Below are 144,179 nucleotides of genomic sequence, written 5' to 3'. Positions count from 1 at the left end.
CGACGAGCCACAGGGAAAGCAGGGGGAGGGCTAGTGTTGCTCAACCCAAGTGGAGAGGTGGTCATGAAAGAGAAGGTCAATCTACCAGGTTCAACTAGCAACAATGAAGCAGAATACGACACACTACTTCATGGTTTGAAGATGTGCATTGGCCAAGGGATAAAACGTCTCATGGTAAAGGGAGATGCAAGAATGAAAGCTTAAGGACAAAAGTTCATGCCATTCGTAGGATGTTTAATCAGTTTGAAGAAGTGCAACTATATCATATTCCGAGGAAACAAAATGAAGATGCCGATTTACTTGCACAACAAGCAGTTACATGTGTTGAGAGAGAAGTGCAGGTCATCATGGTGGCAGCAGCTGTCAAGCAACCGAGATACCAGGGATTGGAGTCATCGGCTCCCATTATTGGCTACATTTTGGAGGGTGAGTTTCCACAAGACTTCATGAAGACTCAGAAGAGGAGACTCATGAAGAAGGCAAGTTTCTATCTCTTCCTAGAAGGCTCCCTCTATCAAAAAGGGAAGGATCAAGTGTGCAGAAGAGTACCAACTATCGAGGAAATTCCAGCCATTCTAAAAGGGTTTGCATGAAGAGGCATGTGGTGGTCATTTTTCCCAAGAATTAACTGTGAAGAAGATTTTGCTTGCGGGGTATGTTTGGCCAAGTCTGCATGTGGATGTCCAACATTGGTGTAAAAGTTGTCACAATTGTCAGGTAAATGGGAATAGAAGATTGATTTATGGTCCAAGGCAAATCGTGCTTGCAAATGGACCCTTTGAAAAGTGGGGCATTGATGCTATGGGTCCTCTGCCTAGGACAAAAAATGGTAAACTCTACATTCTAGTGGCTGTAGACTATATGACTAGGTGGGTGGAAGCACAAAGTGTGGCAAAGGTAAATGAGAGGACAGTGAGCAAATTCGTTTACACTCACATTTGTTGTAGATTTGGCACACCTTTGGAGATTGTTTCTGATAATGGTCCAGGGTTTAGAAAGGGATTGCTCACAGAAGTCTGTGCAGAACTTCACATTCTACATCGTCACAGTACACCCTACTATCCCCAATCAAATGGTTTGGTAGAAAAAGCTAATGGTGTCATTGCAGGCATCATTAGAAAGATGGTGAAAAACAAGACAAAGTTGTGGGATGACTTCTTGGATGGTGCCTTGTGGGCGTATCGAACCACATATAGGGAAGCCACGGAGTTCACACCATTTCACTTGGTCTATGGTCAAGAGGCTTTACAGCCAATTGAACTAAACATTCCAACAATGCGACTTCATGGCAAATCAGCACAAGATGATCAAGAAGCATGGATGGATCGACTTCTTACCTTAGCTGAGCTTGAGTGGAAAAGAGAAGCAGCATACGAGTGCTATAAGAGGAAAGCCACACAGACAAAGGAGAAGCTTGACAAGAAACTGAAGGACAAAGGCATCAATGAAGGAGTTTGGACAATTTTTTGGTCAAATGGTCATCAGTTTTCTGTCCGTAGACTGACTTTACAAATTTGGTCACAATTTTCAATCCAATGACCCAAATCTTACCAAATTGGGTTTGTCGGCTTATTACAACATGGTAAAACTAGTGGTATGCTAACTTAGTCAAAAAAATTGAAAAGTGAGACAGATGTAAATAATCACGATTATTTACTTCTAGTAACTTTTTGCATCTTTTTGGTCAAGTGAGCATGTACACATGTCTATCACATCAATATAAGCCTATGAATCAAGTTTCATTGAGTTTGGATAATTTTTTTTCCAATTTACACTCAAGTTCTCGAAAATCAGTACAAACTTTAGTTTTTACCGAGGTTTTTGCCAGTTTTATGATCCAAATCCTATGTGCCTTTACAAAAGTTGTTTGTACATGTACAATGAATCATTGGTATCAAGCTTGGTCAGTTTTGACATGAAAGTAAATAATCACGATTATTTACTTCAGGCTCAAAATGAACATTTTATTGCACTTTTTCAATGGATGGTCTTTTCATGAGCTATTTTAAGCCTATGAATCAAGTCAAAACTTAATTTGGCCTAAAATGTCAAAAGAAAGTAAATAATTTGAGTTTTTGCAAACTCTTGAAATTTTACCTCAATGTGTCCTTGAGTTTATCCATTGGTTCATACAACTTAAGCATACTCTCCAGACGGATTGAGTGATTTGGAGTCTTTTTGTGCTATTTCTAGCCGTAGACCTGAAATGCTGCAACTTCAAATAACAACTCACAATGATTCTTTCGAAAAGAGCACTGTTCTGAAATCCACCTCGGATCCTACTTACCCTACTCCTGGGTTTTCCATGCAATGGGGTTGTGGAAAGTGTCCACAAACACTCGTTTTCTTGTTCTTTATGGTTTTCAGAGCATTGATCTTAAGACTTGTCTCGTCTATCAATCATCCTCAACATCCTAATCTAGTTCTACAATCCTAAAATCCTAAAGGCACTCGACAAGTACAATTACTTCCAAGCTACCTCTACACAGCAAAAGACAACAATCTTAAGCAACGCGGTTTCCAAAAGAAAGTTTTTACTCTAGGAGATCCTAGAGGAAGTTAAAGGATGACTTCACAAGACGCTCATGTTTTTTCCTAGTTTAGGTTTTTCAATCCCCGGCAACGATGCCAAATTTGGGACGGGTGTCTAACATCACTCCTATCTTATTGCAGATTTAGCGAGAACCACGATTAAATTTTCAATCCATGGGACGAAGCTGACTCAACTAGTGCATAGCGGCTACAAGAGGTTGTCAATCTCTTGGAAAACAAAAAACAACTCGCATCTAACTCAAGCTACACTCAAGTGACTGAAATCGCCAAAAGCCAATCGCTCATTGGCAAACAAATCACATCCGTTACAGCATCAAATGACGTCCAAACGTAACGAAATTTCTAGAACAAGTTTATGAGACCTAAGCGCACATGCTTATGGTCTCAAATCCCACTTTAGGTCAAGTGCAAAAATCATGATTATTAACAGCAGTGGATTTTTGACCTAGTTGTTTTCGACCTAGAATGCACCTAAATGCTTAGCAATGATGCCCCAATACCCCGCCTATGCTTAGTTTTTTATTTTGAAGTGTAAATTCCTACTTATGATGAAATTAGGCCACGGGTCGGTGACTCCAAAAGCTACGAAATATCGTGAAATTCTTACATCAATGCATAGAGCTCTTACCTGCGGTTGCAATGCAGCAGACACGACTGCAATGTGACAACCGGGGAGGGAGTAGGAAGCGTGATAAGGAGAGAAGTAGGAAGCGTGACAAGGAGAGAAGTGAGCGCCGTTAGCTCACGCTGTGTATTTCATTATCCAAAACTTAATAATAACTTACAAAAATTGGCTTTTATACCTTAGCCAAGGTTTTTGGTGGTCAAAATTAATAATCTGAGAGATCTAACTAAAGATGGGTAATGACAGGTTGATACAATTTGGAAGCGTGTAGCCCCGGCTCATCAATTACAAGGTTTATCCAAAAAATAGGAGTTACAATAGGAAAATAGGTGTTTTTACAATGGGAGCTTCAAAAAATGGTATCCAAGTTAGCGTGCTTCTAACAATCATACAAAGATTCTTGAACAGATTAAGTTGTACCGTAAAGACTATAAACCAAAAAAATCCCTGGCAGCTAGAACCCGACCTTTCTTTGCTAGGAAGGCCTAAGATTGTATTACTTACTACAAAAAGTAGTCATAACCTCACTAACTTTTTTGATATATTGCAGACCCTTGCTCTCTCGCAATGATTGGAATTGACCTCTGAACCCCTCTCTTTGGCTACATCTCTTATCCTCAGATGTATTAGCAGCATGGATGCATCTCAACTAATATATGACTTGGCTCTTACCTCAGACAAAAAATATGTCTATTTTACACATGTTATCTTTTAATGATTGGGTAAAAGTTTTGGCTACCTTAGACAAGGATTCCAAGGAGGGTGTGAATTTGATCTCCCAGTACATAGCCCAGCTTCCCATACTCTCTTTACATACCAATAAGAGCTTGTCCTATTCTCTTCTTCTAGGACTGATCTGTCAAACTTTTTGAAGAAACTATGCGGCCTTAATCCATCTTTTATTAGTACCCCGGCTACCCCTACTCTCCCTCAAACTGATGGTATCTTCTGTAGGGATAGTGTGACTCTAGAAGCTTTCAAAGAATTTAAGAGTAATCTTTGCTCCCTCAATGACTCTAACCTCTTGTAAATGGTACCAAAAATCTCTAAAGTATTTCCTTTTTTACATGTTAGGTAGATTAAAATTGAGTCTTTTGGGGTAGACCATTAGCTTTGGGTCTTACCCAAAAAATATTTTTTAGCACCTATTTTTTAGTGAAACTTGGGTTTACCTTGCTAATCTCCCTGCCTCTACTGTCGAAGACTGCAGACTCCAGATCCTAAAAGGTGGACCATTCCTTGACAAAGGGGAACTCATAAAAGCCCCCTTCAACCTCAATCTCATTGACCATTCTAAATGCCCTTCAAATACTGGCCTCTACATTCGTACAAAGGGTAACATGGAGTTTGTCAAAATCAACCCGGATTTCTACACAAAATCCATTTGGAATGTTTTTCAGCCTATGTAAAATGTGCTTGCAATTTCTTGACCCTAAAGCCTCATGCGAATCCAGCATCATGTGGTTTGATCATTCCATTTGGTATATTCTCAACCATCTTGACCTACTCTTCCCTGAAAAACCCGTGGACTTTCACCTCTCCCTTATTTGATCTTGGTTGGGTAGCCAAGCGAAACATATAGTAATTTCTTAGATTTCCATTAACATCTTTCGTGGGCTAATGCTGGATATCTTGAAGGAACTAAAATCTGATGAACCTGAGATCTATCTAACCACTTATGCTAATTACAAAGGTGTAAAGATCATCACTAGCTTACTCAAGCCATGTATTGATGAGGATGATTCCCCTTCTCTGAAAAGACCCAATTTTCTTACTACTCCCAACTCTTTTACTTCTTTTTTGACACCTATCTCTTCCTCTAATCGACTGAAGTCTCGTAGCTACACTAGGGGAAGAGGCGGAAACTCCCCAATCATGAATTTTTGTAATCCTTGATGAACATGCATGTTGTTGCAAAGCCCTTGTTGAAGATGGATTCTCAAGAAAAAATCTCCAAACCAAGACTTCATCTACGTACATTGTCTCTTCCATAATGTACTTCTCGACTAGATACAACCTAAGGCACTTTTTGTGAGTGCTTTGACCTACTTTTTGGCAATCATAAATTAATCGATAATGTACTTATTGGTTGGAGGTATCAACAACCCATTAAAAACTTGATCTACATTAATGATTTTCTTTGGCATGAATTGGTTCCCGAATGTACATGCAGTCATTTTATCACATTTTGCAAAAACTTTGATACATATGGTATGCATGTCTATACGTGTGATCTTAGCATCATTGAAAATACCAAAATACAAAAAATCTTGGCCAATGGGCTCAATCACATACCTAACTTTCCCAAAAACCCATACCTCACTCTATCAGCTTTACTTAGCTGCTTAACTGACCTTGTCAGTTCTCTCCAACTAGAGAATACAGTCCTACTGGACTTAACAAAAGCTGTGGAAGATTGTTTTTTTTTTTTAATCTCACAAATACCTAGAAAATGGTTATCAACTGATAAATCCTAGTTAACACCACAACATGCTCATGATTTTCACAATTTGGCTAAAAATTGGTTCATAGTCGGCAGGCTGGATAAAAGCTCTAATTGTCCCACTCTTATATGAAAGAACCTAGCTTGAAAAGCTGCTCAATTTCGGGTTTCTGGGAAATAATTCACTAGAATTAACACGTCCCTACAAACAATTACCAATAACATCTCAAGGCACTCATAAAATGTAGGCTATACTTTACAGGACCAATACTTTTTCCCACCTATAAAATACATAAACATAAATTCAAATGGATGCCTTATGCTTCTAATGGTATCTTTACTAATATCACCAAGGATATCACTTTATGTCTTGACCTAATATTAGCTGAGTTTGGACTTATTTGTGCCTCTAAAAAAAAGATCTACCACAAATTTTTACAAATACAGTACAACCACTTCTCGATAACAAAAAAAAATACTGAGGTTTCTCTTAACCTCTCTAAACAAATCTTGCATATCTTTTCAGTAGATATTACTCGGTGTTATGAAAACATTCCCTTAGAAGCTGATCTTGGCCTTAAAAATGTGCTAGCAAAGGTTATTAAAATGGCTTTTGCCAATGCTAGAAAGAAGAGTTTTTTCTATATATCCCTTTCCAAAAGACCTAGATGGATAAAAACGACATACTCCTTACACCCCTTACACTTCAATGAAAAAAATCTATGTTTTTACATATCATGGTTACTTGATAACTGTACTATCCTCTCCGGAGGACAATTTAACCAAAGCCTAGGCATCCCCATGGGGTTCTCCTTCTCTCCACTTATGTGTAATATATACCTTGCCTTCTTCGAATGCAAATGGTTTCTCTGGGCCATGGAAAGAAAAATAACAAACTTTCACTGTTTGGACACACCTACAGATATATGGATGACTTACTAAGCATCAACAATAAAGCCTTCTTAGATTAAATATGTCAGATATATCCTAACTACCTAAAAATTGAACCAGCTTCTTTACAAGGGTTTGTAACACCTAATGGAGTTTTTTGCACTTCAATACAATTCCTTTACTTTTCTATTTCCCTTCATATACCCTGTGTAGGAGGATATGACCAAAATTTAATATGGAAAAGAGACCTTCTTAAATTGCCACCTTTTGAGTTCATTAAAAGGAATAGTTATAGGCCTTACAAAGCAGCTCTTAGCACTTGTATCAGCCTACTTTACTTGATTATCTACTCTTCCTCCAATTAGCTCCTTGCTTGTGAGAGGATATCAAGGTACTAATAAAAAAGTATTTCCTTAATGGATTTAGTAGAAATGAAATAATCAATAAAATTCTACAATCTCTTACCCAACATGACTGGCATGGGTTACACTAACCATAGAATTCTCATATCTCTAATAAGGTAGTAGGCCCATTCACAATGGGCCTACTACCAACTCATTGTGTTTGGTGCCTGGGACAGGCCGGGTACACACACACACACACTGTATTACTTGCCTATAAGATTCTCTAGCATCATTGACATCTTGGATTATACTAAACACCCTTCCTAGTTTAACTATATAGGGTATCCACAATGGGATATGGCCCTTATAAATCGTAAATGATACTGAAAACCTAATAAAGTGGTTTACTTCCTTTTGTAAACCTGGCCATGAAGGCACTTTGGTGGTTTTTTGCCTTGGCATACCGCAACACAATCGACCTTGCTGTCTCGGATCCACAGGATAGGATCGGTCCACTCATTACTCTCTGCGCGCTACACAGTGGTGGCGGCCTTCATCCTCCTTCTATTTAAGAGGTGAGGGCGCAGCTCTGCCCCTCACTTAGCTTTGTATGTGTTTTTGCTTGCATTAATCGTAAGGGACCGTGTTTTTCTATACTGCTCTAAAATATATGGAGCTTGCACACAAACAAAAAAGGTTGGCTACTCTGCTTGTTATCATATTTTTTGCTTCAAATCTATTGTTTAGGGCAATATAACTGGAATGGTGTTGCGCTATCAATTTGATGGTATGGCACATTGTGTGGTTTTTACTCAGCATAGCAATATTGTTAAAGTTGGTTGGTCGACAAGTACATGGCTTATGGTTGATGGTTTTGTTTGACAAAGCTTTGACCCCACTACTGGGTTTCGGTTTTCCTGTAAGCTCGGCATAATATAGTCCTATGGTTTTGATTATAAGTGTTCTCTAGAAATTGGGGTATGACATATTAGTTGTTTCCGCTTAAACTCAGATTCTTTGTTGCGCTACGTTAACTATACATTGGTTTTTGGAAAAAAAAATTGGGGTTGTTGCTACTTAGCTTGGCAAGGCAGTAATCTGTCATTAAAAATCTGACAAACTGATGGTGCTTATTGTTCATAAAAAAAGCATTGGGATTGACTTGGTACTATTGTTTAAGCATGGTACATTGGTCATTGTCACACAAGCCTGGTAGGACCCACTGTTTGGGTTGGCTAAGTGAGTATAATGGGGTTTTTGACCTTTTGTGCACTGATGTTGGATGCTTTTTTGCTACGGTTTGTAGGGGAGTTTGCCCCGATTTCTTACCGATGTTGTACTTGTTCATTACTTGGTTGTTTGGATGAGATAATGCAATACATGATTTGCATTCACATGGGCGGGTGTAGTTTCTAGTTTTTTTTAAAAAGCTTTACTTGGTACTGTCGCTTAAGCATGGTATATTGATCACTGTCACATAAAGCATGGTAAGGCCCGCCGTGTGGGTTGGCTAAGTGAATATAAAGGGTTCTTTCTACCTACTGCGCACTAATGTTGGATATTGTTTTGCTAAGAATTGTGGGGGAGTTTTTCCCACTTGCATACCGATGTTGTACTGGTTCATTAACTTAGTAGTTTGGATGAGATAATGCAATACATTTGTTGCATACACATGGTCGGGTGTAGTTTCTTGGTTTTTTAGTTCGGAATTGGCTCGATACCACTTGGTTTGCTAAGAGATTGGATTCCATATAAACATAAACTGTATTTTATTCTAAATAAACATAAACAAGCCTGAACTATTGATGGAATTTTTTTAGGCTTCTATTATGGCTTCATATAATGGAACCTCATTAATTCGGAAAAAAAACTCAATAAATTGTTTGATGCGGGGGATAAGACTTGGATTAGAAGGGGTTATGGCCTTCTAATCAAAATAATATTATTATTTTTATATAACTTTGGGATAATAAAACATTTTTTGAGCACATAAATACTTTGGACTAAGCTTGTAAAGTTTTTAAAAAAGTTGTAAGATGGACATGGATAACAGCTAGTATAGTCCATTGATACCCGACAAACACATCCAAGGCTAACATATCTGTTGTCTGGATGTAGGTAAGGACTCTATCTTATCTTGGAAAGTTTTTTGGCTTTTAATAGTTGTCCAATACAAGATTACACATACACCTACTGCAAGGGAAGTACTTATGTTATCTATATACTGGAATGAGGCTTCATTCTTACAAACATTGTACAAAGATAATTCTAAAACTAAGTTGTTTTTTTACTTATCATTTCCTTTATTTTGGATCCAGTTGTCTTTTGAATGTAAAAGTTCAAGTATGTCTTATTAATTATGTTAAAACAACTACACACCCGAGAGGAAGATTGTTTTAACAGCGTAGGAAACTATTCCAAGAGACCTTAAAGATCTATATGACGAGGATAGTTGAGCTCAAGACCTGTTATACAAGAAAGAAATGGCATAACAAATCTAACACACTTGGGTGATAGAAATGTTATACCATTTTCCTCCTTTTATTAGCACACACACACACCCAAGAAGAAGACTGTTTTAACGTCGTAGGAAACTATCCCAAGAGACCTTAAAGATTTGTACAACAAGGAGACTAGAGCTCAAGACCAAAGGAAATGGCATAACCAATCTACCATACTTGAGTGATAGAAAGGTTAGCTTGCTTCTAAACCCTTGACCCCTCTCAAACACTAGCACGCATGATACCCCAAAATGGCCACAAACTTTTTGTTAGTGCACACACACACACACACACACACACACATCTGAGAGGAATATTGTTCTAACGGCATAGGAAACTATTCCAAGAGGCCTTAAAGATATAAACGACAAGGAGAGTTGAACTCAAGACCTGTTATTCAAGAAAGAAATGGCATAACCAATCTAACACACTTGGGTGATAGAAATGTTATACCATTTTCCTCTTTTTATTAGCACACACACACACCGAAGAAGAAGATTGTTTTAACGTCGTAGGAAACTGTCCCAAGAGACCTTAAAGATCTGTACAACGAGGAGAGTTGAACTCAAGACCAAGGGAAATGGCATAACCAATCTACCACAATTGGGTGATAGAAAGGTTATACCATTTTCCTCTTTTTATTAGCACACACACACACACACACACACACACACACATGCGAGGAAGATTGTTTTAACGTTGTAGGAAACTATGCCAAGAGACCTTAAAGATCTATACAACAAGGAGAGTTGAACTCAAGATCTATTATTTAAGAGGGAAATGTCATAACCAATCTACCACACTTGGGTGATAGAAAGATTATACCATTTTCCTCTTTTTATTCGCGCGCGCGCACACACACACACACCCAAGAAGAAGATTGTTTTAAATCAGAGGAAACTATCCCAAGAGACCTTAAAGATCTATACAACGAGGAAAGTTGAACTCAAGACGTGTTATTCAAGAGGCAAAGGGCATCCAATCTACCACACTTGAGAGAGAGAGAGAGAGAGAGAGGTTTTCTTTGTGTAGAGTGTATAGGTGTGTGCTTGAATGTGTGAATCAAAATACCCTAGAGAGAGAAAGAGACATATGCTATATTGCTCTTTCTTGAGAGAACGGTCTTCAAATTAGGAGACAGAAAGAGATGGAACCTTGTACGTTGGTTGTGTTGTTAAAGGGAATTTAATTACTAGGCAACATGTCAAAAAATAGTAAAATTAAGTGCTAATGAATGCTATGAGCAAGTTTACATGCTAATAATTAGCAATTTTGAGGCTCATCACTTTTCACTTTGTCTTTGATGAGAAACTCTTCTTGTTAGAGATGTGGACCATGGTACTGCAATTTGGTTCAATAATTGGTCAACCCAATTGAGATCTCAAGTGTTACCTTTGAGCCGTATGAATCTCTCTCTCTCTCTCTCTCTCTCTCTCTCTCTCTCTCTCTCTATATATATATATATATATATATATATATATATATATATATACACACACACACACACACACGCGCGCGCGCGCGCGCTATGGAAAATCCAATGCCATAACCTTTAGAATGGGGTGGAATCGCGCTCTACTTCTTCTTGTTGTGGCCATTTCTTTGGTCGAGCCCATGCTACAATATAGTAAGGGACTCATAGTCTCCCACCTTAAAGGTATGCATATGATTTCCTTCACCTCTTGCCCACATGATAATTTACCTATAGCCCTCCCTTTAACTATTAGATTATATGACTCTACATTAGTACTAAGTGGGTTTTCTGGGTGAAAAGTAACTCTTGATAGTTTTGATTGTTATAAAGCTAGCTCATGGAAAAGGATATGCTCAAGAGAAGGCATTGATTTGATGAGCCCTTTTTTCCCATTTGTTGTATGACAATTATTCCTAGCATTTGTGAATTGGCCTATGATAACCATTCATAGAATTTGTGCATTGACAACTGATAGTGGTTGAAATCTACATTATTTGGACATAAAGACAAATTTTGTGAATGGTGATTTGCATGAGGAAGTGTATGTAGTAAAACCTTGTGGTTTTCTTTGAAGAGGACTAGAAAACATGATTTATATGGTTTAAAGCAAGTTCCACTTGCTTGGTATGAGTGCTTATTTGACTACACTTGGCTTTTATTATATTCCTGCATTTTGTGTTAAATGTGCATATGATGCACGTTAAATCATTGTTATTTTTGTTCATAACATTCTATTTACTAGATCAAATTAAAGACATATTATTGATTGAAATGCTGACTTGATTGTCTCTTTTGAAATGTTAGATTCAAGGCATTTGCATCATTATTTGGGAATATAGTTCAAGCACTATGATGGAGGTATTGATTTGTATTAGACAAAGTTTGATGGGGCATTACTGCAAAGATTTGGATTTGAGGACTACATGCACCTATGACCATTGACTACTCTTGTGGAGACACATTTAAAGCTGAGTCTTCATAATGTGGTAGATTACTTTGATGTCACTCTCTATGAGCAAGTTGATTTATGTTTACATTACGTGGCCAGATGTTTAGTATGAAGTCTCTTTGGATACCCAAGGGTCTAGGCATTGGGAGGCAATTAAGTAGATCTTTCACTACTTGAGTGGCACTATTCATCTTCTTGGGTTGTTTTATCCCAAGGGGGGATCATTGTCCCTAGATTTACAAGATTTATTAGACTCAAATTAGGTTGGTTGTGATAGCACAATAATGTTTATTAATGGTTTTTTCTTCATAGCTCATCCATATTGATGGTTTACTAAGAAGTAGACTATAATGGCTACCTCTAGTTGTGAGGCTCGATGCAAGGCATGCTTCAAAACTACAATTGGAAGTGTTTGGACCAAAATCCTTATGACTACCTTCGGTGTTGGGTCACCAATATCTTCACTAATAGTAGAACTTTGGAAATTGCAAGCAACCTAGCGTTCCATGTTTATCATCATGTCAAGGAGAGACTCTCTTGATTAAAGGTTAGCAACACTTATTCCATGTACCTATTCATATCCCTACTAGTCTGTTCACAAAGGCTTTGCCTCATGGAAGTTTGAATATTTTAGCAAATAATTGGACTTACCTCCCTTTTTTAACTAATCGCATAGGGTTTGACATACTTACCTTTTTGGGCTAATCACATAGGGTTTGGCACCTCCCTATACGTGAGTGCCACCTCATGTTTGCACCACATCACTTACAGGGAGGCTTTATTGATAATTCAGGCACATGCTTTCCTTGCTAGAAAGTTTTGTTCCCTCGGCTTGGATATACCATCATTCTAATTCATGCCATATTATTGTATTAGCACACTTAAACATATACTTCCTATGTTATGTGGCCTTGAGCTTTCTCTTCATCATGTTTGCATGCATTCTTGCAAAATTTGTATCTCCAACACCACCTCCATTGAAAAGTTTTTTCAACCATTTTGAGACTGACTAAAAGTTATGGCATACATATCAGACAAGTCTTAACACTTTTGCATGAGCATTAATTTATACTTGCAAGGATAAAAAGAGTATGTGTACTTTGGTTGGCATTTGAATATATTCTCACTCATGCATGCGTGCTTCATTGTTGATAACATCATCACTAGCATGTAATGAGGTCACAATTGAAGAAAATCTTCCAAAGGTTCTAGAACTTTAGCCTCTCTTGCTTGTACATCCTACACACTCTCATAAGTCTCTTTACTCTTTTCAAAGCATCTTTACCAAATTTCTCTAAAGAAAACCTTACTACTCTACATGCTACCACGAACTTCTTTTGGAGAGGTTTTAAACTTCATTATTTTTTCAATCGTATGAAATGAGTACCACACGAGTGCATTGTGAATGCTTTGGTGAGCTCAGTTTGGCAACCAAGAGAAGTGACCAAAGAAGTTACAATACGATCTATTCCAAATATGATGTGGATGATCGAGGATGAGCAAAGAAAATGATGTGTACCATAGCTTAAAGAATGGTGGAGACTAAAAGCCAAGACTTCTTTGACTTCCAAAGCCTTCCTTCCCTTTGCGCTATTGTAGGCCTAGCTCTGACTTCCCTCCTTCGATAGCAAATAGATTGATGGATATGTTGTCATTTGTGTCAGCATCCCTAGTTACAGGTGGTGGGTGACTGTGTGTGTGTGTGTGTGTGTGTGTGTGTGTGTGTGTGTGTGTGTGTGTTGACAGGTCTCCCAACTAGAGAAGCTAGCTTTGGAGATCCATGGCACATTGAGCTATGAAAAAGTACTCTGCTCCGATGTGGCGGAAAAAAGGGGAGACAAAGCAAAGCGGTGGGTCCTGGATGGTTGACCCTTGCTTTGTTTTGGGAAATATTATAAAGGAAAACTCCTAGGTGGGCCTTTGTAGCCATCACCTAGAGAGAGATGAGAATTTACAAATTGGGATTTTTTAAACAAGATTTGGTTTAAAATTGAGAAAAATGATGACAACCTACGGATTTTACTGAAGAGGGCATCATGGATGCGATGCAGGTGAACGGCGGCCTGGCTGGTGCGTCAGTGTAGCGCATTCGTCATTTTCAGGGTCAACCGGGGCATGCCTTCGACGTCTTTTCTTGTTTCGGTGATGGCGGCGCACGACTTAGCCATACTTTCTTTTTGTTGATGACGTCAATTTCTTGGGGTTTTTTTTTGTGTGTGCATATATGCGTGCGTGTTTGGTGTGTTTATGCTCGTGCATGTAGGCGTGCTCATGTATGTATGGATATGTGAGTGCGTGTATGCTATATGTATGGGTATATGTATGTGGGGTTAAGTGAGTGTGTGTGGGTGTGTGTAAATGGAAGCGGGTGCGTGGGAACGAGGGAAAGGGTGTAATAACAGATATAATATATATATGTTGTTTATATATATATATATTTATTTATTTATTTATTTATTTATATATATATATTTTTAACGCTTTGGCGATGGTCGACACAAATGCGAGGGGGGTGGGAGAGTGTGTGCGTGAGGGTATGAGAGGGGGTGGAGGGGCATGGGGTGCGTGTGTGTGTAGGTGTGTGTGTAAGTGAGAGAGAGAGAGAGAGAGAGAGAGAGAGAGAGAGAGAGAGAGAGAGAGAGAGAGAGAGAGAGAGAGAGTGGGATGGGCTCGCCTACGGGCTGACTCAGAGGGTGCGAGAGGGCGGGAGTGAGATGGCGAGGGAGGGGAAAGGGAGTGTGTGAGGGGCATGTGTGTGCGTGTGTGTGGTGCAAATAAGAGAGGGCGAAAAAACTGTGCACGCCTTCGGGCTTGGTCCGAAAGCGAGAGAGAGAGAGAGAGAGAGAGAGAGAGAGAGAGAGAGAGAGAGAGAGAGAGAGAGAGAGAGAGAGAGAGAGAGAGAGAGAGATGAGCTCAACTTTGGTGGGCTCGGGGTGGCTTGCCCGTGGAAACAAGGGAGAAGGGTGAGGGTCAACACTTTTAGGTAAGGGTGGCGGCCCGCCAAGGGGGGGTGAGGGTGGTGTGAGAGTATGTGTGTCTGTGTATGTTGTGTGTAGAGAGTGAGAGAGGGAATTATTGTGCTGCATGGCGGGTTCCTACACCGAGGGGGGGAAGAGAGAGAGAGAGAGAGAGTGTGTGTGGCGGCCCGCCAAGGGAAAGTGAGGTCGAGGGAGTGTGGACGAGACGGGAGAGGGAGGGGTGAGGTATGGCGGCCCGCTGGGCTGGGGTATGGACGAGCGAGGAGGGGTGAGAGAGAGAGAGAGAGAGAGAGAGAGAGAGAGAGAGAGAGAGAGAGAGAGAGAGAGAGAGACTGCTTTGTGAATAATGAAAGAGAGAGAGGGAGAATGTACAAAAGCGTGGCGGCCCACCAAGGGAATATAGATAGTGGCACCCTGTTTCATGCGCCCACTAGGCCGTGCGATGCAGCGGCAGGGTAAGAGAGAGAGAGAGAGAGAGAGAGAGAGAGAGAGAGAGAGAGAGAGAGAGAGAGAGAGTTGGCGGAGCCGAGCAGGAGGGAGAGAGAGGGCTCCGTCTTCAGGCGATAATGGAGAGATGTGGCCAAATTGGTGGCGGCCCGCCGATGGTTAAGCCTAGAGGGGTAGTGAATTTTTAAAAAAACTACTTTTTTTGTTTTTTGTTTTTTTTTCCTTGGTAATGTACTTTCCACTTCTTGGGGTTGGTTTTTGCGGCTGCGGTTTCGAAAATCGGTCGTCATTAGCCCTGCCATCTGGCTAGAGGCGTTCATGCTTCTAGCCCTACCTCTGATTCTTTAGTCGCAGAGTTGGAGGGTTCTCCCTCTTCTGGAATATCTAGCATGAACTCTGGATCAAACCTCACGAACTACCTCTTTAGTCTCCATCCATTGACTCTAGTCTTGTGAATTCTCCCATCTGCTTCCATCAACTTATAGCTGCCGTTTTCATAGCGCCTTTTGACAATGAATGGTCCTTTCCATCTGGGATGAAATTTCTTATCCTTGCTGGTGTCAAATCGGTTGTCGTATCTCAATACTAACAAGCCTTTTTCCAGGCCCTTTTCCTTAAGCCCTTGATTGAAGGTGAGCCAGCGTCGCTCTGTCTGCTCTGCATAGTGATTGATCGCATCTTCCCTATCTAGTTGGAGTCTTTTCAGATCCAGGATGTGGTTGTGGAGATTGACAATTGGGCATTGCAATTGGCTAGCCATGACTCGTAAGCTGGCTATCTGTACCTCAATGGATAGAATTGCCTCCTTTCCATAAATTAGATGGAAAGGGGTGAAACCTAATGATGTTCGGAATGGCGTTCGGTAGGCCCATAGAGCTGCCATGAGATGTTTATCCCAGTCACCTGTGTGGTTATTCACCTACTTTGTGATGATTTTGCAGATCATTACATTTACCTTTTCCACTACGCCATTGCACTGTGGATAGTATGGTGTGGAATGTCGGTGTGTAATGCCTAACTTTTTCATCAGTTCTCCCACCAGATTGCCTCAGAAACCTGGTCCCCTATCAGATATTATCTCAAGAGGAGTGCCAAAATGGCAACAGATGTGCTCTTGGGCTGTAATGCGGGTGGTGGCTGCTGCTTCCGCCCATTGGGTCATGTAGTCTACACCAACTAGAATGTATAGTTTACCTGATTGGGCCCTTGGTAGAGGACCGATTGCATCTATTCCCCATTTCTCAAATGGACCATATGAGATGATAGGAGTCTGTGGTTCATAGGTTAGAGTGCGATCACTGGCCACTTGACAGGCCTTGCATGTTTTACACCAATGATGCACATCCCTGTTCAGACTAGGCCAAGAGTATCCTGCCTGTAGAATCTTCCTACTGGTGATATCTAAAGCAAAATGACCGTCGCAGACACCATCATGGAAACTTGAAATTACCTCCGTGATCTCACTGGAGGTTGGTACTCGCCTGAGAATCTGATCCTTGCCTTTACAATACAAGTGGTCGTTTACAAGGCGGTATCTTGTAGCCTTCCTTACCAGCCACTGTTTCTAGCCCTTAGTGTACCCTTCAGGACATTCTCATGTGTCTAAGAAGCTGATGATATCAGGCATAGCATCACTACCTTGAAAGAGGGGTAGTTTTAGTTTGATTGCTCCTATGGGAACGTCTTGTATTATTTCCTTGGCTAGAGCATCTGCTTCCTTATTTTTTGTCATGGGGACATGAAATAATTGCACTGCTTCAAACTTTCTTAAAGTATCCTTAACTTGGCATAGTTGACCAAGTAAAACCTGATTTTTACAAACCCAAGTGCCGTTTATCTGCTTTATCAAAAGCAAAGCATCGCCAAACACATTTAGGCGTTGAATCCCTTGCAAAATACAGTGTTCTAACCCAAGAATTAGAGCTGCATACTTTGCTTCATTGTTGGAGTGGGAGTGTAACAGCTGCCCGATGGAGAATACCCTTTCCTGTTGCTCATTGAAAATGACGATCCCAACTGTAGACTGGTCCACTGTTCTCTTGTATGCTCCGTCAAAGAAAAGAGAGTGAGCTCTTTTTAGCTTAGTACTTTCTACCATTGGTGTCTCTTCTTTTGCCTCCGTGTTGACCTTCAGCTTCTTCTCATAGTGATGATGAGTAAGAATACCTGCTAGACTAGCCCTGGTGGAGTTTTCTACTTGCATGGTGTAGTCAAACTCTTGTAATCTAACCAGCAATTTAGAGATCCTAGATGAGACATCCATGTGTCACATTACATATGGAAAAACCTCCTCCATTGTCAGAATTACAAAGGGTCTAGGCAGTAGATAAGAGCGGAACTTTGTAGTAGCAAACATTAATGCGAGCACCATGTGCTCTACTGCGGTGAATCCCTTTTCTGATGGGATCATGACACGACTAGAGAAGTAGATAGGACGCATGAAAGAATTTTGGGGGTCCTTTTTCATTAGTACGGCTCCAAGTGTATCACTTTCTACACTAGGGTTCACATAAAATGGCTCGTCCCATCTGGGGGGTGAAATGGTGGGAAGCGTGGCTAGGATTTGCTTCACCTCGGTAAATTGCTGCTCATTTTCTTCACTCCATGAGAAGACATTTCTCTGGGTGACTTGTTGTAGAGGGAGAACCACTTGAGATAGCAAGTGAATCAACCTGCTTAAGTATCTTACCTTCTGAAGGAAAGAGACCAACTGCTTAGCTGTGGTGGGTGATGACAAAGATACCAAAGCTTGAATCTTTCTAGGGTTAGCCTCAATCCCTTTTGTTGAAACTACATGGCCAAAGAGAGTGACTTTGCTTTCACCAATGTGACACTTATCCACGTTGAGCTGGCTACCCAAGGTTAGCAACCTGGTCAAGCCATCATAGACTTTGTTCAAATGGAGGGAGCGTGAACTATAGATGCAAAAATCATCTATGAAGACCTGTATTGACGTTCCAAAGTATGGTTGGAAGACAAAAGTCACATAGCACTGGAATGTGGCCGGAGCGTTGGTGAGGCCAAAAGGCATCACTCTATAAGCAAAGCATCCCCAAGGTGTTATGAAAGTTATCTTTTTCTGGTCTTCTTCTGCAATACTAATTTGAAAGTATCCTGAGTAGCCATCACATACTGTGTAGCGCTCATGACCTACCACTTCATTGAGAATTTCATCTTGGAATGGGAGGGGGAAGTGATCCATCTTTGTGGTTGCATTAAGAGGTTTATAGTCCACACAAACTCTCCACTTGCCATTCTTCTTTGGTGTGACTACTACTGGAGAGACCCATTCTGAGTCTTCGATGGGGTAAATGAAACCTACCTGTAGCAAATTCCTCACCTCTTTGAGCAGTGCCTCTTGTTGGATTACCCCAAGTATTCTGAGCTTTTGCACGGGCTTACTTACTTCCTTGAGTCTTATGCGGTGTTGTACTACTGTTATTCATGTGATCTTATCATAACCATCAATGAACAATGTGGTGAAGTTACCTAGCATGGAGACATATTCCTTCCTCTCTTCACCTTACTCATTGGAGAGCATCCGATGTAACTTACTTGTATCCTCTAAGGATTGCGTACTTGATGGTCCCTCTTGGTTTTTTAGTGGTGCTTCAGATTGTGTCAATCTTTTTGGGTCTTTAAGGATGACCCCCATCACTTCGATGCTACTGTCACTTTCTTCAGTTGTTGTTGTCTCTTCTCCTGAGGTGGACGAATAGTCATTGGTGGACTCATCTTCCGAAGCCTCCAAGATCATGTTGCACTGCTTCCCAATCCTCATGTCATAGAATATGGACTTTCCTTTATCGTACTTCATCTGAATCATTCTGGTACTCCAGTCTTGCTTAGCTTCCATAGCCATGATCCAGGGTCTTCCAAGAATGATAGGGTAGCCCTCCCCTTTGTGTGGCATGACAAAAATGTACACCTCCACTTATGTATTGAATGCCTTTACTTTGACCGCATTCACAATACCTACGCATTTCACTCTTACGTTATTTGCCATTTTGGCTCGGCAAGGTGCCGGCCTACTCACCTCTAGGCCTAGATGGTGCATCATTTTTTCACTCATGACGCATATCTGTGTGCTAGCATCTATGTAGACGTTTGAGATACGTTGCCCCTTGATGTGGGCATCCATGGTTGGTAGGATGTCGTCAAGGTCCCTCCCGGAAATAGCCCCAGCTATCCTTGGTCTTGATCTTCTTGTACTTACCATCTTCGTCCATTGCCTCCTCATCCTTGGCGCAAGATGGAGTAATTGGGGCCAAGTTATCTTTGGACCCTACATCAATACATCCTGAACTAAGTCATATGGTTTAGCATACTCACCTAGTGAAAAATCCACGATGTCGATCTTCCCTCAAGGCTTAAATGCCTGCTTGTTAGACTCGCCTTTTCCTTTCATTTTCTATTCTTTTTTAGAGACTTCTTTGTGCCTTGCACGCTTCACTCCCATGGCATCCACTTCTTCTACTTTTGCTTTCCCTTTGTGCTTCTCTCAGACTGTTTCTTCTACCTTTTCCTTCCCTTTAGCTTCCAAGCTAATAACACTCACCGCTTGGTTTACAGCAGGAGGTGGTGGGGGTAGCGGTGGAATACGAGGTTGTGGTGGTGGTTGTTGCACAGGTGGTCGAAGGAATTGGACAAGTGGAATCGGCCGTGGTTTCCTGTGTGGTGGTGGTCTTGCCCTTAGTGGAGAGATTTGATTTTGTCTTCCTCCTCTATTGAAATTTTGTCTTCTTGGATGTGGGCAGTAGTACATGCCATGGCCGTCTCCCTGCAATTATAGCAGTGGTACTCTTGGTTTTGCCTTCGTTGTCCTCTTCCTTGCTCTGGATTTCCGACAGGTGCATGCCCTTGCTGCACCAAATGCACGGATAAACTCTTGAGCTGGATAGTGATGCGACTCAGCAAGTCTTGCTGCTCTTCTCATGCCTCTTGTGGTTGGGCTCTATGAACGGCTGTTGCAGTCATTGGGGCTAGTCGGATTGAGCTCAATTCCTCTAACTCATTGACTCTTGATTGCATGCGCAGCTTCTTGTCTTTAAGGCGGGCTACTTCCACTGCCAACTCATATGTTGCAAGGAACCTCCCCTTCACCTTCTCCTTAAGCGGCGATCACAGGCCAGCAATGAAACGGTCCTTCTTCAGGAAATTAGGCGCTCCTTCACCTTCCTCCAGTGAGGCAACCCATCGCTCCCACAAATCCACAAACTTGGACTCGTAAGTGGCATCCTCTAGCAGACCTCCCTGCTTTAATTCCGTCAGCAGCTGCCATAACTTTTCTGAGGTTGTACCTCCACCAAACCTCTTCACAAAGGCAGCACGTAGTACATCCCATGCATTTTTGGTAGCTTGGGGCAAAGCATTGTACCAAGACTTGGCCTCTACTTTCATCAGTAGAGGAAAAATTCATAGCCGTGAGGCGTCGTCATCCTTGTTGGAAACCACACAAGCGATGTTGAAATCATCCAGAAAGTCGGTGGTGATGTCTTCTCCTTTCTTTCCACTGAACCTTTTTTTTTTCTTTTATAACATTAATGGCATTAGCAGCTCATAGCGGCTTTTTACAGAGTTGGGTGGATAGATTAAAACAGGATAAAGATGGAAACATTGAAGGTGTGGTGGTAATCCAATATGGAGAGAATGATAGGGTTTGGGGACCTAAGGATTTCTCCTAGCACCGCAGCACCAAATAGATACACAATCGAGATTCTTCAAGATGAGCTGTACGGGGAGAGGAGGAAGACCCTCTACCCGTCCTCTAAAACAGCGAGAGCAGTAGCCGAACCACTCCTCCTTAGGACATGGAATCTTATTACCACTTCTACTTCAGAATTGTCGAAATGAACTGGCAATACTCGCATGCGCCGTGCGAATCGATAGGCGACCTTCCGCCGCTTAGTCTTGGATGACCTTCTTTTTGGCAAACTGGGTACGACCTGGCTTTCTGAACTTGAAGCACTCGCGTGGCCAAATGTTTCTTCCTTTGGGGTCATGTGTTTCCAGACTAGCTTATCCCTTCCCCTTTGGCCACTTTGGAGTAGAGGTTATACCTTTGCTTACAGTTTCCTTAGGAAAGAGAGGCCTTACCGTTTTCTTTCCTCCCTTGATATGGACGACCTCCTCGCGGTGAATGTCGATGTATATGATTTCAACCCCTTTGCTACCTTCGTTTCTGGCACTCATTGACAGTGTGCTTTGGTTGACAACAGTGATGGCACTTCATAGACTTCCCTCTTAATGCTCTCAATTTGCGGTTAGAACGAGCAACACGAGATGGGGAGCTTACCTCTTGAATACTGACGACACTACAGCCTGGCAATAGTACTTCAATGAAGGCGGTTAGTGCCTCTTTAGTCTCCTCCTCTTTCGTTCTCCAGTTGGAGAATTCTTTAAGCCATTCGTCCATGATTGATGATGTGCGTTGTTTTCAGCATTGTAAACTGGAGGTTTCCGAGAAGCCCTCCTCAGTGGGGGCACCAAATGATGAGCACAAAGCGCAACACGGATCCCGTCGGCCTCGAAAACGCCAGGAGCGGATGCACGCCACGAGCCGGTCACGGTGAAGCGAACGGGGGGAACCACCTAGCTTTGAGCGGCTAGGACGCAGACAACGGTGATTGGAAATATCACAGACTCTACAGAGAGAGAGAGAGAGAGAGAGAGAGAGAGAGAGAGAGAGAGAGAGAGAGAGAGAGAGAATAGAGAGAGAATATGACAGGTGATGAAAACCCTTGGGGTGTGAGGGAGAACTATTTTCTTGCAATATTTACAGCAACCTTATTTCCGACGAGGTGGCAATCATGGTGATAGAGAGATAGAGGGAGAGATAGTGAGCCTACTAGTGCGTTCTCTAAAGATGACTCACAGACACGGAGACCTTGCTAACATGAGTGTGTGTGTGTCGACCATTGGAGTCGAGATGTAGACATAGCTTCTTTACATAGTGCAAGTTCTCAAAGAAAGTCGCTACACTAAGTCCGCTCTCTCGTGATGCAAATGTTGCCAATCCCTCCTATCAAAATACTACCAAGTGCTACCAAGTGCTGACCTATGATGAAGTTGCATCTCCCCTTGATAGTGACCTCTCAGTGCCTTTTTATAGGTGCTTTAGATTAGGGTAATCTAATTAGATTAGGGATTCTAATCAGGGGAGACAAAGCAAAGCAGTGGGTCCTACTTTTTATGGTTGCTTTAGATTAGGGTAATCTAATTAGATTAGGGGTTTTAATCAGGGGAGACAAAGAAAGGTGGTCGGTCCTGGATGGTTGACCCTTGCTTTGTCTCGGGAAATATTATAAAGGAAAACTCCTAGGTGGGCCTTTGTGGCCATCACCTAGAGAGAGATGATAATTTACAATTGGGATTTTTTTACAAGATTTGGTTTAAAACTGGAAAAAATGATGACAATCTACGGATTTTACTGAAGAGGATGTCGTGGATGCGATGTGAACGGCGGCCTAGCTGGTGCGTTGGTGTAGTGCATTCATCATTTTCGAGGTCGGCCATGGCATGCCTTCGACGTCTTTTCTTGTTTCGGTGTCGACGGCGCGCGACTTGGCCATCCTTTCTTTTTGTTGATGACGTCAATTCCTTGGTTTTTCTATTTTTTTCGGTGTGTGCGTGTTTGGTGTGTTTATGTTCGTGCGTGTAGGCATGCTCATGTATGTATGGATATGTGAGTGCGTGTATGCTATATGTATGGGTGTATGTATGTGGGGTTAAGTGAGTGTGTGTAAACAGAAGCGGACGCATGGGAACGAGGGAAAGAGTGTAATTACATATATAATATATATATGTTGTTTAAATTTTTATATTTTTTTTAACGCTCTGGCGATGGTCGACACAAACGTGGGGGGGGGGGGGGGGGGGAGAGTGCGTGAGGGTATGAGAGGGGGTGGAGGGACATGGGGTAGGTGTGTATGTGTATGTGTGTAAGTATGAGAGAGAGAGAGAGAGTGTGTAATTACATATATAATATATATATGTTGTTTATATTTTTAATTTTTTTTTAACGCTCTGGCGATGGTCGACACAAACGGGGGGGGGGGGGGGAGAGAATGCGTGAGGGTATGAGAGGGGGTGGAGGGACATGGGATAGGTGTGTATGTGTGTGTAGGTGTATTTGTGTAAGTATGAGAGAGAGAGAGAGAGAGAGCGGCACCCTGTGTGGCGGCGCCTGGACAGGCCGAGAGAGAGAGAGAGAGAGAGAGAGAGAGAGAGAGAGAGAGAGAGAGAGAGAGAGAGAGAGAGAGTGGGATGGGCTCGCCTACGGGCTGACTCAGAGGGTGCAAGAGGACGGGAGTGAGATGGCGAGGGAGGGGAAAGGGAGTGTGTGAGGGGCGTGTGTGGCGTGTGAATAAGAGAGGGCGAAAAAACTGTGCAGTGCCTTCGGGCTTGGTCGGGAAGTGAGAGAGAGAGAGAGAGAGAGAGAGAGAGAGAGAGAGAGAGAGAGAGAGAGAGAGAGAGAGAGAGAGAGAGAGAGAGCTCAACTTTGGTGGGCTCGGGGTGGCCCGCCCGTGGAAACAAGGGAGAAGGGTGAGGTTCAACCCTTTTAGGTAAGGGTGGTGGCCCGTCAAGGGGGGGTGAGGGTGGTGTGAGAGTGTGTGTGTGTGTGTGTGTGTGTGTGTGTGTGTGTGTGTGTGTGTGTGTGTGTGTAGAGAGTGAGAGAGGGAATTATTGTGCTGCATGGCGGGTTGCTACACCGCCGGGGGGGGGGGGGGGGGGGGAGGGGGGGGAAGAGAGAGAGAGAGAGAGAGAGAGAGAGAGAGAGAGTATGTGGTGGCCCGCCAAGGGAAAGAAAACAAGAGGGGAGAGTGAGGTTGAGGGAGTGTGGACAAGAGGGGAGAGGGAGAGGTGAGGTATGGTTGCCCGCTGGGCAGGGGTATGGACGAGCGAGGAGGGGTAAGAGAGAGAGAGAGAGAGAGAGAGAGAGAGAGAGAGAGAGAGAGAGAGAGAGAGAGAGAGAGAGAGAGAGAGAGAGAGAGAGAGAGTGCTTTGTGAATAATGAAAGAGAGAGAGGGAGAATTTACAAAAGCGTGGCGGCCCGCCAAGGGAATATAGACAGTGGCACCCTGTTTCATGCGCCCACTGGGCCGAGCGATGCAGCGGCAGGGTAAGTGAGAGAGAGAGAGTTGGTGGAGCCGAGCAGTAGGGAGAGAGAGGGCTCTATCTTCTGGCAATAATGGAGAGATGTGGCCAAATTGGTGGCGGCCTGCCGATGGTTAAGCCTAGAGGGGTAGTGAATGTTTAAAAAAACTACTTTTTTTGTTTTTTTGTTTTTTTTCCCTTGGTAATGTGCTTTCCACTTCTTGGGGTTGGTTCTTGCGACTGCGGTTTCGAAAACCGATCACTGTGAAGACTACCCTGTACTTAGCCTCACAACTAGAAGTGGCCACGGTAGGTTGCTTCTTGCTCAACCATGATATACATGAAATGCCAAGCATGAAAGAAAAACCACTTGTGGACACTGGCGTGTCAAAACAACCAGCCCAATCTGAGTCCGAAAAAGCATGGAAGTCTGGCGGAAATGATCCCCCCTTGGATAAAACAAGCCAAGATGTAAAGTGTCATTCAAGTAGCGGAAAACACTCTTGATAGCCTACCAATGCTTAGACCCTGGGCTATGCATAAATCTATTGACTTGTGAGACTGCAAATTGAATATCCGGCCTCGTGTTGCATGCATAAATGAGGCATCCAACAACAGTTTGGTAAAGAGTGACATCTGTAGGATCACCAATATCATGAAAACTCAATTTCAAACCTGTTTTCATGGGAGTGACAATAGGTTTGCAATCCTCAAGTCCAAACTTACATAGCAATATCTCTATGTAACTTTTCTAACACAAGGCAATACCACCATTACACTGCTTAAGCTGTATACCCAAGTAATGATGCAACAACCCCAAATCTTTCATCTTGAAAGTAACATTCAAATTAGTCTTAAATTCAGTAATATGTCTCTCATTTGATCCACTGATCAGCAAATCATCCGCATAAAAAACCACAATGAGAAGTACATCACCCTCATGCTTTACATACAATGTGCTTTCTGTTGGACTATTACAAAAGACTTGTTTGACCAAATGAGTGTCAACCTTCTCATATCAAGCATGAGGAGATTGCTTCAACCACAAACCTTTGTTACATTTGCACACTTTATCCTCTTGTCCTTTCTTGACAAAACCGCAAGGTTGCGTTACATAAACTTCCTCAAAAATGTCACCATTCAAGAAAGCAGTAACAATGTCTGATTAATGTATATCCCAACCAAAATGAGCTTCCAATGCACATAGAAAACTCACAATAGTCATACAACAAGTTGGAGAAAAGTCTCTTCATAATCTATGCCTTTTTGTTGTGCATAACCCTTTGCAACAAGTCAAGCCTTATAGAAATCAATCTCACCATCCGGCTCGCGTTTCAACTTGTAAACCCACTTTGTACCAATGGCCTTTTTGCCAAGAGGCAAATCACATAAAGTCCATGTGTCATTTTCTATAAGTGCATCATATTCTGATTGCATGGCAGTCATCCAATTTTTTGAATTATGTGCTTCATCAAAAGATAGAGGTTCCTCAACATCATGTAAGCTAGACACAGCCAAAGCATAACAATCTAATGCATAAGATGCATGGAGAGAGTCTGAACGAGTACGACTAGACAAAGGTGCATCCAATTTACTGTCATGTAATGTATGCACTAGCCATTTTAGCATATCTCTAGCCTGCTCATTTTCAGCCCTTCCCTCACCAAGTACATCATGTACATCTGCATCAATAATAGACTGACATGTAACATTTTTCGAAACCCCCATAGGATGTACATTTGCCTCATTGGAATTTACATTCGAACTTCCATCACTGAAAAGAGGCAACAAAGTGTCATAAATGTCCTGTGAGCTTACATTATTGTCTCTAGTACATGACAGCAAGGGCTACATAGGCTGTACATTTGCCTCATTGGAATTTACATTCGAACTTCCGTCACTGAAAAGAGACAAAAAAGTGTCATAAATGTCCTGTGAGCTTACATTATTGTCTCTAGTACATGACAGCAAGGGCTGCACAAAATCTTACACAAAAACAACATACCGTGAAACCAGAATACACTTTGTTTGTAGATGATACAACGTGTAATCTTTGTTTTCAGCACTATAATCAACAAAAATACATTTGACAGCCTCATCATACAATTTTTTTGCGTTTTTTTTATGGCACCAAAGCATATGCCAAACATCCAAAAACACGCATGTGCTCAATAGAAGGCTTTCTATCATGCCATGCTTCATATGGAGTAATAGACTGCAAAACTTTCGTAGGACACTTGTTTAGTACATAAGTGGCACACATGATGGCCTCAAGCCAAAACAAATGCGACAAAGCTTTACTTTTGACCATACATTGTGCCATTTTCGTAAGTGACATGTTTTTCCTCTCAACAACACCATGCTGAGGCGTATAAGACATTGTACATTGGTGTTTTATCCCATGACTAGCCACTCCCTCCATCAGAACGGAGGGTGTCCATAGTACATTTCGAGACATTTTCAGCCATAGCCAAAAAATGTTTGAAGCACATAAATACTTCGGACTTTGCTTTAAGCGGATATACTCATGCATGTCTGGAGTAATCTTCAATGAAAGTCACAAAGTAAAGGTAATTACCCAAGGACGGAGTTTGCATGGACCCACAAACATACATTGTGCACAAGGTGCAAGCTGCATGTGACCCTAGCTGATGAACCATCCTTTAGAAACTTAGAACGCTACATCTTATCCAAAATACAACCTTCACAAACATATTTGGTAGATGCTTCAAGAGGCGACAAAGAAGCAACCATATCAGATTTCTACAAACACAAAAACTAGAAAAATGCAGATGACCAAAACGTGCATGCCACTTTTGCATTTGAAATAGTCTTTAAGTCCACAACTACATTTGCAAAATTCTTCCCACACTTGTTATACAAAACGAGCTTATACAGTTCACGACATAAAATACAAGATGCAACAATTTCATCACCAAAACTGAGATCATGTATTGTACATCTGTCATCCACAAATTTGACTACAAGACCAAGTGTAGCAAGTGCAGATACAGACAAAAGATTCTCCTTGATCCGAGGTATATAAAGTGCATCAACAAGTGTGAAAGAATTGCCATTTGCAACAGTAACCACAATTAAACAACTTCAACACTTGCTATAGGAAACAATTTACTATCGATAAAGTTAAAAAGTGGATACCTCAATTTTCTCATTCATCTCTTCAAGAGTTTTTCTTGTAAGATCGATGCTAGAGCGATCTTCTCCACCCATAATAGTCAGCGGTTTGTGTGGAAGAAAAGCAATTTCTGGGATGCTTTCATAAAATGAGACACATGATTTAATTTCCATAAGTGTATTTGCCACAATTTGTACCAAATTCTGTTCGTTTTCACTAGGGAGGAATGACGGGCTTGGTGGGAGACCTTGGTCTTCAAAGTCAATTTGAAAGTTGACCTTCTCTTGCCTTCCAGTGGGATCTTTCATGCCCGCATAGATAGCGAGCACTGAGAGCGACTCATCTTCTCTGAGTCCTAGTGTCTTTGCAATGTCATCAAGGAACAAAAAGTGACGACCATCCACCACCACTGCATGCAAAGTGAGAATTTGGAGGTCTCGAGCTTCTTCCAGCACCTCGTCTCCCTCTATCATCCCATCTTCCTCCTTAGTGGATCTGGGATCTTGCAAGAGGACAAGTGCCATAGATGCTTCAGCTTGCTCATCAACCTCTTCAACAAATTCATTTGATTCCTCCACAATGGTTACAGGAGGTTTCTTGTCGGCCTTTTCCTTTGATTTTCCCTTCTCCATGCCCTCAAGTACAAGCAATACCAGAACCATGTCCCAAGAGATGAATTTGGTGCCTATGCACCCCATGCCCAAGTCTATGAGGTCATCCTCATCCTTTGTCATGTAGTCCCGCTCAGTAAGCCCTTTTATAAACCTCAAGAAGCGATAGCGAAAGTTTTTGTCAGCCGCATAGAGATGTTTGAGAAAATCCACTGGCAACCACGCCATGTTAGATCCCTCCAAGACTATTGCATATTCTTCCATGTGCTCCATCATGTAGTCAAGAAAGCTCTGGAATCCTTCTACATGAAGGTTAGCAGTGGCATGCATGTCGATCGTCCCCTCAAACACACTAACTAGTTCATGTGCGCGATCTGCAAGTCCTATCTTCTGTAATTGTGTGAGAAGTGCATCAGAAGATGTTGCCATGGGTATGTTCACGAAGAAGATGGGGAGAGAGCTAAAATCTTGTGTTTTGTGAATGTGAGAAATGAAGTTTAAAACCTACAAAGTGACTTTTATACTCAATGTCACTTTTTTAAAGCACTTAAAATTAACATCAAATTAACTTAAAACTATAATTATAAACAAAATCACGCGACAAGCATTGAAAGACACCAACATTGAAAGTCTTCACACTCGAAACTAAAAAACTTGCATATTTCAAACTTAATCTTGAACAAATTAAAAAATGAGACAGAGATTCAAAACGCCATATGTATTAATGGAAGGGAAATCGTTTTAGTTACAAGCTTTTACATTAATACATCGCGGAAAACCAATGTTTTCACACAGAAAGCTCTTCTCTTTTCTGGAACGAACAACCTTTTCATTGATTACAAAAACATATTGATTGGGCAAGGTATGTCTAAGATTAAGATACTCACGAAGGTGACTGAGATTCCAGTCGTTATTCATCAAGATGTCATGCACTGCATTATTATGGAGGCATATTTGCAGATCAATTGATTCTCTAAAAGCAACATCAGAGTCTAGTGTCTCCCATTCTCCCTTTGTCAGTTTCCATCTTCTGTAGGGAAAGACAATTGACAAGCTCTGCTTCGCAATATGGTATATGCACACCACATTCTCAGCAACTACAGAGCACTTGATTGTATCTCCCTAGTGGTTGACCACCTTAGTCTGCCATCCAACTACAAGGAAACTGTTGATCGCACTTTCCCCTTCGCAAGTCCACATTGTTGGTGTCATGTGAACACTTTGCAGTCGAAAGATAAACACGAACACATGAAGGGACATAAACCAAGTTAGGGAAGCTTTATGGGAACCATAGGTGCACTTCATTGCTGAATACACATCCGCCTCGATTTTCCTTTTGGTTAGTGTGATCAAGGCACTATCAGGCTTAGGCCATTCCATACTCTGCAAGGCTGGTGGATGAAGTGGAGAAAGATTACCATACCCAGTTTGCCTAGGCGTTACATAAGTATGGTTATAAAAAAAATGTCCCGTGAGACAAGCTCCATGGATGGACAACCAACATAGAGCAGCTTGCCAAGGTCAACGTGGATGGCCTCAAAAGTTCCTGTGAAGGACTCTAATGGCTCCCACTCTACAAAATTAGATGGGAATACATCTGCAAACATGAACAAGCAATGAAATCCTTATAGACATCAAAGAAATATATACAACACAAATACAAAATATACAATCTAAAAAATTGATAGAGGAATTGTATATTTTGTACAACCTCGATGGAGCCATTGTTGTCTCTAGATTCAGTTGTGAAGCAGCATACACATGTTGCACCTTTGCAAGACGCTTGCCATCATGGGTTTCCTTTAACTCCATGATCCTTCCCTTCCAATGGTGTGCTCGAGAAGCCATGTGTCTCCTTGAGACATTGTGTGCAACTCTTGAGCTGGGCTGCATTGTCACCCACATCAATCGTTTGAACTCCATCGTCACCCAACATCCACTGTCGTCTTGTACATTGTTGCATGAAATGGAGTCAATGACACTCCTAGGTCGTCGAGTACCTGATGATGCCATGGAGAATAGTGGCACAACCTGCAGAAAAACACTTATGATTAGAGATTGCACATCCATGTTCTCAGCTGTATAGAGCAAGATTCTTGATGGTACATCAGACGAAGGATGCCACTTACTACTATACTGCTCCACCTACTTGTTGGCTTAATTGGAAAGATAATGTTGCAAAGCTTGAGAGGAAAGTAGATCCTCTCTAGAGAGCACAATGGAGAAGGAGCAGGAAACCTGTTGAGGAAAGAAAGAGGGATGATCTAGCATAAGAATATGCAGCTGATCTTCAACTTTAGGTAGAGGTGTTTAGTGAAGCTCATGGAGAAATGGAGAACTTCAGCTTGAGGAGAATGCAATAAGCTTGAGGAGGGAAAGAAGGTTCAAACTTCTGCTGCAGAGATTTTGGGAGGGAAAACTGAAAGGAAGGAAAGAGAAGCAGAGCTTTTGGGAGGGAAAGCTGAAAGTGAAGTGAAGAGAAGTGAGAGATGGTACATTAAAGAGAGAGGGAGGGAATGATCATCACGTTTTTGGAAGGACCCTTTTTTATGAGAGAGGGGGGGAGAAACTGACAGCCACTAGAGAGAGGAAGTATTGGTTTTTACTCAACTATTTAGAGAAAAGTTCATTTTTTTGAAATTATAAGAGATTTTCTTTTTGTATTTTGTAAAAGAGCACAAGTTTGACCACTTACTTTTAGGACCTGCCATACCCACCATTTCAGTCCACATGGCATCTACCCATTTTCCATTTCCATAATCTCCTTTTTAATCTCATGGCAAATAAAGAGGGCCCCTTAGACCCCATTCCCTTCCTAATGGGTTCCCACTATGTGATGGTCTTTACTGCTTAATAAAGAACATACCTTGTGGGTTTCATCAGATCCTCTTTACATCATTGCAGACAAGGGCAAAAAGGTTTAGAGCACAAGTGCAGTCACCTCAATCCAGCTTCCAATGTTTTGCCGCGCCACTGTTGGCTTGGGTGATCGACATCCGTATCAACCCTTTGGAAGTGGATGAGGATATAGTAGTGCCACTACAAGTAAAAAGGAAGTCTCTCATCACAGATGATCAGAAGAAAAAACAAAAGAAAAGAGTCAAAGTGGTCAAAGATACGGCAGAGACACTACGATCTATGCCATTTTCAGAGAGTCAGACTAGGGTGACAATTCCTCCATGACGTTCTTCTTCTACCTCCGTCCCCGTCTCTACAGTGCCGAAGGCCGTTGTTAGCTCTGTTGTTCTTGGTACGCCCACTCCTGTTACTGAGGCAGTCCCTCTTCTACAGGTATCTCTCCCCACCTCTCCCATCTATACTACTGCCACTGTTACCACACCATTCTCGGCAGCACCTATGGTACCCTCATTATTCTTTCCCATCTCCAGCTCACCCACTAAACCTGCTACCATTGTCACCCCGACCACTACAATGCCTCTTGGGCACCTTACTACTACTATCACCCCGACATCGACTGGAGTACCTTGTGGGCACTCTACACCTCCAGGTGCTACTACTGCTTCTTCTAGTGGAGGCGACTCTACTTTGTTGTTTAAATTCTCTGAAGAAAACCTGCAGGAGTCAAGAAATGCCATTGCAATGATTGAACTTGGTGCAAAAAAAGCTACCCACCAGAAGCACTCGGCCACATATGTGGCCATGGACGGCTGCTTGCGAGTTGCAGAGAGTGCCATTGCTGATAGAGATGTTACCATTTTTGCCTTGCGTCAGGCTTTGCACGTAAAGTCATAGATAATTGACGATCTCAAAGCTCAAATGCAAGGATTTCGGGATATGCTAGTTCAAGGGGACATGCAGTTTCAGCAGTAGCCTCAGGCTACCATGGGGTACGGGTGGGTTCGTCCAGCTAGATCAATACAGACGTCTATGGGATATGGTGAGTACAATCATCAACAGTTTGGGGGAGGTACACCTTCACAGCAGCAGTTTGACTACTACCCTTAGGGATTTCAGCAGCCTGGCACCTTTGGCTCCTCATAGCACATGTCATCCTCACAGACGGCTCCCTGTGTGACGGCTTCACAGGCGCACATCGACATGGGTGTGCGAGTCGGCGGCCTCAGTACACTTCAGGCCAGGCACTCCCATCCCTAGAGCAGCAGGTGGCTTCTTCTTTCGCTGAGAGTCGGTTTGTGGATAGCACTCAGAGAGTCCAGATTTTCCCATCAATCTGATGGCTCCACCTCCAAAGGCTAATGCTTCGGGTGCAGCAGTGGCCACAATTGTATCTCTTGGATGACATATTCAGGAGCTCACCATTGTACATATGCAGTATCTAGCTGTTTTCTTTCCCAGTTTTTTAGTCTTCCTCTCACCGAGACGGTGAGCAGCCTTGTGGCAGGCACCCTGTAAGGCTACAGGGTCACTTTTATAGGACACACAGTTAGTACAGTTGGTCGAGGTTGGTTCACACTAGACTGGACAGACTCTCTTGGCTGGGCAGTGACATGTGGCAGGGGATACGGATGGTGGTCTGGGGGACATCGTGGCCAGGTCACCACAACTCAATTACTGCTCAGTTGGGGATAGATTTCATTGGCTGACATTTATGAGCCGTTGATGGCTCTTTATGATTGTACATATGAGTAGCAACTATTGGGTCATCGGATCATCTTCTAGATATATGGTCCAGCATCGTCATCTAGAGTAGCGAGTCTATACACAAAGCACTACTTCACTATCCTTGCACATCTGAGCCTCAACACCCCATTGTACCTATGAGTCCTAGGCTGGAGCTGAGTGTGCTGCCACGCCAGAGTTTGTATCAGTTCTTTGAGATAGTCGAGTCATATGTTGTGGTCTGCTGTTGTGTCTTTGCGAGCTCAGTTGTTGTCTATTTGTTCCTTTGTTTTCAGTCTGTTTTGAGTGAGATTGTCACGCACATTGCACTGAGGAGCACCCACTGTAGAGAGCACGACACACTATCTGCGCTACAAATAGATTGAACTTTTCTATCAAATTGTGTACCTTTCTCCCACTTCAACTTGTCATCCATTTGCATGCCTTTTTGATAACAAGACAATTCATTAAAGCTAGTCATAATAACATAATTAATACCTTGCTAAAATCGTTCAGATATATGTGAGGTTCTCAGAGAAATCTCAATGCTTGAATACTACTTTGTGCATTCATGAGCATTGCTAGTTCAAAGCACATCACTAGACAAGTTCTAGGTTTGTACTGTTTGAGGGGTAACACCCTGAAATGTGATCTTATGTGATCAATTTCATTAAGAGGTTCTATATGCATCTTTGACTCATTAAATATCATGACAAATAATCTTATTAGATTGTGGGTGCCATAAAGGATAACCCATCTCACCATCAACACCATAACCGGTAGAGATGTGTGTGACTCTAGATTAAGCTTTAACCTAAGATCTTTCGGCACATGAGCATATGATTTGCAACCAAATACATGTAAGTGATCATAATGCGGCTTCTTGCTAGACCACACCTCTTCACAAACCTTGTAATCCAATGGTGTGTTAAGAGACCTATATGCTAATATGTGATATTGTGGCCTTGGCTCAAAGGCTTTGTGTAAGGTTTGCCATAGAAAGAATAGCCGCATAACACACTCTTTTATAGTATGGTTCATCCGTTATGAAATTCCATTTGTGTTGGTGTGTATGGCGTGGTAAACTGCTGCTTAATTTCTCTCTTTGCACCGAATTCAACGATCTCTCTTGAGAGATACTCCCCACCATTATTAGTCCTTAAGCATTTAAAATTTTTGCTCGATCGATATGAATGTCACAAAGTAATTAGTCCCCCCCCCCCCCCCCCCCCCCCCGAGACTTACTTGGGATAGGACCATATACATCACTATGAGCAACATAAGCATCACTAGATTTGGTTGGCTCAAGATATTTCCTACGAATCTCCTTTGTAAGCAAACTATCACTAACATCAATACCAGTGTACCTTTTGGTGTTGATACTTATGGGTGTACAAAATGTACTCCATGAGGAAGGTAAGGAACATAGCCAGAAAATAGATTGAACTTTGCTATCTAAATTAAGTCTTTGTGAAGTCATTTGACTAAATTTTATATAGACATTCAGATGTGTTGGCATGGTGTCACCTTCCTTCATGAGTAGCTCATAGAGATTCTTCATAAGGTAAACCTTATTGCTAGTAGTTAAGTACCAAGAGTGAATTTTATGGCAATAAAATTGGAAGAATTTCAAACAATAGAAATTCAAAAAGCAATCATGCAATGACCATGTGCATAGAGAGCTATCTGACCAAGTGCACCATCACTGACCAAAAATTGATTCACCAACACGACATACGATGCACCTAGTCCTCTCTATACATATCCTATGGTGAGGTGACAAAGGGGATCTCTAGCTAGAATACCTAATCCATCTCACATTGGTAACCTGACCCCACAAAAGGTTATAAAGACTCAAGATTCAAACTACAATATAAATGGAAAATCGACACCAAAATGAGCATACTTGTCGACATACATGTCGTAAAGTAATCAATGCTAACATGAGAAAGATATGTGCGCACATATGCAAGCGCAAAAAGGTATACAAGTGCAACATATCATGACCTGTAAAAAAAGAAATGAGCGATGATAGTGGCCTCAATCACACATGAGAAGCACCAAACCATATGGCATCCAATGTCAAGTCTGCCTCAAGAATACCATAAACCACATATACTACAATGACCCACATCAACAAATGTGTATATGCTCAATCAACATGTCCATAAGCACATAAAAGCATACTCAATGTGCAGAGCAATAATAAAGCATCTGAAACACATAAACTAATGCTTACATGTGAGCACCCACAATGTTCAAGTCATTAGAGCACCCAATTGAAGTACATCAAGTATGCATAACAACTGTAAGCATAAACGGGGCATAAACATGCCACTCCAATGTAGCTCTTATTTGTGTTGACAAAAAATGTGTATGAAAACATGTCCACAAATGCAAGCTCAAATAGCTCCCATTGAGCATTCCCAAGTGGCGTACATGTCAAAATACTTACAATATCACTACTCTATTTTGTAGGTATTAATCTAACACAACTATTGTGTGTCATATTTGCTACAAATTACTGCAAAATTTTTGTGCCATATGCCAAAAATTGTGTTTTGAGACCCAAAAATAGGATATTCACCCGCTGACAAAAATTTATATGTGCAAAATTTCATAAATTTGATTGCACCAACGTGTCCAAAACATGTCGAAACCTTGGGATGGAACCTGGATCACATTAACCCAAGCCTGTGAGTGAGAGATATGCAAAATACTACGTTTCGAAGCCAAAAATGAAAAAAATGACTTGTTGAAATCTGTTTTTCCCTGCTTCTTCTCTGCCAAAATCAGCTAAGTGCTAGGTTTGTGCTCAAGCTTATTTGCACTCTCTCTTGAACATTAAAAAAAATGACTCGTTGAAATCTGTTTTTCCCTGCTTCTTCTCTAACAAAATCAACAAGTGCTAGGTTTGTGCTCAAGCTTATTTGCACTCTGTCTTGAACACCGCTGGATCTTCTTCACTAAGCTCCACGCCCCATCGCTCCGTCGGACAACGCCACCAAGCCAACCATGTCCAATCGCTCGGCCATAGTGACCTTTATTCCAACACCACAAATTATAGCGATTAAAGCTCTTTTTTAGTTACCCTATTTCATATTTCATCTTGCATATTCACACGCAAATGAAAGGAGGTAACCACACCTCTTTAATTGTACCTCAAAGAGGTGGAGTTAGAGAAAGGAGAAGAGGGTAACACAAAAATAGTTACCCCCTCCCCTGTGGGTGCCCTCAGTTTGACTTTTTTGGTTGCTATAGTCCCCTATTATTTGCATAAAACGAGAGAATACTTTCATATTTTTACCATTTCTCTTTTGTTTTCCCCATCAAAACAAGGGAAGGAAGTATGTTATCCATATATTTACAATTGTATGTTGCTGCACATTACACACACAAGGGGCAATGAAATGGGAATAAGGCTTTCTCAACGGGGAAGTGGACAACACCCTTCGAATGTAGCCCATGATCCTCAAACCCTCATCCTTGGGGTTGCATCATGATGACTCAACCAAATAAGCTACATGTCTTTATCTTTTCAATTTCCCTCTTTAAAATGTCACATTGATTGCAACGCTACTCAATGAGCATGCACAACAACCAACATATTTTTATGCTCCATGTAAACAGATTCATAAAATGACTTTGGAATTTAAATTAGTCATTAAGATTCAATCATGCCCTTGGAGAGGCAAAAATTGAATGAAAGAATCTTGGTCGATTTGTCAATACCAAATGACCTAGAATGTGATCCTATTGGAATACATAGGCTTAGACCAATATCATTTCTCTTATATTAGTAAATGTTGTTTCTTTTCTTTAGTTGAAAAACAGCGACACCCATGTTTGTTGTCTTCTCTTACCAAATGCTACCCTTCAAACCAAACTTTGTCATTTTTGGCAGGGTAACCTTGAGTAGTGCTTCATTTTAAGAAACACCACATATGCAATCACTTGTTGCAACCTTTGCCAAATAGGACAAGCCAAATGGGTTCACAACAAAATAACTCAACGTCCTCAATGTGCGAGACCAACCTTATAGCACTTTCACACACATGCATTTGCATTATTACGTTGACGGTGTCAGAGCAACGACTGCCCCAATTGCTACATGTAGATACCTTAAAATGAAACTTTGCCCACGTCAATTCTGCCACGAATGGCAGAGTTAGCTCTTCAGAGCAAGAAGCCAAAACGCATCTGCCATCCCAACAAAGCTGACACCTTTGCGTGAAACTAACCTTAGAGCAATTTCGCACGCCATGGCGACGGGGGTAAAGATTACGCAGGCAAAGTTTGAGGGAAGCATATACAGAGTTCTGAAAAGCTTCTGACGAGTTCTGAAAAGCATACAGAAGGGTTATCTTGTGTGCTGAATAAAGCGGGGTAGCGCCAACTCTGCCGAAATTGGCAGAGTTGAGGGGGCTCGTCTTCGTTGTTGACGCACGCTAGGTGGGGGTAGACTACGGCGTGTGGATGCGCTCTTATATGTGGGACCTTCCCGGACAGGGACATCAGCCGGCAGAAGATACAATAAATGCCAATCTGTGTCTGAAGGGTAGGCTTAGGACACAAGTTTAATAAATGGCAAGTTCTTTTCAGGCATCGTCTTGCGTGGCCTCTCAGTCTCTCTTTGTCTCGCGCGCTCTCTGCATTTAGCAACTTTGTGCGTGGCCTCTCTCTCTCTCTCTCTCTCTCTCTAAAATGAACCGCAGTTTGCACTCTGTGTTTGCATGATCTGCCCTTTTGGGTCCGCGTGAAAGCAGATTAAGAAGGTTGTTGTACTACAAATTCTTTAACTGTTTACTTAATGTGGATGATTAACATGATTAACTCTTAATCCATATTGTCTGTTTACTAATTCGGGATGGTTAACTCCGAGTGTACGATTTAATTGAGTTTCTAGAGGACAAAATTAGCAGCAAACGTCAAACTACAAATAGCTTTTTGGATTAAGTTAGATAATTAAACTTTTGAAGACTAATGAAACAATTTTGGTTCTTAAGTATACTGTGCAATCTCCATTTTGTGGATTAAACTGCGCTCAGATCAATTGTTTTGTTTATAAAACACTCTGTAATCGCTAATCTGACTATTTTCATTGCTAATTATTGCAGAAAATTGCTGAAGAGGCTCCCAATTGTTTTTGGTTCTCTAGAACAAGCTCTTCTTGTATGTATGCAAAAATGAATGGACCACGGCTTTACAGCTGCAGCAAATGTCGACGTAGCATTGCGTTCCATGATGACATCATAAGCAAAGCTTTTCAAGTAAAGTTCACCATTTTCTCTTTGGCATGGCTCATGTTCTGGGCATGTGCAGCATAAAAATTGTGCGATCTGTTTGTCAGAGGGGCGTTTTTGTTCATATCGTGACTCGGTATGCATACAAAATGCATGCACACATGCGTGCGGGTGGTACGCCCCATTTTTCTTTTGCTCTCCAAATGCACCCACAGGTTGTTTTTGGCTTCAAATACGAGCCACGTATCATGCACAGGCAAAGGCTGCCAAGAAGCAATATTTTGCCATCTAGAGCGACATTTCGCACGATTGTTCTGACATACAGAGAAGATTATAGTATTCTCCATGACAAGGGGGAAAATTTCCTCGAGTTCAAGGGTAAGACCCTTCACTATGCAAGAACACTAGACACGAAAGATGTCATGAACACACTGTACCTCCAATCACATTTGCAAGATTTAACCCATCGACGATACAATTGGTGAGGTACTCCGAACACTGTTTTTTCAAATTTTCTGGTCTGCAGAAAACAAACATATATACTTGGGAGGGGTGGGAGAATTCAATGGTTCAAAACATGTACGGAGATTTAACAGAAAATAGTTTTCTAGTTGGAGTTGCATACATGGCTTGAAGACAATGTTTGCCTCTCAAATTGCAAGGTGGGATCCCCCCAACGCTTGTCTGACGAAAATCTGTTGCTGAGTACTCATCTTGGTTGTGAATGGTGATACATGTCCATATTGGTTGCATCCGAAGAGACTGAAGCCATTGCAAGACTGTGTCATTACCTTAGCGTAGGTCCAGACGAGCTGTTGGATCATGGAGCAAGTCGCAACACGATTAATGATGCAAGCTCCAACCCATTTTGTAGTTGTGGTATAAACAAACGGTGTAACAAAAGTAACGACAAAGCTCAGGTGTAAGCAGCAGCAATTACTGTCCCACTAATCTGTAAAAGATCTGATAAGAATTCATTTCACTGTTGATATTGGGTCAAAAACGGTGCTTGTCAAGGGAGTTCGTGATTGCCCATCAGTGAAGTATATAATTAAGAATTTGTGAGATTCAATGACGTTACTACAACTTCGATCCCAGGTAATTCTGCAATATGGTGGCGCATTCCACTTCATTAGTCTCAGCACCAGCTGCTTAATAAATATTTAGTTGTCTGCAACATTTTTGATATGCACACCTCACATGTCATCAAGGTTTTGTGTGTGATCGAAGAGTAAATCGCAAATTTAAATAATGCATGTGCAACTACAATGCCACTTTGTTCTGCACGTTTGTTTTCTTTATTACATCCTCATGAAGGTGAAGCCGTCATAAGGGAGGAGGGCGAAAGAGAGGTGAGCTGGTTTTCATTGGCGGCAGGTCAGTTTCATAGGGACTTGTAACTTGTGAGGCGAGACATGAGTACACATTATTGGAGATAAATATCACTATATGAAATTGTGATGGAGCACATCCACCACATCCACGTTGGATGGCGGAGATGATTGAAGGGATAGATATTATCATGCTCATAGAGACATATAAGAGCCCCATTTCTTTATTATTATTCTTCACAGGTACACCTGCTGGGGAGAGCGACTTGAAAACGCCGAGGAAAGTAACCCTACTAGGCCATTCTTTTATAGGCACTTGGTCTGCTTTTACACTCTAAAAGCCCAAAAAGCTACAAAAAGTGAATTTCTTTTAAATCTGCCGTGTCAGCTGCTTTACAGCCAGCTACATCAGCCCACATTTTTAGCTGGAAAACATGTGCAATTCCTGCTGCAAATCGCGGAGCTGATGACCAGATTTTGGTCCACGCTCTGGGTGTCTATCCAGGTCAACTATTGCTCCTCTCTTGAGGTCCTGTCTATACATGCCATGTCATCCAGTTGTGACGTACCCCCGTTAGAAATGAAATGAAATGTTATTAAACGTCTTTAAAAGGCCAAAATTACCTACGAGATCAAATTGATACAATCTTGGTGGATCTAATTCGATGTCTGGGTACAAAAATAAAATAAAGTGAAGTACAGTGAGAGACTAAAAACATCATCATCATCACCATCATCATTAGGGCCCGAGGATGCCGGACATCGGGCGTTGTCTGAGAAAGTATTGCATCGGTCGTTGAAGAGTTTCGTCAATGTCCACCTCTGTAAATAGTCGTATCGGGCGTCTCACTTGTCGTGCTAGAATAGTCCTGATCCTCTGATGGAGCTTCCGTCTCGATGTTGTGGTCGCCCTCGTAGATGTGGGCGTCTAGCTCTTCCGAGCTCAATGGCTCTATCAACTAATATACCTCTGTTATAAGTGGGCTCTGAAGTCTGCTATGGAACATGCTCATCTGGCTGCTAAGCCCTTGCTTTAAAGAAGTCAGTAATTTCTCTTTGTGAATGCCTCCCATTAAGAGACTCCCCCTTACAGCCCGCATCCAATCAACAACCCACATGATACAGCGGAATCCAGCCACAATCAACTCCCTTACACACGAGCATCGTACTAACCATGCAATCATCACTTTCAAGACGAAGACGGACCGAATCAAACTCCTCGAGCAATCGAGGCTTCTTAAAGACACTAAAATTTGGTTTGTAGAAGACCTTACTCCCGCCCAACTCAAGTAGAAGAAGGTAAAAGTACAAAAGATGCAAGGCGTGCATTGCAGGAAAATGGGCAGTTTACCGAGGAGACAAAGCCAATATCCAAGAGTTTCGAACTCCCAAACCGGCTCCCCCCTCATCTAGCCCTCCTTAGGCTTTGTTCATTTTATCTTCTCTTTTTGTTCACCCCTCGCTGGATCCTCACTCCTTAGCTTGAGATGTATTTGACAATGTACCGTTTTGTGTTCGGTTTCATAGGTCATATTTGATCTCCATGGACGATAATTGAATCTATTTGTCTATCCTTGTGTCTGTGTAGCTCTAGCAAAAACAACCCGAGGCATCTCTGATCTTGATATTTCAAGACTAGCCATTGGTCCAAAGCCCTCTCTGAATAGACAATGAAAGCGGCCTTGTATCTCATAGTATACCGGGCAATGACAAATGTGATGTAACTGTCTCTAGTTCTATATGACACAACTGGCATATCCTGTCCTTTATGTGTATTCTCCTAAATCTGTCAGTCTCAATCACTAGTTGTGCGATGATGTGCGCATCTGTCCAATAGCACATCCTATGTCATAGGATAAATGAGTGTCGAATAGGCCGGTTTGATCACATATCCATCTAGTTGGAGAAGATAACTCTCTACAGTAATCTTCGTGCCCAACTCATGTGTCTGCTGTATCCATGTGATCTTGGTATCTAGCCGAATCAAATCTTGACGTATGAGTAGTGATCTCAGTCTATGTGAGAGATAGGGAGGGTGCATCCAACGAGTATTGGAACAGAGGCAATCTATCCATGCTGAAGCCATGCAACTGAAACCATGATGTCATCTGCCCATACCAGCATGTTGTCCCCCTGTAGCCCTAGCTGTCGAGACGACTCAAGGGCTAGCCGAGCATATCTATCTCTTGGGGCCATAAATTATGCATGAAAGATACTGCTCTAGTACGGGCCTCCACCATGAGAGGGGGGGCAGCTAGCTCGGATCGAATAATCTCATGTGGCACTAACGCCTTAGCCCGAAACAGCCGAGAGATCATAGAGACTAGAGGCCTCTCCATACATCTCCATCCATCAATGTTACCAGATTTGCCATGGTGATCCACTGAGGGTCCCCAAACTGAACCCCATGCATCATAGTTGAAGCCACTAGAGTGTCAAAGAGCCACAGCTTTGTTCGAGGTTCCTGAAATTGAACCTGCGAACACATCTTCAGACTACTCCAAGATAGGTGTACGCATCTGTACACTCCGTCATCTCCTAGCCATATGTAAAAATGGGTGCTGACCTCCATACCCACTGTAGTGTGGTGTTAAACACCATAACCTTTGTTTTACCCAAGTTAACAGACAATCCACTATCGTGGCAAATGTGTACAAAGTATCTAAATGATGCCGCATCCCCTCCGGGGAGTCAGAAATCAACACAATATCATCAGCATATAACAATAGTGGGATCCATGTCCCTGCCAACTATGCTCCTCTATCTCCATCCCTCTCAATGTAGTCAGCAACCTCATCCACATACATTCCAAATAGTTAGGAGATAACGACAGCCCTATTTCACCCCAATAGTGGATTGAACCAAATCAGAAATCCCCTTTAGAGTGCGTATGTCACGTCGTGGGAAATGTGTACAAAGCATCTAAATGACGCCGCATCCCCTCCGGAGAGTCAGAAATCAACACAATATCATCAGCATATAACAATAGTGGGATCCATGTCCCTGCCAACTGTGCTCCTCTATCTCCATCCCTCTCAATGTGGTCAGCAACCTCATCCACATACATGCCAAATAGTGTAGGAGATACCGACGGCCTTGTTTCACACCAGTAGTGGAGTGAACCAAATCAGAAATCCCCTCTGTAGTGCGTATGTCACGTGCACATCTAACCCTATTTGCATGTGGACAAGCTACTTCAGGTCCAGGATTCAGGTCAACTTAGAAAGTGTTCTCTCACCTTTGTGAGCCTGTGCGCAAGCCGTGCATGTCCAAGCACTTGGAGCAGTTGGATACCCTATGGTTGCGCATAGCATGATCATCAGCATGACAGTCGGTACCCATCATGAGCATTTTACAGTGCACAGAACCCGTTTTCGCTATTTTATCCATTTTTTAATAAGTGACCTTGTTGGGAAACTGGGTAGGGCAAATTTGCTAAGCTCTATAAAAGAAACCTAGCGCTAGCACTTTTTGGCGGAAGAGGCAGCAGAAGTTCCTACACTTGCAGTGCACCTTCTCAGCAAGACCGGCAGAACTCCCTAGCGTTTTCAGCCATCAAGACCAAATTGGCGTTTGTGGAGTTCCCAAATCAGCCAGCGTTTTCAGACTTCATAGCAAGCGTTTCCAGATTGTAGATCAGCATAATGTTTTTGCTACAGTCTCCTAGCATTTCCAGTTTGCAGCACTACCTAGCGTTTTGCAGTTTCTCGCGAGAATTCAGCCCAAGCACTTCAGCGTTTTCTGTTTTCAGCACAAGATCATCCCCAAACCTCCCAGTTCTCACCTACCCGCAGCAGATTGTCGGTGCACTGTCGTCGCATCGTTGCCATCGCCGTCCTCGCCGTCCTCGCCGACACAGTGTCAGATTTCAGCCCCTAGCATTTTCAGATTTCAGCCCGTCTCGTCTTCATGATCATCGTCGTTGACATCATCGGCAAGTCCATTGCATCTAGACTATTGTACCAGATTTGTGCAATCAATAGCATAGACCTCTCTCGCCATAGAGAGTGGGGCCCTTGGAGGAGGGTTTGACAATTGTTTGGTGTCGTATTCTTCTCTCTCTCTCTCTCTCAGCACCTTCATTCACAGTGTCATTCACTTTGTTTGTGATCATTTGCACTTTCACTAAAGGAACGGAAGGCTCTCCCTTTTGTAAGTTAAAGGAACCCTTGAGCACAGTTCGGAGCACTTATCTTGAGCAAAGTTCAACATTCACTTCCGCTGCGCCTTATCAGAGCTTTGACAATGTTCTGTATCACTCAAGGAAAGAACCACAAGAATTTTTTTTGCTTGTTGCGGTCGCACGTAACCCAAGTCCACTTGGGCGTGTCGATTCCTAATCGTGTTTTTGAAGAGTGACAGGAAACCAAAGAAAGAAGGGCTTGTCTCGCCTCCCCTCGTTACTCTTTTCACTCATTGAGAGCGGACCGTGCACTTAGGGACGGCCAATCGATGTGAGGTGGGAAAAAGCACCTTGGTGTGAGTGCAAGGCCGCCAAGGGGTGCGCCCGCAGGGAAGAGTCCAGTTGGGGTAAGAGAAAAACCTTCTCTAATACAGATTGCAAGCTAAAGAAGAACCTCAAGAACCTCAAGAACTCAAGAACCTCAAGGACTCAAGAACCTCAAGAACCCAAGAACCACAAGAACCCAAGTCAATCGTGGACTTAAGTACCCAAGATCTCAGTGTATGGTCATCACCCGAAGCGAAATGGATACTTTACATGGAGGTGATGAGCATGGAGGTGGCGAAGAAGAATTTTCCCCACCTGGAGGTTTTTCTGGCCTTCCTCCCTCCCCATATACGCCAAGGGTTGGACCAAATCGTATGGAGGGTTTGGACAAGACGATGATCGACATGATGTTACAACAAGAAGCGCAACGCGTTGCCTTGGATTGCGAGCGCGAAGAAATAAAGGCAGCCTTGGATCACGAGCATGAGCAAGCGCGCTTGGCGGTCGAGGAAAGAAAGGCAATCTTGGATCGCGAGCGCGAAGAAAGAAAGGCAGAATTGGATCGTGAGCGCGAAGAAAGAAAGGCAAAATTGGATCGGGAGTGCGAAGAAAGACGGTTAGCCTTGGAGCGTGAGCGCGAGCAAGCGCGCTTGGCGGTCGAAGACAAACGAGTGGCCTTGGAGTTAGAGCGTGAGGTGCAAAGAGACCAACGCATGCAAGAGCTGGTCCTACAGGTACTCACCTCGAAGCCCGAGACGGCAAAGATGTTGGTAGTTCATCAAGTAGCACAAGCAGAGATTCGGACTCTAACAACCCTGTCATTGAGAAATTGACATTCAGTAAGTATGACGGTAAGATAGATGCTAGTGTTATTCATTCTTGGTTGCATCAATATAATGCTTACTTTGCGAGAACTAAGAAGACAGGAAATAGCAAGGTTTTGACGGCAGCCATGTACCTTGCCGGTGATGCCATTAATTGGTACCACGCATGGCAAGAGGCACAGTTGATCGCGCACCTAGAGGAAGTTGAAGAAGGCGTGCCCTTTTCCTTCAATTGGGTCGACTTCCAAGACAAGCTCAAGGCGCGGTTTATGCCACCCCATTACCTAGCATTGAAGGACGAATGGCGCAGTCTTAAGCAAAATGGTATGCCGGTTATGTCTTTCTCTAATCGTGTTTTGCAGCTCGGCATCCAATTACGCAAATCGGATGATGAGTGCAAAGAGGCATCCCTTTATGGATTGGACGAGTATATCAAGTATGATGTCGAAGTACTCGATCCAATAGATCTCAACAAGGCGGTAGCGATCGCTCTCGCACAGGAGATGAAGCACAACAATGGAAAGCCTAAGGAGAACAAGTCTTGTCACAGTCTCTCTCAGACTTCTCAGAACCCACAGAACGGTAAGAATGGTAAGAGCGGTTACTCTTCTAGCCAATCTTCCACCGGTCTTTTGGAAAAGAACACTCAAAATGAATCTAAGGGTAAAGCTAACACACTTGCTAAACCTAAGCTCACCCTAGATGAAAAAATTATACAAGGAATCATAGGAGGATACATAACGGTAGAAGAACAAATCATTTATTCTAAGGAAGGTCGATGTTATCACTGTCACGTCAAGGGTCATATAAATAGAACATGTCCTAAGATTGAATTTAATGAATCTAAAGAACCTCAAGAACCCACATCCTCTGTTAATGCCATAAATGAGCACACTAGTGTGTCCCAAGTTTCTCATGATCCTCTTATTAATGAGTCTCTCATGAAGTGTTATGGTCATGTGAAAGGTCAACACATGGTGGTCTTGTTTGATTCAGGCAGTATGCATGATGTGATTGGTGACTCTCTTGTCGAAAGAGCCCGCTTGGAGGTTCACAAGACATCTCCTCTCGAGGTATCGAGCTTCGCTCCTGGTATGGACTCTCTCATTACACGAGAGTGCCTTGATGTGTTATTCACTGTTCAACAAGCATCCTTTCGCATAAAATTTGTAGCGTCTCCTCTTTCAAGATGTGATATGATTTTGGGCATTAGATGGTTTCGTGAGTATAACCCTCTCATTGATTGAGCGGACAATACTCTCACTTTTAATGCCAAAAGTGACTCTCCCATTGTCATTCGTGGAGAGGCAGTTGTTCATTCTTTACCTCTCATTTCTAATGTGCAGGCGAAGCTTGAAAAGAAACAGGAGGAGAGTCTCTCAGTCTTTTCTTCTTCAAAGCACGACACACATGTTTTGCATGATAGAGATGTGATTGTTCACAAGGATGATGGTTTAGCTGATGATTTGTCTACTGAAGCTAACCTCATTGCAGATACGATCAATCATGACGAACCGATATTGGCTCTCGAGTCGAGGTCCAAAGAAATCCCTCAAGAAGTATTGTGTGTTCGCATGATTAGTCAGCACTCGTGACGGTTTCTTGTATTGATGTCGAGTGATGTCCTGTGATGTGATTGTCGTCTTTGTACAAGTGCTAGATGTGTCGTGTCTAGTGTGTCGGTACTACTATTCATTATCTACTAAGACAGTTTATGGCCTCTGTCTGTTTTGCAGGCGTAATCGAGGGCGATTACAATTCTTTCAAGAGGGGTATATCACAAATTAATGACGTAGTAGTGCAACCCGGACAGCAAAGCGATGATGTGGCAAATTGTACAGACGCCCGGAAAATACGCAGATTGGCTGACATGGCAGTGTACGGATTTTCTACGTTTTATGCTGACTGCTGACGTAGCTTGCTTATACGGATTTCCGCAATCAACGTTGAGTGCTTTTTATTGCAGAGTTTTAACTAAGTAGCTTTTGGAGCCTAATTGTTTTTTATTTACTTCTTTTGGAGGCTATGCTTTTGGCATCCCTTTGTAACCTTTATAAGTGACCCAAGGGGCTCACTTCTGAGAGTATCTGGACGCAGAGTCTGAGAGCGAGCACGCGCGGGAGTTGTACTTTGCTCAAGATTAATATAAAAGGAAATACCGAAAGGGGCGCCAGTCTTTGGGGCCAATACCTTTGGGCACGGAACTCCGTTGGGCCGTGTCGACTCTCTGTCACGTGCACATCTAACCCTATGTGCATGTGGACAAGCTACTTCATGTCTAGGGTTCAAGTCAGCTTAGGAAGTGTTTTGGCACCTTTGTGAGCCTGTGCACAGGCCGTTCATGTCCAGGCACTTAGAGTAGTTGCATTTCCTCTGGTTGCACACATCACGATTATCAGATTACAGTCAGTACCCATTAGGGGCATTTTACAGTGCATAGAACCCATTTTCCCTATTTTTAGCCATTTTTCACTTATTATTAATAAGTGGCTTTGTTGGGAAACTAGGTAGGGCAAATTGGCTAAGCAGATATATAACAAAAGCTAGAGCTAGCACGTTCGGGTAGAAGAGGCAGTAGAGACCCAGTGTCTGACAGTGCACCGTCTCAGCAAGATCCTCGGCAAGACAACCTAGCGTTTTTCAGCCAACAAGACCACCTAGCATTTTTTACAGCAGATGGCCCTAGTGTTTTCTGCAGCAACTTAGCTAGCGTTTTCATCAAAATCAGCCCCAACGTTTTGCAGATTGCAGATCAGCCTGGCATTAGCAATTTCCAGCAGATCAATAATTAGACCAGCGTTTTCCAACAATCTGCATCAGCGTTCTTGGACAGCCTGCATCAGTGTTTTTGGACAGCCTGCATCAGCGTTTTCACCAGCGTTTTCAGCAGATAAGAGCAGCCAGATACTTCAGCGTTTTACACAGCTTTAAACCAGTGTTTTCTAGTATGATGAACCAGCGTTTTCAGCAGACTTAAAACAGCGTTTTCAGCAGGCTTATCTAGCGTTTTTCTACCAGAAGACTCCAGCGTTTCCAGCCCAGAGAGAGCATCATTTGCAGCCCTGAATTTAGCATTTTCAGCCAGCCGTCGTCCTCGTCGTCACCGCCCTCGTCTCCGACTTATATCCTCATTTCATCATAGCATGAAGTACTTGCATCAGCACCTTGTATCAGATTTGTGCAATCAATAGCCTAGAATTCTCTCGCCATTGAGAGAAGGGCCCTTGGAGGAGGGTTTGACAATTTTTCTGGTGTTGTATTCTTCTCTCTCTATCTCTCAGTCTCAGTACCTTCATTCACAATGTTATCCACTTTGTTTGTGATCATTTGCACTCTCTCACTAAAGAAAGGGAAGGCTCTCCCTTCCATAAGTAAAAGGAACCCTTGTGCACAGTTCGGAGCACTCATCTTGAACAAAGTTCAACATTCACTTCCGCTACACCTTACACACTCTCTCCATTAAAGTTCAGTGATTATGAAGTTTCTGTTCGTGTGTTGCTATTGATTTCTCGCTTGGAGTGTCCAATGTCAAAGAGTGAAGTATGACATGCACAAAGTGACACGACTCCTAGAGCCTTTACCAATTCCAGATCGACCATAGGAGAGTAAACGATGATTTTATCTTTGATCTTCCCAAGCTTAAGAGAGGGCATGATGACATTTGGACTATGGTGGATAGATTCAGCAAATAGGCTCATTTTGTACCAGTGAAGGCTGACCAATTGCCAAAGCTGTTTGTTTTGCACATCTTTCAGTTTCGTGGGATGCGATAGAGACCCCAAGTTTACCTGTTTGTTTTGGAGAGCAGTGTGTGAGAATGCTGGTATTGCACATAAATTCTTGTTGTCTTTTCATTCATAGATCGGTGGACAATCTGAGATAACCGAATTAGTGGTTTTAGACTCATTCAAGGGATAGATCTTTGAAAACAAGTCTCAGTGGGAGATGTATTTACCATTGTTGGAGTTGTTGGGCTAGCCTTAGCTTACACTCCTGATGAGAACACTCCCTAAAAGCAAAGCATGCACCATAAAAGTGCATAGTCACATTTTCCCTATGGAACCTGCAAAGCCTCACACATGCAATTCATCCCCAAAAACGCATGCTACACACTTGATGGCCACACTCCACTTGTGGTAGCTCACACTACCCTTGCCATTTCCACTTGTGGTGCATATCCATTCAATCATTGATTGCACTTCTCTACATTGAGCCTATATATGGCCAATACCCAAAGCTTGTAACTCTGTCTCTAATTTTAATCAATTAAGCAAGCTATTTTCATTCTGCATTGTGTATTGAGCTCACTCTCTAGTCTACTCCTAATTATCCATTGGCTATGGTGCAACCATGAATGCCTCATTGATATATCCACCATAAACTTTACATGTGGTATCAGAGCTTGCAAGTAAATTCTTTTTTTTCCGAGAAAAAGATCCTTCTATTAGTTAATGAAACTGCCCATAGGGCTACAACCTCCTCTACAAGAGAGGACCACAACAATCATGATGGGAAGACTCTCCCAATGAAAAAACAACATATGTACAATGAGGCTAGATCAAGGGATGGGAGGAGGGAAGAGCCACATAGATGGACGGTAGTGCCATCGGAGCACACCCTAGACCATGGTGAAAAATGTCCCAGGACGCTAAAGTCGAAGGAAAGCCTCTCTGCGCTCCCGCATGCGGTCGGAACTGCCCTGGAGTCTCTAGAACTGTCCTCTGAGAGTATGAACCAGCTCAAGCCAAAGATCCCGAACAGTCCAAAGATCCCGAACAGTCGCTGCCTGTGGTACAGGGCGAGCCTCGAAGATGCGGAAGCAACGGGCCCGCCAGATGAACCAGAGTATAAGGCCACTGATGAGCTCCCAACACACCTCTCTCTCACTGCACCACTCCTGTGGAGTAAGCTCTGTGGTAGGCTGGAGTGTAGGTCGCCCCCCCATGCATCACTATCATCCTGCTAGTGGATGATAGCTGTGGACCAAGCAGCTGCCCCCCAAGTGTACTGCCGAGCCATGGAAAGAGCGGGCATCAGCCGAAGAACACGAAGCCACACCTGCTGTGCCAAGGGACAGTCCCAAAGACAGTGACGCTAACTCTCCACAAGATGGTCACAAGCTGTGCATGCGGACGAGAGGCCACTATGCACCAGCCAGCTCCCAACTGTTGTAGCTCTGTGTGCGACCAGCCATTGAAACAAAGTGACTCGCCTCGGTAGTCTGGAATCCCACAACCTCTCCCAAAAAGTTGCCAAGAATTGAACTGTGAGACCCTCCTCCTGCCAATGAGGTGCTGTAGCAGGGCGAGCCTCTCTCTGTGCTGCCAGTATGTGACGTTCCAGTCGAACAGTGTAATGAAAGAAAGGGACACCTGGGTGACCTGCAAAAGAGAAGGGGTCCCTCCAAAGCCACTCTCCAGGATCCCATTGTACTTGTGCCAGTGGACAGCACTCCCAAGCCCACAGTCTCTAGTGTCAAGTCGTAAGAGCAGCTGGGTCGAGATCGATGACACAAGTCCTCCCACAGATTCCCACCACTCGAATCCTCTGAAAACAGCACTCTGCCACCTGCGGGGCCTTTACTGAAACTCGTTGTAAGCGTCCCTCACCCTGTAGCTCGAAAAACAGGGAGGGAACAGTCTCTGAGCAAGCCCGAACAGAGATGAGAACCTCCAATCGCGTGAAGGCTCCCATCCATCTGGGCGCTGCTGACTCGAGAGGCGTGAGCCACTCAGCTGGTACTGCCTCTGAGATGTCTTGGCACATGCTCTGCACCCCTCTCATGCCTTGTAGCTGAAAGCCCTGTAGCTCCTCTGACAGAGCTTGCAAGTAATTAGTATCTCCTAATTACATTCGTTAGATCCCTTCTTTCTCTTAGCACTAAATTCATTTATCACTCTTTTTAGGATTAGATTAGTGTAAGTAATTCAATTTTAATTATCTTTGCCGTTGGATTTGAGCAAATCTATATATTCACTACCCTAACCAATGTTTAGGGATAATTAGATTGAAACTTAGATCGTGTGTTAATTCTTGCTTGATTGCATTGGATATTTGCTGCATTGGTGACCTTCCATAGTACTTCCCTTGCAAAATTAGTCATATACATGCACCTGCTTGACAAACCCTTCTCAAGAGCTTTTTAATGAGCCAACGTATGCAAAATTTGAAACAAGCCTTGATGCTTAACTCTTGAATTTTGTTGGGTTAGATTGAAGCTTGAAGAATACTAATCAATGCTAATTTTCATTTTGTGTGTCTGCGTGCAAGCGCCCGTCCAGTCACTTGAATGTGTATAGCTTAGAAGCCAAGGAACTCGTAAGAATTCTATTTTTTTTATGCCGCTTGAAAAGTTGCCAATGGTGGGACCTTTCCTTTTCTAGAGCCCAAAGCTTTTTATTAGAATGGAGGTCTTTTCTGTCATCTTTGTCATTTCTTGCTCTCTTTCTTCACGCGTTGCCTGACAGGTCGATGACATCTCCACCTACACTGAACCACTTGCATTGCCCATTTTCTTTCGAATCTGTCCATGTGCTAATTCACCGCACACAAGTGACACAATCCATTGGCGTTGCCAAGCCTTGCTCATCTTCAAACTTCATTGCTGCTTGCTGTCACAAACTGGTGACGTGGCTGCCCGGTACACACACACACCCGCCTTGCCTAAATGATGACGTGGCAACTTGTATACGGAAAAGTTGACGTGGCACTGGCTATACGGATCCGCAAATTCCGGTGCGTTTTGCGGCAGCTGACGCAGCTTTTGGACCTGCTTTTACCTACGCAATTTAGCAAGGGGGAGAGAACTTTATTAAACTACTTTATTTTTACTCAATAAGGCTTGAGAGTGAAAGCTTTTGATTTTGAAGCTTTTGGGGCTCTACTTTTGGCATCCCTTGTAAAACTCATAAATTAGTGGCTTGGGCTCCCACTTCTCAAAGCATCTGGATGCTGAAGGGTTTGAAGCTTATGGTGGGTGCCACCTTGAGGAAGACATGGCGAGCTTGATCAGCGTGCAGAAGAACGAGGAAGGAGAGAGAGATTCGACACAGCAAGGAAGCAAAAGACACGCTATGCTATATTTGCTTGTATTAGTTTATTGAAGCCGTTACATATATAATTGTAGCCATGCAAACTCGGAATTTAACTGCATGCTTCAAGGGGTAATTCCCACGGGTTAGACGACCGATCACCAGGGCTTGAAACCCCAACAAACCCCCCCCCCCCCCCAAAGCCCAAACCAGTGACAATGGACTCGAGATAGACCGTGGCAGAGTTCAATCACCTGAAACTATGAGTAGAAGCCCCCCCCTTGACAATAACATAGGTGTGTGTGTGCACTTCTCTCAAACAACCATCAGTGTGACACAAACCAGAACTCGACCAAACAAAAAAGGGTGGTCTTACCACTTTTGTTTGTGGCAGTTTCTATAACCTTGTACGAAATTTTGGCATGACTGACAACAACTAAGGTAAAAGAGCCTTTGACTGAAAAATATATCATTGTGTTGACAACATAACAATAACAAATCTAGGACACTACACAAGAATGAATTTGTATACCATGTTCTGGAAGAAAGTCTTCGTGCATGACAACTGGTACTTCATGGCTGTCACGTGACACATCCCAACCCTATGTGTCCGTGGACAAGCTACACCATAGCAGGGTTCAATCAGTTCAGTCAGTTTAGATTAGCAGTGATCTGGCACTTTTGTGAGTCTATTTGTAGACCGTGCATGCCCAGTCACTTAGCATAGATGCATATCCTCCGGTTGCACACAGCATGATCATCGGAATTCCCATCAGAATCCATTAGCTTCAGTCAAGGGAATTTTCCAGTGCATTTAGCCTATTTTCCTATTTTTTGTTATTTTCACTTATTATTTTTAAGTGACTTTCCAACAAAAGTAGGTAGGGCAATTTTGCTAAGTTAATATATAAGCAAACCCAAGTTAGCACTTTCTAGAGAAGAGGCAGTAGGAGCTTCTCGCTCAACAGGCAACTTCTCAGTAGTACCCCCCCTCATGACCCTCTAGCGTTTTTGCATCCTCACCCCATCATTGGCGCTCCCTTCCACAGCAGGCTATCGCCATCAACAGCAGCACCCTAGCGTTTGCAGATCCCTGTGATCGCCAGCATATTCCTCAACATTGCTAGCGTTTTTCCACATCAGCCCGTCAACGTTTTTGAGTTGCAGATTCAGATCAGCCTAGCGTTTTTGGCTAGCAGTAGGACTCATCAGCGTTGTCAATTTCAGCCCCTTACCGCATCAGAACCACAGTGTTTTCAGCCTATGACACAGTAGCAGATCAGCCCCCAAGTTGGTTGCAGATGTTTCCCCATTTTCAGCCATAAAAACGCAGCCAAAACAGTCATTTTCAGCCACCGAAACAGTTCCGAAATTCAGCGATTAGAAGATCTCAGATTTCAGCCATCAAGTTGTCGTCGTCATCACTGTCGTCGTCATCGGCATAGTCCAAGTTGCATCAGTCCATTGCATACGCATTGTACACCTTTGTGCAATCAAAGTAGACCACTCTCGCCGACGAGAGTGGGGCCTTCGGAGGAGGGTTTTACAACCTCTCGAGCGTCGTATCTCTTCTCTCTCCTTCTCTCAGTCTCATTCACTTGCACACACAATATCCACTCACTTTGTTCGTGATCATAGCACTCTCCATAAGACGGAAGGCTCTCTCCTTCCCTAAGAACCAAAAGGAACCTTGAGCAATAAAGATCACTAATCTTGAGAAAATACAACATTCATTCCGCTGCACCTTACATTGGTATCAGAGCTTTGGAAGTGTTCTGCATTACTCAAGGAAAGAACCCCAAGAACCACAATAATTTTTTTGCTTGTTGCAATTGCACGAACCCAAGTTTACTTGGGCGTGGCGATTCCTAATCGTGTTTTGTTGAAGAGTGACGGGAATCCCAAGAAAGAAGGGCTTGTCCAACCTCACCTTGTGTCTCTTTTCACTCATTGAGAGCGGACTGTGCACTTAGCGGCCGGCCAATCGACGTGAGGTGGGAAAAAGCAACCTTGGTGTGAGCGTAAGGCCGCCAAGGGGTGCGCCCGCAGAAAGGAGTAGAACTCGGGTGAAGAGAAGATCCTTCTCCAACGCGATTTGCAAGCGAAAGAAAACCTCAAGAACCCCAAGAACCCAAGACCCTAAAGACTCAAGAACCTCAAGAACCCAAGATTCTCACGAATCAAGGACTTCAAGAACCTCAAGACCCTCAAGAACCCAAGTTCCTCGCGAGCTTAAACCCCAAGATCATAGTGCATGGTTGTCACCCGAAGCGGAATACTTCGCATACAGGTGATGAGCATGAGAGAGGCGACGAAGACTCGCCCCCACCCGGAGATGATTTCTTCAGCCCTCCCCCTTCGCCATCTACGCCACCAAGTGCACCAGACCCTATGGAGGCAATGGTCAAGCAGATGATGGCCATGATGGATAGACAGGAAGACAAGCGCCTTGCTTTAGAACGCGAGCGCCTTGCTCAGGACCGTGAGCGTGACGAAAGATCCCGTGAGCGCGACGAAAGAAACGCAAGATTTGCCGCACAACAAGAAGAAAAATCGACTTGCTCTCGAACGCGAGCGCGATGAACAAAATGAACGCAAAGCAGAAAGGGACGCCGAGCGAGAAGCTCAAAGGGAGATTCGCAATCAAGAATTTATTTCCCAATTGCTAGCCTCGAAGACCGAACCACCCAAAGATCGTTGGAGTTTGTTAAGTGGCGCAAGCCACGACGCGGATTCAAACCATCCAGTTACAGAAAAGTTGACTTTCAGTAAGTATGACGGTAAGATGGATGTTACAGTTATTCATTCTTGGTTGCATCAATTTAATGCTTATTTTGCGACAACTAAGAAGACGGGAAATAGCAAAGTTTTGACGGCAGCTATGTACCTTGCCGGTGATGCCATCAATTGGTACCACGCATGGCAAGAGGCACAGCTAGCCGCGCATCTAGAGGCAGCCGACGATTTCACGCCCCTCTCCTTTAGTTGGGCTGATTTCCAAGACAAGCTCAAGGCGCGGTTTATGCCACGTCAGTACCTCGCATGATTGAAGGACGATTGGCACGCTCTCAAGCAAAATGGTATGCCGGTTATATCTTTTTCTAATCGTGTTTTGCAGCTAGGTATCCAATTACGCATGTTGGATGATGAGCGCAAAGAGGCTTTTCTCTTTGGATTGGACGAGTATATCAAGTACGATGTCGAGGTATTCGATCCAATTGATCTCAGCAACGCGGTAACGATTGCTCTCGCACAGGAGATGAAGCACAATAAGGGAAAGCCTAAGGAGAACAAGACTTTCACAAGTACCTCGCAGACTTCTCAGAACCCTCAGAACGGTAAGAATGATAACTCTTCTAACCAATCTTTCAACAGTATCTCATTAAAGAATTCTTCCAATGAATCTAAGGGTAAGGCTAACACAACTGCTAAACCTAAGCTTACTCCAGATGAAAAGGTAGCCCAAGGAATTGTAGGAGGATACATCACTTCGGAAGAACAAAGCACTTATTCTAAGGAAGGTCGTTGTTTTCATTGTCACATTAAGGGTCACATAAAACGAACATGTCCTAAGCTTGAATCGAATGAATCTAAAGAACCCACAGCACCCACTACATCTGTCAATGCAATGAATGATAACACGATTGTGCCCAAAGTTTCTCAGGACCCTCCCATTGATGATTCTCTCATTAAATGTTATGGTCACACGTCGGGGCACCATTTTGTCATATTGTTTGACCCAGGTAGTATGCATGATGTGATCAGTTTCTCTCTTGTTGAGAGAGCCCGCCTCGAAGTTAGTCCGAGATCTCCTATCGAGGTCTCTGGCTTTCGTCCCGGTATGGACGCTCTCATCACGAAGGAGTGCCTTGATGTGTTGTTTGCAATTCAACAGACTGCCTTCACTAGACGATTTGTTGTTTCTCCTCTCTCAGGATGTGATATGATTTTGGGCATTCGATGGTTTCGTGATAATGATGCTCTCATGAAATTTGCGACTAACACTATAACTCTTAATGCCGACAGTGATTCTCCTATTGTCATTCATGGAGAGGACATTGCTCCTTCTCCATCTCTCATTGCTAATATGCAGGACAAGATTGAAAGGATTCGGGATAAGGAGATTCTCTCAATCTCTTTTTCTCCACAGTGTGACACACAGGATTTGAATGATTTGCATGATCATTTGGATGAAAAAGACGAGCATGATGATTTGAAGGATAATGATTTGCATGATGATTTGGATAACAATGACAAGCATGATGATTTGCATGATCAAGATGTGATTTCTCACAAGCATGATGAGCTGCATGAAGATGATGTGATTGTTCACAAGGATGACGTGTTAGTGGATGCTTTTTCTAGCGAAGCTAACCTCCTTGTAGAATCGAGCAGTCACGAAGATCTGATCTTGGCTTTCGAGTCGAGGTCCAAAGAACCCCCACAGGACGATTCGATCATTCAAGACGAACCGATCTTGGCTCTCGAGCCTTGGTCCAAAGAACCATCACAGGAAGTACTATGTGTTCGCATGATTGATACCAGAGTTACCGGGGAACGCCCCCTAGCCCCCGTTTCGGCGTTTCGGGGGGCAGTTCCCTTCTCCAACGTTCCGAAACGTCCCGAAACGTTTCGGAACGCCCCCGGAACGGCCAACGGCTACAAACAAATTTGGCAAAAATTGAAAAATTGAAGTAAATGTTTGGGCTTCTTTTTGAAGTGTGCAAGGCCTCAAGGACTCATAAAATGCATCCCCCTCCCCCTTTCTCTCCACAAGCTAATCCTCAAGACTCAAGCTCTCTCCCTCTCACTCTCAAGATCTCTCCCTCTCAAGACTCACTCTCTCAAGGCTCAAGGCTTCACGCCTTCAAGCTCTCTTCCTCTCCCTCCCACTCTCTCTCTCTCTCTCTCTCTCTCTCTCTCTCTCTCTCTCTCTCTCTCTCTCTCTCTCATCATCATCATCATCTAGTCATAGCAAGGTTGAATGGTCTTCAAAACGAGTTTTTTGTGAGTATTACAATCAAAGCACTCTAATACTCCTTGTATTTAAACACAAGGAGCTAAAAAATGCACTATTTGGGTGTTTTTTATACCTCCCGTTCCGCGCCGTTCCCGTTCCGGACCACTAGCTGTTCCCCCGTTCCGCAGGGATCCCGTCACCGTTCCCGTTCCGCGTTCCGGGTAACTATGATTGATACGTACACATTGTTCGAGTGTTTTATTCGTGACGGTTTCCTGTATTTTAGTCAACATCGTTATGTGATTCCATTTCCTAGGCATGACATATTGTCTGTTGAGCACGTTTCTCTCATGGATGAGCACGAATGTATGCGGATTGTTCATGAAAAGCTGAAAAGTTTGTATGTCAGGAAGTCACATTCCATGTCTCTTTCTTGGCATGACACAGTTTCCGAAAGATCACATGATAGTATGAGCACCAAGCATGGGCATTTCCATTGTGATTTGCCACAGTTGATTGATTTCGATCAAACAGAAAATATTCGACCTCATTGTTTGCATGTGTTTTGATGAACGGGTTGTCACTCCGTCTCTATGTTCATCTACATTGCATACACAGTCTTTAGAGAAGACAAGATTTTTTTCCTTCACTTTACATGGAATGGGTATGTTCATCGTTTTGTGTTGGAGATGGTTTCAGGAATTTTCAGCCATGGAGATTCTTGAAACGAAAGAAGCAGATCTCTAGACGAAGTTGAAGCATCGAAGGAGTCAAGGACGACTTTGTCGCTTTTGACGCGGCCCAAAGAAGCAAGCGTTGTAGATCTTTATGAAGTTCAAGTACCACACGACCCACACATCAGAGTGGGCCGGCGAAGAGTCCCTTCCAGGATTCCGGATGCTATTGGCGATCTCCCTCGACGCCATACAATTCGGTACCAGTACCTCACTTTGAAAAGGAGGGGATGTCACGTGACACATCCCAACCCTATGTGTCCGTGGACAAGCTACACCACAGCAGGGTTCAGTCAGTTCAGATTAGCAGTGATCTGGTACTTTTGTGAGTCTATTCGTAGACCGTGCATGCCCAGTCACTTCATATCCTCCGGTTGCACACATCATGATCATCGGAATTCCCATCAGAATCCATTAGCTTCAGTCAAGGGAATTTTCCAGTGCATTTAGCCTATTTTCCTATTTTTGGTTATTTTCACTTATTATTTTTAAGTGACTTTCCAACAAAAGTAGGTAGGGCAATTTTGCTAAGTTAATATATAAGCAAACCCAAGTTAGCACTTCCTGGAGAAGAGGCAGCAGGAGCTTCCCGCTCAACAGGCAACTTATCAGTAGTACCCCCCCTCATGACCCTCTAGCGTTTTTGCATCCTCACCCCATCATTGGCGCTCCCTTCCACAGCAGGCTATCGCCATCAATAGCAGCACCCTAGCGTTTGCAGATCCCTGTGATTGCCAGCAGATTCCTCAGCATTGCTAGCGTTTTTCCACATCAGCCCATCAGCGTTTTTGAGTTGCAGATTCAGATCAGCCTAGCGTTTTTGGCTAGCAGCAGGACTCATCAGCGTTTTCAATTTCAGCCCCTTACCGCATCAGAACCACAGTGTTTTCAGCCTATGACACAGTAGCAGATCAGCCCCCAAGTTGGTTGCAGATGTTCCCTCATTTTCAGCCATAAAAACGCAGCCAAAACAGTCATTTTCAGCCACCGAAACAGTTTCGAAATTCAGCAATTAGAAGATCTCAGATTTCAGCCATCAAGTCGTCGTCGTCATCACCGTCGTTGTCGTCATCGGCATAGCCCAAGTTGCATCAGTCCATTGCATACGCATTGTACACCTTTGTGCAATCAAAGTAGACCACTCTCGCTGACGAGAGTGGGGCCTTCGGAGGAGGGTTTTACAACCTCTCGGGCGTCGTATCTCTTCTCTCTCCTTCTCTCAGTCTCATTCACTTGCACGCACAATATCCACTCACTTTGTTCGTGATCATAGCACTCTCCATAAGACGGAAGGCTCTCTCCTTCCCTAAGAACTAAAAGGAACCTTGAGCAATAAAGATCACTAATCTTGAGAAAATACAACATTCATTCCGCTGCACCTTACAATGGCTCCAAAATATCCTCTTCTTCATGTCTCTCGAGCACAACTCATATGTAAACCATTGAATTGCTAGAAGAACCTTCATCACATATATGGTATGTTGTTTGTGCCAATTTTTGAAGTTCTGTCGGATATTTAGAATCCCCAATTCTCCTTTACATCGATGCCATAGCAAATTTTTGAGATATCATAGGTAATTGGCAGCACTTGCGAGGTGGTATACATAAGCATCTTGAGATGCTGTGGAAATTTCCAAAGAAAAGGTCCTCTATTGCTTGCCTTTTGAGATGCTGAAAAACTGTGAACTTTCGTATCTAAGGGCATTTTGATATGCTATTGTTGATAGACCTTTGTTTGGCTTGACCACTTTGAGCTTTTTGGGATGCTCAAAAAATTGCACACAAACTACCTCTACAGAAGACAACGTTTTGAAAAGCTTGAAAAACTGCGCAAAAAACCTTCAATGCCTTTTGATATGCTATGCTTTGTTGGGCTTCTCCACTGCAGCGTTTTGAGAAGTTGCAGTCCACAAGCTTATTCACCGGAACCTTCACACCTTGTCAAGGGGCAGCGTTTTGAGATGCTACTTGGAGCGCCCTGTCTGTCTGCGCCTATTCCTTGCTGCCCACAGCGTCTTGAGAGGCTACAAGTGCCCTGCCTTGCCAGCGCCAAGAGCTCTTCTAGCCCGCCTAGGACTTGCTTGAGAGCTCTGATACCATCTGAAGGGTTTGAAGCTTATGGTGGGTGCCACCTTGAGGAAGACATGGCGAGTTGGATCGGCGTGCAGAAGAACGAGGGAGGAGAGAGAGATTCGACACAGCAAGGAAACAAAAGACATGCTATGCTATATTTGCTTGTATTAGTTTATTGAAGCCGTTACATATATGATTGTAGCCATGCAAACTTACCCATGCAAATTGGGAATTTAACTGCATGCTTCAAGAGGTAATTCCCACGGGTTAGATGACCAATCACCAGGGCTTGAAACCCCAATAGACGCAGAGTTTGAGAGTGAACCCAACCACTCCCGTGTACTTTGTGCAACATATTAAAAGGGGCGCCAGACTTTGGGCCCAATATCTCTAGGCACGGAACTCCGCCGGGCCGTGCCGAATCAATTGTGAACTGTTTTGAAGTGAATTCCTATCGTGTCACCGTAGAATCTTGACTTGGAGTGTCCAATTCTGTTACAGTGGTATCGGAGCTAATAAAGATTCTTCTTCTATGGAAGATCCGATCCTTTTTTATAGCGCGCACAGCTTTTGGGAAAGAATCTTCGTGTCTCGATCCCGGACTTATTAGCCATTCCGTCTTCGTGTCTTGACCTCGGACTTATTAGCCACTCCATCTCGTGTCACGACCCCGGACTTATTAGCCACTCCCACCCCTCCCACCCTTCATACATCGCGCATCGAGCGCGCTCCCGTCTTCATCGCTCTGTCTTATAGTGCATAAAGCCATTAAAAATCCCAGATTACACATGGGTTTTGGTGAAGAATCTGATAGAGATGACACCTCTCAGTGGGAAGGCAAAGAAAAGTTAAAGATCCGACGTGGGAACTGAAGGAAAGAATAAAGATTTGGGCAAATTTATTTTTTTTCGAACAAGTTTGCCAGAAAAGGAGTACACATCAACTGTAGATTGGCATATGCGTGAACAGATTGATTAAGTACTCCAGGAATTCAAGATTGCTAATACACCTGAAGAATTACCCGATTGATACGATTTACTCGAGATGGCGTGTGGCCATTGCTTTTACTCTCAGAAAGGGAGTAAAGTCGAAAAGACAGACGAGTTCAGAAAAGCAGAACCTGTACTCGCAGAAAGGCATGGACAAGCGAAGCACAAAGCAAAGCTTCAGAAAGGGCAAGAAAAAAGGCAAAGAAGCCTAGATTTTGCCCAGTTTCTGACAGTTCTACCGAGGACTCATTCTCAAATACTTCGAACTCCGACGATCACATGGTTTATACAAAGAAGAAACATTTTTTTAAAAGCCAACTAATATGACTTCCTCAAAGATAAAGCAAGAAGGTCAAAGAATTTAAAGAAGGTGGATAGTCGATTTGAATCCTTTTTTGGGTTCCATGATGCTCGAACATGGCGGTTTACACAGACTGAAGACAGGCCAGAGAGTTCTAGAGTAGCAGAGGAATGTGGCAGAAAAGGCAGATAAAAACAGAACTGGTACCACATTGCGTGGGGTCCGAACCAAATCAGATAAATGAAAGTACAAACTTTGCCTCACCTAGGGCAAAGTGAAAGAACAGGAATCCCTCATTTTCTTTGATGGAGGAGTCAAGGCCAACTTCTTTTCACTTGAATTGGCAGATCGATTTGGGATTATGCCCGACAGGCTGAGGCCACAGGCAGAGGTAGTTCTAGCGGCACCCGGACGGGATGATGCCAGTACACCGATCATTGGCAAACTTCGTTTGCAATATCAGGGTTGTTTAGGGCACGAGGACTTCTACGTAATGCCGTTGGGAGGTTGTGACGTCCTCCTCAAAATCCCTTAGTACCATACGAACAATACCGTGGTTGACTCTCGGGTTGAGGAAGCGACTTTGACAGATGAAGGCTTCTTTCCTCGAAATTCTGGAGAGAACTGAATGATGATTGAAGGTGGAATATGTTTTGACCTAGAAAAAGAACGCCAAGGTTTTCTCCACACTCATGCCGATTGCTGTTCTGAGGGCTTGCCAGGCCACCCGCTCGTCTTGAGGATCATACCATTGATCTGATACCTGGAAGCACACCACCGAACTGGCCACCTTATCGTGTGAGCCGAGCCCAGAATGAAGAACTTATGAACCAAGTGAAAGACCTCTTAGAAAAGGATCTTGTCCAGCCTAGCACTTCACCATACTGCTCTCCAGTGTCGTTAGTTTTGAAGAAAGACAGATCTTGGAGAATGTGCATCGATTATCGAGCTCTCAACAAAATCACCATCAAGAACAGATTTTCGATTCCTAGGATTGATGATATTCTTGACCGACTACATGGATCCTCGTGCTTTAGCATGATCGATTTGAAGAGCGGATATAATCAGATCCAAATCGCGCAGGGAGATGTCTACAAGACAGCTTTTTGGACGACTTTTGGGTTGTTTGAGTTTTTGGTGATGCCTTTTGGCCTAACCAATGCTCTAGCGACATTTAACCGGATGATGGATAGGATTTTTCGAGAGTACAGATTATTTGTTGGCACTTACTTTGACGACATCATTGTTTTCTCCAAGGATGAGCCAGAACATAGAGAACATCTGCTACAGGTCTTTCAGGCATTACGAGATCATAAGTTGGTGATTAATGCGAAGAAAAGTGAAATTTTTTTCCTACCAAGATACACTTTTTGGGACATATAGTCTCAGCAGCAGCAGGAGTGCACATGGACCCGGACACGATAGAGACTATCCGTGATTGGCCCGATTTGAAGAATGTCCATGAAGTTAAAGGCTTCTTGGGCTTGTGTTCGTACTACAGGCGGTTCATTAGAAAGTTTGCAGAGGTTGCTTGCCCTTTGCATATCTTGACACAAAAAGGAGTCCCTTTCTCGTGGGGACCCATAGAGGTGATTGCCTTTCAGACATTGAAAGAGAAATTGACTACAGGACTAGTTTTGACTTTGCCGGACTTGCAGAAGTTATTCAAGGTATATTCTTGATGCTTGTGGTCGTAGTCTGGGTGCGGTCTTAATGCAATAAGGCCATGTCATTGCCTATGAGAGCCGATTGTTTTCAAGGCCGGAATTGACAACATAGATTTATGAGAAAGAGCTTTTGGCAGTTATCCATGCTCTTACTCAGTGGCGACATTACCTACTCGGAGCCGATTTTACGGTTTTCATAGATGGTTGGAGTTTATGCTACTTCTTGTCACAGAAGCAGCTATCGGAAAAGAAGATGCGGTGGACAAACATCTGGTCACACTTTTACTTCTGGATTGTCCGTGTGCAGGGACAGAAGAAATTGGTGGCAGATACTTTGTCTCGGAAGCCATTGGTTCTGGCTATTTTCGCGATACATCATAGAAGCTTCGAGGATATGGTCGGTCAGTACGCCATAGATGCACATTTTTGCAATATAGCATGGGGAGGTAGGAGCGGAATATTCTATTCGGGATGGCTACTTGATGAGGAAAACCATGTTGTGCGTTACACAGCCGTTGAGGGAAAAGGTTATGACCGAATGCCACTGTCCACCTTTCACGGGTCACTGCGGCATTGCTACCACCTTGAAAGGTGTAGAGAGATACTTCTTTTGGCCGAGACTCAAGAAGAGGATGGGGACGATTTTGTCGCAGTTGCTTGGTTTGCCAGAAGGTCAAGTTTGATAGGCATAAAGCATAGGGATTGTTACAGTCTTTACCCATATCCACCCACCCCTGGGAAAGTATTGCAATGGATTTCATTTTTGATTTCCCGAGAACACAGAGAGGTCATATTTAGCAAGCAAGCTCATTTCATTCAAGAGAAGAAGACAATCAAGCCAGATCACTTAGTGAGACTGTTTGTGGCCCAGATCTTCAGATTACATGGCATGCCCGAGACAATTGTCTCCGACAAGGACCCAAGATTCACGAGTTTGTTTTGGAAGGCTATTTGGGAGAACATTGGCACGCGGATGCAGTTCTCGTCATCTTTCCGCCCGCAGACTGATAGGCAATTGGTGGAATTTGCCTACAATAACACGATACACTCTTCGACAGGGAAGGCGCAATTTGAGATTATTGAAGGTGCTACAAAGGTTTCACCCCTCCTAAGCACGAAAGATAAGATTTTTGAAGCCGATGAGTACACGCGTGACTTGGACACGGCTTTTGCCAAGGTCCACGAGGCTTTGCAGAAATCTCAAGAAAGACAAAAAAAGGCAACAGATCACCATCGTCGCGATTTGAAATTGAAGGAGAACGATTGGGTGCTCTTACGTTTTGAGAAGGCACGCTTGAGAAAGAAAAAGGGAAAGGAGAGGCTTTTTCCAAAGCTTAGTATGCGATACTATGGACCTTTCCAGATTTCCAAAAAGATAAATGATGTCTTCTTTAGACTGAAGCTGCCCGATACTCGGAGAATTCACAATGCTTTTCATGTGAGTCTCTTGAAGCCTTTTAAAGGCGATGTGCCCGAAGATGGGGAACCTAATGACAACCCGAAGTGGAAGAAAACGAGGAGATCCTTGTTCTAGAATAGATATTGACACATAAAGACAGAAAGATTAAGGGTAAAGTGATAAGGCAGTTCTTGGTTAAATTCAAGAACTATCTTGCACTGGATGCGAAGTGGATGGAGGAGGAGGACCTAACATATACTCCTCAAATTGTGAATCTTTACCTTTAAGCATTTGGATTAGCAAAGTCTATTCTAAACGGAACCCCGAACTCAGCTTGGTCGGAATTTGGTGTAGCGGGTATGCACAAGAGGGGAGTTGCTTCGCTCCTTTGTCAACAGATTGCCTCAATTTTTTATACTAAAGTCACTGATGTCTCTTTGAGTTTCAGGGATACTGCGAGCTGACAGTATTCTGCTGTATGACTTTATGAATTGGAATTCCCAATAATATGATATTGATTTGTTCTTGTCTTGTTTAAGTGTAGGAACTGATAGACGAAATAACTGCAGCATTTTGGTCTGGACGATCTTGATAGACATGGTTGCAATAGGGATTAGTAAATCGGGCATCTATGAGGTCCTGAGTGGATCTAGATGCGATTGCTAATTACATTGCCGATAAATCATGGCTTGAGATCCGAATGAATGTTGAATGTGATTTGTCATGTTATGTGCTTGTGATGTAAAGTGATGTCATGTGATGTCGTGTGATGTGACTGTCGATTGATACATGTGCTAGGTGTGTGTTCCTAGTGCATCGGTACTAACAGTCAGTGTTTGCTAAGACAATTTATGGCTTCTGTTTGTTTTGCAGGCGTAATTGAGGGCGATTACAATGCTTTCAAGAGGGGGGTATGTCACAAATTGGTGACATGGCTGCCCAGTACACACACACCTGCCCTGCCTAAAATGATGACGTGGCAGCCTGTGTACGAAAAAGCTGATGTGATTGGCTATACGGATCAACAAATTTCGGCGCGTTTGCAACAGCTGACGCAGTTTTTGGACCTGCTTTTACCTACGCAATTTAGCAAGGGAGAGAGAGAACTTTATTAAATTTTTTTATTTTTACTCAATAAGGCTTGAGAGTGAAAGCTTTTGATTTTGAAGCTTTTGGGGCTCTGCTTTTGGCATCCCTTGTAAAACTTATAAATTAGTGGCTTGGGCTCCCACTTCTAAGAGCATCTGGACGCAGAGTCTGAGAGTGAACCCAACCACTCCCGTGTACTTTGTGCAACAGATTAATACAAAAAGAAATACTAAAAGGGGCACCAGTCTTTGGGGTCAGTATCTCTAGGCACGGAACCCCGTCAGGTTGTGTCGAATTAATTGTGAACTGTGAACTGTTTTGAAGTGAATTCTTGTTGTGTCGCGGTAGAATCTTGACTTGGAGTGTCCAAGTCTGTTACACTTACCGAAAACGCCTCTCTTGCTCACATCATCGTTCAATGCTGCAGATACTTGTTTGTTGCAAGTCTTCGCCCTCAACTCCTACATGCTCATCACACCCCAAAGCTTGCAGGGTTTTGTCATCAATTGATGGTGCTGCCTCGTCATCATCACCGTGCTCACTGCTCATCAGCAACCTGCGTGCACACGTGCTATTGCAGTTGTCTCATCACGCGGCTACCTACCCACCAGTGCACAAGTTTCAACCTCTGGTCTCGCGCGCTGTCCACGTGCTCATCCTCCTCAGAATTTGTCGACTGTAAACCCCATGGAAGAAATAAAAACAATTTTATCTTTATTTGGAGTTTATTTGTCTTTAAGGCTGCCGTTCCCACAACACCTTGGTCCTCACACACTATGGTCCACAATTTCTTAACCTCAAAACCTCTCTTTCATTTTCGGGCAAGGCTTACTCTCCGACGGCCATTCAATTCCCCAACCTCCATTCAAAAACTTATGGCCTCTTATTGAAGCTATATTTGGGCACTTGTACATGCCTCCTATGAGGCCCCGTTCACACAACAAGATAGATAAACACATTTCAAAGCATTTCAAGGCATTCAAGAAAGATCATCCGCGATACTTCAAGAATTTCAAGCATTCACGCATTCACGCTTTGGTAATACTTGTAATGTACGAAACCCTCTAGATTCCCAAATCAAGGAAAACAAAGCATAGAAGATGAGGCCCTAACGATGTTCCCAAAAGGAACGGCTAACAAGGAGGAAGGGTAAGTCGAGGCTTTTCTTAAAGCCAAGTATCCGATCTTACAGGCCCTTCCAGGTTTCGGAAAAGATCAATAATGTGTCGTTTAGATTGAGGTTACTAGATACTTGGAAGATTTACAATGTTTTCATGTTGAGTCTGTTGAGCCCTTTCAAGGGTGAGGTGCTAGAGGACAGGAAGCCAGAGGAGCCACCAAAGTAGAAGACACTAAGGAGATTCTTATTCCTAATCAGATCCTAGTGCACAAGGAAAGGAAAGTGAAGGGTGAGCTGGTCTACATATATTTTGTCAAGTTCATGCATTATCTAGTCTTGATACAAAGTGGATGGAGGAGGAGGACTTGGCAGATACTCTTCAGAGAGAGCTTTACCTCTTGGCTTTTGGTTTATATGTGCGTAACCCAAAAGAGCACGTCGAATCAGCGGATTGAATATGGTGTGGTGCGTGCTGCAAGAGAGTGGAGCCACTCCACTCCTTTGTCACAGATTTCCCAACCAACTTCTCTGTGAGATTTTGGGGATATTGATAGTATTGGGCTTGTGGTTGGAAATCGTTTAATTGCTTGAAGTACTCTTACAAATATGTATTTGTTTGAGTATGAGAAGGTGAAATGTCTGCAGTATTTTGTCTTTACTCATCGATAGGGGTGATATGGATAATTGATATGATGAATTTAGTGCATCTAGACATCTGCTCCAGATTAGTGGGATCTGGATGTGATGACTAAATGATTTATTGAATTCACAATTTATGTATGAGGTCTTGTTGTGGATAAAGATGTAAATGTGATTTTTGAATGTGATCCTAGTGCATCAAGAGTTCTATCTGGATGAGATAACTAGCTACTGATTGAAACCCGCCCGTAGGGCGGTACTTTCTCTTTCACCTGATTCTTTACTTGAACTTTACGACACAGAGAAACTTCGCAAATAAACCTGTAACCGGAATTAACACTTCAAACGAACCCTGGCTTGGTAGCTAGAGTGCTACCAAGCAGACAACGACACCCTATAGGCCCCAAAGACTGGCACCCCTTTCGGTATTTCTTTATTCTTATTGCAAACCCTGCAAAAAAACACAGTAGGCTGTAATTTTCTGTTTTGGATCGTTTTGGGCAAAGCGAGCACGTCTTAGCGTGTCTCACGTGCTCCCACATGCAATGGAGCAGTTCCCTTTTGAATCGGACGAGTTTTCACGCGAGAAAACTCTCTGACTTCGCAATCCTTCGCGATGGAATTGTGTGTGCCTGTGGTGGATTAGCAATTAGCTAATCCAATACTTGTACAGAAGGCTCTTGCCTTGGCAAACACGCATAAAACCCCCAGAATTGTACATGGTCAACTCAGAAGCCCAACTAGTGGGGCATTACCATATGTGCAAAGGGGAGAGAGAGATGCTGTAACAGACTTGGACACTCCAAGTCGAGAATCTACCGCGACACCACAAATAAACACTTCAAAACAGCTCATAGTTCACAATTGATTCAACACTGGCCCGGCGGAGTTCCGTGCCTAGAGATATTGGCCCCAAAGACTGGCGCCCCTTTCGGTATTTCTTTTTGTATTAATCTGCAACTCAAAGTACAAGTAAGTCGCCTGGGACTCACTCTCAGATTCTGCGTCCAAATGCTCTAAGAAGTGAGAGCCCAAAGCCCCTTTTAAAGAGTTTACAAGGGATGCTAACAGCAGAGCCCAAAAGCTTCAAAAGTTGTCCATAAAACCCCCCTAAAAATAGGCTTATGAAAATAAAGCAAAATCTTTCTCTCTTGCCACTTGCGTAGCTATTTGCGTAGGCCAAAAACTACGTAGAATTTAGCCCTTCGCGTAGAAAAGCAGGCTGCCGTCCGTACATGCTGCCGCGTGGTTGTACAGAATTCCGTGTTCTGCGCGCGTTTTGCGAACTGTCCGTACACAGCAGGGCCACGTCAGCACTGCGGTCAGCTGCCACCACGTCAGCAGTTCTGCAACTGCAATTCCCCTGCAACGTCAGGATTCCGGGGTGTGTGTGTAGGTCTAGAGGGCAGCAGCCAGCCGCCACGTCACCAGTTTGTGACATACCCCCCTCTTGAAAGCATTGTAATCACCCTCGATTACGTCTGCAAAACAGATAGAAGCCATAAACTGTCTTAGCAGGCACTGACTATTAGTACCAAGGCACTAGGAACACACATCTAGCACATGTACCAATCGACAGTCACACCACACGACATCACATGACAAGTCACATTCAACATTCATTTGGATCTTAGACCATGATTTATCGGCAATGCAGTTAGCAATCGCATCTAGATCCATGGAGGACGTCATAGATGCCCGATTGGCTAACCCCTATTGCAACCATGTCTATTCGAGATCATTTAGACCAAAATACTGCAATCATTTCGTCTATCAGTTCCTGCACTTAAACAAGTCAAGAACAAATTAGTTTCATATTTTTTGGAATTCCATTTCAGAAAGTCATCCAGCAGAATACTGTCAGCCCTCAGTATCCCTAAAGCTCAAAGAGACATTAGTGACTCTAGTATTCAAAAATCGAGGCATCTGTCGACAAAGAAGCGAAGTAACTCCTCTCTTGTGCAACCCAACTGCACGAGATCTCCGGCCAAGCTGAATTTGGGGTTCCATTTGAAATAGACTATGCTAAACCAAAAGCTTCAAGGTAAAGATTCACATTTCGAGGAGTATCTGCTAGGTCCTCCTTCATTCGCTTCGCAATCTTCCTTGGTCATCCGAGGATGATTCCAAGCAGTTCGTATATCTCGTTTGTACTCCCGAGTCAGCCAAGAATAAAAAGCCTTTCAACCATTCAACCGGAGCTTCCTTTCTCAGTAGAAGAGTGAACCACCATGTTCAAGCATCTCGCTAAGGATTCAAATCGAGTGTCCACCTTCTTTAAATTCTTTTACTTTCTTGCTTTTATCTTCGAGGAAGTCATATTGGTTGGCTTTGTAGAAATTCTTCTTCTTTGTATAAAATTTGTGATCGTCGAAGTCTGAACTATCCGAAGACGAGTCCTTTGCTGTAGAACTGTCAGAAACTGGGCGAAACTTAGGGTTCTTTGCCTTTTTTTTGCGCTTTTCGAAGCTTTGCTTTTTGCTTCGCTTGTCCATGTCTTTCTGCGAGTACATGTTCTGCTTTTCTAAACTTGTCTGTCTTTTCGGCTTTACTCCCTACCTGAGAGGAGAAGCAATGGCCACAGGCCATCTCGAGTAAATCGCATCAATTGGGTAATTCTTCAGGTGTATTACCAATCTCAGGTTCCTAGAGTACTTAATCAATCTGTTCACACATATGCCAATCTGTAGTTGACGTTTGTACTCCTTTTTTGGCAAACTTGTTTGAAAAAAATTTGCCCAAAATCTTCATTCTTTTCTTCAGTTCCCGTGCCGGATCTTCAACCTTTCTTTGCCTTCCCACTGAGAAGTGCCATCTCTGTCAGATTCTTCACCAGAACCCATGTGTAATCTAGGATTTTTAATGGCTTTATGCCCTGTAAGACAGAGCGATAAAGACGGGAGCGTGCCATGCTGTAGAACTGTCAGAAACTGGGCGAAACTTAGGGTTCTTTGCCTTTTTTTTGCGCTTTTCGAAGCTTTGCTTTTTGCTTCGCTTGTCCATGTCTTTCTGCGAGTACATGTTCTGCTTTTCTAAACTCGTCTGTCTTTTCGGCTTTACTCCCTACCTGAGAGGAGAAGCAATGGCCACAGGCCATCTCGAGTAAATCGCATCAATTGGGTAATTCTTCAGGTGTATTACCAATCTCAGGTTCCTAGAGTACTTAATCAATCTGTTCACACATATGCCAATCTGTAGTTGACGTTTGTACTCCTTTTTTGGCAAACTTGTTTGAAAAAAATTTGCCCAAAATCTTCATTCTTTTCTTCAATTCCCGTGCCGGATCTTCAACCTTTCTTTGCCTTCCCACTGAGAAGTGCCATCTTTGTCAGATTCTTCACCAGAACCCATGTGTAATCTGGGATTTTTAATGGCTTTATGCCCTGTAAGACAGAGCGATAAAGACGGGAGGGTGCCCGATGCGCGATGTATGAAGGGTGGGAGTGACTGATAAGTCCGGGAGTCGGGGCACGAAGATTCTTTCCCAAAAGCTGTGCTCGCTGTAAAAAGGGATCGGATCCTCCGTTGAAGAAGAATCTGTCTGCGCTTTGATACCACTATAACAGACTTGGACACTCCAAGTCGAGAATCTACCGTGACACCACAAATAAACACTTCAAAACAACTCACAGTTTACAATTGATTCAACACTGGCCCCGCGGAGTTCCGTGCCTAGAGATATTGGCCCCAAAGACTGGCGCCCCTTTCAATATTTCTTTTTGTATTAATCTGCAACTCAAAAGTACAAGTCGGTCGTCCACTCACTCTCAGACTTTGCATCCAGATGCTCTGAGAAGTGAGAGCTCAAAGCTCCTTTTAAAGAGTTTACAAGGGATGCTAAAAGTAGAGCCCAAAAGCTTCAAAAGCTGTCCATAAAAACTGTCCCTAAAAATAGTCTTATGAAAATAAAGCAAAAGCTTTCCCTCTCTTGCACTTGCATAGCTATTTGCGTAGGCCAAAAACTGCGTAGAATTTAGCCCTTCGCATAGAAAAGCAGGCTGTTGTTCGTACATGATGCCTCGTGGCTGTACGGAATTCCGTGTTCTGCGCCGCGTTTTGCGGACTGTCCGTACACAGCAGGGCCATGTCAGCACTGCGGTTAGTTGCCACCACGTCAGCAGTTCTGCAACTGCAATTTCCTTGCAACGTTAGCATTCCGGGGTGTGTGTGTGGGTCTAGTGGGCAGCAACCAGCCGCCACGTCACCAGTTTATGACAGATGCGCAAGAGCAAATCGTCGTGCTACATGAGACAAGGGAGAAGGCAAGCTTTCCATTAAAGTTGTGATCACTTGCACCCACTACTCACACACACAGTGTAGGCTCACAATGAAGGAAAATCAGCCTCCCTTCTCAAATTGGGCGCCCCCTCTTGGGATGAGCTGGCAAGTGCACGTGGGGCCGCCATGTGTCCAGTTTGCCTCTTTTGAGGTATTCCTAGTATCCACTGACTTATGAAGTGTAGCGAGGGGCCTAAATGACTTTGAATTGAGCCTAGACACCCTTTTACTACTCGAATTCCAGTGCCGATTGGCCCGACTATCTCGTGGCGACCTACCCTTCCCGACTGTGGGTGAAACTCTCAATCGCGTCGGTCGTTTCACACTGGCCACACGATGTCCGACCATTCGTGACTTCAAAGAGAGGGTCCCAAAAATCAAATAAAAATCAAGGGAAAGAAACCAACAACTAAGATTAGTGGTTGCCATAGCCTCATGACATACCCCCCTCTTGAAATTGCAAATGTTCTCGATTGCATGCCAGATATACATGCCATAGATGATTTAATGTGATTAGGACCCTTTTATCATCACATGTATCCGCAGTAAAGGTCATGAAACATAGATACAAATGACTTAATGAAACCTTCAAACTTTTGTCATTTTATCTACGATAGAAGTGAGCATAATACCTTTAGCATTTGTAGAGCAGTGTCTATTGCACTGAATCCGTATGTACATTTGATGTGCTAGCTCAATCATTACCCTCTTTCACACACGTTGGGTTGGAGCATAGGTAGGTTGTAACCCAAAGGCCTCAAGGTAAAGCTGCAATACATTCGGTGACTCTAGCAGTTCACACTTTTCCATCCACTTTGCATACATAGGTGGATAGTTCTTGAACTTCACCAAATACTGTCGTGCAGCTTTTCCCTTAACTTTTTTTTCCTTATGTGCCAAAACCTACTCAGGTACCAAGATCTCATCAAGTTTCTCAACTTCTGGTTGATCCTCACCTGGCATATCTTCTAGCACATCTCCCACGAAGTGTCTTAATAGACTCACGTGAAACGCATTATAAATCTTCCAAGCATCAAGCAATTTCAGCCTATAAGCAACATCGTTGATCTTCTCAAGTAATTGTAGCAGGGCTACAGTGTCACTTCACAGGACAGACAGTTGGACAATTGGTTACAGTTGGTTTGGTTCACACTGGATGGACCCTTTGAGCTGGGGATTGACACGTGGCAGGGTACCGACAGTGGTCTAGTGGACATCGTGGCCAAGTCACCACCACCACTCAGTTTGGAGATAGACTTAGCTGACTGGACATTTATGAGCCGTTGGTGGCTCTTTATGATTGTACATATGAGTAGTTGTTTTGGTCGTTAGTATCATTATCTTCATATATGGTTGAACGTAGTCGTCTAGAGTGGGTCTATACATAGAGCACTTATTCACCATCCCCGCACATCTGAGCCTCGATACCCCATTGTACCTGAGAGTCCTGAGCTGGAGCTGAGTGTGCTGCCACGCCAGAGTCTGTTTCAGTTCTTTGAGATAGTCGAGTCATTTGTTGTGGTCTACCGTTGCTGTTGTGTCTTTGTGAGATCAATTGTTGTCTATTGTTTCCTGTTTTCAGTCTGTTTTGAGTGAGATTGTCTCGCACATGCACTGAGGAGCACCCACTGTAGAGAGCACGACACAATATCTGCGCTACAGGTGCTCTCATTTTGGCGACCGCGGTGGGACCTCAACTGAAATCTCACTTTGTGAGGTACAAATCTTGAAGCTAGTTGGGTCTATCTAGCTTCGCCTACCTTGCCTTGCACTGTTCTCCTCTCGCCTGGTCCAACTGGTCTAGTCCTCCTCGCCCGAGTCATCTCTCGCCCTGGTCCAATGAGCCCTCGTCCTTGGTCTAGTTCTCCTCGACCCTGGTCTAGTTCTCCTCGTCCCTGGTCCAGCCTGGCAGCCTGGTCTAGTCACTTACCTGGTATAGTAGAGTCTAGACCAGTCTTCAGCCAGTTCAAGGTTTTCTTGCCCAAAGCTTGGTTGGATTGGTGGTCACTGCATGACACATACAAGGCGGTCAGTCGAGCGTCAAAGCGCACTACTGAGCCCTCTGAAGTACTATAACAGAAGATGACATTTGGTACCTAGTAGAAGTCCATCAACCTCATCACCTATACCTCCACATACATCACCCATTCCTTCATCAGGTTCGACATCTTCCAGATCACCTTATTCAGTAAAGCTCTCTCCTATTCTGCTACAGCAGGCTCAGCAAGGGGCCATGGAGGCTTTGGCAAGTGTTTTAGCCAAGGTGAACATCAAGTTCTCCACCTTCAAAGGACGCTCTTCAGAAGATGCTGACGACCATGCAAGGAGGTTTGTATCTTTTTGTAGGGGTCGTGGTCTTAATAGAGAGGATGCTTATTTGGTACTCTTTCCATCTACCTTGGATGGCTTAGCAGACAAATGGTACAGCCAGTTTGCAAAGAACCATTCTGTAACTTGGGCAGCCTTAAGACAACAGTTTTGTGCAGCATTCAGGCCAGGTCACTATTAGGAGAAGGTTTTGGATGAGCTAGCCAACATGGTGCTCCAGCCAGAGGAGACGTTTGTAGAACTTATGACAAAAACCAAGTCTCTGGTTGCCAAGCTTTCCCAGCAACCTGATGAATTTATGGTTAAGAAGTGGGTAGAGAAGGCACTTCCCAAAACTTCTTAGCAAAAACTCCGAGAGAGTCTCCGACCCGACGCCACTCTAGAGGAGTTCATCGCAGCTGCTACTAGGATAGAGGGGGCTAGGAAGCTGTTCACCAAGCCCCCTCACATAGAGACTCCCTCTGTGTTTTCGGAAAGTCCTGCTGATCCATTGACTTCTTTGCACAGAGAACTTGAAGCCCTAAAACTACAACGTGCTCTCCAAGAAGAGAAATCAATCTCTCTTAGACAAGAGAAACCACCACATCTCGAGGCTTTGGATCAAATCAAGAGAGAGCTAGAAGAGCTTCGGTCTCAGAAGGAGACTAAAGCTATGGTATGGTGCAGCTTTGTCGCTCTCCCGGGCATCCTCCACAAGACTGTCCCCTTCGGGCTTATTGCCACTTTTGCGAAACATCTGGGCACGAAGACAAGGATTGCTACTATATCAAGGGATTGCGGCAAATTCAACGAAGTCTAGGTCCTTCTCTCCAACAAGGGCTAGCACTTGCATCCAACATGGTCTCACCCTATGGCCATCAAAACCCGTTGCCACCTCTGCTGACAACACCTCCTATGAAGCAAGGTATGCACAACAACTTTGCATCTCCCAGCTTTTATCATGCTAGTACTCCTTGAGTCCCCCAAAGCTTCTACACGTCAGTATCCGGTCCCATGCAGCAAGGGCAGAGACCACCTCGCCCCTCCAATAGGCCAATTTTGTGCTACAGGTGCGGAGAGTATGGACATTTTCAGAGCAAATGTCCATTGCCAGAAGGGTCCCCTCTTTGTCGACATTGTTCTGAAGCTAAGTATCACTATAGTAAGGACTGCCCAAAACAACGAGCATCCACATTTGCAAGCACAAACCACAACCAACAGGAGTTTACATTCCCAAAGCTTAACCTCATCACAGTCAGCACCATTCCACAGGCCCTTCCTTTCACTCTTGTAGTTGCCTCTTGAGATGGGTTGAAGCAAGTGGAAGAGCCGGCTGGTGTGCTCACGCGGGCACAGAGAGTTGCTCTTGGGCTCAGCCTCCCTAGTCCAATTTTGACATCTCCTGTCACACAAATGAGTCAAACTCCCTTAGTAGCTGACAAACCAGCAGCCAGTGTCGAGAGTCAACCTACCTCGCTTCTATCAGATATTGATGGTGCTTTCATGGAAGTAGTAGAGGACTTGCAGAAGCTTAAGATACCAGAGCAAGATCTAATCAAAGGAAACAAGCCCACAGCAGAGTCTATCTTGAAAAACACCTTTCAACAAGTGTCACTGTACGACATGCTTCGACTTGATGCAAATTTTAGAAGTGACACCCTTTCTATCATCCACTCTCTGTACCCTGGTGCAGGGCCTAGTGGCAGGTACCTACCTGTGCAGCCCTTGGAGTCCTACATGATTTCATATCCAGTTGCTCCTTTCACCGACTACAAAAGTCCTCGTCTCATTGTGTCTATTCTTGGGCATCAATTCTCCGGCGTCATAGTGGATGGTGGATCTGGGATCAATCTGATGCCAGAATTTACTATGTTGGGCTTAGGTCTGCAGCCTACCCGCCCTGCTCCATTCACTGTTACATTAGCAGACCAGAGGACAGTCTACCCTGTGGGCATAATGGAGAAGGTGCCTCTGATGGTACAAGATTTCACATTTAGCTTGGATTTTGTGGTGGTCGGTCTTCCTCAGGTGGAGGGAGGATTTCCTTTGTTGATTGGTAGACCATGGTTGCGGCATACTAAGGCACTTCATGGTTGGGGAAATGACGCCATGTGGATACATACTCCTGGCTCCCCCATGCAACCAATCCGGCTCAAAGGAGGTATGGATCCGGTGGTTCACAGTACAGTCCAACCCCGACCCTGAGCAGCCCATCCCACCTGACGGGTCTGACGAAGACCTGCTGCAATGGTTGGAAGCTACCGCCTCGATGCCATGCTATGTGGTCTCTATTCAAAACTCACCTGTGCCGGTAACACTCTCTCTCCTAGCTCCTCAGGCGGACACCAATGTCCCAAGTCCTACAACAGACAGTGTACCAGTCGAAGAAGTAAGTGTGTTAGTCCCTGATTCTCATGATTCAAATGTTCCTCTGATCAAAGCCGTCGGTCTCGGGGAACCTATAACACATGCATGAACTCGCCAATGATTCCCACCTCCCTCTAACATCTCCCAGGTCGGACGCCCCGCACTCGGTTATGTCTGTGTCTGAAGATTTACCCTTCGAGGAGCTTCCACCAGGATGGTTACAAGAAGAGTATGCAGAGTTTCCAATCGATCAAACACCAGCACATGAAGTCTCGAAGCTCCAAGAGGCAGCTCAGTTCTCAACTTCTGAAGTACCCTCCACAGTTACACCTCCTGACCCTGTCAAAAAAGTAACCTGGGCGACCATGACAACCCTCAGCACGTCCTCTTAGCAGCTTGGTTATGGGAGCATCCCGCATTACTTGATCAGGTAGTTTCTTTTATTCACTCTTTTAAGGATGTTTTTGCTTGGTTCTACAAGGATTTGGAAGGGATCCCACCAGAATTGAGTTTCCACACTATCCCTTTGGTTGAAGGGGCTAAGCCTGTCAGAGGCCGAGCTTATAAGCTCAACCCAAAGTATGCAGAGGCTGTTAAGTCAGAGCTCGAAAAAATGCAAGAGGCAGGGATCATTGTACCTGTGGAGCACTCTGAGTGGTTATCACCCATGGTGATAGCGCCTAAGAAGCAGTCCAATAAAATTCGTGTGTGCATAGATTACCGCGTGCTGATCCCAGATGGTTTTCCCACACCTTTCACTGAGCGTGTGCTCGAAGATGTAGCAGGGCATGTTTTGTACAGTTTCATGGATGGGTTTAGTGGATACAATCAGTTGGGCATCCATCCAGGTGATCAGCTGAAAACAGCCTTTGTGACTCCCTGGGGTATTTTTATCTACACTAGAATGTCTTTTGGGTTGAAAAACGCTCCACCTTCTTTCAATCGGGCGGTATATCTCATCTTTTGTCCTCTGCTTACGGATCATCTTCGCATCTTCATGGACGACTTTTCGACCTTCTCAGGTGCTCAATGTTCAACCCCAATGGAAAATCTAGAGGAACACCTCGCTCAGCTCTCTGCTGTCTTCCTCCAGTATAGAGAGACACGCCTAAAGCTAAATCCTAACAAATGTCATTTTTTGGTCACTGAGGGCACACTTCTAGGCCAGGTGGTGTCTGCTAAAGGTTTAGTACCTGACCTAGAGAAGATCGTGGCAATCTTAAAGTTACCACCTCCCATGAACCCAAAAGGGGTGCATAGCTTTCTAGGCCACACAGGTTATCATCGCAGGTTTATATGGATGTATGCACAGGTGGCTCAACCCCTAACACGCCTAACCAATGCTACTGTTCCCTTTCAATGGTCAAAGGCAGAGGCTGAAGCTTTTGCATACCTCAAAAAACGCCTCACTGAAGCGCCTATCCTAGTAGCTCCCAATTGGTCTCTCCCTTTTCATGTGCATACTGATGCCAGTCAACTGGCTGTGGGGGCTGTGCTGACTCAGCCTAGTAAGGAGTACAACCTAGATCGCCCTGTTCACTATGCAAGTCGTCTACTCACCAAGGCAGTATAGCACCATAGAAAGGGAAGGTTTGGCTATTGTGTATGCTCTGCAAAAATTTCGGCATTATTTATTAGGGGTCCACTTCACAGTTATTACATATCACCATGCCCTGCGCTATCTGCTCAACAAGCCGCAAGTTGCAGGTGAGTATGGCGATGGCTACTCTTATTTCAAGAATTTGATTTCGAAGTGGTACTCAGGCCCGGCAAACATCATGTCCTTGCCGACCACCTCTCTCGCATTCACACGGGTGAAGAAGCAATGGGGGTTGCTGACGACTTCCCAGATAGCAGTCTCTTTAATGTGGATACCACTCCGGAATGGTACGACGATGTTTTGCATCTGCTTTCTACTAGCGTGTACCCAGAGAACGCTTCTCCATTGCAGAAGAGACGACTGTTGTTGAAGTCTAGGCCGTTCACTCTGATTGGGGGCAAGCTATACAAGTCAGGACAGGATGGTGTTCTGAGGCGGTGTGTCTCCCCTCATGAAGTCGAGTATATTTTGGAAGATGCCCACAGTGGTCCCACTGGTGGCCATTACCCTGGTCATATTGCTGCCCAGAAGATTCTCTAGTGTGGCTTATGGTGGCCCTATATTTTTCGAGATGCAATTGCCTATGTAAAAGTATGTGATGTGTGTCAGCGCTGTGGTCCTAAACCAAGCAAGTAGTCAAACTGTCCTCTGCAGGTTTCTATGGCATGGCAGCCCTTTGTGGGTCCAATTACTCCCTCCGCCCAACCAGGCAATCGGAAGTATCTACTAGTGGCTACAGATTATGCAACAAAGTGGGCAGAGGTACTGGCTACAACGGATTGCACAGGCACTACTTTAGCCAAGTTTCTCTACGAAAATATTTTGTGTAGGTTTGGGTGTCCCTTGGAAATCACCAGTGATAGGGGTAGTCACTGAAACCGGCCTGTTTGATCCAAAAAGGGCGGTAGACTTTACTTTAAACCTTGATTTAGCTTTCACCCATTATTAGTCGTCTATTTTACCTGTACTTTCAAGACACAACAAAGGGGAGAGGGATACAGGCTGCTAGATTGCACCTGTATGAGTGGACAGACACCAGATTGGCCCCTAACTTAGGCGCCCCTTTCGGTATTTCTTTATTGTTCAAAAGAGGGAATAAACGCTGTGGTTCCTACAAGCTGCCCCGCACCAACTCGGCTGAATTTCCACTGTTCCAGCCCGATTTCGGCAGCATAACTGTACTAGAACCCTTCACGGTCAGTATTCCCACGCATTGACTGACTTTCCCGACGCATACGGGCACTTTGCAAAACCTGGCGAGAATCTGCAGCACGCTGGATTCTCTGTTTTCAGCCCTGAAAATGCGCCAGATCGCCTGTACAGCGGTCCCCTTGCGTCCCCGAACCTCCTGGGGGTATTAGGGTCCGTTTAGGGCCAAAACCCTAAACCTGCAAAAATACACAGCAGGCTGTAATTCGCTGTTTCGGGCTCCGTTTCGCGTGCCGGTCGCATCCCTAGCAAGTCCTCGAGCTCCCGCACCTGTAGGGCTACTTGCCCTTTGAATCGGACGAGATTTCTGGCGTGAAACCTCTCCGAATTCACCTGTACCTGCGGGGGGATTAGCCGCTAGCTAATCCAGTACCTGTGCAAGAGGCTCTTGCCTCGGCAATCGCGCATGAACCCACACAACTGTACATTGGTCAAATGAAGAGCCCACTAGAGGGGCATAACATACTGCCAAAGGGGAGAGAGAGGGCAGTGCGTAGCGTGCAGGGCATCACTCCTGGCACCGCACTGTGCATAAGAGGGAAAGCAAGCACTCCATAGCTCTTAACCTGTGACAGAAACTTGCAAAATGAGCCTCCCAGCTATAAATCACGTTTTTGCCTTCTCTATAAGTAGTAAACTGGCCTCATAGTGCCAAGTGTCACTCATTTATGCATTTTCCCGCTTTAGACCCTCGGGTCTAAAAATATCTCACCTGCAGCCTCTGTTGACTTGGCCACAGAGTAACAAAATGATCCCCATGTCAAACTGCACGTAATGACGCGAAGACATTTTCATGTCCCAAAATAGCAGTTCCCTAAATTTTAGGAGATGCTGCCATTGTATCTTTCTAGGTCATCCGACCCTCTTTGTACACTGCGGCCACATCCAGAACTGAAATGTAGCCTCTGTGGCAAAGGATTCCACTTTGGCTAGTCAATGACCCCACTTGGCTAACCATAGTCCTTGTCCAACCTTAGTGCTCTCTTGCCCTCAGGCCTGGACTCCCTCTAGACAGTTCCACACTAGCTATGCAATGCAGGGCAGTTAGATTTCCCGAGGGGTGTTTCCAAAAAGTGAAAGTAAATAGATAATAAGAAAGAAATCAACAAAAAGGATAGATAGTAGTCACACGCTGGTGACATACCCCCCTCTTGAAATCTCAAACGTCCTCGTTTGCATCTATGTCGTACATGCTTACTGTCAACACTGATGTATTCAACACCTGTCGACACATATACGACACATACATGCTCATTGTCAACCCTGGTGTATTCAACACCTCGTCGACTCATGTATTGCCTGCGTGTGAACCCTGTCCCAATGACATAGTGGTAGCTTCGCACTCTGCCATTGCTTTGAGTCACTAACTTTCCAATGACAAAATGGTAGCTGCACATTTTGCCATTGTCTTATAGTACACGTTGGATCCCATAACACTTTCGAGCATACCCAAACAGATAGTTTAAGAATGCAGTTACACATGTACTGTTCAATAGAAGCAATCACTGTATCCTTGACAAACTGACAAGAAATACTCACTTCTATAGCACTAACCAAACTTTTGGACATTCCATAAGAGCAATTGCCAAACTGACAATCTATACAGCTCTAACATTCATGTAACAGGTATTTCATTTGAGCTCACTTTAAATACCATGTACATCATTTGTTTCAGAAGCCATTGTCACATTGACAATCCATGTAGCTTTGAAACTCAAGGGGTCAAGGTAGGTTGCAAATCGAAGGCTTCAAGGTAAAGGGATAACACAGTTGGTGACTCTGCAAGTTCACCTTCTTCCATCCACTTAGCATCCATTGGTGGATAGTTTCTGAACTTTACCAAGTAACGCCTAGCAACCTTGCCTTTCACTTTCCTTTCTTTGTGTGCCAAAATCTGTTCAGGGACCAAGATCTCGTCAAGTTCCTCGACTTCCGGCTGATCTTCAGCTGGCATATCTTCTGGCACATCACCCACATAGGCTCTGAGAAGACTCACATGAAACGCATTGTGAATCTTCCAACTGTCAGGCAATTTCAGCCTATATGCAACATCACTGATTATGTCGCAGACTTGAAAAGGCCCATAGTAACGCATGCTGAGCTTTGGAAACAGTCTTTCCTTGCCCTTCATCTTCTTTAACCGTGCCTTTTCAAAGCGTAAAAGCACCCAATCACCAAGTGAATATACCACTTCACGACGGTGACGATCAGCTGCTTTCTTTTGCTTTGCCTGAGTCCTTTCTAAGGCCACTTTGACCTTCTTGTACATTTCATCCATGTCCTGAACATACTTATCTGCTTCAAATATCTTGTCCTTTGTATGGAGTATGGGAGGAACTTTCTTGCCACCTTCAACTATCTCAAAAGGTGCCTTGCCAGTTGATGAATGCACTATATTATTGTATGCATACTCCACCAATGGCAAATACTGCTCCCACTTTCCTTTATGCTCTGACACATAGCACTTCAGCAGATCTAGGACAGTAGAATTTGCCTCTTCTGACTGCCCATCTGTTTGAGGATGAAATGACGAAGAGAATTTGAGCGTGGTACCCATATTCTCAAACAAGCCTTTCCAGAACAAACTTGTCATGCGTGGATCACGGTCGCTAACAATCGACTGTGGCATGCCATGATACTTGAAAATATTGCTCATAAACAAGCGTGCCATCTGATCTGGCTTTATCTTCTTCCTGACAGGAATAAAATGAGCCTGTTTGCTGAATCTGCAAATAATGGTCCAAATACCATCGTTTCCTGTCTGCGTTTTCGGAAGATCAAAGATAAAATCCATAGCAATACTTTCCCATGGTTTATCTGGAATAGGTAGTGGTTGCAATAACCCTGGTGCCTTTTGCCTGTCAAACTTGACCTTTTGGCATATTAGGCATTCTCGCACAAAGGCATCCACATCCCTTCTCAATGTAGGCCAATAGAAGAATGTCTCTACCGCTTTAACTGTAGCATCGATACCACGATGCCCTGCATACGGTGGGACATGACTCTCTTCCATAACTTTGCGTCGCAATGGCTTTGTGACACACAATCTGCCATGCATCATCATGAACCCGTCTTTAAGAAGATAGTGTTCATGACGTTGTCCATCCATTAGTTGCTCGAAGACCCTTGCAAAATCTTCATCATTTGCATACTGTTCTCTCATATCATCAAGTTCATGATGATAAGGAATCGACACAGCTGAAATTTGTGGCTTCCTTGACAAGGCATCAGCCACAACGTTCTTCTTGCCTTCCACATGCACAATCTGAAAATGGAACATGGACAAGATATTTGCCCATCGCATATGCTTCTCAGATAACTTTGTCTGTGTCAAGAAGTATCGCAAGGTCTGATGGTCCGTTTGGACAACAAAGTCTGCACCTAGCAGGTAGTGTTTCCAACTTAAGAGCGCATGAATCACAGCCAGTAACTCTTTCTCATAGACCTGCATGGTCATCTCTGGCCCTTGCAAAATTCTGCTCTCATAGGCTACTACCCTGCCATCTTGCATTAGCACTGCACCAATGCTACTACCGCAGGCATCACACTGGACCACAAATGACTTCCTAAGATCTGGCAACACAATGACTGGATCTGAAGTCATCTTTTCCTTTAAGAGATTAAAAGCTGAAATCTCTTTCTGTGTCCATCTAAAGGTGACTGCCTTCTTTTGAAGAGCATGTAAAGGTGAAGCAATCTCAGCGAAATTTCGGATAAACCTTCTGTAATAGGAGCATAGTCCCAAAAAGCTTCGGACATCATGCACCGTCTTCAAATTTGGCCATGACTTGATCGCTTCAACTTTTGCAGGATCCATTCTGACACCATCCTTTGAGACAATGTGTCCCAGAAAGTGAATCTCTTCCAGAAAAAACTCACTTTTCTTTGCATTGATGAGCAACCTATGACTGCGTAGCTCTTTGAACACTATGGCCAAGTGATGCCTATGCTCCTCTTCATTCTTTGAGTAGACTATCATGTCATCAAAGAATGTACCAACAAACTGCTGGTGTGGACGGAAAATTCTGTCCATCATCCTATTAAACGTAGCAGGAGCATTTGTGAGACCAAAGGGCATCACTAAAAATTCGTAAAGGCCAAACGTTGTTCTAAAAGCAGTCTTGTGCACATCCTCTGATCTAATGCGGATCTGATGATACCCACTCTTTAGATCTATCCTGCTAAACATAGCTGCTCCTTCTAATTTGTCCATAATATCATCAATTCTAGGTATAGGGAACCTATTCTTGATGGTATTCTTGTTCAGTGCACGGTAGTCGATGCACATACGCCATGAGCCATCCTTTTTCTGCACCACCAACACTGGAGAACAGAATGGAGATGAACTGGGCTGAATCAGCCCCTTTTGTAACAGCTCCTGTACTTGGCCCATTATCTCTTTCTGCTGAGCCGCACTAACCCTGTACGGAGGCTTATTTGGTGGGCTACTGCCTGGCACCAAATCTATCGCATGGTCCTCGGGTCTCTCTGGCGGTAATTGAGACGGTAATGAATCGGAAAAACAGTCACTATACTGTTGTAAAAACATTGACCTTTCTTTATCTAGCACAGATAAATTTGATTCATCACAATCTGACACTTCACGTGCAAAAACCAAGTACGCAGAAAGATGCTTTTTCATTACAGAAGTAATAGCAGAAGCTGATACAGTAGGAATAGACTCCCCTTTAAGCTTTACATCCAGAATGTGAGTCTTTCCCCTGCTCTGTACAGTGATCTTTTTGTTGTAGGCATCCATGATTCCCTGTACACGAAACAACCAAGGAATACCTAACAACACATCACATCCGTCCAGTGGCATGATGTAAAATTCTTCAGCATCTACATAGGACTGGATATGTAGACGCAACTTTCCAATGATGGGTGTCACAGCCTCTGTATGGCCAGGACATGCCAAACCTGCCTCTGCTGTATACCCCATCTCTTCAGGTCTGATTCCCAACTTTGAAGCCAATTTTGGGAAAATAAAGTTGGCTTTGGCACCTGGATCAAAGAAGATAAGCACTGTTTGATCCCTGACCTTTCCCCATGCTCTGCAAAGCTCACTTGCATCCGAATTTGGCTTATCGCCCACCATATCTGGCACTAGACCAGCCATGGGCTTCTTTCCTTTCTTGTCTTCCTTGTCATCAGAATCAGCTGGCCTTTTCTTTGTAGGACAGTTGTAAGCAATGTGGCCAGGCTGCTCACATATAAAGCATTTGTTCTCTGTCCTCAGGACCTTCTTTTGCTCTTCTGACTTGCGAGGAAAACGTCTTTTCCATTTCTTTGCTGGTCCTTTTTCTGATTCAGCCGTAGCTTTGTCTTTCCCTGCGTTGGCCGACTCCTGAGTCCCTTTAGGAGCCTCATTGGGAACGTGCTTCTTGGCTGAATTTTTCTTGCCTGATCCTGCCTTGACGCCAGTGTTAAATTCACAATCTTCTCCCTTGAGCAAACCATTGCCAGTGTTTGCTACCTCGATGAGCTGCGTCAAAGTAGTGACTTTTGTCTTTGTACAGTACTTTCTCAATCCTTTAGGTAGGCCACAACAGTATTTTTCAATCTGTTCTGTCAATGGCACAAACCTATAGGAAGTTACTGGAAGTAGAGCTTTCCACAACTTCCGATTGTAATCATCTAGATTTCTGCAAGTGGCAGCATTTAGCTGGTGCCATTCTGTCATGACATTTGCTTCAAAGTCATCAGATAACCATGCTGCTGCAAAAATCTGCTTAAAGTAAATCCATGTGGACGGAGCTTGCCCTTGAAGCAATAAAGTTGTCCACCATTGTCCCGCATTCCCTGTCAAGAAAGTGGTTGCCTTGCGGACCTTTGAAGCCTCTGTAAAATTTCCCCCTGCATAGGCCTTGTCAAACTGCTGGAGGAATGAAAGAGCCTTCTTCCTGTCATCAAACCCTGTAAAGGTCGTGAATGACACTCCTTTGCCACCTTCTTTGTACGGAGTTGGCCTCTCCAGCGGCGTTAAATTGTCATATGGAAGTGACTGAAACATGGGAACACTATTAAGGTTCATCTGTGTTCCTTGGCCGCTATTAACTTGACCTGGAAATGCCATATTTGGCTGCTGATTTGTAATTCCAGCCATACCAAAATTTGCTTGTGGCATCCCAAATTGTCCCTGAGTGCTTTGAAACCCTGGTTGCATACCCATGACACTGTACATGGGGTTAGGCATCATCGTTTGAGCACCCCCGAACACTGTTCCTGGCGTGTAAAACTGATTGCCAGGTGCATGACCAGCCATGCTCTGAAATACCGATCCACCTCCAAAATAGCCAGGGTGTACTGAAGGTGGTGGGAAGACCTGTTGCATAGCCTGTAGGTTGCTTCCCTGCCCATTAGAACCAGCTATAGGCTGCTGAAAGGTGGCGGGCTGAATTGGTACAGCTTGAAAAACTGGCATCTCAGCCACCTGTTCTTGCACCTTAGGCATACGTTGTGGAGACTGCATGTTCTCCGTCAAGTGTACAGGTGTTTCCATTGACTGTGCGGTATGAATCACCTGTGCTCGAGCCTTAACAGGCTTTTGAATATGATCCAGTGACCCAACTTGCTGAGACGGAACAGGAGGTTGCAGAAAGGCTAAAAACCTCGGGTTCTGCATTACTTGTGTGAACATAGCCACATCAGTAGACAACTGGGTCCTGAATATATCGTCATCTGTCTGTGGTGGTCTTGAGGACTCACCCACTTCATGTGTCTGTTGACCCTGTGAAGAGGAAACCTCTTCAGTCACATCATCTGGTCTGTCAGCCATAATTACAATTCCCTGTGTCTCGTCTATGATCCCCTGTGTCTTCAAGCCCAAAACTGACCAAGGCTCACTTCTATGGAAAAAAGTGATTTAATCCCGTCGATGGAACCATGAAACCGGCCTGTTTGATCCAAAAAGGGCGGTAGACTTTACTTTAAACCTTGATTTAGCTTTCACCCATTATTAGTCGTCTATTTTACCTGTACTTTCAAGACACACTAAAGGGGAGAGGGATACAGGCTGCTAGATTGCACCTGTATGAGTGGACAGACACCAGATTGGCCCCTAACTTAGGCGCCCCTTTCGGTATTTCTTTATTGTTCAAAAGAGGGAATAAACGCTGTGGTTCCTACAAGCTGCCCCGCACCAACTCGGCTGAATTTCCACTGTTCCAGCCCGATTTCGGCAGCATAACTGTACTAGAACCCTTCACGGTCAGTATTCCCACGCATTGACTGACTTTCCCGACGCATACGGGCACTTTGCAAAACCTGGCGAGAATCTGCAGCACGCTGGATTCTCTGTTTTCAGCCCTGAAAATGCGCCAGATCGCCTGTACAGCGGTCCCCTTGCGTCCCCGAACCTCCTGGGGGTATTAGGGTCCGTTTAGGGCCAAAACCCTAAACCTGCAAAAATACACAGCAGGCTGTAATTCGCTGTTTCGGGCTCCGTTTCGCGTGCCGGTCGCATCCCTAGCAAGTCCTCGAGCTCCCGCACCTGTAGGGCTACTTGCCCTTTGAATCGGACGAGATTTCTGGCGTGAAACCTCTCCGAATTCACCTGTACCTGCGGGGGGATTAGCCGCTAGCTAATCCAGTACCTGTGCAAGAGGCTCTTGCCTCGGCAATCGCGCATGAACCCACACAACTGTACATTGGTCAAATGAAGAGCCCACTAGAGGGGCATAACATACTGCCAAAGGGGAGAGAGAGGGCAGTGCGTAGCGTGCAGGGCATCACTCCTGGCACCGCACTGTGCATAAGAGGGAAAGCAAGCACTCCATAGCTCTTAACCTGTGACAGAAACTTGCAAAATGAGCCTCCCAGCTATAAATCACGTTTTTGCCTTCTCTATAAGTAGTAAACTGGCCTCATAGTGCCAAGTGTCACTCATTTATGCATTTTCCCGCTTTAGACCCTCGGGTCTAAAAATATCTCACCTGCAGCCTCTGTTGACTTGGCCACAGAGTAACAAAATGATCCCCATGTCAAACTGCACGTAATGACGCGAAGACATTTTCATGTCCCAAAATAGCAGTTCCCTAAATTTTAGGAGATGCTGCCATTGTATCTTTCTAGGTCATCCGACCCTCTTTGTACACTGCGGCCACATCCAGAACTGAAATGTAGCCTCTGTGGCAAAGGATTCCACTTTGGCTAGTCAATGACCCCACTTGGCTAACCATAGTCCTTGTCCAACCTTAGTGCTCTCTTGCCCTCAGGCCTGGACTCCCTCTAGACAGTTCCACACTAGCTATGCAATGCAGGGCAGTTAGATTTCCCGAGGGGTGTTTCCAAAAAGTGAAAGTAAATAGATAATAAGAAAGAAATCAACAAAAAGGATAGATAGTAGTCACACGCTGGTGACAGTCACTTTGTGAATGAAACGATTTCAACCTTGCTTGCTAACTACAAGATTTTTCACCGCAAATCTTGTTCATATTACCCTAGAGCAAACGGACAGGCTGAAAGCAATAATAAGGTTCTGATAGCACTTCTGAGGAAAGCATGTCATCTCCATCGTGCGACTTGGGCTCAAGCTATCCACGGCACCCTTTGGGCATACCGAACTTCTTTCAAAGCCACAACCAATCACACCCCATTTCAATTAGCTTTCGGTTTGGAAGCGATAGCGTCCTTTGAATTCAACTCAGGATCTCAGCGAGTGGATAGTCTACGTGCCAATGGAGATTTGGGATCGGCATCTTCTCTCGTCTTTACCTTCTGGATGAAAGCCAAAGTTTGGCTTCTCTGGCTCTAGAAGCAGAGCAGCTTCGTCGCAAAGCATGGCATGATCGCCATCTCCGAAAGCCGCAAATAACGCAAGGAGCACTGGTGCTACTTTATCAAGCAAAGTATCTGAAAAAAGCTAAAAAGCTGGTTCCAGCCTGGCAAGGGCCATTCAGGGTATAGGAAATTTTGCCACAAGGAGCAATCCAGTTAGTAACTTTGGACGGTGTTCCATTGCCTCTGGTAAATGGCTCCAGAATCAAGTGCTTTTACTCCTCTGAGTAAACAGTCTGCAACTATTCCGCCATCTGTAGGTTCTATATCCCATCTCTCTCCTCCCCACTATCTTTCCACCAGAACGGGTGTTCTGTTATTGTCTCAGTCTCTGCTATGTCTGTAGAAGTTTCCGCCTTTCCTCCTAAGGTATCCTTTCTCCACTCGGTCTCGGTAATTGGGTATTGTCTTGAATTTCTTACACTCCAAACACTCTTTCTCTAATTGTTTCTATCCTCATTGTTATTTGACGTTAAGTACTAAGGTCTTTCCAGTTAAGCTCCTAGTCTGGAGTCTCCAAGGGTCATGGTTTTGTTCAGTTTGAACAAGTGGAATCTGTCCAGATGGCGATTGAGAAAGTGAATGATATGTTAATCAATGACTTGACGAGGCTCAAAATTCAATAATGTCTATGTGAAGAATATTGCAGAGTCTATGTCAGATGAAGAATTTAGGAGCGTCTTTGAAACCTTTGGTCCCGTTAGCAGTGCGGTTATTATGAGGGATGTCGATGGCAAATCAAAGTGCTTCGGTTTTGTGAATTTTGAGAGCGCAGATGATGCTGCAAAGGCACTTCAAAGTCAAAGTCCTCTTGTGAATGCAATCCACCTCCCATGTATCATCCTGGAGCTCTAGGAATGGGCCAACAAATGTTTTATGCCAGCAAAGGTTTTATGGAAAGCCCCCTTTTCCCAATTCGCCCAGCTTTCTCCCCTTTATTTGTCCCAACCCTCCCCTCCCCTCTCCCCCAAACTCGTCCCCTCCTCTTCCTATTCGGCCCCTCCCAATTCGTCCCTCCCAATTAGTATCCCCTCCTCTTTCTCCCAAATTCGCCCCCCTCTGCCCTCTCCCAATTCGCCCCCTTCCCCTACCCAATTCGCTCGCCCCTATCGACCCCTCACCTCTCGCCCCTACCCTCTCTTCCTCGCCCCTACCCTCTCTCTCCCTCGCCCTTACCCAATCCCACCCCCTCACCTCTTGCACCTACACTCTCTTCCTCGCCCCTACCCAATCCCATCCCCTCACCTCTCGCCCCCATCCACCCCCTCGCCCCTACCCTCTCTCTCCCTCGCCCCTACCCTACCCTCTCTCCCCCTCGCCCCTACCCTCTCTCTCCCTTTGCCCCTACTCAACCTCTCGCCCCTACCCACCCCCTCGCCCCTACCCTCTCTCTCCCTCGACCATACCCAATCCCCCCACCTCTCGCACCTACTCACCTCCTCACCCCTCACCCCTCGCCCCTACCCTTACCTCACCCCTCGCTTGTCTCCTTTGGCTCGCCCCTAACTTGCCTCAACCCTCGCCGTACCCTTTGCTCACGACTACCCCTTGCCTCGCTCCTACCACTCTGTGCCTCGCCCCTACTAGGATCGCCCCAAGCTACCACCACTCGACCCTACCCTAAAAATAAAAACCGCCCCTATTGAATCTACTGCTCTCTACCTCAACCTCGTATACTAGTCTTGCTAGTGTCGGGTCTCGTGTCTGTTACACTCTTCCAACTGTACTCACTCTACTCACTATGGCAGGAGGTAGCAAGAAACAGACAGAAGGTGGTAGCAAGCAAAAAGAATTGTTGAGAAAAAAGAAAGTTGTGGCTGCAGAATCAGAGAGTGAGGAGATGTCAGCAAGCAGTAGCCACGGCTTGGATGACATAACTTCCAGCGACCCCAGTGATGAAAGCTACAAAGCAGACTCGCCGTCTTAGTCAGAAGCACACTCCGAGTCAAATGCTTCGAGTGATCAAGAGGACCATACAAAATCAGCTCAAAAGAAAGGTAAACAGTCAATCATGAGTCATATAATCAAGAGGCCTGCAACATCCAAAAATCGCACCGCGTTCTCTTTGGATTTTTATTTACAGCAGCCTCGACCATCTATGAGCGAGGTCTTTTCCAATGCTCAACTGCAGACTCTGGGTCTCACAGCATTGGCCGATGCTGATTTACCTACCACTCTTCCTGCAAAGATGATACATCAAATGTTAAAAGATTTTCCAAAACAGACTGAAAACAGGAAACAATAGACAACAATTGATCTCATAGAGACACAACAGCAACAGTAGACCACAACAAATGACTCAACTATCTCAAAGAACTGAAACAGACTCTGTCGTGGCAGCACACTCAGCTCCAGCCCAGGACTCTCAGGTACAATGGTGTGTCGAGGCTCAGATGTACAGGGATGGTGAATAAGTGCTCTGTGTATGGTATAATCACGGCTCGCTACTGCTGCTCGCTCCCCCCTTGCTGCCCCCCCCCCCCCCCCCCCCCCCCCCCCCCCCACCCGCTGCCCCTACACTGTCCGCCCACCCCCTTCAGCCCCTGCGCGTTGCCCCTCAGCCCACCCGCTGCCCCCCCCTATCTGCGCGCTGCCCCAAAGGCTGCCCGCAGCCCGTTGCCCTCCTCTCCCTTTGCCTTCCCCCCGCTCGCTGCTGCTTGTGCACCCGCACATTGCACGGCTGCCCTCTTCCCCCCCCTCCCCCCTCCCCTATCCTCTTCGCTCCCAAAGGCCCTCTGCACCTGGCTCGGCAGCACTTTCTCTTCGGAAAAAGTGCCTGGCTGACTTGTTTGCAGGTTTTTTCTTCACTGCCCGCTTCTTCGACTCAGCAGTAGACACAGATGGAGGCTCCATTTTCACCACAGAGGGACTCGCCTGAAGCCCCCTCGCCCGACCCCGCTGAGCCCACCATTCGACTTGCTCTTTCGCCGACAGAGCAAGCGAGCCTTGCCGCAGAGGGAGAACGCTTGCAGGCGACTTCTGTCATCTGCAAGGTTCTCGGCACTCGTCCTAGCAGAGGAGAGCTGCGAGACGTTCTCCAGGCCCGCCTCCTCGCAGAGGTGGGCAAGATCTTGAATGTCCAGATTCTCGGACGGGGGTACTACCAGATTGAGTTCGAGACTTCCGAGATGGCCTCCAAGGTCATAGCTATGAGTCCATTGGCCATCCGAGCATCATGCGCCCACTTTCGACAGTGGCGACATGGTTTTGACCCGACTTCGGATGTGCTAGTAGAGGAGGCGGACATCCCCATCTCAGTCTGCTTTCCGGGTTTACGGAGGGAGTACCTTCCACTTCTCTCCAGGATTGGCTCCGCCATCGGGACTGTCCTGGAGACACCTCGTACGGCAGCATCAGTAGCTGCCAAGGCGGCTGGCATCCCTTCAGTTCGAGTTTTGGTCAGAGATACCCACACGCTCCCGAAGGTCATCCTTTTGCCTCGGGTGAGTGGGGGTTGGTTTAGACAGAGTGTGGAGTACTCGGGTCTCCCGAACCAGTGCTTCATTTGCAGACGGATGGGCCACCTAGCGAAGGCCTGTCCACGGAGGAGACCACGACCCGCACCTCAGCCTCAGCCCCAGCCTGCCAAGGCTGGGCCGCAGCCACAGCCAGCGACATAGCGCACAGATTCAGCGCCACCCTCCGAGCCTGGGGCTCCAGCGGAGGAGGGGTGGCAGCAGGCCCGTGGCCGTCGACGCCAGGGGCCACAGCGACAGCCTGGAACTCAGAGTGGCCCTCAGGTGCCTACTCAGCAGCAGTGGGTTCCCACGGGGAACCGCTTTGGTCCTCTTGAGCAGGAGGAGCCCCCTACGCCAGCCTCCACCTCCGCTTCACCCTCGCCAGCCGCTTCGCCTTCTGATCTCCCCTCCTCCTCATCCCCTCCCCCGCCCTCTGCTCCCGTCCACTCCCCACCTCGCCCCCCCCATGTCTCTGTCGCCCCACCCCGTTTCTCTTCTCCCCCACCCCCCCCAGTCCCTTCTCCCCCTCCTCCTGCTTCAGTACCACAGTCGGCTCAGGAGATTGGTCCCTCGCCGGCGGCTAGGAGATCTCTTGGGAGCGCCTTTGCCACGAGTCGCCTAGCGAGAGAGGGTCAGCCCTTCATGTGGCCCCCTCTGCAGATTCAGACATCTTCTCTTGGAGCTATCCCTCGTGGTTTGACGAGCATTGACCTCCGACGCTGCTGGGATTTCTTCGATTACGGGTTCACTCGCTTTCTCGGCGATTCCGCAGCAGACCACGAGGCAGCCTGCTTCAGAGTCCACGCTTTGTTCCTCGCCGCTAGGGGGACAGAGGCCTTGGACTCGGCAGCTGGTTTCTCCTTCCCCCTCTGTGGTAGGACTGAGACAGAGTGGTCCCTCGACTCAGTGGTGGGATGGTTGCATACACAGGTTCTTGAGTTCTCTCACCACATGGGAGAACTTGGCGTTACAGACTTGCTGCAGACTTTGTGGCCACTGGCCAAGTTTGCGGTGACACCCCCAGACTCAGCAGGATGTAGACACATTGTGGTGTACTTTTTTGCTGATACGCAGTGTTTGCCTTGCTATGTATACATTTATGAGGACTCCTGGACAGAGGAGGTTGCTTTACGCACGGCTCGCTCTGCTTGGGCTTGGACCAGGCACTCACTGCAGTCTCGCCTATCTAGAGGACGCTTGGATGCGGATACTCCCCATCCAAGCCAGCCTCGAAGATAGCTCGTCTTGCTGCTGCGACAGCATCTGTTCTCTCTCGCTCCCCATGAGGATCGTCTCGTGGAACATGTAGGAACTAGGTGGGCCCCAGTTTCAGCGACAGCAGGGCCGATTGCGCCAGGAGCTTCAGCGTTGCCTTGTGGGAGGAGAGATTGATCTCCTTATGCTTCAGGAGCACCATTTGTCTGAGAGCCGCATTCGGCGATGTGGTCAGATTTTGCGTGGACGCTATGATACCTTTTGGTCAGCTGCTTTTGGACCTGGAGGCATCCAGGGAGGGGTATGTATGACTATTGTGGACTCATTGCAGTAGGCCATTGTGGGCAGAGGGATTATGGTGCCAGGCAGGGCTCAGTGGATTACTATGCAGGTTCAGGGTGGCCATGTGGGTTTCCTGAACATCTATGTGCCCAATGTGGCGAGTGCTCGTGCAGAGGTTTGGTCATAGATTGTTGAGTCTTTGCCACAGGCTGACCAGTGGTGTGTAGGAGGGGACTTCAACATGTTGGAGGACCCTTCTGATAGGATCGGAGGCAGCCATGCTATTGTGCATGGAGTCGAGTTAGCAGCTTGGGAGAGGTTGTGTATGACTTTGAGGGTCTCGGATACATGGAATCATTCTGGCTTTGTGAGGCCTCCAGAGAGTCTTGCCTTCTCTAGATCGGATCGCAGAGTGGGAGGAGTGAATCTATCGCGCATAGATCGCTTCTACACTAGTGACCACTTCAGTGACTTGGGGGGATCAGTGGGCATCCTGGCAGGGACATCCTTCTCGGACCATGCACCAGTGATCCTCACAGTGGCAGACAGGCAGAGGAGTGGGAGCACGATGCTTCGCATCCCAGAGCAGGTCTTGTTGGACTCAGCACTCAGAGAGAGGGTCGAGGCTCTATGGACAGAGGGCAAGGACAGCCAGGCTCCACCTGCAGACAGAGTGGCCTCAGGCCTAGCTCGGCTTAGCCACTTCTTTCTCCAGGAGTCTCTGGCTCGACGGGTTACAGCGAGAGAGGAGGAGCAGCGTCTCAGACGAGGCATTGCTTCACTACAGAGGATGCAGGAGCAGCATCCAGACAGTCCATGGTTGGAGGAGCAGTTACAGCAGGCTCGACAGGAGCTTGCTTGCATAGAGGAGAGGCGCCATGAGTTTACCTTTCACCGACAGGCATCTCAGTGGACTCAGGTGGGTGACAGAGTGACAGGTGCTTTTTTTGAGACAGTGGGACCTCGGTACTCGCATGCCAAGGTCAATCAGTTGAGGAGACCAGATGGGTCAGTTGTTTGTGAGCCAGAGGATATGCGTGCAGTTGCTACTGACTTTTACCGTGAGCTACTGTCGGCTGAGCCCGAGTCAGAGAGACAGGATGCATGCAGAGAGAAGGTTTGGGCACAGATGCCTTGTCTTGTGACTGAGGAGATGCGCCAGAGGCTAGAGATACCTCTTCAGCTTGAGGAGCTGCACACGGCTCTTAGGGCCCTCCCTCGTGGTAGCTGTCCAGGTGAGGATGGGCTGACTCCCAGCTTCTTCTTAGAGTACTGGGACCTGCTTGGCCCAGATCTTTGTATTGCCTTTCAGTACATTCTGCACACAGGAGTGATGCCGGATAGCATGAGTGAGGGCCTGATTTACCTCATTCCAAAGGAGGGTGGCTCCTTGGATGAGATTCGACAGTGGCGCCCCATCACCATTCTCAACTCAGCCTACAAAATTCTTGCCAAGGCTCTGAGTTCGAGGATTCAACCACTTTTGGAGAGCCTTATACATGGGACTCAGACAGGTTTTGTCAAGGAACGCAGTATCCTTGACAACATCTTCACTTTTTGGGAGGCTTCTGCCCTTGCACGGCTCCGTGGGGAGGACCTTGTGATTCTTCTTCTCGATTTTGTGAAGGCATACGACAGAGTTGACTGGGACTTTCTAGAGGGCACGCTACGCAGGATGGGCTTCTCAGATGCTTGGATCAGAGGGGTGTCAGCTTTGTACAGACAGGCTCACAGTCAGGTGCTGTTGGCAAGAGGTAGAGGTGAGCGCTTCATGCTCACACGTTCGGTCAGACAGGGCTGTCCTCTTGCCCCTTTTCTCTTTCTGTTCTATTCGGAGGCGATGAGCAGATTTTTGGTGTCACAGCAGGTTGGTTTGAGAGGCTTAGCACTCCCTATACGGGGAGATGAGCTTCTGGACGCTGAGTTTGCCGACGACTCAGCCTTGTACTTAGAGGGCCAGGAGGCCAATCTACACACATGTGAGCAGGCTTTGGAGACCTTCTGCTGTGCATCGGGCGCTTTGATCAACTGGAGAAAGACAGTGGCTTTCTCGGTTGGCAGTGCTCCTGTGCCAGATTGGATGCCAGGAGAGGGTTTCAGGTGGATTCCTCCACTGACTGCAGTTCGGTACTTGGGTTGTCAGGTTGGTCTGGACTTGTCCCCCGAGCAGCAGATTGCTCCTCTTCTCCTGTCCATCAGGAGAAAGCTGTTACATTGGAGCTCAGCACGACTTTCGCTGGCTGGTAGAGTAGTAGTTGCCAACCAGGTGTTGTTGGCGACTATGTGGTACATCACTTCTTGCTGGATCTTCTCGAGTTCTTGTATCAGCCAGGTAGAGAGGCTGATCAAGAACTTCCTTTGGTCAGGTCGTGATACTCAGATTGCCCGAGCCAAGGTGGCTTGGTCGGTCATCACACTTCCTTGTTCTCAGGGAGGGCTTGGATCATTGATCCTGCACAGCAGAGCAGAGCCCTTCTTGGGAAGTTTGTCGTCAGAGGACTTCTTCCAGGCGAGGAGCCTTGGAAGGAATTCTTGTTGCAGAGGCTTCGTGCCAGGGTGCCTCAGTAAGGAGGTCCTTGGCAACCTTCGACCAGATGGATCTTTTCAGAGCTGCGCCGAGTTGGTTTGAGCAGGAGACTGGAGGACAGATTCGCTGTGAGTTTGCTTCGATCTTGGGAGCTCTTACGGCGTGGCCTAGAGCAGAGACAGCCGACGTGCACGGAGGAGCGGCTACGGCAGCCCCTCGTCTGGAACCCCATGGTTAGCACTCAGAGAGGCCACTTGGTTGGGAGTCGGCCTCATGTTTCTTGGGGTCCCATGGCGGCAGGTCCAACGCGTTCTCTAGGTGACTGGCTAGAGTTCACAGGTTTGTCAGAGGAGGTGCAAGCTCTCCAGCTGCAGGGCATGAGAGGGGTGCAGAGCATGTGTCAGGACATCTCAGAGTCAGTTCCAGCTGAGTGGCTCACGCCTCTCGAGCCAGTAGCACCCCGGTGGATGGGAGCCTTCACACGATTGGAGGTTCTCATTTCAGTCAGGGCTTGCTTAGAGACTGTCCGAGCCCTGTTCTTCGAGCTTCAGGGTAGGGGACGATTACAGCGAGTTGCAGTAGAGGCCCCGCAGGTAGCAGAGTGCTGTTTCCAGAGGATCCGAGTTGTGGGCATCTGTGGGAGGACTTGCGTCATAGACCTTGACCCAGCAGCTCTTGAGACTGGACACTGGAGGATATGGGCTTGGGAGTGTTGTCCACTGGCACGAGTACAGTGGGATCCTAGTGAGTGGCTATGGAGGGACCCCTTCTCTTCTGCCAACCGCCCAGGAGTCCCCTTCTTGCAGTACACTGTTCAGCTTGGACGTCATATACTTGCAGCACAGAGAGAGGCCCGCCCCGTTGCAGCACGTCATTGGCAGGAGGAGGGCCTCACAGTCGAGTTCTTGGCAGCTTTTTGGCAGAGGCTGTGGGACTCCAGACAGCCGAGGCGAGTCACCTTGTTCCAGTGGCTGGTTGCACATAGAGCCACAGCAGTAGGGAGCTGGCTGGTGCATAGTGGTCTCTCGGCCGCATGTGCAGCCTGTGACCAGTTGGTGGAGAGTCAGCGTCATTGTCTTTGGGACTGTCCCTCGGCCCAGCAGGTGTGGCTACGTGTTCTTCGGCTGATGCCTGTCCTCTCCACGGCTCGACAGTACACTTGGGGGCAGCGGCTTGGTCCACCCTCACGGGCCCAGCACGTCAGTTTGAGCTATCTTCCACCAGCAGGATGATAGTGATACAGGGGGGGCGACCTACACTCCAGCCTGCTACAGAGATTACTCCACAGGAGTGGTGCAGTGAGAGAGAGGAGTGTTGGGAGCTCATCAGCGGCCTAGCTCTCTGGTTCATCTGGCGGGCCCGCTGTTTCCGCATCTCTGAGGCTCGTCCTGTGCCACCAGCAGAGACTGTTCGTGACTTTTGGCTAGAGCTGATCCATACTCTCAGAGGACAGCTTGAGGGACTACAGGGCAGCTCCGACCGCATGCGGGAGCTCCGCGAGGCTTTTCTTCGACTCTGGCGCCCTGGGCCTTTCTACACCATAGTCCAGGGGGTGCTCAGATGGCACTACTGTCCACCTGTGTGGCTCTTCCCTCCTCCCATCTCTTGATTTAGCCTCATTGTATATATGCTGTTTTTTCATTGGGAGAGTCTCCCCATCATGCTTGTTGTAGCCCTCTCTCGCAGAGGTGGATGTAGCCCTATGGGCAGTTTTCATTAACTAATAGAAGGATCTTTTTCTCGAAAAAAAAAAAAAGTGCTCTGTGTATAGACCCACTCTAGATGACTACGTCCAACCATATATGAACTAGTCGTCTAGAGTTATATAATCAAGAGGCTTGCAACATCCAAAAAATCTATACAAGGTGAAAACAACAATTCACGATGGTGACGATCAGCAGTACTTTTCTGCTTTGCTTAAGTCTTGTCCAAGGCAAGCTTGATCTTCTTATACATTTCATCTACGTTCTCTGCATATGAATCTGCCTCAAAAAATTTGTCCTTTGTGTGCAAAATGGGAGGAGCCTTTTTGCCACCCTCGACAATCTCAAAAGGTGCTTTCTCGGTTGACGAATGCACCGTATTGTTGTACACATACTCGAGCATGGGTAGATATTGTTCCCACTTACCTTTATTATATGACGGATAACATTTTAGTAGATCTAAGACAGTAGGATTAGCCTCTTTTGATTGCTTATCAATTTGTGGATAAAATGAGGATGAAAACTTGAGCATGATGCCCATGTTTTCAAATAAGCCTCTCCAAAATAGGCTCGTCATACGAGGATCACGATCACTGACAATAGACTGTGGCATACCATGGTACTTGAAAGCATTGTACATAAACAACCGTGCCATCTAGTGAGATTTTATCTTCTTCCTGACAGGAATAAATGGGCTTGCTTGTTGGACCTGCAAATAATGGTCCATATACCATCAATCCCTGATGGTGTTTTTGGCGAATCAAAGATAAAATCCATAGCAATGCTTTCCTATGGTTTATCTAGAATAGGAAGTGGTTGTAACAACCCTGGTGCCTTTTGCTTGTTAAACTTGACCTTTTGGCAAATCACTCATGCTCGCACAAAGGCATCTACATGTCTCCTCAAAGTAGGCCAATACGGTGGGACATGGCTTTTCACCATAACTTTATGTTGCAATGGCCTAGTGACACATAATTTGCCTGCATACGGTGGGACATGGCTTTTCACCATAACTTTATGTTGCAATGGCCTAGTGACACATAATTTGCCATGCATCATAAAACCATCCTTGAGGAGGTAGTGCTGTCACCGACTCGGGCACCTCAAGCTGGGAATCGGGCACGACACACGAGAGAATCACTTAAAATACTTCACAACTTTAAAATCACAGTTCAATTTGGTCGATACAGCCGAACGAAGTTCCGTGCCCCGAGAGATTGGCCCCAAAGACTCACCCCTTTGAGTATTTCTTTTATCTTAATGCTTGATCAAAGTAAAACTCCCGTGGGTCCTCGGCTCTCAAACTCTGCGTCCAGATGCCCTGAAGAGTGAGGCCTTTGGGCCCTTTTTATTCTTACAATGAATGCCAAAAGCAGATAAACTCAAAGCAATTGGTCCAAAAGCTTCTAACTCAAAAGCAAAGAGTCCCAAAAAGCAAAAAGCCTCCAGCGCAATTTGCGGAATTGCGTACAGCAGCCACGTCAGCTAGCGTGTTTCGCGGATGTCCGTATTGCCACGCCAGCTGCCTGTCAGAGAGTTTTACGGGCCTCCATACTATTTGCCACATCCTCATTTGTCATGTCCGGGCAATACTGCCACGTCATCTTCTGTCATGTTGGGGCAATACTGCCACGTCATCATTTTGCGACAAGTCCTTATAGGGTTGCCCATCTTGCAACTGTTCAAAGATCCTTGCAAAATCTTTATCAATAGCATACTGCTCCTTTATGTCATCAGCTTAGGATGATAAGGACTTGACAAAACTGAAATTTGTGGCTTCCTGGATAACGCATCAGCCACAACATTCTTCTTGCATTCCACATACAGAATTTCAAAGTGGAACATAGAGAGAATGTTTGCCCATCGCATATTCTTTTCAGATAACTTTGACTGTGTCAAGAATTATTGCAATGTCTGATAATCTGTCTGGACAACAAAATCAGCACCTAATAGGTAGTGCTTCCAGCTAGAAAGTGCATGAATCACAGTTAGTATCTCTTTCTCATAGGTTTGCATAGTCTTTTTTGGCCCTTGCAAGGTTCTGCTCTCATAAGCTACTACATGACCATCTTGCATTAACACTGCCCCAATACTATTGCCAGACGCATCACATTGGACCACAAATGACTTCTTGAGGTCAGGTAAGACAATTACTGGATCCAAAGTCATCTTTTCCTTTAAGAGATTAAAAGCTGAAATCTCTATTTATGTCTACTTGAAAGTGACCTTTTTCTTTTGCAAAGCATGTAGGGGTGAAGCAATCTCGGAAAAGTTCCTGATAAACCTTGTGTAGTAAGAGCATAAGCCCAAGAAGCTACGGACATCATGCACAGTCTTCAAATATGGCCATGTCCTCATTGCTTCAACCTTGGCAAGATCCATTCGGACACCGTACTTTGACACACTGTGGCCAAGAAAGTGGATCTCCTCCAAAAAGAATTCACTTTTGTTAGGATTGACAAGCAACCTGTGACAGCGTAGCTCTTGAAACACAATGGTCAGACGACGCATATGCTAGTCTTCATTCTTTGAATAGACTATTATGTCATCAAAGAATGTGCTGACGAACTTTTGATGTGGGTGGAAGATCCGATCCATCATCCTATCGAACGTAGCATGAGCATTTGTAAGACTGAACGGCATCACTAAGAACTCATACATACCAAATGTCGTCCTAACCCTAACCCACTAACCCTGTACGGAGGCCTATTTGGTGGGCTACAAGACCTGATACGATAGTTCCTTGGAACGGGCTTAATGGTTGGACACGCTTCCAGGATCTGTTTTGTGTATTCATGTTAAAGTGACTTCACCTGTGATTTATGCATTTGTGAATTGTATTGCATCTTTGGAGCATTAACTCTAGATATTTCAAATTTCAGTGCATCAAAAATTCCAGCTTGGATGAGATGACTAGACAGATGTTTACCCTATACGTCAAGAGTTCCAAAAGCATGAGAAGACTAGATAGATCATCAATCTAGTGCAACAAGAGCTCTGAAAAGGGTGAGATGGCTAGATAGATTAGATCTAAATATTCACGACTGGATTTTGTGTCAATGCATGTTGGAGAATATGTTGTATAGCAAGGATGGACAAAGGTACACTTGCAGAAAGTAGTGACTAGTCAAGAATTGGATTTATTTTTGCATGTGTACTTGGAGGGAGGGTATATTCTAACTTAGTAACGTGGCATGACCTTGTGGCCCGGCCTGAGCCCGCCGGAGCCCGAGCCTAAGCCTGAGCACGACCAAGAGCCAGTGTGGTGGCCAATGAAACGTGGTGGAAAACTTGTAATCCATGCGGGGTTGTTGGTGTGGCACTTTTGTGTGAAGTTGCCGTTAGGTGCAACTGAAGTGTTGATGGTGATAGCCTAGGTTGAGTGCCTAGTACGTACACATGGTTCTATTTACTTAATGAGAGAGATGTGCAATAGACAAAGAGAGAGAAGAGAGAAAGAAACTACGAGTGAAGGTTGGTTGAGAGAGAGAGAGAGAGAGAGAGAGAGAGAGAGAGAGAGAGAGAGAGTCATTATCGTCCACTAAGGTCACATATGACCCATGGGACCAAAGACGCATACAAAACCGTTTCTCCTCTCTAGAAGGGGAGGGTGGAAAGTGTCTTCTCTTCACATGGGAGAGGGCAGCGTCCACAACCTATGATGGAGAGGTCTTACCACTAGTCGTCTCCTAGACGGACTTAGTGGCAGTGTCTCAACTCCATATTTACAAGCAAAAGGAAACTACTAGTTATGTGATATCATTGGGGGCTACCTTGGTAGACCGAAAGTCCTCAACGATTGCACGTCCTCCACGATAGACTGCCCATTCCCCAGCTGCTCTGGCTTCACAAACTTTGGTAAGATCTTCTCTCGTACATTGGATTTGCAAAGGAGTTAAGTCCTCTGCAAACCAAAACTCGGTGTCCTTGAGATTCTTTGATTGGTACAACATAGTATCACGGGCTACTTTGGACTTGAATGTTATGACTCCATGAGAGCCACCATTTTTGGTGACGTGTGAGGCTATCGACTAAACCTGTGATGTGTCGAGCACTGTATCCCACTTGATTGTTGACATTAAACTAGCAAGCTGACGTAATGAAGCGTGGAAATTACCTACTGTGTACCACTCTTGATCCAGTCCTCCAATCCGTAGATCGAGGGATGCAACATCTTGACGTTTGAACTCGCGTATCTCCTTGTTGACATGAGTTTGGATCTAGGATGGAAGACTTGCGGTGATCTCTTGAACCTATGCTTGAACGCTATTTAAGGCCTCCGCCTCCATCCTTGCTTCAGCGGTAAAATGTTTCTGTACGAGGTTCGAGAGACGTGCTTCAGTTGTATCTAGGCGTTGTCGAAGGAGGAGGTTCTCCTCTTGTAATGCTTGGATTTGTGCTTGGAGGGCATCCCAATCCGAGGCTCATACACTGGGAGGTTTCTTTGGGGTACGCAATACAGATGCAAAAGACTTTCTCACAGCCGAGATGACAGGGCTGGAAAAGGGTGTACCTGGAGGTATAAGACTAGGAGAGGCTCTGTTCAGTGCTGAACTGAGGGATCCGGCTGCATTTTTTGTGTGTCAGCATGGGAACAGATGCCTGTTGAACCTTGATAGGCTTTTTGGCTGCCATTTTATGCAGCTAGCAGGTGTGGTTGTGCAGGTGAGCAGAGAGCGGGTACTGGGTTGAGCGAGGAGGCAGCAACAATAGCACCTGCCTCTGTGGCTGATGGCACCTGTTGTAGCACAGCTCGCAGGTCTGACTATGGCAAGCAGGCGGGCAGAGAGACGATGGAGCAGCTGGTGAGAGAGAAGCTTTGGCCTAGTTCAAGCCTCTCCCGAGGGAGACGACGAACGCCCACCCACACGTCCTCATCGCGTGAGAAGACCTGCAGGTCTAGGGTTTAGAGAGAGAGAGAGAGAGAGAGAGAGAGAGAGAGAGAGAGAGAGAGAGAGAGAGAGAGAGAGAGAGAGAGAGAGAGAGAGAGAGATTAACACCAGATGGGTCCCAAACCCCCCTCCAACACCCAGAGCTTTGGTGGGTTTGTTGCTACTGCATGACACATACAAGGCAATCTAGAGATTGATCAAGCCCACTACTAAGCCCTCTGAAGTACTACCACAAAAAACGCCAACCTTTGGTGCCAAGTAGAAGTTCACCAGCTCCCTGTGTTACAACAAGCTGTTGAGCAACAAGTAGCTGTGGAGGAGCTAGCAAGCATTTTGGCGAGGGTGAACATAAAGTTTCCGACTTTCAAAGGACTCTCCACAGACGATGCAAACAACCATGCTAGGAGATTTGTCTCCTTGTGCAAGGATCAGTGGCCTCAACACAGAAGACGCCTACCTCATGCTCTTCCCGTCAACCTTGGATGGCCTAGCAGATAAATGATACAGTCAATTTGTTGAGAACCACTTTACTACTTGGGAAACACACCAAGGCAACGGTTCTGTGAAGCTTTTAGACCAGGTGACTTCCAAGAGAAGGTTCTCGATGAGTTGGCAAACCTAGTGCTCTAGCCAAATGAGACTTTTGCACAACTCATGACAAGAACAAAGTCTCTGGTCGCTAAGCTTTCCCTGCAACCATGAAAATTCATGGTCAAAAAGTGGGTGGAGAAGGCTTTCCCCAAGACTTCTCAGCAAAAATTCTGAGAGAGTCTTCGACCTAAAGCCACTCCGGAGGAATTTGTCCCTGCTGCTACTAGGATAGAAGGGGCAAGGAAGCTATTCAACGACCCTCCTCAAGAAGAGTCTGTCTCGGTACTCTTCAAAAGTCCATCTGACCCCTTGACTTCTTCACATAGGGAACTAGAAGCACTAAAGTTACAATGAGCTCTTCAATTGGAGCGATTCTTCTCTCTTCAATGGGAGAAGCCTCCACATCAAGAGACTTTGGACCAGATCAAGCGGGAGCTAGAAGAGCTCAGGGCTTAGAAGGAGTCTAAGGTTGTGGTCTGGAGTAGCTCATGTGGCTTGCTCTCTAGGGCATCCTTCACACAAATGCCCCCTTCAGGCTTATTGCCACCTATGTGAAGAATCTGGACATACAAGGATTGCTATTGTTTTATAGTAGAGCCTTGCTCCTACTCTTCCACAAGGGTTAGCACCTGCATCTAACATGGTTTCCCCATATGGCCATCCAAACTACATGCCACCCTTGCTGAATACACCCTCCCTCCATGCAAGGTATGCATAGCAATTTTCTAATCATGCTAATGCTCCCTTAGCTCCTCAAAGCTTCTACACCTCACCCTCCACGTCCATGTAACAAGTGCAAAGACCCCCAAGTCGCCCGTCCAATCAACCCATTTTGTGCTATAGATGTAGGGAATATGGCCATTACCAAAGCAAATGTCCCCTGCCAGAAGGGTCTCCTCCTTGCCGTCATTGTCGTGAGGCTAAGGATCACTACAATAAGGATTATCCCAAGCAACGAACATCCATGTCTTCAAGCCTGAATCGGAACCAACTAGAGTTCATGTTTCTATAGATCAACTTGATAGTGGTGAGCACCATCCCCTAGACGTCACCTGCTACTACTCATGTGGTTCCCCCTTAGGACAAGCTGCAGTAGATGGAGGATCCCGTTGGAAACGAACATGTCTGAACTAGACAAAGAACGCCAAGATTTTCTGCGCCCCACACGCTCATTGTTTCTCTGAAGGCCTGCCAGGCGAGTTACCCCCATCTCGTCATAAGGACCATGCTATTGATTTGATTCCTAGAAGCACACCACCGAATCGACCACCTTACCATGTTAACCGAGCCCAAAATGACGAAATCATGAACCAAGCATGAACCAAGTGAAAGACCTTCTTGAAAAGGGTCTCATCCAGTTGAGTGCTTCATCCTACTGCTCTCCGGTTTTACTAGTACTAAAGAAAGACAGATCTTGGAGAATGTGCATTGATTATAGATCTCTCAATAAAATCACCATCAAGAACAGATTTCTGATTCCAAGGATCGATGACATTCTTGACCGATTTCAGGGATCCTTTTGTTTCAGCAGGATTGATTTGAAAAGCGGATATCGTCAGATCGGAATTGCTCCGGGGATGTCTACAAGACAGCCTTTCGGACAAGCTTTCGTTTAGACGAATTTTTGGTGATGCCTTTTGGACTTACCAATGCTCCATCGACTTTCAACCAAATGATGGACAGGATTTTCTGAGAGCATCGATCTTTTGTAGGCACTTTCTTTGATGATATTATAGTTTTCTCCAAGGATGAAACAGAACATCGACACCATCTGCTACAGGTCTTTCAGGCATTGCGTGATCACAAATTAGTTATCAATGCCAAAAAGAGCGAGTTTTTCTTGCCGGAGATACATTTTCTGGGACACATCGTTTCAGTAGCAGGAGTACAAATGAACCTGGCCAAGCTTGAGACTATCCGCGATAGGCCAGACTTGAAGAATATTCATAAAGTTAGAAGCTTCTTGGGCTTGTGTTCTTACTACCAGCGGCTCATTCGGAAGTTTGCAGAGGTAGCTCCCCTTTGCACATATTGACTTAGAAAGGAGTCCCTTTCTTGTGGGGACCAACAGAGGTGACTGCCTTTCAGACACTTAGGAAAAATTGACCAGTGTTGGCTTTGCCAGACTTGTAAAAGCCATTTGAAGTTTATTGTGATGCTTGTGGTCGAGCGGTCTTAATGCAAGAAGGCCATGTGATTGCTTATGAAAGCAGAATGTTTTCAAGGCCAGAATCGGTAGCACAGATTTATGAGAAGGAGCTATTGGCAGTTATCCATGCTCTTACTCAGTGGCGACATTACCTACTCAAAGCCGATTTCACAGTCTTTACTGATCATCAGAGTTTACGCTACTTCTTGTCACAGAAGCAGCTTTCAAAAAAGCAGATGCGGTGGGCTAACATCTTGTCACATATTCACTTCCAGATTGTCCATGTTCGGGGACAAAAAAACTTACTGGCGGATGCATTGTCTCGGAAGCCCCTCGTCTTGGCTATTTCCGCGATCCGTCATAGAATCTTCAAGGATATGGTTGATCAATACGCCACTGATCCGGATTTTTCGGATGTTTTCACTTGGATACAAAATGGAGAGATAGTGCCAAGGTATTCTATACGGGATGGCTACTTGATGAAGGAAACAATGTTGTGTTACACAGCCGTTGAGGGAAAAGGTTTTGATTGAGTGCCATTGTCCACCTTTTACGGGTCACTGCGGCATTGACAACACCTTGAAACATGTGGAGCATTATTTCTTTTGGCCGAGACTCAAGAAGGATGTGGACGACTTTGTTGTTTGCAGTTGTTTAGTATGCCAGAAGGTGAAGGTCAAGTTTGACAGGCATAAGGCACAGGGATTAATACAGCCTTTACCCATTCCCACCCGCCCCAGGAAAGTATTGCAATGGATTTCATCTTTGATCTCCCAAAGACATAGAGTGGACACGATGGCATTTGGATTGTCATTGATAGATTCAGCAAGCAAGCTCACTTCATTCCAGTGAAGAAAACAGTCAAGCCGGACCAATTAGCGAGACTAGTCATTGCCTACATTTTTCGATTACATGGCATGGATGAGACAATAGTCTCCGACAGAGGTCCCCGGTTCACGATTCTGTTTTGAAGGGCTATTTGGGAGAACATTGGCACGCGCTTGCAGTTCTCCTCATCATTTCATCCACAGAAAGATGGGCAATTTGAGATTGCAAATTAAGTTGTTCTGAATTTATTGAAGTCTTACATCTCTAATCAGAAGACTCAATGGGAATTTTTTTTGCCTTTGGTGGAATTTTCCTACAACAACACGGTTCATTCTTCGACGCGGAAGGCGCCATTTGAGATAATTGAAGGTGCTTCGAAGGTTCCACCCTTTCTCAGCACTAAAGACAAGATTTCTGAAACCGACCAGTACACAAGGGACTTGGACACTACTTTTGTGAAGGTCCGGAAGGCTTTAGAGAAATCTCAAGAACGACATAAGAAGGCAGCAGATCGACATCGACGAAATCTGAAATTAAAGGAAGACGATTGGGTGCCCTTACGTTTTGAGAAGGCACACTTAAGGAAACGAAAGGGAAAGGACTGACTTTTTCCAAAGCTTAGCATGAGGTATTATGGCCTTTCCAGATTAAAGAAAAGATAAATGATCTCTCCTTTCGACTAGGTTGCCCGATACTTGGAAGATTCACAATGCATTCCATGTGAGTCTCTTGAAACATTTTAAAGGTGAGGTGCCAGTTGATGGGGAGCCTGATGAGCAACCCGAAGTGGAAGAGAGCGAGGAGATACTTGTTCCTGAAGAGATTTTGGCACACAAGGAAAGAAAGATGAAAGGTAGAGTGATTCGGCGGTTCTTGGTTAAATTCAAGAATTATGCGGCATTAGACGCGAAGTGGATGGAGGAGGGAGACCTAGCAGATACTCCTCAGATTTTGGAACTTTACCGTGAAGCATTTGGTTTAGCATAGTCTACTTTGATAGAACCCCGAACTCAACAAGGTTGAATTTGGTGCAGCAGGTTTGCAGAAGAGGGGAGTCACTCCGCTCCTTTGTCAACAGATTACCTCGATTGATTAAGGTCACTAATGTCCCCTTTGGGTTTTAGGGATATTGAGAGGCTGATAGTATTCTGCTGTATGCCTTTATGAAACAAAGTTCCCGAAATTGAATATGATTGATCTGTACTCTCTCATTTGACTTGTTTGAGTGCAGGAACTGAAAGACGAAATGACTGCAGCATTTCGGTCTCATAAATCTCTATAGACAGGATCACAATAAGGATTATTTAATCGGGCATCAGTGAGGTCCGGAATGGATCTAGATGCGATTACTGAATACGTTGCTGGCAATCATGGTCTGAGATTTGGAATGAATTTTTCTGTGATTTGTCATGTGATGTCTTGTGATGTGACTATCGTCCTTGTACAAGTACTAGATGTGTCATGTCTAGTACGATGGTACTTAGAGTCAGTGTCTATTGAGACAATTTATGGGCTCTGTCTCTTTTGCAGGCGTAATCGAGGGCGATTACAATTCTTTCAAGAGGGGGGTATGTCACAAACTGATGACGTGGCATGACCTTTAATAAGTTGTTTCCAACTTATGGACCTTTGCCGAGGGGCCTAAGGACACCTACTTTGTCTCATCTCAAGGGTTAAGTTCTCTTTGAGTTCAAGTATTTGAAGTGTTTGCAAATTTGTTCCGGTTGTGTTAGTGCTTGTTCAGCCGATCTTTACCAAGGGCATGTGCTGCCCTACCGTTACAAACGTCCTCTTTAGTTGAGCAGATCTCTGTTCTCAACAATCCTCACTCTTATCTCTAGGGGCGATACTTGTTTGGCAAGTGTTGAAGCATGCCGTATGGCTACGAGCTGGCACTTTGATAGTGGCGAGTGGCCACCTACAAGAATGTGGTTCCACTTCATGGTCCTTTGAAGTGCAGCTTTTAGATGACATCGAGTAGCTCTCTTTCCCCTAAATAGCCCTGCTCCTTGCGATTGATTTATGGAGGTTGCTGCAAGGAAGTTCTATGAAAGCTCCTTGTACCAAGTAAGCTGCTTCCATTTTATGGAATTGTAGCCTCTCCTGATAGCCTCTTACGGCCATGGAATCCTACAAAGGGAGTGCTTGGGACCCTTTCAATGACTTACCACGGCAGAATGGAGCATGCAGTTGTGCTTTAGCACTTAAACACTATTGTTTCATCAATGTGTTGCATGTCCTCGAGGAATCTTGCAGCTTGTTGAGGTAGCCAGTTGTCAAATCTTTCTGAGCACCAAATGTAGGTTTGAAGAGGGAGCCAGTTTCGAGTAAGGCGGTACATATGTCTTGAGTTTCTGAAGGTACAGGGCTTTTTCTCTTTAGTTGGTGATCTACAGCAAAGCATGACATGCATTGTGTGCATTATCTTGTCATGTTAACTTGAAGCTCCCAGTTCCGCCGCGGGGTGGTTGTCATATGTTTTGTAAGCTCGAGGCTTTGGCTATTGCATGGGGCACTAAAATGGTGGCTTTTGAGTGTCAAAAAAAAAGTCTGTATTTGCAATATGTCTGACTGTTAGGTGATGTTTTAGGGCAAAAAAGGAAGAGCTTATCTATTCACAGATGTGAGCAGGGTTGAATTGGGCCCTAAAGTGGACCGACCTTTACTGACGGGACTTCATATGGTTTCGGACATCAAGTGCTCTAATTGCCATGAGCTTCTTGGCTGGAAGTATGTGAAAGCTTATGAAGAGTCTCAAAAGTATAAAGAGGGAAAGTTCATTCTTGAAAAAGCAAAGATAATGAGAGAGAACTGGTGAGTAAAAATGTAACAAAGGGGTGCTTGTCTGTACAGATTCACAAACAAGTCAAAGGACACACATAGTTCTACATGTTTTCTCAAGGGCTTTCTCAAGACTTAAAAGTTATCTGTCAAGGCTTGAGGGATGAGATTTCTTCACAAAACTGTGGCACAATAATGATTCAATGTACATATCTCCTTGGAACGGAGACATTTTAACTTTTAAGAGTACAGATCGTGAATTTCTCAACAATTACATGTTATTGTGAAATCTTGCTTCACATAAAAACCATGTCTATCTCTAATTACGTATTTATATACCTGTTGGCAACAAGTTCAGAAAAACTCTGCAAACTATATAGAAATTTACTATCATAAGATGTTTCCGGTGTTATCTGGTATATTGTGGACCTTGAATCTGTGACTTTGTATCAGATACACCGCAGTGTAACTTTCTGGTCTCATAGGTCACTTTGGCCTTTTGAAGATGTTAATATAACATTTCATTTCATCTCTCTCTCTCTCTCTCTCTCTCTCCATCCAGAGTGCAAATGAGGATGGATTCTAGTAGTAGTAATATTTTTGTTCTAGTTCTTTTGTACCCAGACATGGTATCAGATTCCCTACTTTGTAACAGATTGGTCTCAAAGGTCATTTTGGCCTTTTGAAGACGTTAATAAAACATTTCATTTCTCTCTCTCTCTGCAAGAAGTTGCACTAATGCCTCCACTGTATAGTGGGGTTTCGCAGAGTCTCCTGCCGTCCATTCAGATCATTCGTTGCTGCTGTATGTACATTCTTTCATTGAATAATAATTATACGCAGTAATTTTTCCTGTTGTTAGTCAGAAATGAATGGAGCTTATGTTGCTACATGCAAAAGACGTCGTCCCAACAATTCTACATGGGATGGTCAAATAGAGCATAAGCGGTAACTGTGCATTACATGTTTAATTGTGTATGTGTTCTCTCAAATTTACTTATTTGATTCTTGCAAGATAGAAATCTCAATGGAGATGGAATCTAGAGATCCTACAGAATACTGTAGTGCATCAAACAATGTGTTGCATGCTCTATGGGCGTTGACGAGTTTCTTTACAACCCACTTGTAAAACCCCTGATTCTGCGCTCCACAAGCTCGTGTCACCCTCCTGATGGAAGCCAGTCTTCAACTTCTTCTGGAAGGGGCATTGTCGGTCATAGTTGAGCAAGTGCGAGCGCATAGGAATGCCACAAAGCTGTCCCTGCATCAATGGCTTCAGATTCCCATGGAAGAATTGCACAAGAGCATGAGATATTTTGGCACCACCGTTTGGGGGTTGATACGATTCACATGGGCATTGAAGAAATCATCAGGTGGCCTGTCACAGCAAGCAACTCCATTTTTCGAAGCTTTTTGTGAAAGATGTTTCAAGCTTTCTAAAGGAAGTGCGCTGAAACTCGTGTGGCACTCAATGGATAAACCTTTGACGGGATGGCATCCATCCCAAAGCGGCAGCAAGAGTGGAGAAGCATCAAGAGAGCATAGAGAGACACACACACACACACAGAGAGAGAGAGAGAGAGAGAGAGAGAGAGAGAGAGAACCTGCGATTTGCACCCTGCTGCCAACGAGGCTGCGCTTTGAATAGTGCTCTTCGCTCCTCTGCTTGCCTCGTCACTAATTGACACCTCCTTTTGGGAGGTGGGATCAATGGCTCACAATCACCGGTTGATTGTGACCGTTGGATTGCATAGGGAATGCAAAAGAATCTCTCTTTTCCGAACCCACTACCTTGGAAATGACTCAAACCGCTAAGCTATCGCGTGTCCATTGAAAGGTATGTGTGGTAAGTTTATAGATCACTGCGTCGTGATCGAGTTCACACCAAGTTCACATTTGAGTTCACACCAAATTTGGTGTGGTGTGCATACCCTCCCAAGCTCACACTTAGTTCACGTTGAGTTCGCACCAAATTTGGTGTGGTGCACATCCCTCCCGAGTTCACTCTTAGTTCACACCTAGTTCAAACGGCGATCGGATGGCCCATATTGCACCCGCCTTGCGACGCCTAATGTGGATCATTGATCCCAGTGACGAGGCTCTGCTTGAGTAGCAAAGTTCCACTTGGCACACGCTCTTGGGAATGCATAATAAAAATATCCTCTCTCTCTCTCTCTCTCTCTCTCTCTCTCTCTCTATTGAAGAAAGGTCTTGAGTTAAGGGCGCCAGAGGTACCTCGGTGCAGAGCGAAGTAGAGTACGAGGCGCGAATGCCCTCTACCGATTGCATCATCTCTCACCCTCATCAAAACACTTTTCTCTTTTCCCATTTCCAGAAGCTCTATGCACACTCTCACTTTTCCTTCTCTCTCCCTCCCCCTAGGGGCGGAGGGCGAGACCAATGAAACTACAGGATACTCTGTGTAATGGTCCGGTGCGTTCAGGGCCAAGCAACCCAGGGACGTCAGGCTTCTCGCCAACAACACCCTCAGCCATAGCCTTTAATCCTTTATTTCAAGGTGTCTCTCCGATTGGGAATCTTGTGCATGTTCTAGCTCTTGCATTTCTTTCAGTAAGATAGGGCATCCAAAGTCCCAAGGGAGGTTTTCTTCAAGCTCAACCCCCTTCATATGCTTCTTTGGCAAGCATGCCTCCTAGGAACCCTACTAATGGGGGATTTTCTGTTGTGGAGCAGTTGCAGCTGTCGGTAACAACTTAAATGTTACAGGAGCAAGTACATGGTCTCAGGCCTCAGGTCACGCTCAATGCAGGAATAGCTTCAGTAGACATAAGTCATGACATTTGGGCATTCTCCAAACAGCTGGGGGAAGGCTTGGGATTTCAACCAATAGACTCAACTCGTGTAGAAGATGGGGGTGCCGTGCGTATCAAGCAACTCCAGAAACAACAAAACCCTAGACCATCTTTATCTAGAAACAAAAGTAGCTTCAGCCCCCTTTATGAAGATATCTTCGATCCTTTCAGTTATGATTTTCAAGAACCAGAAGAAAATACCAAAGCTCAAGACAAAAGCTTTGTAGAAGGGGAGGAGGAGGAGACTGCACCTCAGGACCTTGCACCCATCAAGAACCAACCCAAAAGTCAATGCAGAATCTCCCCACCCCTCCAGATAATCCAATGAATGAAACAAGAGGATTATCTTCCTCATCCTCTGACTCAGAACACTTTTGTGTCCCTAATACTCAAGACAAAGGCAAACAAAAAATGGAGGACAACCTTTTTGAAACACAACTCCAAGCTCAAGACAATCTAGTCAAAGCTCAACTCAGTATAGATCCAAATAAATCAGTGGACATCCTCATGACACAAGTTGAAGAAGAGAGGTTGCCACTTCCATCCACCTTCTCAACCAAAAGGAAAAAAGAAGTTTCCAAGGATCCTAAAAGAGTTTCAGTGTCTCTAGCCAAAGCCTCTAAGAATAGCAAGAAATGAAGTGTCCCAATATCATAGCTTTGTCTTTTAAATGTAAAGGATTGACATATCCTATCAGGGCACAAGCCATTAGGAGCTGGGTCATGGACTCTAATGTCAAACCTGATTTTATATGTCTGCAGGAAATTAAAGTTTCTGGTGACATATTGTCTGCTAATTTACAGAGACTTGGTGGTGGGTGCAGGATACAAGTGGTATACCACCTCACACTCCTGAAAGAGGATGTGCAACATTGGGTATATACTAAAAAAAAATACCAATTTGGTGGTAAAGGTAGATTCCTTTGCAAAAGGGAATTGGGTTGCAGTATCCCTTGACAAACCATTTGAATACACTATGGTTTCTATATATGCTTCTAATTCAACAGGAGAAAGAGTTGCCATATGGGAAGAGATTTCTAGTCTTTCTAGTCCTTGTATTTGTGCAGGGGCTCCGTCTACCTCTATGAATACTGGTGTTATCAGGCTCATTCACAAAAAGTGTACTAAGGAGGACCTAGGGAATTGGAGGCCAATCTTCTGTCTGACTTCTGTTTACAAAGTTCTCTCCTTGTCTCTAGATAGAAGGTTGAGTCCCCTCATGCATGAGATAATCTTACCAGAGTGGAAGGGTTCATAAAGGGAAGGTTTATTCTTGATGCCATAATCACTTTGTGGGACATCATAGATTTTGTTCAGAATAGCAAGTAGGACTTGATTTTTTTCAAAATAGATTTTGACAAGGCATATGACAAGATGGAATGGGACTTCATTTTCTAATATCTGCATGACATTGATTTTGGCAGGATATTCATCAAATTTATTCAGATCCTATTTGTCAATGCCTATGCAAGTGTCTCTATCAATGGTGACCTTTCAAAGGCTTTTCCCTTGAAAAGATCCATTAGGCACGGTTGTCCAATAGCCCCCCTTTGTATGCCATCTGCTTTGACTCTCTAGGATGGTTGGTGCAAGATGCCCTAGAAAGAGGTCTGACAAAAGGCATTAAAATTCTTGGAGTAGCTAAGGATTTGGTGCTTCAACAATTTGCAGATGATACAAACTCTCTAACGTCCAATGATAGAGGTACAATTGAACATTTCTGGAGAGGATTTCCTGTTTCATCTACAGAACCCATTGAAGTTACATTTTTTGGGGTATGGCTAGCTTATGATTGGCAAATCACTCCATACATGTTGATGGTCACTTATGAACACTTGTGCTTTCAAGGAAAAAAGTTTTTAACTACCAAGGGATAGTAGATGAGATCATTCTCTCAATCTACTTACAATCACTATTGGTAGCAAGGTAAGCTATGACGATACTCATCTGCCTAGTAGTTTCAGGAATATTTCTTTGGAACTCACCAAGGATTTTGGGTTTTCAAGCTAAGACCAAGAGTTCTTGGACAAGATAAAACCAAAGGTTTCTTTTAGGTTGTGCATCGTGTTGCACATCTTTACTTGATGCAAGTGATCTAGTTGTACATGGCTACAACATAGCAGTCCCGGAGGAAAAGAGGTCATTGTACCTAGTACCTCCTCTGCTAATTTTTCCTTATCCGTGTTTAATTTTCCTATGAGGAAATTGAGGATCCACCTTTTAGTGGTCACCTCTATTAAGATATCATAGACCTACATGGTAGGGATCGTTTTAGGCATGTATACTCTTTTACAAGGTATCCAACATGGTCTAAGAACTCATGGAGTTTGGTGTAGGCAGTATGGAGCAAAGGTTTTGAGGGTCCCTCTCACTCCTGTCGCTAAGTGTTTTCAATTATCTCCACACACAAGTACTTCTTGTCCTTAACGGATGTCATATTTCTTAACATCAACATATGAGACATATTCCACATGTGGAGAATATGAGTCTCTCAGACTAACTGGGGTGCCTTTTCTTATGTTCTGGAAAAATCCGTTTGATAGACCGCTTCAAGCAGGCCATATCGGGAACAATTTTAGTGGCCAAAATTTGTTGGATACTTAGTAAGACTTATTAATGTAATTATTATCGTTAAACAACATTAACGGGTGGTTGTGTTGCCTTTTTAGGCTACAATTTTGCATACTTATTTTGTCTATAGCAAAGTTATCTAGTACTTGTTCCATATCGCCTATTATGAAAAGCTACGATTTAAGGAGGGAAGTACTTACTTCTTTTTACAAGATCTATTTGTACATTTACTTCCTCAGCATAAACCATTCAAATCATAGAAATGCAGGTTCAAATAAGTTTTTGCTAATGTATCCACACTAGGTGTTATGAACTCTAGTGTTTAGCAAGCACATATCTATAGCGGTATGCAAAGTTATGCATTTGATCACTTATGAAGTTATTTAGTCATAACAAATGCAGTATCTCTATGTAGCTCTATTACAAGTCTACCAATCACCGTATGAGATCATGACTCGATATGGGTAATTGTAGATAGGTTAACTAAACTTTGGGGTTAACCACGTCATTTCTTGACAATTTGTATAGGTTATACGGATTGTCTAGCAATATTATGAGTGATAGTGCTCCCAAGTTTAGAATTCACTTCAAGAGGGATCTATTTAAACAATGGGAAACACAATTCAATATCCCTTGTGTGGATCATCCTAGGATGGATGAGTACACTAAATGTGTTAATCCATTGCTAGAGGATATACTAAGAGCATACATTAATAAGAAGCAATCCACTTGAAAAAGCTATTTCCATATTTTGGAGTTTGCTTATATTCATGTACAACATGTTACGATGAGTTTTAGTCCTTGAGAAAAGTTAGCAGGCCAAGAACTTTATCCAAGACCTGTTCATTGCTCGTCAAAATGTTCGACAAGCATAAAACAAAATATAAGAAGTATGTTAATGAGAAACGTCGGTAACTTACTTTCTAGGGAAGTTCAGAAGAGGTATTCTTATATGTTTTAGAACCTTGAAAAGTCAAAAAGTTGGTTATCTATCTAGTTTCCTCTACAATATTGTGCCATTTTCAAATTACTCAAGCGAGTTAGCGATATGTTGTGCATACTTTTGTGCTCATCCAATTTTTCATGTGGATCATTAATTATACATTTACAAAGGGACAACAATCACTTTCTTTGATTTTTGTGAGCTTTCACGAGCGTTCGTAGGTCGACAAATATTCTGGGTGAGCTAGGATAGCTCAATATGCTCAGATTTTTTTATTTTGGCTCATTTTGGCCTCCGTTTCCACTACAGGCAGTACCGCGTAGGCTATTTCATCATTTTATGTAGAATTTTTGTTTGTGCCATTTTTTGTATAACGGGTCTCTTACAGTCTTCTACGGTGTGTGCTATATAGCACGCGTTGTTCCTGATTCGTTTCTCCTCTTTTTGGACAGTTTTCACATTAGGTGTAGGCATTTACCATGGCCGACAACAACACGGATGTGTTCAAGATGTTTGATGTTGAGAGCAGATTGGATGGGGATAATTATCCTCTGTGGGTTTATATGATGCAACATGTTCTTGTGTCAAAGGGAACATTATGTAGGGCATTGATGTATGCCCTGGTTCTGAAGATACATGCGATGTTGAGGATGTTGCAGGTCTTGCTGCAAGGATTGCTCCTTTTAGAGTTGTTTTGCCTACATGCTGAGCAAGGTTGTTGGGATGTAAAAGATGTGCAGGCTCATGCATTGATTGCTTTGTTTGTGAAGCGCACTATTACTCTCCACATTTATTCAACAAAATCTGCAAAACATGCTTGGGATATTCTAGCTGGTCTTTATCATTAGGAAGAAGATGGGGTGTAGGAGGGCCTCTTTATTTGCCATGAGCTTATGGAGGTGATTAAGATTTTGACGAATAGGTGTTCGCCATGTGTGCAAGAATGGTGGGTGTGTAAGAGATGTGTAAGAGTGGTCAAAGGATACACTTTTCACCCTAAAAAGAAGGTGGAAATTTTTATGATTTTCGGCCTTCCATAACTCCCACATATGATCTCTGATTTGAGTGGAGATCATAAATCTGCAATCTACACATCGAGCTCTTTCCATAGATATGCTACATGATATGGTTTTACCTGCTAGATTTTAAATTCCATTTTGGGGGGAAACTTTGAATTCAAATAAACTAGCCGTTTTACCTGTTTGAATTCAAAAGCTTTCCTTTGATTAATTTCTTAATACTAAAGGTTTGACTTCCTTAAACTACCAAATAAAGAGGCCCTCCTAGACCCCATTCTCTTCCTAATGGCAAGTCGCAATGAGGCTAAAATTGCATTGTCGTGTAAAGAGCTAGAATCGAAGATTATGCATGAGGAAGATGACATGGACACTTTCCTTGCTAGTTTCAAGGATATCAATGAGCAAATTATTTCTGCAGGTGAAGTCATTTCAGACAATTCCCTTGTGCAGACAGTTCTTGATGCCTTGCCCGATTCTTAACAGACTTTTGTTAGTACTTGGAGACTTATGACCCAAGGAAATCCTGAAGTTGTCAAGTTTGATGCATTATGGACATTGTTGTGCAAGAGTCACTTTCCAAAAAAAAAGAACATGACAGCGTGCAGTTGAGCAGGCTTTTATTGTTGCTCAAAGAAAAGGTGTAACAGTAATGCAGCCACTTCTCATGGTTCTTTTGTGAGTGGTAAATCACTTGTTCCTAATGCTTCTGCTGGCAACAATTTGTTTGGCAATTCTGGTGATAAGGGTAAAGCTATTATTGTAAAGCTAATGATCACTTGATCAAGCAGTGTCCTAAGTTGAAGGCCAAAGAGGCCAAGAAGAAAGATGCTAGCTCCACTACTAATGCTGGTTCCACTACAAATGCAGCTATTGTTGAGTCTTCTGTGAAAGGAGACTGTGATATTGATGTTGATGCAGAATGGGTTTTTAGTATAGAATGTGCCTATAATCCTACTGTCCATGATGCATGCATGCCACTTGCTGCAGATTCCCATGTTTGGTATTTTGACAGTGGTTCTACAAAGCACATTATCTCACATCGTGATTTATTCACCTCTCTTGAGTTTGACCCTCACGAGAATTCAGCTACTTGTGTCAACAATGTCTTTTATCCGATTTGACCAAACCCAGAGGAGATTGTCAAAACTTCTAGTGTCAAGTCGGCCATTCGCTCTATACCAAAAGATGTAATTTACAAGAAAACCAACCAGCCATGATGTAATATCCAGAGCAATATACAATAATTTTGTCTTCTGTCTTTTGTTTGTCACTTCATGTAATTTTTTTTTCTATTGCACATATTGGCCAACAAATCTTTTTCTTCAATGCATTCACACCTCCTCGACCATCCAAGCACCCATTTGACGTGGGACGCCCACCGGTGAATAATTTGTGAAATGGAGCCGTTTCGGGTGCATACGGAGGCCGTGGGATGACCAAAAGCCACGGCTATGACCAACGACGCGGAACGGGCCACAAAAAAGACATGTGCCCTGCGTGCCACATGACTTTTTTGCGGCCCGTTCCGCGTCGTTGGTCATAACCGTGGCTTTTGGTCATCCCACGGCCTCCGTACGCACCCGAAATGGCTCCGTTTCACAAATTATTCACCGGTGGGCGTCCCACGTCAGACGGGTGCTTGGATGGTCGAGGAGGTGAAATCTAACTACTTGATTAATTCAAATACTTCAACAATAGAAAGTAAACAATAAACTATTAGAGTTGCACCGAATGAGAGAAAATCGAGTCATTTATATTATATCGAAAGATTATAAATCTGATAAATAGAGATTACATGGGAAAACTAATTCTTATGGAGGCACCCTTCATTCCTCATATTGAGCACTAGAGCTAGATCTGTATTTTTTAATGTAACTCGCTTTGCATGCATCATACAAGATACACCATCTTGGAACAACTGCACCAGAATGTCCTCGACAGCATCCTGTAAAGCCAAAAGAGCCGCACGCTGGATACGTGTAACTGAATCTGAATATTCATCCATTATTTCTCTTACCACCCGAGAAAAAGCTGCCTTTGGTATTATTGGCTTTGTGCTCTTTTGATATTTGCGAATCTCACATAGAGCAATTGTTCCAGGCTTCCATCGCCTTTTCTTCTGCGCTGTTGGTGGTGGTGAAGGAGCCGCTTGTTTGGCCCATTGAGGAGGGTCATTTTTATACTTCTTCCTCCTCTCTTCTTGGGCTTGCTGCTCTTCAGGTGCGAGCTTGTCCTTTTTCATTTTCGCACATTGTTTTTCTCTCTGAGGAATTTTTGCTGGTGTGGAGCTCCTAGCCTTTGCTTGTTGGGCGGCCTGAGCCCTATCCTCTTCCGCTCTCTTCTCAGCCTCTGCTCATGCTTGTAAATTAGCCAAGTGGTATCTCTCAGCCTCGGCTCTCTTCCATTCTTCCTGCTCTCTCTGCCTTCTTTGTTCTTCATGAAATTTCTGTGCTTTTCTATCTGCTGTCTCTTTCTTTTCTAACTCTCTCATTCTCTTCCTCCTCTTGGCATCTCGTGCTATTGAAACAGGATCATCGGGTAATACCTTGATCACCCTTTGTTTGATTCGCGGAGGGAGTTTCCGCGATGTAGTTGCGCTTGCTTGAGCTTCAAGTGTTGCCGTTGCTTGATCTCCAGTTGCTGCGGTTGCTTGATCTTCAGTTGTTGCTGTCGTTGCATGAGCTCCAGGTCCTGTTTCCTATGTTGGTCTGTCATGAGCTGCAAATGCTCCGAGGTCCGGTAGAGGTGTGCGATTTTCATGCTGTAGTGGCTGGAGATCACCAAATATCTATCGCATGGTGTTTTGATCCTCTGTAGTTGAAGGTTGGAGAAGTGGTTGGGTGTTAGGAGCTAGTTCTTGTGGTTGAGGCTGTGGATTTGAAGCAGTGGATTCTGTACGAGGTGCTGGTTGCGGATTTGCAGTGTTGTCAGTGGCAGTTGTGTCATCATTGTGCGTGGTTGTGCGCTCTTGCGTATCGTCCATGTTGTGCAAGATATGAGTGCGTGTACGTTTGGGCTTGAGAGGATTTTCTAAAATGTGCAAACAAGAAATGAACTTTGAGTTATGAGTTTTGACTTATACAGTACTTAAACTTTTTAAAAATTTTAAAAACTCAATAAAATCACTAAAAATTAAAAAAGACTCCAAAATAGATGAAACTTGAACCATGGGACTAATAATTGTCGCCTTTACAAATCACTTTGCATGACAATGCATGTTTACAATAGAAATGGTTAGTGTCAAAAGGAAATTAAATTTCCACCCAACGCCTGCCATCACGCTGCCTTGTTTCCAACCAACATCGGAATCGATCTTTTGCACTCGAAGCATGATATGATTGTGATCGCCTCAAGCTAATCACTTTTTCTATTCTACATTTTAAACTTCTTTGTTCTCTTGTCTTATTTCTTTCTCTCCCTGCTAAAACTTTGTAGAACTAATTGAACATCTCGTGAAGGGCATTGCTCTTTTTTCTTCCACTTCCATGTCGTGTATTTTTAAAATACACTGCTTTTTCTTGATAGTGTGAGCGCTCCATCCCTTGGCTGCTCCAAATGCCTAATGAACCATAAGTGTCAAGGAAAAAAGCACTATGTGCAAAAAGAATGTGCTAAAAAAAAAAAAAACTTTAGTTTCGCATGCAGATGTGTGTTGATTGAAAATATCAAATGTGCAACACACCATGAAATGTGTTATGTGTCTCTCTCCCCAAGCATCCACCATGTGTGCTGTAAAACTATTGATCACAAACTTTATGATGGATATCTCATCATTGGTTAGCTTTGCCTTTTTGAGAAGACAAAAAATATCATCAGTAGACTGCCACACATGAGCACGCTTAATTCCTAGGGCTACTTCATTACCTTTGTAGGTGGTAATGTCACACACCTTTTTCCATAACTAAAACTCATTGGGACTTTGGGAGTCTGAATAGTTTGAAAGCAAATGTCTAGCTTTACTACCACCCATACAAACTTTATTAGGGCGATCTTGTGTACTTCCAGATGCCTTCTTGTCTTTTGATAGCTCAACTGCACCCCCATGTAGACCAACGCTGGATAGAATAGATTCCAGTTCTCGTATACACTCTTCTCTTCTTTCTGCAGGCTCCATATTCCAAGTGTAATTAATATGGAGCATAAGCAACTTGTCAAGAATTCGTAGACGGGCAAGAAGGATGCACACATGCACATTTATCAGTTGGTATTGAAAGAATAGGATCCCAATTTGGATCATCCATGTTTGGATTATGAGGTGCTTGCTGGTCACAACTGAGGATACCTTGAAACCATTGTTGTAGTGCTTTACCCACTGCTTGTGTACTGGGTACACCTTTTGCAGAGTTGACTGTAACTTTGCATCCCTTACCCTTACCACCTTTCAACTTGCTGGCCTTTGCACCCTTGCCATCAGTTCCCATTGAGACTTTACTGTGGCAACAATAAATGCATGGAAAGAGGGTCATTGCACCTAACATACACTTGAGTGTTTTCAAGTCTCCTGCCAAATGCCACTCAACTTGGAACGTTCCCAGACCTAAAACATGCAATCTTTGTTCTTCTTGCTGTTGTCGAATGACATCAATGATTGCTATGTGATTGAAATACCATTTGAGAGTCTCATGTGTCTCATGTGGGAGATGAAAAGCTGCCAGCCACCAAATATTTTTCTCTGACTGAACACCTAAACAAGTGTTTCCCTTCTCATTGGCATTTAGCTCCACATTAACACCCACCAAGGCCCTGCTCATCAATGTAACACTTACCCTTTCGAGCCGTTGACCTTTAACAACTTGGCACTCATCAAGTTTCATAATAATATCACTTTCGCATCACACTCTTCTTGTGTCAACCCATAAAATCTTATCATTGACTCTTGGAGCTTCAACAAGTCAACATAGACATTGTTGAACTCGTTGTAGCGGAATACTTTGTTGTCATCCAATGGCATGACATCCTTCACATACTGAAATCCACCCAACAAGCTTGCAACATCATTATTGGTGCACTTTTTTACAACAGTGACACTGTAAGGTGTTGGCAAAAACCGAAACAAACCTTTTGTCCTATGACCGAGTGTGACGCTTTTATACAAATCTTCATAGGCCTTGAAACTTATTCTTGCGCCGTCACACACCTCCATCATCTCTTGAGGCGACACAATTTTCTTTAGCTCACTGAAATACTTCTGCCGCAAAACATTAGCAGTGGCAGCATTGGATGGATCATCTAGTAGCTCAACCAACTCCTTTGGATTGATGATATGCTACAGCAGAGCATGTCCGGTTGTTTGAGCATCGGGATCAATTCCCATCATCATTCGAGCCAAGTTTCTACATATTGAATTACCATTACACAAACCTGTAGAACATATAGGAAATCAAAATCTTGCATCAGTATTCTTACCGAGTTTGACGGACACGTTTCTTTCGAGCTCCACCACTTGAGGATAGCAAGGACATCGCTTGTCTCTTGCGCTTATGAATGTGGTAGCCGAGGGGAATGTGTGTGAGATGATCAAATTGCCGACGCATATTGCGTGAAGTGTGTTGTAGTTGAACATAATCATCTAGTCGACGCTCCTGCTCTTTTTTTTGTTGCTGTACTTTTTCATTGAGATTTGCCATCTCATCATTCAGTTGCTTCATCTTCTTGTTGGCTTCCTCTCTAAATTGCTGTAGATCTTTTGCAGACTTCTCTTGTAGTGATGAATAGGCAGCCAAGAGATGTTTACTTGCTTCCGTTTCATTGACAAAAGCTGAATACAATCTCCAGCAGTAGCCAAACAGTCCGCCTCTTCCATCTCCAATAAAATGTAGAAGCTCAGTGACATTATGAAAGGGTAGTGGTGCATTAGTCGTTGGATCACCTGGATAAATGTGGCCATCAACCCATAAGTTGATTGCCTTGCACCCAATGCTTTGTAGCTGATCTGCAGCATTGGGATTCGATGTGCCAAGTCGCCCAGTAGCATACTCCTGCTCCAAATCAACATTTAATCGATATCGTTTTTGCCTATTAGTAATGTCTTACAGTGGAGGGAGATTGAATGACATGTTTGTTAGCTAATCAAGAAAAATAGCGAGAGAATGTGTAATGGTGACTGTTGCAAGCAGGAAAATCTGGCTATGGAGGGAAAAAGTGGAAGGTACTCAGAGATAGTAGAGAAGGATTATGTTGTGGAGGGAAGGAAGAGAGGGAGTGTAGCTCAATCTCTTTTGAATTCAAAATATTGATCATGAGGGATTTAGAGAGAGAAATGCAGCTGCACACAGAGGTAATGGAGTTCTCCATTGCTCTCACCTAAAGCTAAAATGGGAGGAGAGAGATCCTGAGAGAGAGAGAGAGAGAGAGAGAGAGAGAGGGAGGGAGTGGGGGAGAGAGAGAGAGATAGAGAAAGACATAAAGAAAGAGAGCGAGAGAGAGAGAGTAGATCTGTAGCCTTGGAGGATCTGCACTTTCCGTCAAATGTAGGCAGCATAGAATGTCCTCTTCATGATTAAGAGGTGGAAGTGACAAGAGAGAAAAGGGGGGGAAAGAGAAAGAGTTGGCTCACGTTGTAGAGAGAGAATATACAAAATCTGCTTTTTGGGCAGGGAGGGCTGAAAAGTGCTTCTTTTAATGAGAACTAAGTGAGACAGAGTGTTTTATATGTTAGAGAGAGAGAGGAGAAAGATGGGGAAAGATATTTTAAAATTCAGTTACCCACCTCTCTTTTGTGTTAAAGTAGCCTATTTTCAAAATACAAAATATACAAAGGGTATTTTAAAAAATCTCAGCATAGGCCTTTTTGCCCTCTCTTTTAGGCTTGGTCAAACTTGACTTAAGCTTTAAGCGTTTCCTTAAAATGCCAAATAAAGAGGCCCTCCTATACCCCATTCCCTTCCTAATGGTGGTAGGTACTTCTACTTTCCTCTTTGGTCCTTGCGCATCTCTCACTAAAAAGTAACATCTGAAAACTGCTAAGAGAGCTTTGTGATGCTGAGATAAGGATGATCGGGTTCGAACAATGCCTTACATGCCTTTATGGTATCAGATTTGGAGAGCTTTGAGTAAGACCTAGTACTAGGCTGCAAGGAGGGAAAGTTGGTCATCCCCATTGCATGTCCTAGACGCACAGCTGTTAAAGTGTGCTTTCTGACTTTTGGAAAAATTTGCAACATCTGATGAATCATGCCGACATGTATGTCATCAGGAAGGATAGCTTCAACTAGCGATTTGATGCCCAAGTTATCCAATTGGTCTTGTGAGAGAATATCTATAAGAGATGGTTTAGACTGCTGCATGTGAAAATTTAGTGAAAACTTTGTTTTGTGTTTTGTTTTTTCGGGCCTCGTAACCTCATGACTGATCATATGACTCATTACTTTTCTTTTTCCTTTTGGATCTTTCTCTTTATCACTTGAGCTACCGTTGTCGAAGGCGCTACCACTGTCCGAGCCTGAGCTAGAATCTGTCTCTGATGCGAGACCCTGTAACTTTTGTCAGATGGAGCACTAGACGTCATGTATGTGACCCCATGGTTGCTAGGTTCTGATTCCTCTTCAGTTTCGTAAATTTCCTCCTTGTGTGGTAGAGCCTTTTTCCTCTGCAACAATTTTTTGCCTCCTGCCATAGTCACTGATTGCTGACTGTACACACTGTAGTGGTGTCTTTTATAAAACCCAACAGTTTATAGCAAACTTATTGCAGAGTAGATTCTGTATGGCCCCAAGAGCATACATAGAAAATATCCCTAGCTCATACATTTCTCAGCACATCACTGTGTGTCTCATACTCAACTACAACTCTGTCCCAAATACAATTGCAACTCTGCAAACAACACTATCCATATCTGTGCTTCTAAGAAACTAGTAGGGTGAAAATATGAGAGAGGCCGAGGATTTAGTATCAACTAAGCAAGACAGCCAATTGATCATACGCCTGTTGGTAGTACGTTGCAGAGAGGTTGTTGCTTGAATAGGTCGAGGGATGAGTTGCTTGGATAGGTCGAGAGAGGAGACAGGCGGCGGACGATGTTGGGCAGTGGCAAGGGTAAATTTTCCAGGCGAGGGCAAGAGAGGGAGACGAAGACTTGATCGGGGGCGAGGTGTGAGGGTTAGATGGGGGGGGGGGGGGGGGCGAGGGGTCGGGTCGATATGGGAGGGCGAGGGCGAGGGGTGGATAGGGGGGGGCAAGGGTGGGTAGGGGTGAGGGGTCGATGGGGGGGGGGGGGGGGGGGGGGGGTGTAGAGAGGGGAGCGAGGGTTGGGTAGGGGGTATCCAGGGCTAGATAGGGGCACGGGCTAGATTAGGGGGGCAAGGGGGTGGGTAGGTTGGGTAGGGGCGAGGGTGTGTGGTTAGTGGCGAGGGTAGCAGAGGTAGGTGCGAGAGGGGGTTTAGAGGTAGGGGCGAGGGGGTTCTTTAGAGGGAGAATTAGTGAGTAGGGCCGAGGGAGAAATTAGATGGAATTGGTAGGGTGATTAGCAACAAATTAAGGAAGATAGATAGAAGATAAATGGTGCAAGCAAAGTAAGGAAGATAAATAGTGCACCAGAGAGAAAGGAGAGGATTTAAGTTATAGTGTGAAGGAGAAAAAGGAGCAAGGGAGATAACAGAAGTTGTAAAGTGCTGCCAACATCAAAATTTGCATAAAATTTTCATGCTCCTATAACTAGGATCTGGCAATTAGAAAGGCCAGAGCAACCCTTCACAACTACTAGCAGACTTGAATGTAAGTGTAAGAGAGAGGGGAAGAGCAATGAGCTAGCATTGCAACAGTGTAGCTACGAAAGAGGTCGCACCAGAAAGGCAAGGAACTAGATGTGTATGTGTGAGAGCTTACCACAAGAGAGAGGGGAAGGGAGATACAACAGATCAGGTTTGAACGTGTTAGGAATAATACCAAAATCAAAGATCTATCGACCAGAGCTGAAAGTGGGACCTTCAACAAATTCACGAGGAGAGAGAGGCAGTAGAAACAAACAGAGCAATAACATTGGATCGTAACAGGACTCCAAAAAGCCCAATGCCATCATTGAGAGGAGAATTTTAAAGATAATACCAATTACAAATTACAAGCGACTGACATGACGAAGACTTGCAAATAGGGGAAAGGGAAAGCCGGAGAGAGCTGAGGACGGTACAGTCATAAGGTTGTTGGTGGGATGGATAAAATTCCTAGATTTCTAAGAGTCGGGGAAGTGAGTGATAGCACTTAATTTTTGATCCATTTACCAGTGGCAAAGGAATGCCTTCCAGAGTGACTAACTAGACAGCCCCCTATGGAAAAATCTCTTGTACCATGAATGGCCCTTGCCAGGCTGGGATGATCTTCTTAGCTTTCTTTGGATACTTTGCTTGATAGAGTAGGACCAATGACCCCTGCGTTATTTTTGGCCTTCTGAGATGGCGATCATGCCACGCTTTGTGACGAAGTTGCTCGGCTTGGAGAGCATGTGAAGCTAACAACCTTATTTCTTCTAACACCGAGAGATGAAAGAGGTTTGCAGAAGCAATCCCCATTGTGACACGAACACTTCCCACCCTTGCTGAACCTGAGTTGAACTCATATGGTGCAATTCTTCTAGACTGAAAGCTATCTGGAAGGGGGTGTAGTTAGTGGTTGCCTTGAATGAGGTGAGATAAGCCCAAACTGTGCCAAGGATAGCCTGAGCCCAAGACGTTGGATGCAGGTGACATGCTTTCCTAAGAACGCGATTAGCACTTTGTTAGTGCTTTTGCTTGCCCATTTGCTCTAGGATAGAGAGAAAGATTTGCGATGAAAAATCTTGTAGTTCGTAGGAGAGTGGAGATCATGATGGTCATTGATAAAATGACTACCTCGATCACTGGTGACTTCCAGAGGGCACCCAAACCTGCAAAAAATATTTTCATACAAAAATTTTACGATAGTGGCGGCTGTACAGTCTATGGTAGCCACCACTTTAGTCCACTTTGTTGCATAATCCGTTGCTACCAGGAGATACTTACGATTGCCGGGTTGAGTAGATGGAGTAACCGAAACAACAAAGTCCAAGCCCCATCGCTCAAAGCGCAACCACACCATAGATACCTGCAGAGGGCGATTTGATTGCTTGCTAGGCTTGGGTGCACATCGTTGACAGACATCACAAATATTGACATAAGCAACAACATCTCTAAATATATAGGGCCACCATCAACCGGTCTGTAAGATTTTTTGCGTCGTGATGTGACCAGGGTAGTGGCCGCCTGTAGAACCACTGTGTGCATCCTCTAGAATGTGTTCTACTTCATGAGGGGAGATGCACCTGTGCAACACACCATCTGGCCCAGCTTTGTAGAGCTGTACTCCAATCAAAGACAAAGGTCTAGACTTTAGCAAGAGTCTTATTTTTTGCAAGGGAGAAGAATTCTCAGGATATAGGCGAGTAGAGAGCAAATGTAACACATCTCCATACCATTATGGGGTCATGTCGACCTTAAAGAGATGACTATCAGGAAAGTCATCATCAATCCCAGTATTGGGCTCACCTGTATGTATGCGAGAGAGATGGTCGGCCATGACGTGCCACTTGCCTGGACTAAGAACTACTTCAAAGTTGAATTCTTGGAATATTAGTAGCCACCTCCAGACTCTTCTTGCAACTTGGGGTTTATTCAGAAGATAGCGTAGCGCATGATGATCCGTGATGATAGTGAAGTGAACCCCTAACAAGTATTGACGAAACTTTTGTAAAGAATACACCATAGCCAAACCTTCCCTTTCTGTGGTGCTATAGTTGCGCTCTGCTTTGGTGAGCAAGCGACTTGCATAGTGAACAGGACGATCCAGGTTGTACTCCTTACTAGGCTGAGTCAACACAACACCCACAACCAATTGACTGGCATCAATATGCACATGAAAAGGGAGAGACCAATCTAGAGCTACTAAGATAGGTGCTTCAATGAGGAATTTTTTGAGGTATGCAAATGCTTCAGCCTTAGGTTTTGACCATTTGAAGGGTACAATAGCACTAGTGAGTTGGGTCAATGGTTGAGCCACTTGTGCATATATTCATATAAACTTGCGATGATAGCCTATGTGGCCTACAAAGCTCTGAACACCTTTGGGGTTGATGGGAGGTGGTAACTTCAAGATGGCCATGGTCTTCTTTGGGTCAAGTGGTAAACCTTTGGTAGACACCACATGGCCTAGAAGTGTGCCCTCAGTGACCAAAAAGTGACATTATTTAGGATTGAGCTTTAGCCATGCCTCTCTGCACCTGAGGAGGACAATAGAGAGCTGAGTGAGGTGCTCCTCTAGATTTTCCACTAGGGTTGAACATTGGGCACCTGAGAAGGTCAAAAAATCGTCCAGGAAGATGCGAAGATGATCCGTAAGTAAATGACAGAATATAAGATATACTTCTTGATTGAAGGAAGGTGGAGTGTTGTTCAACCCAAACGACATCCTAGTGTGGATAAAAATACGAACCCATCCATGAAACTGTACAATACATGCCCTGCTACATCTTCGAGCACACGCTCAGTGAAAGGTGTGGGGAAACCATCTAGGATAGTTACGTTGTTCAGAGCGCGGTAATCTACGCACACGCAGATTTTATTGGACTGCTTCTTAGGCGCTATCAGCATGGGTGATAACCACTCAGAGTGCTCCACAGGTACAATGATCCCTGCTTGTTGCATTTTTTCGAGCTCTGACTTGACAGCCTCTGCATACTTTGGACTGAGCTTGTAAGCTCGGTCTTTGACAGGCTTAGCCCCTTCCACCAGAGGGATAGTGTGGAGACCCAATTCTTGTGGAATCCTTTCCAAATCCTTGTAGGACCAAAGCAAAAACGTCCTTAAAAGAGTGTATAAAAGAAACTACCTAATCAAGTAATGTGGGATGCTCCCATAACCAAGCTGCTAAGAGGACGTGCTGAGGGTTGTTCGGGTCGCCCAGGTTGACTTTTTTGACCGGGTCTTGAGGTGTAACTGTGGAGGGTCCTTCGGAAGTTGAGAAGTGAGCTGCCTCTTGGAGCTTTGAGACATCATGGGTTGGTGTTTGATCGATTGGAAACTCTACATACTCCTCTTGTAACCATCCTGGTGGAAGCTCCTCAAGGGTAAATCTTTAGACACAGACATAGCAGAGTGCTTTTGAGGGGGCGGGACGTCCAACCTGGGAGATGTTAGAGGAAGGGGTAAATCATTGGCGAGTTCATACAGAGGAGATTTCTTCCCGCTTTGGTGTTGTGTTATAGGTTCACCAAGGCCGACGGCTTCCATTAGAGGAACACTTGAATCATGGGAATCAAGGACTAACACACTTACTGCTTTGGCTGGCACACTTTCTGCTGTAGGGCTTGGAACATTGGTGTCCGCCTAAGGAGCTCGGAGAGAGAGTGTTACAGCACATGTGGGTTTTGAATAGAGACCACATAGCATGGCATCGAGGTGGTAGCTTCCAACCACTGCAGAAGGTCCTTGTCAAACCCGTCAGGTGGGACGGGTTGCTCAGGGTCGGGGTTGGATTGTACTGACAATGAGCTGTGATGAACCACTGGATCCATACCTCCCTCGAGCCGAATTGGTTGCATGGGGGAGCCAGGAGTATGTATCCACATGGCGTCATTTCCCCAATCATGAAGTGTCTTTGCATGCCGCACCATGGTCTACCAATCAGTAAAGGAAATCCTCCCTCCACCTGAGGAAGACTGACCACCACAAAATCCAAGTTAAATGTGAAGTCTTGTACCATCAGAGGCACCTTCTCTACTATGCCCACAGGGTAGACTGTCCGCTGGTCTGCCAATGTAACAGTGAATGGAGCAGGGTTGGTAGGCTGCAAATGTAAGGCCAACATAGTCAATTTTGGCATCAGATTGATCCCAGATCCACCATCCACTATGACGCCTGAGAATTGATGCCCAAGAATAGACACAGTAAGATGAGGACTTTTGTAGTCGATGAGGGGAGCAGCTAGATATGAAATCTTGTAGGACTGCACAGGTAGGTTCCCGCCACTAGGCCCTACACCAGGGTACTGAGAGTGGATGATGGAAAGGGAGTCACTTCTAAAATTTGCATCAAGTCAAAGCATGTCGTACAGTGACACTTGCTGAAAGGTGTTTTTCAAGATATATTCTATTGTAGGCTTCTCTCTTTTGATTAGATCTTGCTCTGGTATCTTAATCTTCTGCAAGTCCTCTACTGCTTCCATGAAAGCACCATCAATATCTGACAGAAGAGAGGTAGACTGGCTCTTGGCACTACCTGATGGTTTGTCAGCTACTAACGGAGTTTGACTCATTTGTGTGACTAGAGATGAAAAAGTTGGACCGCCAGGGAGGTTGAGACCAAGAGCAGCTCTCTGTGCCCGTGTGAGCACACTAGCCGGCTCTTCCACTTGCCTCAACCCATCTCGAGAGCCAACGACAAGAGTGGAAGGCGGGGCCTGTGGAAGGTGCTTACTGTGATGAGGTTAAGCTTTGGGAATGTAAACTCCTGCTAGTTCTGGCTTATGCTTGCAGATGTGGATGCTCGTTGTTTTGGACAGTCCTTACTATAGTGATCCTTAGCTTCAAGGCAGTGTCAACAAGGAGGGGATCCTTTTGGCAACGAGCATTTGCTCTGATAATGTCCATACTATCCGACCTGTAGCACAAAATTGGCCTATTAGAGGGGCAAGGTGGTCTCGCCCCTTGGTGCATGGGATCGGATGCTGAGGTGTAGAAGCTTTGAGGAACTGAAGGAGTACTAGCATGATAAAAGCTGGGGGATGCAAAGTTGTTGTGCATACCTTGCATAGGAGGTGTTGTCAGTAGAGGTGGCATCGAGTTCTGATGGCTATAGGGTGACACCATGTTGGATGCAGGTGCTAGCCCTTGTTGGAGAGAAGGACCTAGACTTTGTTGTATTTTCCGTAATCCCTTGATATAGTAGCAATCCTTGTCTTTCATGCCTAGATTTCTCGCAGAAGTGGCAATAAGCCCAAAGGGGACAGTCCTGTGGAGGATGTCCCGGAGAGCGACACAAGCTGCACCATACCATAGCCTTAGTCTCCTGTTGAGACCGAAGCTCTTCTAGCTCTCTCTTGATTTGATCCAAAGCCTCAAGATGTGGTGGTTTCTCCTGGCAAAGAGAGATTGATTTCTCCTCTTGAAGAGCGCGTTGTAGTTTTAGGGCTTCAAGTTCTCTACGTAAAGAAGTCAATGGATCAACAGGACTTTCCGAAAACATAGAGGGGGTCTCTATGTGAGGGGAGTTGTTGAACAGCTTCCTAGCCCCCTCTATCATTGTAGCAGCTGCGATGAACTCCTCCAGAGTGGTGTCGGGTCGGAGACTCTCTCGGAGTTTTTGCTGAGAAGTTTTAGGAAGCGCCTTCTCCATCCCCTTCTTAACCATAAATTCACGGGGTTGCTGGGAAGCTTGGCAACCAGAGACTTGATTTTAGTCATAAGCTTTGCAAAGGTCTCCTCTGGCTGGAGCACCATGTTGGCCAACTCATCCAAAACCTTCTCCTGGTAGTCACTTGGCGTGAATGCTGCACATAACTGTTGTCTTAAGGCTGCCCAAGTTGCAAAATGGTTCTCTGCAAACTGGCTGTACCATTTGTGTGCTAAGCCATCCAAGGTAGATGGAAAGAGTACCAAATAAGCATCTTCTCTGTTAAGACCACGACCCCTACAAAGAGATACAAACCTCCTTGCCTGGTCGTCAACATCTTCTAAAGAAAGTCCTTTGAAGGTAGGGAACTTGATGTTTACTGCTACAGACGAGAGTGTAGAGAGCCCTGCAAAATACTCAAAATAGCACATATCAAGAGATAAATGAATAAATATACATACCTGCCGACCACTGACGGGAGCAAAGCGAACCCCAAACCCCGACGATCCCTAAAACACCAGGGACCGAATGGCGCGCCTCGAGCCTGTCATGGTAAAGCAAACAGGGGGCACCACCTAGCTTGAGCGGCTAGGACGCAAACAACACACCACCATAACAAAGTTTTCATCCAAGAGAGATGGATGCTTGGGAGTAATGATGAAGAGGAAAGGGAATGAGATCAAGTGAGAGAGAGAGAGAGAGAGAGAGAGAGAGAGGGAGGGGGTGTAGAGGCTTAGTACTTAGGCACCACAAAAGGATGGCGTATCCGCACATCCTTCACACATACACAAGCTCACTCCAAACACAAGACTAGGTGGCGATTTCGCACACCTCACATGGGCAAAACATTGCAAGAAAACATACTCACAAAACCTCAAGCTTTATTTAGAGAATAAGGAGATGAAATGGGGAGCATAGGGTAGGGGAATGAGAAGGGAGAGAGTGGTAGAGCACATGGCGGATAGGTGGGAGTTGATGGCGAAGACTCGCACGAGGGTTATGGCCATCATCCTTCATTTAGTTGCCCTTCATCTTCCATAGTCAAGGGTGTAGAGGTCATGCTCAAGACAAGCATGGTGATTGCGGTGATGGTGATGGTGTGGGTGTGTGTGTGTGCACTAGGCACAACCAGTGCATAGTGTGTTCTTTGGTGATGTTGTGTGTGTATTTAGTGTGATGGTGACCCCTCTTTATATAGGGGCGGGGGGGGAGGAATTCTAGAATTTAGAAATGAAGAAATCATTATCTACATAGGCCATGTGACTGTGGGCCCCACTTGTCTGGCTGTGTGTATATGTGCCAGAACAGCAGTCTCATGAGAGAGAGAGATGGGTTGATGAAAAAAAGTGAGAGGTGACATGGAGAATAAAGTAATTACAAGAGGGGAGAGAGGGGAGTGTGTTCAGAGGTGAATCTGTGTGCAGATGTGTGTGAACACAAGAAAAATCAGGTAACCACTGGGTGGGGATGGGTCTGTGGGCACCTTTTTTCAGTGAAACTGAGTGTGTGTGAGTGTGGGGAAGGTTATTTAGCTACAAGACAAGAGATATGGCGCCCTTTAGAGAGAGAGGGGGGTATTTGGGTCATGGGATATGATAGGAGAGAGAAAGAGGGGGTGGGGTATACTATTTTGGAAGATAGGGTAAGTTGCATGTGAGTTAGGGTGCATTATTGGTGAGTTATAATGCATTATTGGTGAGAGGTGGGGTAGCTTGAGGGGAGAGAGAAAGGAGAAGGGACAAGGGGAAGAGAGAGGGGGTTGACCTTTTGAGTGGAAGAGAGGAAAAGGGACACATGGCGGGGCAACAGTGAAGAAAAAAGGAGGCAAGGTGGGGATGGGCTACCCCGTAGGCATGAGGTGGCCTATTTTACCTTTCTTATATATTTACATAATCATACTTTATTTTTTCTTACTTTTTCCAATGCCTTTTATCACTCCCTCCCTAAGAGGGGGTTTTCATGGGGTGGGGACGAGAGAAGAGGGGTATGGGAGCTTGGCTTGTGAAAAGCCCCCATCATTAGCCTTCCCCTTTTGTCTAGAGGCATTCATGTCTCTAGCTCATCAGTTTAATCATTATCGTCGGAGGTGGCGGCTGATGGTGTGTTGTCATTATGGAATGTCAATTGGTGGAGCCTGGTCAAATTGAAGAAAATAAGGTTTAAGTCGCCAACCATTTACCCTGGTTTTATGAAGTTTTCCATCAGCCTCCATAAGCTGGTAGCTTCCATTGGTATACTTTGTCCTGACAATGAAAGGACCTTCCCATCGGAGTAGGAGTTTCCTATCCTTGCGCGTGTTGAAGCGATTGTCGTAGCGGAGCACCAACATTCCTTTCTTCAATTCTTTTTTCCGGAGATGCTCGTTAAAACTAAGCCGTCTATGCTCTGCTTGTGCTGCATAATAATTTATTGCTTCTTCTCTGTCCAACTGCAGTCTGTCCAAGTTGATGATGTGATCTCTCAAATGCATGTTGGGCTATTGAAGCTGGCTTGCCATTACTCTGAGACTTTGTAGTTGCACTTCAATGGGCAAGGTTGCTTCCTTACCAAATACTAGATGATACGGTGTGAATCCCAAGGATGTACGAAATGAAGTTCTGTAGGCCCATAAAGCTGGTAGTAGATACTTATCCCAGTCTCTAGGATGATTGTTTACCTGCTTGGTAATAATTTTAGAAACCATTCCATTTACCTTTTCAACTAGGCCATTACATTGAGGGTAATATGGTGAAGAGTGCCTCCTTGTAATGCCCAGTTTCTACATTAATTCTCCTACCAAGTCTGCTCTGAAACCTGGCCCTCTATCAGAGATGATCTCTAAAGGTGTGCCAAACCTACAACATATGTGCTCGTAGATAAAGTTAGCTACCTCTACCACTGTGATTCTAGTGGTGTCTGTAGCCTCTGCCCATCTAGTCATGTAGTCGACCCCCATGAAAATGTAGAATTTTCCTGAGTTGGCCCTAGGTAATGGCCCAATGGCATCGATACCCCATTTTTCAAATGGGCCATATGAGAGAATAGGTGTCTGTGGTTCAGGCATAAGTGACCTACTGCCGGCCTTTTGACACAACTTACACGTTTTGCACCAGTGGTGTACATCACGGTTGAGGCTAGGCCATATGAAGCCTGCCTGCAAGATTTTCCTACTTGTTATGTCTAGGGCAAAGTGACCACCACAAACCCCGTCGTGACAACTAGAAATTACTCCCGTGATTTTCTGAGAGAGAGGGACCTTCCTGAGTATTTGGTCCTTACCCTTACAATACAAACCGTCATTGATGAGTCGATACCTTGTGGCCTTCCGCATCAGCCATTGCTTCTGTCCCTTTGTTAAATCTGATGGGCATTCCCCTGTTTCCAAAAAATTCATGATGTCAGGCAAGGCATCACTTCCTTGAAATAGAGGGAGCTTTAGTTTTATTGCTCCAACCACCACTTCCTGTAGTCTTTCACTTGCTAGGGCATCTGCTTCTTGGTTTTGAGCCCTTGGGATATGGTGTATTTGAACTTCTTCAAACTTACCCAACAAGGTTTTTACACCACTTAAGTGAGTCCTTAAACTAGGATTCTTCCATGTCCATGCTCCATTTACTTGCCTTACCAGAAGTAGAGCATCCCCAAATACATTAAGGCGTTGTACACCTTGTGAGACGCACCATTGTAGACCCTTGGTTAGTGCTGCATACTCAGCTTCATTGTTAGAATGTGAATCTAACAATTGGCCCAACGAAAATACCTTTGTCCCTTTGTCATCAAAGACCATTGTGCCTGCAGCTGCTTTGTCGGACGCTCGCTTATAGGCTCCATCAAAGTAGAGAGAGTATGCTCCTTCTACCATCGGTGGTACTGGAGGTAATCGGACTTCTCCTTCCTTAGATTGCTTCTCCTTCCCTTCAAAGACTTGGTAGGTCATGAGTCCCCCCAAACTTGCCCTTGTCGTGCTTTCTACCTGTACCGTGTAGTCAAACTCTTGCAGACGAACTAGCCATTTAGTAATTCTAGCAGACACATCCATGTGTTGTACAACATAGGGAAATATTTCATCCGTGGTTAGAATCACAAATTGCTTAGGCAACAAATATGACCTAAACTTTGTAGTTGCAAATCTAAGAGCTAGGACTAAGTGTTCCACATGGGTGAAACATTTCTCTCCTGCTGTCATCATTCGACTAGAGAAGTAGATTGGCCTCATGAAAGATGTCGTCGTATCCTTTTGGAGTAGCACAGCCCCCAATGAGTCATCACCAACACTTGAGGTGACATAGAATTTTTCATCCCACTTAGGTGGTGAGATAGTTGGCAGAGTGGCTAAGACCTCCTTTACCTTGTTGTAGTGATGTTCGCTTTCCTCGTCCCAAGTGAAAGTTGATCTTTGAGTGAGTTGTTGCAGTGGTAGAACAAGTTGTGATAGTAGATGTATGAATCTACTTAAGTATCTCACCTTCTGTAGAAAAGAGACCAATTGACGTGCGGTCGGTTGTGAAGGTAGGGCTATGAGTGCGGACACCTTACTTGGGTCTGCGTTGATACCTCTTGCTGAAATTTCATGGCCTAGTAGAATGACTTTACTCTCCCCAATGTGACATTTATCCACATTAAGTTTCCCACCTAGGCTCTGCAACTTGGCCAAACCTTCAGTTACCTTTTCTAAATGTGAAATACGGGAGCTATATATACAAAAATCATCAATGAACACTCTTATGGATGTTCCAAAGAACGGTTGAAAAACATATGTGACATATCTTTGGAATGTGGCAGGTGCATTTGTGAGACCAAATGGCATAACCCTTTATGCAAAACAACCCCATGGAGTGATAAAAGTGGTTTTTAGCTGATCTTCCAAGGCTATGCGTATTTGAAAGTATCCTGAATAACCATCACAGACGGTATAGCATTAAAACCCGCTACTTCATTCAGAATTTCATCCAAGAAAGGGAGAGGAAAGTGGTCTCTCTTTGTAGCTGCATTTAGTGGTTTGTAGTCAACACAGACCCTCCACTTACCATTCTTTTTAGGCGTCACCACTACGGGTGACACCCATTCTGAGTTTTCTACAGGATAGATGAATCCCGCCTCCAGCAGTTTCCTTACCTCGGCCAAGAGTGACTTTTCTTGTATGACCCCCAGTCGTCGTAGCTTTTGCACAACTGGTTTTACCCCTTCCTTCAGCTTAATATGATGTTCCACCACTGTAATGCTTGTGATTCTTTCATAGTTGTCAATGAACAGGTTAGGAAATCCCATCAACATTTGCAAAAAACTATCTTTCTCCTCAAGTGTTAATTCCGTAGACAACATACCCTTCAACCTACTTCCTCCTAGGCCAGGTGATTTTCTCTCCTCTTCATTGGGTTTCCCTTTTGGTGATGGATCACTAGTTATGCTTACCCTTTGTGGATCCTTCATAATGATACCCATCACATCAATGGAACTGTCACTTTCGTCGGTGGATGTGGTCTCCTCCTCAGAACTGGAAGATTCGCTAGTGGTTTCATCTGCCGATGTTTCCAGATTCATTTGCTTCTGCTTGCCAATCCTCATGTCGTAGTAGATTGTCTCCCCTTTCTTACCGGTCATGCGTAGAAGGCCAGTACCCCAGTCCTGTTTTGCCTTCATGGCCATCAACCATGGCCTTCCCAAAATTAGTGGATAGCCCTCCCCCTTAGTAGGCATTACAAAAACATCTACCTCTACCTCAGTGTTGAAAGCTTTTATTTTCACGGCACTTACCACACCCACACACTTTACTTTTGCGTTGTTTGCCATCTTTGCCTTGCATGGAGAAGGCCTGTCAACCTCGAGCCCTAATCGAAGCATCATAGCTTCGCTCATTACACAGATTTGTGCACCTCCATCAATGTAGGTGTTTCCAACCCTCTTTCCTTTTATGTTTACGTCGACAATTGGAAGGATGTCATCCATGTTGCATCCCGAAATTGCTCCGGCTACCTTTGTTTTGGAGCGTCTTGTACTTACCATTTTAGACCATTGTGGCCTTACTTTTGGTGCAAGATGTAGCAGCTGTGGCCATGTAATCTTCGGTCCTTGCTCTGCCACATCCAATGTTAGATCATAGGGCTTAGAGCTTTCCCCTAGCTGGAAGTCGGTGATGTCCAATTTCTGTCGTGGCCTGGATGGCCTCTTGCTAGTTTCTCCTCTCATTCTTCTCTCATCATCTGATTGTGTAGCTTTCTCCCTCCTAGCTCTTTTCACAGTCATGGCTTCAAGTGGTTCTAAAAAGGTTACCTTCTCCTTACCCTTGTCCCTCTCCTTTGCTCTGGGTGGATCCACTACTACGGCTTTTCCTTTCTCTTCTAGCCTCATGATGTTTATAGGGCGATCAGGTGGTGGGGCTGGTGGAAGAGGCGGGATGGATGCTTGTAGTGGTGTCTGGGGTGGACGTAGAATTTGTGTTGGTGGGGGTGGTGCTCGGGGTGGGGGTGTTCTTTCTCTAGGGGGTGACAATTGGTTCCTCCTACCTCCTCTATTATAGTTTTGTCATGGTTTGGGACAGTAGTACATACCGTGACCGTCTTCTCCGCAGTTGTAGCAATGATACTCCCTGTTTTGTCGTCGTGCTCTTCCAGGGTCTTGATCGCTTTCTTGACTCCTCCCTTGCTGTATTAAGTGGACAGACAAATTCTGTAGTTGGTCAGTAATATGGGCCAACATATCTTGTTGGTCATCTCTTACCCCAAGAGCCGGTGGTGGTGGTATGGTGGTTGTCGTAGTTGCTGGTCGACACGATGTTCCTGCTTCTGTTGACTCGGTTTCTTTGGATTTCATTCGCAGCTTCTTGTCCTTAAGGCGAGCAATCTCAACGACTAACTCGTACGTAGCCGGGAATCTACCTTTCACCTTCTCCTTGAGAAGCGGCCATAAGCCATGCGTGAATCGATCTTTTTTTAGGAAATCGGGTGCGGCTTCCCCCCTTGCCAGTGACTCAACCCACCGTTCCCACAAATCCACAAATTTGGACTCATAGGTGGCATATTCTAAAAGACCCTCCTGCTTCAAGTCTCTCAACTTGTCCCACAACTTTTCTAAAGTGGTACCTCCCCCAAAGCGCCTCTTAAAAGAGGTTTTTAAGGGTTCCCAGTCATCCTTGGTTGCTTGTGGAAGTGCATTGTACCATGATCTAGCTTCTAGCTTCATGAGATGCTTAAAGATTCTAACCCAGGATTCATCTGTATCTTTGTTGCTCACTACACATGCTACTTCAAAGTCATCTAGGAAGTCTGTTACCAAATCCTCCCCCTTCTTTCCTTTAGATGTTGGAAATGCTACACTTGCCATGATTACTGAGAGAGAGCTAGGAAAACACACTGCTTAACTTGCAAAAGTTTTTTCTTTTTGACAAGGAGACGTGTATACCCTCTTATACTAGGACATAGATTAAAACTTCAAACGGTACATTGCCTTGTACCAAAGGTAAGACAAATGGTTGATCTGATGCCAGAACCTCAAAAAATCGCTCCCCACCCAGCATGGTGTCAATGACGTGCTGGTAGTGAGCCTTCAAATCCAGTATTACCTTGATTGAGTGTACACGTGTTGGTATGTGTGATTTGTCTTGAGGTAGGTTGTACTGATTCATGTGAAGCTTAGAGGTGCTTAGTCACTGTCCAAGCTTGTGGGAGAGGGTGGTGTTCTTTCCTGAAACAAACTCAGTAGATCCCTAGTTTCTCTAGTGAGAGTGTGAGACAATGATTCCGTTATCTGTGCTGCAGCATCAGGTGCGACTTGAAAACTGACTGTGATAATTACCTCGGTGACTTGAGTTACCCGATTCTCAAAGTAGAATAGTGTTGATTCTCTATTGTGTAGAGCTCCTTCCATTTTGTTGTTGTGGGTTGGTTGTAGGTTGCGGACATGGTTTCGACCTTCTTCTTGGCGCTTGGCCTATGTATATCCACTGGGTTTGGCGTGTTGGTTGACTCTCCCACTGCAAATCGATTACCGTTACGCCTGGCACTAGAGCTTCGATGGAGATGCGGAGTTCGTCTAGTTGTGCTTGGAGCTCTTCTTCTTCTGTCGTCCAATTAGCAAATCCTGCTAGCCATTCATCCATTCACAATAGTTTAGGGGTTTCAATATTGTAAATTGAAGGTTTTCATGAAAAGATCCTCAGTGGGGGCACCAAATGACGGGAGCAAAGCGAGCCCCGAACCCCGACGGCCTCTAAAACACCGGGGACCGAATGGCGCACCTCGAGCCTGTCATGGTAAAGCAAACAGGGGGCACCACCTAACTTCAGCGGCTAGGATGCAAACAACACACCACCATAGCAAAGTTTTCATCCAAGAGAGATGGATGCTTGGGAGTAATGATGAAGAGGAAAGGGAATGAGATCAAGTGAGAGAGAGAGAGAGAGAGAGAGAGAGAGAGAGAGAGAGAGAGAGTGAGGGAGGGGGTATAGCGGCTTAGTACTTAAGCACCACAAAAGGATGGCAAATCCGCACACCCTTCACACATACACAAGCTCACTCCAAACACAAGACTAGGTGGCGATTCCGCACACCTCACATGGGCAAAACATTGCAAGAAAACATACTCACAAAACCTCAAGCTTTATTTAGAAAATAAGGCGATGAAATGGGGAGCATAGGGTAGGGGAATGAGAAGGGAGAGAGTGGTAGAGCACATGGCGGATAGGTGGGAGTTGATGGCGAAGACTCGCACGAGGGTTATGGCCATCATCCTTCATTTAGTTTCCCTTCATCTTCCATAGCCAAGGGTGTAGAGGTCATGCTCAAGACAAGCATGGTGATTGCGGTGATGGTGATGGTGTGGGTGTGTGTGTGTGCACTAGGCACACACAGTGCATAGTGTGTTCTTTGGTGATGTTGTGTGTGTATTTAGTGTGATGGTGACTCCTCTTTATATAGGGGAGGAGGGGGGAGGAATTCTAGAATTTAGAAATGAAGAAATCATTATCTACATAGTCCATGTGACTGTGGGCCCCACTTGTCTGGCCATTAGGACTGCACAGGTAGGTTCCCGCCACTAGGCCCTACACCAGGGTACTGAGAGTGGATGATGGAAAGGGTGTCACTTCTAAAATTTGCATCAAGTTGAAGCATGTCGTACAGTGACACTTGCTGAAAGGTGTTTTTCAAGATATATTCTATTGTAGGCTTCTCTCTTTTGATTAGATCTTGCTCCGGTATCTTAATCTTCTGCAAGTCCTCTACTGCTTCCATGAAAGCACCATCAATATCTGACAGAAGAGAGGTAGGTTGGCTCTTGGCACTACCTGATGGTTTGTCAGCTCCTAAGGGAGTTTGACTCATTTGTGTGACTAGAGATGAAAAAGTTGGACCGCCAGGGAGGTTGAGACCAAGAGCAGCTCTCTGTGCCCGTGTGAGCACACTAGCCGGCTCTTCCACTTGCTTCAACCCATCTTGAGAGCCAACGACAAGAGTGGAAGGCGGGGCCTGTGGAAGGTGCTTACTGTGATGAGGTTAAGCTTTGGGAATGTAAACTCTTGCTGGTTCTGGCTTGTGCTTGCAGATGTGGATGATCGTTGTTTTGGACAGTCCTTACTATAGTGATCCTTAGCTTCAAGGCAGTGTCGACAAGGAGGGGACCCTTTTGGCAACGCACATTTGCTCTGATAATGTCCATACTATCCGACCTGTAGCACAAAATTGGCCTATTAGAGGGGCAAGGTGGTCTCGCCCCTTGGTGCATGGGATCGGATGCTGAGGTGTAGAAGCTTTGGGGAACTGAAGGAGTACTAGCATGATAAAAGCTGGGGGATGCAAAGTTGTTGTGCATACCTTGCATAGGAGGTGTTGTCAGTAGAGGTGGCATCGAGTTCTGATGGCTATAGGGTGACACCATGTTGGATGCAGGTGCTAGCCCTTGTTGGAGAGAAGGACCTAGACTTTGTTGTATTTTCCGTAATCCCTTGATATAGTAGCAATCCTTGTCTTTCATGCCCAGATTTCTCGCAGAAGTGGCAATAAGCCCAAAGGGGACAGTCCTGTGGAGGATGTCCCGGAGAGCAACACAAGCTGCACCATACCATAGCCTTAGTCTCCTGTTGAGACCGAAGCTCTTCTAGCTCTCTCTTGATTTGATCCAAAGCCTCAAGATGTGGTGGTTTCTCCTGGCAAAGAGAGATTGATTTCTCCTCTTGAAGAGCGCGTTATAGTTTTAGGGCTTCAAGTTCTCTACGTAAAGAAGTCAATGGATCAACAGGACTTTCCGAAAACACAGAGGGGGTCTCTATGTGAGGGGAGGTTTTGAACAGCTTCCTAGCCCCCTCTATCATCGTAGCAGCTGCAATGAACTCCTCCAGAGTGGTGTCGGGTCGGAGTCTCTCGGAGTTTTTGCTGAGAAGTTTTGGGAAGCGCCTTCTCCACCCACTTCTTAACCATAAATTCACGGGGTTGCTGGGAAGCTTGGCAACCAGAGACTTGATTTTAGTCATAAGATTTGCAAAAGTCTCCTCTGGCTGGAGCACCATGTTGGCCAACTCATCCAAAACCTTCTCCTGGTAGTCACTTGGCGTGAATGCTGCACATAACTGTTGTCTTAAGGCTGCCCAAGTTGCAAAATGGTTCTCTGCAAACTGGCTGTACCATTTGTGTGCTAAGCCATCCAAGGTAGATGGAAAGAGTACCAAATAAGCATCTTCTCTGTTAAGACCACGACCCCTACAAAGAGATACAAACCTCCTTGCCTGGTCGTCAACATCTTCTAAAGAAAGTCCTTTGAAGGTAGGGAACTTGATGTTTACTGCTACAGACGGGAGTGTAGAGAGCCCTGCAAAATACTCAAAATAGCACATATCAAGAGATAAATGAATAAATATACATACCTGCCGACCACTGACGGGAGCAAAGCGAACCCCGAACCCCGACGGTCTCTAAAACACCAGGGACCGAATGGCGCGCCTCGAGCCTGTCATGGTAAAGCAAACAGGGGGCACCACCTAGCTTGAGCGGCTAGGACGCAAACAACACACCACCATAACAAAGTTTTCATCCAAGAGAGATGGATGCTTGGGAGTAATGATGAAGAGGAAAGGGAATGAGATCAAGTGAGAGAGAGAGAGAGAGAGAGAGAGGGAGGGGGTGTAGAGGCTTAGTACTTAGGCACCACAAAAGGATGGCGTATCCGCACATCCTTCACACATACACAAGCTCACTCCAAACACAAGACTAGGTGGCGATTTCGCACACCTCACATGGGCAAAACATTGCAAGAAAACATACTCACAAAACCTCAAGCTTTATTTAGAGAATAAGGAGATGAAATGGGGAGCATAGGGTAGGGGAATGAGAAGGGAGAGAGTGGTAGAGCACATGGCGGATAGGTGGGAGTTGATGGCGAAGACTCGCACGAGGGTTATGGCCATCATCCTTCATTTAGTTGCCCTTCATCTTCCATAGTCAAGGGTGTAGAGGTCATGCTCAAGACAAGCATGGTGATTGCGGTGATGGTGATGGTGTGGGTGTGTGTGTGTGCACTAGGCACAACCAGTGCATAGTGTGTTCTTTGGTGATGTTGTGTGTGTATTTAGTGTGATGGTGACCCCTCTTTATATAGGGGCGGGGGGGGAGGAATTCTAGAATTTAGAAATGAAGAAATCATTATCTACACAGGCCATGTGACTGTGGGCCCCACTTGTCTGGCTGTGTGTATATGTGCCAGAACAGCAGTCTCATGAGAGAGAGAGATGGGTTGATGAAAAAAAGTGAGAGGTGACATGGAGAATAAAGTAATTACAAGAGGGGAGAGAGGGGAGTGTGTTCAGAGGTGAATCTGTGTGCAGATGTGTGTGAACACAAGAAAAATCAGGTAACCACTGGGTGGGGATGGGTCTGTGGGCACCTTTTTTCAGTGAAACTGAGTGTGTGTGAGTGTGGGGAAGGTTAGTTAGCTACAAGACAAGAGATATGGCGCCCTTTAGAGAGAGAGGGGGGTATTTGGGTCATGGGATATGATAGGAGAGAGAAAGAGGGGGTGGGGTATACTATTTTGGAAGATAGGGTAAGTTGCATGTGAGTTAGGGTGCATTATTGGTGAGTTATAATGCATTATTGGTGAGAGGTGGGGTAGCTTGAGGGGAGAGAGAAAGGAGAAAGGACAAGGGGAAGAGAGAGGGGGTTGACCTTTTGAGTGGAGGAGAGGAAAAGGGACACACGGCAGGACAACAGTGAAGAAAAAAGGAGGCAAGGTGGGGATGGGCTACCCCGCAGGCATGAGGTGGCCTGTTTTACCTTTCTTATATATTTACATAATCATACTTTATTTTTTCTTAGTTTTTCGAATGCCTTTTATCACTCCCTCCCTAAGAGGGGGTTTTCATGGGGTGGGGACGAGAGAAGAGGGGTATGGGAGCTTGGCTTGTGAAAAGCCCCCATCACCACATAGATGCATAATCGCGAGATACATGAAGAGAGAGAGACAGAGAGCGAGTGAGAGCAATAGGGGGCGTGCAGACGCACCCCCTAGAATGGAGTGCTACGTCGGCACGATGAGAGAGAAGGGAGGAGAGGTGAGAAGAATACACAGATACTGGGTGCAATCTCCCCCCGTGCAAGAGTGACCATTTCCCTCTTGCACGTATCTCATTTATAGATTTCTTGAATGGTAAAAAATGAGTATAAACTGGCCGGCCGGTCATAAATGGCCAAAGCTCATAAAAGAGCACTTGAATAATAAAATGTACAATGTATATATTTTCATTCGCATAAGCCTAGCTCGGTCCAGTCTTTTCCACCTGTCACAACTGCAATAAATAATGAGATATCAATTCCATAACATACCCCTCCGTTGGAAAGCAACTGTCCTCAGTTGCGAAGATAAAAATCTGCAAACAATACTTGTCAAAAACAATGAATAGAAATCTATAGCAAATAGTAAAAGGAAAATCCATAAAATTAGACAATATTGCTTATAATTGCCGTCATCCACATACTACCTATTCTAGTGTCCCATACCACTAGAATAAGCAATAAATGTCATACCCTGATAAATCAGGATATTATTGGTCACACTCATCATCATCATGATCAATTCTCATCAATCTCAAATCCAATTTCATAAATAGTGTCGTGACAACCCACAAAAAAAATCCGAGTTCAAATATCTGCCAACATATATCCATTTCAAATCCAAAATCCAAAATCCTCGGGTAACAAAATCATACCAGCTGCAGTGGTGGCCAGCCACTGCAGCATGATTTTGTGATCGGTGTTGCCTCAACCGACGAATCTACACCAAGAAGACGTGCTGCCTAGATCGGCAAATCTGCACTAATGCTGCCTATATCGGCGGATCTTCATTTATTATTGTGAATAGATCTGCAATTTGTTAATGTGCTGCCTAAATCAGCGGATCGGCACAGATAATTGGTGTTGCCTAAATCGGCGAATCTACACCAAGATGAGCATTTACACACTGCCTAAATTGGCAGATCTATGTGCATGTGACCAATGGACTAGGCAGGGCATAAAAACATAAAAAAAAAGTACTACCTGTTTCACACCACATTGGAGTAAGATTGAGTAACAAAGTACTGACAAATTGGTATTTAACGGAAAGCAACGCGACTCACGTGAGTAGCTGCATATCTCAATGTGAAATGATCGCAATAGAAATTTCGTTTAATACAAGTATTGGCACAATGTTAGAGAATGCAGGTAATTAGAAGAGCCATGCCTTCTTTCAAGAAATAAATGGTGATCAAGCTGATAAGTAAGCTAGATGTGTTGAATTTATGTAAATTTGTTGTTCTCTGTGGAATAGTATTAAGAAATATGTGTAGGACTATGAGTATTTGAGAGAGTGTTATCAGTGTATAATTACTTGTGTTTCTGAGAAGATTTTTTGAAACCCAAAATGAAAATGCGGAGAGAACTTTCCTGTTTGCTCTCTGTAAATCATTAGACTCTGGATGATGTACTGCATTTGAAATATGTACCAGTCTATGCGTGGGGAGAGAGATACAAGTAGGAGAGAACTGTAATTAGCAAAAGTCATTTACAATGATGAGCCTCGGATTAATAAAACAGTGAAATGGAATCAATATATTGTAGATTGTTTTTGTTTGAATAAATGGAGTAGTCCCCTTGATATCGCAAGTTGTTGTGTCTAAAGTGCTTAACATTGTAAAATTTATTATTGACTAGTGTTTAATTATGATATCATGAGCATACATCAGGTAAAGGCCATACTATAAATAGTAGATTGGTCCACGAATAAAGAAAACAACGCAAAATTGATTTGACCTTAGTTGCTCTTTCGGACATTGCCAATCAGACGTCAAAATATGTAAAAGAATATGCATCAAGAAAATGTTTGGGAAGACCAAAAACTTAAGCTTCTCTTCTAAACTTGTACTAGGTATGTAGAATGAGAGTCTCCAACTTATACAAATTACCTATAAGAGCAAACTAATACAGCCCTTATGGATCTAATACAATGTCTGTATAGAAAAATAAACTAAAATCAGAGTCATTGTCGTCAAGTCCCGTGGATGCCCGGCATTAGGCGTCGTCGCTAAAAGTATTGCATTAGTCATGGAAGAGTTTTGTGGATGTCCACTTCTACAAGTAGTCTCAGTTGGGTGGGGGGGGCATTGGTGTGGAGGTTTTAGATGCAGCAAAAAGGCGAGAAATAAAATGAAATAAAATGTTACATTTAACACCTTTGAATTACATTTTGAGTCAAAATTGATATAATTAGTGTGAATATAATCCAATGTTTGGGTACTAAAATAAAATGAAGTAAAGTGAAAGACTAAAATTAAAACCCTAAAAGCATCATTCTAAAAATTGCCAACATCATTGTCGATTTTTGTGGTTGCCCGACAGAAGGTGTTTATCTGAAAAAGCTTCCTCAATGTCTGCCGAAGAGCTTCCTCAATGTCCGTCATGATTAGGAATCATATTGAGAGGCCGACGACAGATAAAGAAATGAAATGAAATGTCGTCTTAAATGTCTTCAAAAGGCCAAAATTAAAGATATGCCAAATTGATACAATGCATGTAAATTTAACAATCTAATCCAATGCTTGGGTACAGATGAAAATGAAGT

At 44.6% G+C, this 144,179-nt stretch overlaps 1 protein-coding gene across 4 annotated transcripts; it reads left to right on the top strand.

The window, feature by feature from the left end:
- Positions 1-37,041: 37,041 nt before the first annotated feature.
- Positions 37,042-107,780, top strand: LOC147427559 (protein yippee-like At4g27745). Of its 4 annotated transcripts, XM_086497312.1 has the most exons (4): positions 37,266-37,404; positions 37,747-37,899; positions 107,254-107,393; positions 107,517-107,780. In XM_086497312.1, the coding sequence occupies exons 2-4, from the start codon at positions 37,804-37,806 to the stop codon at positions 107,581-107,583; spliced, it is 303 nt and encodes a 100-aa protein (XP_086353438.1). In that variant the 5' UTR covers positions 37,266-37,404; positions 37,747-37,803; the 3' UTR covers positions 107,584-107,780. The 4 variants fall into 4 exon arrangements, with proteins under 4 accessions (XP_086353437.1, XP_086353436.1, XP_086353438.1 ...); XM_086497311.1 differs by lacking the exon at positions 37,266-37,404 and adding an exon at positions 37,042-37,187 and having other exon boundaries at positions 107,254-107,780; XM_086497310.1 differs by having other exon boundaries at positions 37,144-37,295; positions 107,254-107,780.
- The last annotated feature ends 36,399 nt before the right edge of the window (positions 107,781-144,179 follow it).

Source organism: Adiantum capillus-veneris, chromosome 23 (assembly GCF_014529385.1).
Source record: "Adiantum capillus-veneris isolate H3 chromosome 23, ASM1452938v2, whole genome shotgun sequence".
Lineage (NCBI taxonomy): Eukaryota > Viridiplantae > Streptophyta > Polypodiopsida > Polypodiales > Pteridaceae > Adiantum > Adiantum capillus-veneris.
The sequence above is the reverse complement of the archived record's forward strand: the minus strand, read 5'-3'. Positions and strand labels throughout refer to the sequence as shown.

Bases quoted from the DNA above. Each gene is read 5' to 3' on its own strand.
- LOC147427559 (XM_086497311.1), top strand. From the start codon at position 37,804: ATGTATGCAAAAATGAATGGACCACGGCTTTACAGCTGCAGCAAATGT. The intron at 37,900-107,253 runs GTAAAGTTCACC...GTGATGTTTTAG, and splicing joins TCATAAGCAAAGCTTTTCAA to GGCAAAAAAGGAAGAGCTTA.